The following is a 133,769-nucleotide window of genomic DNA, read 5'->3' on the forward strand; positions in this document are numbered from 1 at the left end:
TTTGGAGACAATCCTGACTACCTGGACATCTCTTTTAGACAGCTTTTTTCTTGCGTTGACAGTTACTCCTGTTGGATGTGGTTCTTCCTATATGGTGGTATCCCGACATTAGCTTGGATACCATAGGTTTCATTCACCACAAAGACTGGCTGACCTAGTCACAGATGAGCCAGCGAGACGCGCTCCAACAATTTGTCCTGTAAGAATGGCTAAAAATGTGCAGAAGTGAATTGAGACAGTGTTTATATAAAGCTAACTATTTGTCCCAATCCAATCTGAAAACATTCTGCTTTTTAAGAATGTGTCTTCAAAGTATAACAAAATAAAACCCCACAGACATTTTCTAGAGACCTAACATCCAGCTGTCATGGTCCTGTCAACGTATCAGTGACATTGTCATCAGTCTTCCTAATTGTACCTGTTGGGAAATCACATTCTCTCCATAAAAAATTACATGGAGAAAGTTGACAAAGTTGCATCTCTCTCTTACCAAGCGCTCTTAACTCCAGAGCACAAGGACTCACACAAACACTTGTGTGAATCGTACAAGTAGGGAGTATGTGCCACTTTTTCTCAGCAGGGCCTCTCACATACTCCATTTGGACAGTGCTCAGGAGAGGCACTGTATGCCGCTCAATAGCCGTTGCGATACAACAGCCTATACAATATGTTCCTCAATCCGAGCAAACTAGAGAGAGAGAGAGAGCTACGGTGAGAAAGACAAAACCATAATCGCAGAATGGAGAGAACTATAATTATGCAAGTAATTATGCATGAATTCCATGAGAGAGAGAGAGAGAGAGAGAGAGAGAGAGAGAGAGAGAGAGAGAGAGAGAGAACAGAGGGAGATTATCATGCATGTAATTACAGTATAGAAACTTGGGAAGGCAGAGGAGTGAAACTCTGTAACATTATCCACCTCATAACCTCATTTATTCATAACCATCATTACTTATGGTAAACAAAAAAATGGCAGCTGTGGTTGCTAGAACTTTACCGTAAAAAATATGGTGGCATTCATTTAGATTTTACAGATTTATCTTAAATGTACAGCAAAAAAGCGTAGTTCATTAACTGATATAATGTTAATACACTGGTTATATGGCACCAATAATGGTTCTTGGCTCATAATCATAGGAAAACTTTTTTAAGTGCTATATAGCACCAATTTTGGTGCTTCAGAGGTTTTTCACCGGTTCTTTGACTAAGGTGCTATATAGCACCTCTAACTAAGGTGTTATATGGCACCGCTACCATATACAGAACATGTTAAGATATGGTGTTATATAGCACCAAAAGTGGTTCCTCTATGAGTACGACGAAGAACCATTTTTGGTGCCATATAGAACCTTTTTTTTTAGAGTGTATACCGACCTATTGAAGTACTAATATCTGTTTTTCACCTTTGTAATACACTGACAACCACCAATAACTTAATGTTAACCAATTAACTGTTTTTACCATAGCATTTTTACCATTAAAATCACAATCACTTTTTACAGTGTTGCATACCGAATTGTTCTTAAGTCTTACACGGGTTGTAGTCAAATATGGACATGGCAACTCGATCTCATAAGAAAACTGTGTTTTCCTATGAATTCATGATTTGTACAGAAATGCGCGAAAAAAAAAAGAAAAAAAAAAGTACGAATAAAGCTTCACCCTTAACACCATTCCTAAACCTAACCATCAGTAGGGCATAAAGCAGATCGTACAAAAACTTTCGTAATCGAATCTATATTTGCATAACAAATTCATATGAATTGCGTCACAATAGTGAAATTTAAAAAAGGTCGATTGTCAATAGCGTAGAGATGTATGAAACACCGCTAATACAGAATTCGCTTTCAATCCAAGCTTTCCAGTGGTCACCGTGGCGAATTCGCATTTAACAACTTGAGTGAAATCTGCATGGGGAATTTTTTTCGCGTTCACTCAAAGCTCCTGAATGTGCAGATTCCTATTGGAATGACTGGATTTCGCCTGTGAAATTTCCGTAAATATGACTGCACCTTAAGCCACCAATTCACAAAGATATAAAATAGTTACGATTGTATTTATGACACACGTAAATACACAATTTCCACATATTTAATAGGTGCTGGTGGTGGTATTATATCCTCTCTTCTGTTCTTTTCATGACCAGTGTAATGAGCTAACGGCATCAGATTGAGTGAGACGGGCAAACATGAAATGTTACTTTAAACTTATAGGCATCTAAAATTTAACAGAGCAAGGCTGTCATTTTTATATCGGCCCATTGAAAACACTTCGCCAGCCCGCCGTATGGAATTCCTCATTATTTCCATGTGAACGCAATCAAATTGTGGAGACTGCATGGTTTTGCCCTGTCTGGCTAATTGTCAGTGACACTTCTGCTGTAGGTGTGTGGGCTCATCTGCTATCACAGACTGTCTAAAAAGGCTCTGAGGTCTTTTAATTAAAAGATTTACGCTAATTACAGTTTAGTGGCTGTGGGAGAAAAGGAAAAAGCCTTTTATTTCAGGATGAAAATGGAAGTGAACAAAGACAACACACACAGGAAGCCTTAAGACAGAGAGGTGTGTTGGGAAAATATGCTGTTGATGGTTATCCATTGACATCCTTGGGAGCCCAGAGCTCCCTGAAACAACTCTTTATTTTGTAAGATAATAGATAACCACATAAGCACATTTTCACACTCAAGTGACTTGACATTCAATTTATGGTTAATTTACCCCCATGCATTATAAGGGAGGTCGAATTCTACACCATAAAGGTTAATGTTTATGCACTGAGGTTCATCTATATTTCTGTTTCCTTGAGATGTCAACATCGCACACTGACTTAACAGAACAGTCATACGAGAACTTCTATTATCTCAGCTTTAAAAGACAAAAGAAAACTTTAAATGTCTATGAGACAGGCACACGTCCTCATTTTCAGCCGGCATCATGCTGGGACTCAGGGCCCCAATTTAGATCCACACTCACAGCCGCAGTGGGGAAAACAGCAGAGGTGGGAGTGAGGCGCACATATGCAAGTCTCAAGTCCTTAGGTTTGCAGTGAACACAATCAATCCAGCAAGACAAATCAAGTCAGTGGCTCATGGTCACGGCAAAAAAGTGCTCTAAGAATCATGTAAGTCAAAGTACCAAACAGTAACTAGTAGTATTTCGCTCCAGGAAATATGAACTTTCTGAAGAAACTTACTATTGCATTTATATTACATTACTATCTGAATGTTTAATTCTGTCAGCAGTGGATGACTTACTACTTCTACAAGGTTGAAGTATACAAACAAAAATCAATACAGTACTTTGTAGACCTATTCCAAACTCGAAACAAAATTCAAGACAAGCCAATAAATATTTTTTATTGCATTAGATGACAAAATATACTGTACAAATACATCATCTTACTTTGCAGCTCATTCTGGCCAAGAACAGCATACTAGGTGGTCACATTTACTGTTGTGCAGCAGATTGTCATGGGCAATATCCAGTCATTCCAAAAAGAGGGCGTGAGGGCGAAAGATTCTACTTGTGGTATCTAGTTAAGTGGTTCCCAACCCTGGTCCTGGAGTACCAACACTGCACATTTTTAATGTCTCTCTTATCTGACACACCCATCTGAGGTCTTGGACTCTTTTCTAATGAACAGATGAGTTGTTACAGGTGTGTTTGATTAGGGAGACATCTGGGGGTCCTCCAGGACCAGAGTTGGGAACCGCTGATCTATGTGCTTCAAACAAAAGATTCTTTGGCATATCCACTAATTGTTTTTCAAAAGTGCTCAACCTGGTACCCGTAAACATGATTTTGTTTTCATACAGACTAATGAAATAGCCCGTGTGTCTTTACTCCTGGGAAGTTTGTCATATCAGCCAATCAGAATAGAGCTTTCCGGTTTTGAATGCAAACAAAAATGAGAAATTTGTGTCATGTTGAAAACGGAGAACATCAAGTTAGCATCCTGTCTCTCTGGCTCACTTTTGTCCCAGTAAACACTGGGCTTTCTTGATCAAACATCCACTGATCTCAGCACGTTACACTGAGCAATGCATTTCTTCAGCTCTTATGGGCCATTTGTAAACGGGTGCTGTAAATGCCGGCAGTGTATTAGAAAGAGAAGCATTTGCTTCTTTCCACTCATTCAGTTTCTCATGGCTGTTTTAAAGCCCATGATTGGTTACCACTTTTAAAAAGAACAGCTACAGCTGTAAGAGTCTATTTTGGTATTAGCAATTCCACTCACTCACACACAAATGTGTCATTACATGCCAGAAGAAGATGTGTCTGTCGCAATATTTCCATCAGTTTTGGTAGATTACAAATGACTGTGGAGACCCTCAGCCAGGTAGGCCTATCATATTTGAATAAAACAGCAAATGTGATACAACTATTTAAAACATGGATTCCCAAAATATGTAAAACCCGCCTCTGAAGTTTTATGATAATCCCCAAACACCACTGGTCAAAATAGCCTTATAGATTAATAACATCTTTTTATGCTGACAGTATAGAGGGTCTGTTGAGGCCATGAATATAAAATACACACGATCCAAAAGACCACCCAGATGTAGCTCAAAGAAGCATTCAAACGTTTCAATAATAATAGGGTCTTCTTAAATTAAAAACATTAATAAAATGTATACACCCCTTGGTTAACACCTGCTCGTTACACTTGTATTTACATGGGCTGCGTCTGAAAGCTTTGGCAGTTGACTTGTTTGAAGGTACCTCACGAAACGGAGGCAGCGTAACGGTTTAATGATCAAAAAATAGCGTGAGCTTTTGTTGATAACTAACCGAATATTTAATAACTAGTAATTTCTCGCTAGAAGTTACATCAGAAGTGGAAATGTTGTGATGTTGCCTAATTTTTTAAATCGGTTACTTCATTTGGAAATAATTCAATGAGATGTATTAATGCTCCTTTGAACCTAATCTGGAATGACTGGGCAGCCTTTCACAGCAAAAGAAATGTATTTAACATTCAGCACACTGAACACTATCCCACCGAGGAAATACTATGTGGGGATGATTGTGCAGATCAGAAGAAATCTATATTTGCAATTTCTTTTTTAAAAGAAGTAATAAATATAGCTGCTTATCTTCACTGAATCTTCTCTGCAGTCCATTAGTGGTGTGAGCCTATTAACAAAAAACAAGATTCACAAATCAACTTTTCACTTCATTACTCAATGAGATCTTTACCAAACTGTGCATTTAATTCCAACACATTTGAAATTACATAACCCAAATTGAGTTAGTTGAGAAACGGTTGTGTAATTGTCCTAGAACAAAACACGTTGCTCTTGGGACATTCTTGTTCCCCATCCATTATCCTCCTGCTCTGGGACAATGAGAGCAAGTACACCTTCATGCTTAATCATTAATGCTGTTGAGCAAGAGTTCATACATGTTAATTAGCAGAGAGGTGGAAAGGTCATTACTGGTCCTCTCATCTCTCCAGATACTGTACACACATATGCATACTGCAGGCTTTTGGGACATTGTCAAAATGAGAACTGACCAAGAGATGGTAAACACATAGGCATGTAAATCCTATGGTGGCTTCTTCAGGGAGACTTCAAAATGGAAATATTTGTTATATACTATGAATTATGTTTTATTAACAAAGTTCGGGAGGAGCATGTTCAGATAATTAACCTAATTAACACGAGACTGCGCATTCAGGTTATCAAACCAATTAACAAGATAAGAGGTATATATACAGCAGACTTACCTCTTCTCGTTGACAGTTTATCAGCATCGCTCCACCACCCCATCTCCTCACTTCTAACTATTCCTATCACAACCGGGGAGAGTACTCTGGGTTCGGGCCAAATGCCAAGCTCTGAGCCCTCCCCCCGGACAGCACGCCAAATACGCATAACCTTTACTCTATTTTATGTAAATGTGAACTTGTGAAACTGGTTAAAGGGTTAGTTCATTAATTACTTGCCAAACCCGTAAGACTTTTGTTAATCTTCGGAACACAAATTAAGATATTTTTGATGAAATTTGCAAAATTCTGATGAAATACCCCCCACCCCCTTAGACTGCTACATAATTACAACTTTCAAGACGCAGAAAGATAGTAGAGACATCGTTAAAATGTTCGCATAAATTCGTTATGAAGCAACGAATACTTTTTGTGCGCAAAATAATGATAATAAAATAACTTTATTCAACATTTTCTTCTCTTCCGTGTCAATCTCTGACGCTGTTCACGTGGTAAACACAGTGCAGCGCTTCCAGGTTCTATGTCAGAACGCCGGCTCATTATTGGCCGGCCCCTCCGCCTGCAGCATCACACGCATGTGTTGTGGTGCTCACGTGAACAGCATCAGAGACTGACACGGAAGAGAAAAAATTGTTGAATAAAGTCGTTATTTTTGTTTTTGTACACAAAAAGTATTCTTGTTGCTTCACAACATTAAGGTTGAACCACTGTAGTCACATGGACTATTTTAAAGGGGCTATATGCAACTTTTCCCCCAAAATAAACGTAACAATAGCCTTTTTATTTTACCATTTATGACTCAAACATCTCCTGATGAGCATACTGACACCTTGTCCGCTCACAGTGGGTGCACCTATAAGCCTGTATCCTATTTTTCCTATTTTCTGGCGGGTCGTTTTTTTCCCGCGCTGTCTGCGGATGTGACGTCACCACCGCTGCGAGAGCGAGCAGAAAATAAGAGCAGTTCTGTTTTTTGGCCACAGGTGTCAGTCGCGAGTTTAAATTTCAGAAAAACGCATATAGCCCCTTTAACAATGTTGTATACTTTTGGGCCTTGAAAGGGTGATCACGTTGGGAGTGGACCGAAAGCTCTCGGATTTCATCAAAAATAACTTATTTTGCGTTCCGAAGATGACCGAAGAACGTTCCGAAGAACAAAGGACTTACGGATTTGGAATGACATGAGGGTGAGTAATTAATGATAGAAATCTCATTTTTGGGTGAACTATCCCTTTAATAGTACAAAAAATAGGGGAAAAATACAAAATATAACAATGATCAAAATGGTGGAAAGTAGGGCTGTGCGATATTGAAGAAAAATGTTATATGCAATACCTTGTTAAAAAAATGCGATATGCGATACGATATTGCTTTAAGTGTGTAAAATCGATTTAAATTATATTTTAAAAAATTCAAAACTGAGAATGAGACCATTTATGTGTTTCACATTCTTTCTGGGAAAAGAAAGCATCGCTACAACTTCTGAAAGTGACCAGCAGTGTTTTAGCAAAAATGAATGCCACAAATCTGACAATATAATTTTAACATCAATGTAAACAAACAAAAAATGTAATGCCAATATTTAAATACCGAAAAATCTTTTGACTTAGTAATATATAGTTGTATCAACCAAAAACTTAACATCAAGAACATCCAGGTAAACAAAGACACCTGAACTAGGGGTGGATGATTATTTTTGTTATTTTAACAAAATATTTATTAAAATCTTATCTTTATTAAAAATAAGAACTAAAAACGGTAGTCTTCACATGAATTAAATATACACTGATACATAATAAAGCTACAAAGGTTATTCAGCGAAGATCACTGAGAGATTTTCTCTGTTTCTTTTGTTATTTTACAGACAGCGGCAGGTTTACTGTATTAGCAGGTTTACTGTATTAGCAGGCTGTCACTTTAAGACCTAATGCACGGATCCTATTGACACGCATTCGGTTTCTTTCCCCAATTGACATCGTTCACTTAAAGCATAACCGACTGTGTTTATATGAATACTCACCAAGACATTTTGACATAACTGTGTGTGTGTAATTAACAGTTTGAGTCTGTAATAAGACACGAAACAGAACTGAAGGGATCACATGCTTTCAGAGAGGCGGCTTGTGCGCATGTTTCGGTGTGTGTGTCAGACAGCACGAGACTGCAAGGAGTTGTTTTCCTCAAGTTATTGTGTTTAATAACTCTTTTTAATGTCAAGGAAGTCACATAAGTAACAGTCGTGTGCCCAGTCTATTCTCTGCTATATACGTCGACCTAAAATGTACACTTTTCACAATGTTGAAGTAGCTTATTAAAATCATTCAGATATTGCGTGCCCTTGCGATATGTACATTTGCGATATTTCGATATATTGTGCAGCCCTAGTGGAAAGTTTCTGAGAACCTAATTACCTCTGTGTTATTTAATGAACATTTGTTGACTTTAAAAATGTGTTATTTTAGTAATAATGATGAAAGATGAATATTATATTATTATAAATACAGTAATGCTTTAGTTACAGCTCTGCTGTTATTGTAGGTACTATATTGGGTTTTAATAAAAAGTATGTTAAAATAATCGTTCTGATAAATGTCACATGCCTTTAACCTGGAATAAATGTCCACCCAAACGCACAGATGGTCACAATATGCTGTGGCCAGATTAAGGCGATATCAATGACACTATTTTTGTTCTACCAGCATAAACCAGCCTAGGAATGTTTTGTTCTTTTTTAGCAGGACAGTGTTAACTGAATTTCCTCTATCTGCCATCATTGTTAGATGATGATGTTCACAATCACATCCAGAAGGATGACTTCACATTTCCCACCTGATGATATTCAATCTAATTCCACTTTTACCACGAGTTTGTTCACACGGGACGGGATTGTGACACCTGTGGAATCTTCATACATGTGTTTGCACGTATTGCGTTCATATGCAAGTCTCATGCTCATTTATACTCACACAGTCGCATCATGCATACACATTCACTGTGGCTGACTAGACGCGCAGGGGGAGGAGATGGGGGGGGGGTGAATGCAGCCGTTTTGAAAGAGCGTTTGGCTCGGTTCAAATAGTTGCCATGGTTTCAAGATGTTGCCATGGAAACACAAGCTGCCAATAAAATGAATCTGAATGCAATCTTTGCAGGGAGAGACGGGATGAAGGGAAGAGAAAGGTAAAGTGAGGCTGAACGAGAGAGAAAGCGGCCCTCCGGAATTGCGTCCCACAATAAAGTGAGCAGTACGGCGGAGGTTTGGAGGGGTGGGGATGTGTGCGGCTGGGAGGTAAGAGAAGAAAACAGCGCCACGGAGAAAGCAAAGCAGGGGGTGAGCGCTAACTATTTTAGGCCGCCAGTCGTCATAGAAACGACAGTCTCGCCATAGCATGAGGAGGTAGTGTGAGAAATGTGAGGGAGAGAGATCAACAAATAGCAGCAGCGCTTTGGGGCTCAGAAAATGTGTCCTGCGTGAGTCACGCCGATGACTCTCCTTAAAATGCCATCGCTTCCAACTCTCTGCCTGCGCGTGAGCGACGAGACCCGCAACTTCGTCTGTTCCTCGGCCTGTCTCGTTTCTCTTACTGCGTCTATTTGCATCGCTCGCTCAGGGTCCCCACAAATGCTTCTCACCCCCACGCGCTTTTCTTCCGAGCCTCGCGTTCCCTCTTGCTCCCTCTCTCTGAAGGACAGAGGTATTCCCACATTTCTCGGTCGCCATAGCAACGCTGCAGCAAGAAAGGAAGAGAGACCGCGAGAGGGAGGTGGGGAGAAGGAGAGATGAGGCTGGCTGGGGATGTGTGAACAATGCTAATGCTACTTCACTGATCACCAATTGTGTATTTACTCCTCCTCCACCTCCTCCTCCTCTCTTCTCTCCTCTGCCACGCTCCTGTCTGCTCTCCTCGCCGGCTGAAAACGCTCTCTTTAAACAGTGCTGCATTGTTATCTCTGTGTTATTGTTGGGACATTTAGACGACGCCGGTATCCAGGGTAACGTAACCGGGAGATGTGACATTGGTTCCCCACGTGAATACAAATATACTAAGAAGACAAGTATTCATTAATATCCCAAAGAGGCATTATGGTTGTAATGGCCGAGGCATCCCTGTCAGATTGCTCTATAAATAATGCAGTTTCATTAGAATCCTGCTGCAAGTCCACCAGACTTCATTTGAACCTGATTGAGTTTATGCCCTACCTATGGATGTGTGTATGTGTAACGCTTAGTACCAGAGTAAATAAAACCCTGCCAGTAAATCAACTCAGGTACTGGTCTATTGGATCTGGCATCAACAGGTGTGTGCAGGGCCCAAAACAAACTTTTTGCCAATGGCCGGTGACAATTTTTTACCAGCCATGAAACATAAACAACCCATGTTTTTTAAAGTGTGCTCAACTGTTTACAGTTATTTAAGATATAACTGCCTGTGTTTACAAGGATACTTGCCAAGACGGGCATTTTGACATGATTTTGTTTGAATGTCTGTTCAAGCGCAAGAAGACAAGAAGGACTCAATTCAGTATTCGCAATTCGAATGTTTGCGCACAGAAAACTTCCAACACAGCGCATGAATAACGAATTGAGTTCTCTTTCGCTTCTTGTGCATGAATATTTAAATTGGCAAGCATTAAACTTCCGTTACGATGCAGCACTGTCCGCATTTGGCGTTTGGCGAGTGTCAATTTTAGGCCCTGTGTTTGTGTGTGTGTGTGTGTGTGAGTGTCTGCTGGCATCACCTGTATTTACATGCAGAATTCATATTCTTCCGCTCTACAGCGCGTCTCTCATCCTAAAGGCTTTTCTTGGTTTAATCCATAAATAGATATGCTTTGATATCACTAATTTAATTGAATGCAATTCAATCTCCTGAAGCCTGTTGAAATGGCCTGTTTAAATGGATAAGTTTACCCAGAAATTAAAATTGTCATGGTTTACTGATATGTTGATCTATGTTTGGTTGCTCTTTTGCATGCAGTGAATGGGACTGGGGAATTTCAGTTCTTTTATCAATCTAAACTATCACGTTGAGTATGTGGAATATTTTTTTAAGCTTGAAAGCTTCAGTCTCTATTCATTAGAACTGCACTGAAATGGAGAATAGATTCATCAAAAAAATCGCTTTTTGTGTCACACAAGGACATTTTTGTTTATGAAAAAGGACCCAGGTTAAACCCTGGTTTAATGTATTTTTGTAATAAAATAATTAAAATTGTTGATGACATTTGTGTCCCAAGGGAAAAGTATATATTACCTACCAAATCCCATGTATAATATTTATAATAATAAATCAATCAATATTAATATTATCATTATGAAAAAAATTTGTATTGCTTTGGCTGTCATAAGTTTCGACTTTTATTACGAATCCTTGTTTCCCTTGGAAGTCGTTAGCAAATTAGCTTGTTAATAATAATAACTATTATAATACAGATTATTAGGGATTCGAAGAAACATGGAGAAAAATAATTAAAAACACTCCAAATTAAAATAAATTATATATATATATATATATATATATATATATATATATATATATATATATATATATATATATATATATATATATATATATATTAAATACATTAAAAAATTTAATATATATATATATATATATATATATATATATATATATATATATATATATATATATATATTACATTTTTTAATGTATTTAATATTTTGTTTATATTTTTTGTATAATAATTACTACAATGTCTTATATACCCAATACTTTTAAATTGTGAACCCAAAAATTGTTATTCCCTACATTGGTACTATCCAGAATCATTGTTTCACATACACTACAAGTTCTTACAGTTTTTTTTATTCGCTTTGGTACTATTTTCACAAGTAAGGTGTACATTTTCAAAACTCATCGTACAAAAATCCAAACTGATCACACTTGTAACACAACAAGTCATTCTTTCAAAATCTGATGTAATGCTTTCATTCACTTGCACATATTTTCAGTCCACATAATCACTGTTTCAAACACAAGATTATTGTAATATGTAATGAGAACATTTGGTTTAATCACCAAAACACAACAGTGTGATCTTCTTTCAATTTAGTACTTTAAACAATCAGTTCATCCAACAGCAAACAATGCAAGATACATGTTTCAAATCTCCCTCGTTGCTGAATTATCTACAGTATCTACAGTAACACAGGCTACATATTCCTCATTAGAAAATACACTTGCATTACCTAACTTATGTAATTGAATCCAATTATGTTTGTAATAGTATTCAGTGTGTTATCAAAAAGGTGTGATACAGTTATGACACAGCCATGAGGTTCTGTGCTATAACAGAGTTTGCTGCCCATACATGTTCTCACATACATGTTCTCACTGTACCATATGACTGAATCTACTGTAGTTGAGCTTTATAAGGGTGAGTTACAGTAATGTGGCAATCTCTACCATGGTAATCTGTTTACAGTATCACATGGCATACATACTGTAATGTAAAATTCTATATTTGATACCATCTGTCTCCCTTCTTCTGATTTCTGATCAATCTGATGTTACACCGTCATTGACTATTTCCACTCCCTTATACTCTATTCTGCTCTATTCACAAATTGAAAATATTTCTGTCCCACTCTCCATAGACATTATGATTTTTATACTGTTCGAAATCTATATTCTTTCCCCTTACACTACACATCAAAGAAACATTTCTGCATTTTCACATTTTCAAAAAAACTCGTTCTCTATGATTTATAAGCTTGACCAAAAAATGTCCCTGCAAGGAAAAGGATTTAGGATATTGCTGTCTTTTTGTCCCCATAATGTAGAGTTTACCAGACCACAAACACACACCTTATAATCTAAGGTAAATCGCAGAAAATTTAAAAATAATTCATTTCATATGGTTATCCATTTTGGAAATTGCAAACAAAGTAGAAACTATGTTTATATAATCAATATATATAGAAATCTATTGGTGTACCAAATGATTCATTGATTAACCATTAAGATCAGTTGGATTAAATAAAAGACAAATGTATTAAACTGAACGAGAAGAGATGCAAATCAAAAGTTTGATAGTAAGAGCTTTATGAAAGGCAGTTACTGTGAATGAAACATTTATAAAGATGAAACACTTATTTTGTGTAGTGAAAAGGATACTTTGTGGTTTTGTGTATTGTACTAACACAATTGAAAATATGCTGAAATGTTTGAAAAAAGTGCACTTTTGATGATCTGTTGTGATGTTAGCACTATGAGTTTCGAAAATGTACACCTTGCTTGTGAAAATAGTACCAAAGCGAATAAAAAAAACTGTAATTGGCCTTTATGGTTCTACGAAGAACCTTTAACATCCATGGAACCTTTGCATTCCACAAAAGGTTCTTTATATTGGGAAATGCTTTGTTTTTTAATAATAATAATAATTAATTAATTAATTAATATTCATATTATTATCATTAATATAAAATATTTTGTTTATACTACTATAAATAAGTATAGATTTTGGTAGGAATCCTCTTTTCCCATGGAACACAAATGAAGTCGTTAGCAATCTAGCTTGTTAATAATTTAGGTCATTGCAACTTTCAAGATTCAGAAAGGTAGTTAAAGGTGTCATAAACTGGCTTTTTAAATTTTTTATACTGTTGTCTGAGGTCAACTTAATGACATTCGCATGGTTTTTACATTCAAAAACATCATAATGAAAAAGTAATAGGCTATTTTCTGCCCTGGTTTTGAGGCTCTCTCAAGAAACGCTCCGTTTCTTATGGGCGTGCCGCACTGAAGACTTGGAAGTAAACGGCCACGGCTAGGATTGGATAAGCTTTGCATATTTAATTAGATTCAGCTCCCCGGTGGGGAAACGGCAACCGGAATGAATCGCCCACAGGGCTCGCAAAATGCCTTTATCAAACAAACACAACGATTCCTCTCTCATCCACCCAATATTGATTGGAATGTTATTTTTTTATTAACATTACTTGGCCCGCCTGATAGGTGAATATAACCCCGAACCATACACACTCAATAAAAGCTTTTCTTTGACTAACAAGGACATTTTCAGCTCTGAAACTTACAGGATATTCTTATATTACCATGACCTTTTATATATCAAAAGCTCAAGGGAAAGTTGATTTCTCAATTCATCACCCCTTTAAGACATGGTTAAAATAGTCCATGTGGTTCAACCTTAATGTTATGAAGGGACAAATACTTTTTGTGCGCAAAAACAAGACAAAAATAACAACTTTATTCAACGAGTTCTACGTCAGAACGCTGGCTTACCATTGGCCGACACTGGTGAGCCGTCACATGGACTATTTTTACAATGTCTTTACTACCTTTCTGGGCCTTGAAAGTTGCGATGGCGTTGCTGTCTATGGAGGAGTCAGAAAGTCAGATTTCATCAAAAATGAATTTTCTTTTGGCATAATTTTTTTGCATTATTCTTTAAAGACAAATAAAGACATCAGTCCATTAAAGCAGAGCATGAAGACTCCATTTGTAAGTGCATTAATTAATTTTAATTAATGCCAGCCAACCTGCAATGAAGTCGGCTATGTGCACTACGCACCGCTATCTTGAATGTGAACAGTACTGATCTCCAAACGTGAGAACGTGTGTAAACGCACGCATGATTAAGACGGCGTCTTCAACAATCTGTGATGGTTTAACACATGTACTGTATATGGAGTCGGTATGAACAGAATGTTTTTGATGCGTGCGCTGCATTTCTGTACGCCTATACCCAGAAAAATGATTTTGAACTCCGAGCACACAGATCCTCAAGCCCCTCAGTGCCATGGAAACAGCATATCTCCGCTAGCAACAGTGACCGTGGTGACATTTGTGATGTAACCTGATGTTCTGTCATTTCTGCAGTGGTTTTTAATTCTTTTTTTTTTTTTCTCCAGGTTTCTCGACCTCTCTAATTCCAAATCATTTGGAAGTACAAGGAAGTGCTATCGTTGTTTTTCTTTCAAAAAAAAGAAGATGCATATTAAGATATTGAAGCCGGGACTGGATGTATCTTCTCATCACCGCAAATGAGCTTTAGTCTGACAGAGGTGTGAACCAGAAGACCTGTAAATTTAGCTGTCTCGCACCTATTTTGCTAGACTTTTTAGTCAAGCCGTGGGCAACATGGCACAGGCTGCATTTTATGTTACCATTAGTGCTGAAAGGCACTATTAATAATATTTCATTAGAGTAGGCTATATGCATGGATTTGAGTATCTGACATTAGATTGTTGTTATGTTGTTGATGTGTCATTGTACTCACTCATCCTGTCTTTCTTTCCTTTATTCACTCACTCATGCACCCTGCTTTGCAATCAATAACTCATCTTTCAGCGTCGATTTTCCTCTTCCCCACAGGAAAACAAACGTCCTTCTACAGGACAAACAAAGGGGAGAGAGGGGGAAAGAGATGATGACACACCAGAAAGAGAGGACAGGATGCGAGGGTTGATCATTGGAAAATTACAGAATATACTGAAACTGAAACATACTGTCATTTAAGAGGAAGGGAAAAGTGGGCCAGGGGTTGCTGGGGGGAGATTGAAAGGGTAGTTATGGGATGGATGATTAACCCTCGTCTCCAAGGTTACCCTTTACAACTGTATTAGTGCAGAGCGGATTGGGAGAAACGAGGAGGGGTTGTTTGGGGGGACGGCATATGGAAGGGATGGAGCTTAAGTCAGCACAGAGATCAAAGAACCGTATTGACCTACGGTACAGCTGCATTAATTTCTTATAACTTGGGCTGCGAAAGATAGACAGGTTTTAAGGCTCACAAAGTAAAAATGATACTAGGCTCAGGATTGTAATACTGAGTTTATGACTAGGAGTCTTCTTAAAGGGATAGTTCACGCAAAAACGTTTACACAACCTCATCTAGTTCCAAGCCTGTATGACTTTTTCTTCTTCTGTGGAATAAAAAAGGAGAGGTTTAGTATCTGCTCTTTTCCATGCAATAAAAGTGAACCAGGGGCGGTCAAGCTCCAAAAAGGCGACATAAAAGTACCAAAATGGTGGTTCATAAGACTTGTGAGGTACAAAAATAAATTGCAAAAATTGTATCGCATAACGGATTGTGACCAAATTTTCGCAAATTAAATTCGAGAGCTTTTGCACGAGTCTCTTATCCATTCATAATATATAATCAGGGCCGGCGTTTGCTATAGGCGAGCTAGGCGGTTGCCTAGGGCGACAAATGTGTTGGGGGCGCGCGCAGGCGCCCTCTAGTGGCGCCCTTAAACTTACTACCCATTAAGCATAGAATTAAAACAAGCGAAATAAAACATACTGTTTATTAAACATGATCATCATTGGGCGCCCCCTCAGCCACACGTTTAATTACTTAACCTGATTATTAGATTGAATTGAAAGTGAATATTGTCGAGCACAGGCGTTCAGGCGTTAGGTCAGGCAAGTGCTCAGCACTGGCGCTTTCTTCAAAAATGAAGCGGTCTAAACCCTCGAGTGCACAGGGACGGAAAGAGAGAAAGGCAGATGATCAAAAGAAAGCACAGTATAGAGGTAAGTCTTCTCATCTCAGCCATAAAGGTGTCAAACAAAATAAATTTACTTCGTATTATCGATATTATCAACTAATATTGGATGGCATTGGACGTTTTATTGCTGTCACTAAGTTATAACTAGCTAGCTAGTTATCTACATATTACTACGCATTTCACTGACAATAAGGAAATCCTGACGAGCCAAATTTTAATGCTGCGTCAATTTTGAAGGTGAATAGAAATGCCAGAAACAACTGTTCATCTTTTATTATTTTATTATTTTTTGTTTGTAGAGGGTAAAGTTAATCCAGTTTATGGGTCATAATTTGCTTAAGTGTCTTTACAGGTGCTTAAGAGAGTTTTTGCACAGTTTATGGAGTTAATATTTGGTAAATATCCTTGAACATCCTTTCTAGCATTTGTGTATGACCAATTTATTGCAGTTGATCCTTCAAGTCTTAATTTTCTTGATTTTCTTGAAGTGTTGGAGTGACTATAAAGTCATAATTAGCTTTTTAAGTCTTGGAGTAACTATAGGAGCATTTTTGTTTATATAGTTTTTATAAATACTTAACCCATTTGTGCCCAATTTTTTCTGAATGGCTTGTTCTGCATTTATTTTCCCCAGGTTTTTGTATTTTTTCTTGAAAATCGTATTTGAATCATGTGGCAACTAGTTGCCGGTGGGCAAATATGTTGTATGCACCCCTTCAATGTCAAATATGTATAAGAGGAGAACATTTAGCATCTAACTCAAAATAACTGCTTTCAACAGATCAATCTTTATTCATAATCAAATTTATTATGTTTGACTAAGTATACTAAAAACTACAGATCTGTTGTAAGATTTGTTTTGTTTGGATGATTCTAGTGACCTTCATGATTATGTTGATATATATATGTCAACAAAAAATACTTATTAGTAACATAAAAATAACCTTTCTTTGGGAGGGTTTGCCTTCGTTGTGCTCCCTGTAAGTAGGGGTAGGAAGTTGTCAGTCTCATGTGACAGGAAGGAAGTTAATACTTTTTTTCCCCCTTGAAATCCTTTATTTGGTTGTCTGCTTGTGTGTCATTAAGATATAAAACATGGATAATGTCTAGAAAAATACTTACAGAAGGAAAATGACAACTATACACTGGCAACTATAGTTGCCGGTGGGCTTAACAATTAAGGGAGGGGGGGGGTGGCAAAACTCAATCTCGCCTAGGGCAACCAAAGAGCTAGAGCCGGCCCTGTATATAATGTATGACTTCAAAAGATTTTGAATATAGCACATGAATAATTTCATTACAGTAAGAGCTAAGGCAAACGTGTGCGGATGCTAAAATCCAAGGCAAAGTTCATATATATAAAAATGGTCTTTGACGTGGAAAAGTGCTTACCGTCCAGGGTCTGAGCAGACGTACGCACTTTTTCTTGTGGCAGAGTCGGAGTACTGCAGGTATTTGGAAATGTATAAGCAGTAGCAATAATAATATTAATAATAATTATTATTATTATTACCCTGATTATAGTTATTTTCCCTGACAGTGCGGGGCACAAAGTAACGCGGGGTTAGTTACACATGGTTTAAAACTTTCCACACATCAGCATGACGAAACTTAGTGTATTTAGTAGTTGCCATATCAACTAGAGAAAAAAAATGGACAAAATTCAAAAATCTTTGGAAGACAATGAACATTTATTTAACCATACAAAAGAAAAAATTTTAAGTTAATTTTTCATCTCTGCTTTTTGTGTTTATTTAAAATTAGACAAATGTGATATTATTGTAATCTTATATCTGTAATTTAACAGTTGTTTAATACTTATTTAACCAGCAGATGGGGCATGTTGTAACACTCCTTTACAATGTGCCCCTATTAGAATTATGCTATTCTATTCTAGCTATATTTTTATGAATAGTCTATAGTCAATGTTCAGAAATGATTAATTATTACCATGCTGTATGTGTTTTGCAGTGTGTTTGTTTTAATTAATAAAAAATGCCATTATTTTATATGAAAAAGTTAAATAATTGTATTTTATTGACAAAATATTTTAGTGTGTCTTGGATATTTTTTTTATTTGATAAGATAACATTTTTAAGCCGTCATATGGTCATGTTACCTATGGGGCATGTTGTCACATTTCACTTCCATTCTTTTGGTGTAAAAAAAAGTATACACTGTATTAATGAAACAAAACTACATAATTGTACTAGGCGTGTGAAATTGAAATATTTTTCACTTAAATAATGAACACATTAACAAAACTAAAGAAAACCAGTTTTCTGGTTAAACTGACTGACGCGCTCCACAAGTTAAAGGAAATGTTTTACAAATTAAAGCACAATCTGTTATATGATATTAGGGGACGTTTACTAAGCAGAGATCTTAAACCATTCAGCTGCACACAATTTCAAGATCATCTTTTTTGTTTTCCTAATCACACGTACACACATTTGAGAAATTATCTTAGATCAAACGTTGGACAGTTTCTACGCACCGTTTTATAAATGAGGCCCCTAGTCTAATATCTTTTGTGGTCTGAGGTAAAAATAAAATAATTTTGGAATGATCTCATGGTGAAAAAAATTGCCTTTTTTGGCTGAACTGTCCCTTTAGCCTCAATACTACAGAGAACAGCTCGAACATCTATTAACAATACAGCTCAACAGATGTAGGATGTAGTTTTTAGTGTGAGAGCTGTTCGGTTTATTAAGTTCAAGGGTGGAAAACAGGGGTCAATACAAAACACATAACCTCCAAAAACACATAAGACAGGACTGAATTCAAAAGGAAAGTTAAAGAAGACAGGCAAAGAGAGGCATATTTTCACAACACCAAAGATGGAACGAACAGTTTGTGAATAAAAAATGAAAGCATACTCTAAACTGATACTACTTCAGCAAGCAATAATTGTCATTCAACGTCTCGGTTAACTATAGTCCCAATATAGTCCGGCTTTGAGTAACTCACTTCTAGCTGAAATAACCTTGACTTTGGTTACGTGTCATTTTTGCCAAAAACTTGCGAGATGTATGATATTCCATCATGTAAGCAAAGTCTACAGTGATTACAAGGTGTTTGGGTTAATTTTTTTGACATGTTCATGTTCTAGATGACTAGTCTATTCTTGGGCTATGGTTAAACGTCTATTAAATTTTCACTGACAGTCCAAAAAACAGCCTAGTTTATTAGACATCTTTTAAACAGAAAATTACTTGCTGGGTAGCCTACATGACTCAGTGTATTGGTTTTGACTGGAATTTTGTTAATATGACCAGACCTTGACCAGTTCATACTTTGGTGGGATATTAACAATGATCCAGGATTCAGTGATGCGGTGCTGGGTCATTTGCACGCATTAGAAGCAGTGTAAACATTCATATTCTGATGAGGTGTGAAGACGAAACCCAGCCGAGCCTGTGGTAACACTAGCGTACATATGTATGTGTGCCATGAGGTGAGAATGAGGATTGTTAAGCTGCTTACATAATTTATTCAGTGCGAGTGTGGATCGGGCACCCTGGGTGAGGTGTGTCACACCAGCATTGTGAAGGGCACGCTAACGCTCAACGCTGCCTTCAGCTGATCTCCTCCTCTCAACTCAATACCAAAAACAAATATGGATGTCAGAGCATTGTGATTTTCAGATTCGTTCATCAGTTTTGTATCAAATTGTAGTTTGTATGGTCGAATTAAAATTTACATTTGAAACCACTCATACAAAAAGTAATTTGTCAGTACAAGAGTACATTGATATACACCGATCAGGCATAACATTATGACCGGTGAAGTGTATAACACTGATTATCTCTTCATCACGGCACCTGTTAGTGGGTGGGATATATTAGGCAGGAAGTGAACATTTTGTCCTCAAAGTTGATGTGTTAGAAGCAGGAAAAATGGGCAAGTGTATGGGCCAAATTGTGATTGTTAGATGACTGGGTCAGAGCATCTCCAAACTCTTGTGGGGTGTTCCCGGTCTGCAGTGGTCTGTATCTATCAAAAGTGGTCCAAGGAAGGAACAGTGGTGAACCGGCGACAGGGTCATGGGGCCAAGGCTCATTGATGCACGTGGGGAGCGAAGGCTGGCCTGTTTGGTCCGATCAAACAGACGAGCTACTGTAGCATGTGAGCGTCAGAACTGGACCACAGAGCAATGGAAGAAGGTGGCCTGGCCCGATGATTCACGTTTTCTTTTACATCACGTGGATGGTCGGGTGCGTCTGCGTTGCTTACCTGGGGAACACGTGGCTACAGGATGCAATATGGGAAGAAGGCAAGCCGGCAGAGGCAGTGTAATGCTTTGGGCAATGTTCTGCTGGGAAACCTTGGGTCCTGCCATCCATGTGGATGTTACTTTGACATGTACCACCCACCTAAGCATTGTTGCAGACCATGTACACCAGTGTTGTGCCAGTTCACAGCTTTTCTGAACTAGTTCAAGTTCAGTTCATACATGCTCAAAGTGAACAGTTCACGTTCAAAGTTCACAATTTTAATTCTGAACTAGTTCAAAGTTCAGTTCATTTAACTTTTTTCGTGAGATATTCAAATAAATACTTTTTTTCACACTACGAGCTAGAAATCACTATACGTTCTTTGAAGCTGCTCATTGTAGTAGACATTTGCTCATGACACTGCAATTGTCGGTGTCCGTCTCCGTGCCATCACTTCCACTAGCCTTTTTTTTTTAAATTGCAGCGCTTTCTCTCACTCTCGTCTTTGGTCTGTCTCTCTCTCTCTCTCTCGCTCCTCTAGCCCTCCGCGCTCTCGCCGTTGCCTGCTACGCGGCGTTGCTATGCCTACCCCGCTCTGCTGCAATTCATCACGGGTAACGTTGTGCGGAAGCCAGTATGCTATTCAATTCTCAGCCGGACACTACGTTGCCCGCAATGCATTGCGCACACAATGTCAAAACCATTTCTGTCTGGTGATACATGATTTAAGCGGCACCAGCGAGAATACAGGAGGGAGGAACTTTCTCTCGTTGCGTTTCAAAAGAGAAAACAGATGTCACTCAGTTTTCAATGGAAAACAAATTCCAACGTTCATTTACAGTGATGTCTGCCGTTCATGACACATAATGTGAACTAATTCACGTTCAAGTTCTTTATTAAAAAATGTGTTGCGTTCAGTTCAACGTTCACGAAAAAATGAGCGTGTTCAATGAACGCGTTCTTTTGAACTCGTTCACGCACAACACTGATGTACACCCTTTCATGGAAACGGTATTCCCTGGTGGCTGTGTCTTCTTTCAGCAGGATAATGCGCCCTGCCACAAAGCACAAATGGTTCAGGAATGGTTTGAGGAGCACAACGAGTTTGATGTGTTGACTTGGCCTCCAAATTCCCCAAATCTCAATCCAATCGAGCATCTGTGGGATGTGCTGAACAAACAAGTCCGATCCGTGGAGGCCCCACCTCACAACTTACAGGACTTAAAGAATCTGCTGCTAACATCTTGGTGCCAGATACCACAGTACACCTTCAGGGGTCTAGTGGAGTGCATGCCTCAATGGCTGAGGGCTGTTTTGGCAGCAAAAGGGGGACCAACACAATATTAGGAAGGTGGTCATAATGTTATGTCTAATAGATTTATATATCATGAAGCTATTAGCATATTCAAATGGTATTTTCATGGAAAATACAAATGTACTTTAAGGAAACCCTGTCCAAAAATGGAGGGGGGAGGGGGGGGGTATATAAATTATATACCGTATATAATTTTTTTTGCAAATGTGAAAAAATTGTTCTCTGAGAAGTTAGGCCTCCTTATTTTGTGTTTTGGGTTGTAAGCATATTTTTACTGGAAAATAAGACAAAAATACAGATTAAGATTTTTTAAATTAAATTTGAGTTGACCTTATTCATCTGTAATGCTATCCCTTCATAAAGACACAGATTCTCATATACATACTTTTATTCATGCAATGAGAAAACGCCTTTACTCATGTGGAATGAAACATCAGCTGAAACCTTTACGCAGAAGCACGCACAGAGCTGCTCTTGAATGTTCTGCCTGTCCCTTGTTTTTGTATCTAATATGCAAAACACAAATGGACATGAAGGAACACAATCACAATGTCACCCTTTTATACAGACTAGCATGCAAACCCTTAGGTTAGCCAATAATTGTAACCCTGAGTCAGTAGTATTCAGATGCTGACCCCATAGCTAACCCTCAGCCAGCACAGGAGGCGTGTAGACTGCAGGCTAAACATCAGCCCAGAGAGACACGCGTATATACACATGCTCACTTGCACGGCGCAGGCGGAGGTCAGCTATCGGGGTCAACCTAAACACCCCGCAGCTAGCAAGTCACAGCTCTAGTGTCAAAGCAGCGACAACACATTGACATAATGGCTGCTAAACGCACATACACCGATTCCATTTGAAAACACACCCATAAACTCTCACAAATCACTGTCAGATGTTTAATGTCAACATGGCCCCAAAATGAACCATATTAACTGTCTTAGTGGTCTTATTGTGTGTGATACATCAGTGTTCCATTAGAAAAAGGTCTTTTTTGGGGCTGATGTTATCAAGTCCTTAATTCTAAGCCCCTCCCCTTTTCACAATCCAATCCAATCACAATAGATAAAATCAAATCCTATTTTTCTTTTCTCACTGAATATCCTATTTCACTGAGAAATACGTACATTTACTAAATTAAATTGGGCTGCGAACGAAGTTTCATGTCAACTTTAAAATGTATGTCTAAATTCATACAAGCAGACATACAAAACACACACTCACATCTCCCATTTTGCAACCGTTGTTTGTTTGATCCTGTTTTTGACATGAAAAACATCCAAAATAACCACCCACAGTTCAATACTCATTTTGTGAAAAAAGAACATCTTTTATTCCATAAATTTATCAGTATGGCACATGAACAGAGATTGAATGGTCTGAAAAAGATTTGGCACAGAACCATTACAGCAGAACGAATCTGCCCTCCTCCACACACGCATACAAACACGCACACACGCATACACACACACACACACACACACACACACACACACATTTCAGATGTTAATAATACACACATTCCAGAGCGATTTATCTAACAGGTTCAAACAGAGTCAGGAGAAACAATCACATTAACAACTACTTTCAATATTTCAGAGGGACTCAAACAACCCAAAGTGGCAGATGGGGGGAATGTTTAATTGAACAGAGGGAAGGAAATATCTGAGGCATCAGTTTGCTTCTCTGTTGTGTTTCTGTTTTTTCTTCCTCTCAAGAGAGGATTGTGGTTGCAGTGTGTGTGTTTGTGTGTTAAACACCAGACAGTCGTGAATTTCTGGTCCTACAGGAAGAAAGGATAAACGAGGGGCTGATGGGAGAAAGAGTGAGAAAGGAAGAAAGAAACAAGCGATGAATCTGGGAAAATAAGGGTAAAACGGCAAAAGAATTAAGGGATCGTTCACCCAAAAATGAAAACTATGTCATATTTTATTCACACCGTCATCCCGAAACGATATGAATTGATTCCCAAAAGTGAATTTTCTGGCTATAATTATTTTCAATATAATGAAGTGAATGAAGATTCAAGCTCCAAAATGTTTAATAACAATAGTCCAATACGATATATTTCATCTTCTGAAGCTTTGCGTAAGAAATAGGCTGAAATTTAAAACACTTTTCAATTTGAAACAGTGTAAAAGTAGCAATGTCTCATAAATTAATCATTCATGTGCAAGATCTTTTCAATGAATTATTTGCTCCAGTTCACAAAACCACTCTGAATGATGCAGACTGATTCAGTTCTTTTCTTTCTCAATGGTTCAGACTGATTCGGTGCTTTAGTTCAGCTCACTGACTCAATGACCTGGTCGTAATGGCCATAACAGCTCACTGGAGGAACATTATCAGTGAATAGCAAGTTAAATTTCAAACTGCTCATCATACACAACTACTGTATCATATGGCTTCAGAAGACTTGAATATTACAGTGCATGAGTCAAATGGACCACTTTTATGGTGCTTTTGCATCTTTTTTGAAGCTTTACAGCCCTTTTACAGCCTCGGTTTCATTATATTCAAAAGAATGTTAAGATTATTATGTCAAAATTGCACCTTTTGGGTTCCACAAAAGAAAGAAAGTCATACCGGTTTGGAACAACCTGAGGTTGAGTAAATGATGACAGAACTTGCATTTCTGAGTAAATTATCCCTTTAAAGGGCTAAATTAAGAGCATAATGTATGAAGAGAAAGAATGTCTCTTTTTTTCTCTTTCATTTTCGCTCTCTGCAAGTCAGTGACTCAGAACGAAAAGGTCTGATGTGTTATCCGCATGTTGAGAGATATAGATGTAGGAAAGGAGGAAGAGGGTGAGAAAAGGAGAGAGCGGGGTGATGTCAGTTGTGCGCCTCTCATTCCTGCAGGTTACTAACAGTGAGGTCATCACAGCCCACAGCAACGCTTGACATACAAGGATAGCAATGTCCCTGCACGCACACACACACACACACACACATGCTTGCACCAAGACACACATGACTCAATTTGGCAGATGGACGAATGTCCACATGCTAGGCTATCAGTGAGCAAACACACAGAATGAGCACACAGACACCTACAACATACAGTATACACACCGCCACACACGTCATTCAAACGCACACTCCTGTATGCCCACACACTCACTGTTTGGTAGATGTACGAACACCTTTCTTACTTAGTTCACAAAGTCATTGACGCAGACATGCCTACACGCACAAACGCTCAAATAAGACATGATGAAAAGTGACAAGACATGTCCGAACGTCCTATGACAGCCAGTCTCATCTCATCGCTCCTTCTATTTTATCTCCTGATCTTTGTCATAGATTTATCAGCAGAATTAGCAACTAAGTGTATGAGTTTATCTAGCCCTGGTTGAGTTTTTGTGGTCTAGGGGAATGATTTTTGACTATTTTTGACTCTTAACACATACTTTGGGTCTTTAGTGACCCGGGACATCATTCACTACCCTCCTCCTCATTTATTTTTGTACAGTTAGTCATCAACCTTTGTAGTATTCCTCAATAAATTCATTCATTATAAACAACATGACAAGAAAAAAAACTTGAGGTGTGTAATAGTGTAAGTATATTTTTTCTTCACTAAAGTAATTACATTTTTTATTGACAGAATAATTGCAATTCACAATGTCTGATAAACAATGAAGTGAGGTTTCACTCATAGTTACCGCAGGAAGAAAGCAAAACAATCCACAAGTTTCCTACACCCCATGAAGCCTTGCGTCAAAAGTGGGAGCGTCTTCCGGTTCGAAGTAAACAAGCAGGACTTTATGCGCACGGTTTCGTATCGGATAGAAAAGTTATCCGACTCAAACAAGTTTTTTTATTTTCATCTTGGTGTTTCCATTCAGCAGTTTTTTATGCGATATCCCAAAATGCGCATAAAAATAGGTGGACAGTCATTCAAGCTATCCAAATTTGCTAACGATGTGGGAACATAACCCCAACGAACTTTCAAAAGGGTGAAACAACAGTACCTTTACCCTCCGTGGTAGTTGGTTGGGAGGATGACGTGAAGAAGTGGCCTCGTATCACGTACGGTAGCATTTTTAGCTATTTTCTAGATTCAGTAGCCTGTGATGGTGAGGCGATGAGCAATTTGAAAAGCTCAGAGGCGTATCAGTATCTGTCGGAAACAATCTAAAAGCGGACATTGGACCGAACGGCATTGAAGGTAAAAATGATCATTTTGAAACCTTGCCAATGATCCGAAAAACAATCCAAAATCGATCACTTCTCTACATGATGTTTTATTAACAAGGTTCGGGAGAAGCACGTTTAGATAATTGACACAGGTGGAGAGCACTCAGCTAATCAACAATAGAGGTATATATACACGCAGCAATCCTACCTCCGTTTGTTGACAGTTATCAGCAACCCTTCCACCACCCCTTCGCCACACCTTTTAACTCTAAAACCACTTACATATACGGGGGGTACTCTGGGTTCGGGCCTAATTCCGAGCTCGAAGCCCTCCCCCAGGACAGCACGCCAAATACGCATTTAATTACTCTCTATAAATTATATGTAAGTGCGAACTCGTGAATATATAGTATGCGAAAACAGTACGCCAACAGAATAGTATGTCCGAATTCATAGTATTCGAAAAACAGTAGGCGAAAAGTACCCGGATGACCTACTACTTCCGGCGAGATTCTGAAGTGCACATACGATGGACACTTTACTATCCCATGAGGCCACAGGAGATAATTTATGAATGGAGGTGATGGGACGCAACTCACGCTGGTAGGTCACATGATCATGACAATATGGCGGATGTAGTATGTCCGGATTACAGTCATACTACATTCATTCATACTATATAGAATGTACTTTTTTAATGGTCGTGGAGTTCGTTCAAATTCAAATGTAGTACCTACTAACATAGTACGCGATTTCGAATGCAGCCTTAGCCTCTTCACTAACTATGATCAAAACATTGATTTTGAAGATGTTGAAAATGTTAGTTTTAAGAATATGTTTGAGATAGCAAGGCTTCCGGTGTCCGTTATGCTGCTTGATATTGCAAACTGGTATTTGTTAACAGGATATTTTAATTTATTACCGTAAGCATAAATACACTAGTTTGTAGCCCAAATACTACGGTGGATAATACATCTAAAGTCTTGTGCAATCACAGGAAATAGCTTACTTTTGTGATGAAAAATAAGGTGGATAATGGCAATTCTTTAATTTAGGAAATGTTGACATTTTGTTGTCTCAATTTCCTCGCACAATATAAATGGGTTAAAATTCATAGCTGCCTTTATATTTTATGAAAGGGATCTTCATATTTGGGCGTCCCTGACATCCAAAGTTTAAAAACCTCTGGGCTAGAACATGAATGTTGTCTAATAATCTTCAGTGGTTGGGGTTTTGGGAAAACCCCACTGGGGAAGGATAGAAAGGAAATTGTTTTACAAAAATGACTGCTCCGTGAACATAAATCAAAAGCTTGGAAGCTGACAGAAGGGGGGAGAGGTTTAAAGTGAAATCAATAATTCTAGTTAAGCTTTATTTCATATTGATAAATGTTTACTGTTATGCTGCTCTGTGCCTTTTAAAGTTATTGCACCAAAATCAGCGCGTGTGAGAGATTTAATGTGCTGAGATAATGGCATGATTTTGTTTTGCCTCTTCTGCAAATCTTGTTCTGCGTTCCGCCATGCTACACTGTAACTGGGTCACATTCAGATCCTTTAGTTCACTCAGTCTCAGATGGCACCGGCGCTCTGACCCTGAGAACCCAGATCAGGTTCTCTTGCAGCTTCTGCTTTATGGCATCACAGCATGAGCAGGTTCATCATAAGTTGATCGGGGCACAGCTCATTGCCCTCTCACCAGCCCCTCCACAGGCTGGCTGGAGATTGTCCACTTCAAAGTATTCCAGTGGACTGCCTCTAACATACAACCTCACTTTTCAACTTCATTCAAACAAACAGCACACATGGCATCTAGCCATTACGATGCCCATAAACCATAAACAGTAACTGTGTTGGAGGCTGAAGAGCCGCAAAAGGCACGGTCTGAAACTCAACTGAGAGTTTATCCTCAGAGAGGAGCCAAGATGCTGTTTCAGCGGTTTTATCAGGGCCGACTCATTCAGGACGCTGTCACACATTTACACAAACCTACACTGTAAAAAATCTATGATTTTCATCTTGTTTTCAAGTATAAATATCTAAACATCCTCACAACAAGATGATTTGACTATTTTAGCAGCAAAATTGCTTAAACTCAATTAATTCAAGGTATGTTCTCTTAAAAATCTTAATTACTGCATTTTTTAGTTTGTTTAAATCTTAATATTTTATGCAAGGGGTCCATGCACTGAATATATGAAATGCAATTAAATATGTTTTGCATAATTATCAATGTTATTATTTTTTACATCACACTTAATATTTTTCTCAGACAGTAAATAACTGAAAATATACATTTGCCTTTATTTTTTTAGGAAAGGATCATCATATTTTAGAACCCCTGCCCATGTTTTAAGCAACCTTGCTTCTAAAGAGAAAATAACAAAAATTACTGATAAAATGATTTTTGCAGTGACAACAAAAGTTGCAAGACTTTCTAAACCAGAGGAGCAGAACACATCACGGTGTCTCTAACCATAGAGCATTGTGGGAATACACACAGGATTGAAGAAGCATATGAAAACAATATTGCAAGGGATTTGTCCTATGAAATAATCTGAATTTAGAAATGTAATTAATTCCCATTAGCAAGCACACCCAACTGTAACCTTATCTTCATAGCCTTTGCAAAGCCTAGATATTTGTTTTAAAGGAGTCAATATCCCAAAATGTGGTCTTTATGAAGTTTCCAGGAAACACGTGCATAACACAGGATGATAATCAGCCTCATCACCACCATCACAAAACCTAGTGACATCCTTCAAAGCTCAAAGCAGGCAAGTCAAGCCACAACATTCTCTTAAACCAGACCTAGGACTTGTCATGGGGCTTCGGCACATGATGTGGATGGATATTACTCCAGACATGTAGAAGCACAGTATACAACATGTCTGGGCCATGTGCATTTACCAGCCAGTCAAGTGGCATCCAATCAAAAAAGCCAGTGACATTTGAGCAGCTTATACCATGGAGGATTACATTAGATGACATGGCACAAACTGTACAAAAACACACAAAGACACTGACGCGGTTTCTGAGTCTGAGGTGTCACATGTAGGCAAATTATTAATGCCTCTGAGCGTTTGAGGGAGAGGCGGGTAAAAGCACTCTTTATTGACTAAGGTGAGGGTCTAGGATACAATCTTGCATTAGTGTGTGTGTGTGTGTGTGTGCTCAGGGGCAATCAGTGTTTGACAAGCTGCTGCAGGCTCTTGTACAGACCAGTGCGATGACGCAAGGAGATGTGATGAACAACTGATCTCATTCTCTTCATAAAACCCCTCAAACACACACATGCGCACATCAATTTCCTAAAGGGTATCAAGGAACCCACACACAACAACTACAATGGCAAACGAGGCACATGTTGAAACAAATCAACACGTTCCCAAACACAATAAATCATTACGTGTGATTTTTGACACACACACACACTCAAGCTGCTTTTAATGCTCAATTCCAAGTCTGTCACACACACTTCATCTCAGGGGCTAAATAAGTTTTCAGGGTTAAACAACACACTGGTCCTCTTTATAGCTCTCTTTCACCCTCAACATTAAAGCAGACCATAGTTTTGTGTGCATTGACCAGCAAATAATAGTAATTGTAGCCAATTATAATAATAACACAGAATTCAATATGAGGTTTGTCAATGTAGGCCATAAAAAGATGATCAAGTTAAAAATACAAGTTTGTTTTAAAGATGTATTCTAGAGGCTTATCTAACCTAAGTCAATTGTAAAATGTACAGTGATCCTGTGATGGCAAAGCTGAATTTTCAGCATCATTACTTTAGTGTCACATGATCCTTCAGAAATCATTCTAATATTATGATTTGCTGCTCAATAAAAAATTCTTATTATCATGTGCTGCTTGATATTTTCTGTCGAAACTGCGTTATGTATGTAACCCTCGTTCCCTGAAGGAGGGAACGGAGACATTATGTCGACATCACCGACGTATTGGGATCACATCTGGGAGCCCTATCAGCTTGGAGTGCATACAGAACGAGCCAATGCACCTTGTGCGAGATTTGCATCTCGCGCTTCGCCCCGCAGCGCGGGTATAAATACGGAAGCGGATGCAGCACACATTTGTTTTTCACTGAGTAGCCGAATCGTGACTTGTTACAGTGATGGTACAGCAACCGTGGCAACGGGACGTAACGTCTCCTTTCCCTCCTTCAGGGAATGAGGGTTACATACGTAAACAAGACATTTCCTTTCAGTCGGTCACGTTTGATATTACGTCAACGTCACAACGTATTGGGATCCCTATGGAAAACGCCACAGCTGTTGCCACTTCCAGCGCCCTGCATAAACCCCTCAGACCCCCGTCTGTTGGGGCGGAAACTTGCGCAAGGAGAGTCACTGCTGCTGTTCTGCAAGACCCACTCAGCAGATTAAAGGATAATGCTGGGAAAGCATGCCCCGGGGGGAAACTGCGGAGTCCACATCCTACCCGCAGGGTGTGGAAGATACACATATGGACTGGCCATCTGGGCAGTGCAACATACTGGAGTCTCTGGAGTGGCCCCAGCCGATCTAGGCGGGAGACTACACCGGACAAAGACAGCAGAGCGGACTCTGCCAAGGGAAAGACACGGGCTCGCCGCAGGGAGCCGTACCGTTGAAGAATACACATATGGGACCGCCGTAAGGGTCACAACATATGGCACCTAGCCCAGCAGGGGCCGCAGTACTGGTGTGTGCTTACGCTACTGGGCCTGGCGTCAGATGCTCCACCACATCTGACAGCCATATGATGGTGGAGGAACTCAACAGGGTTCACCTAGCCGGGGAACTTACTGGAGCAATAAAGCACATTTATCCGGCCCATCGGGAGGGTAATGGCACAGCAAGCAGACACTTAGAATGGGCACTTTGGTGTTACTGGCTGGTTGAAGTGAGCACACAGGAAGAAACCGGCTCTACACGGAGGCTATAGAATCTAGCATACCTGTTAGTTGTTGCCCAGGCCGCAGCTCTACATATATCTGCCAGCGAGGTGTCATGCGTCAGCGCTCAGGAAGAGGCAACACTCCTAGTGGAGTGGGCCCTCAACCCGAGCGTGCAAGGCCTCTGTAACAGATGAAGAGCTGTTCTGAGGTTTCTGAAGCTTTGCGTTCTGTCCACGTATAACCGCAAAGCGTGGACGGGACAGAGAAAAGCCAGGGCTGGTTCTGCCTCCTCAAAGGGCAGCACTTGCAGGTTCCTCACCTGTTCCTGGAAGGGAGTGGTGGGGACCTTGGGCAAATATCCGGGCCGGGTCTCAGGACCATGAGAGTTATCCGGCCCAAACTCCAGGCATGATTCCTCGACCGAAAATGTGTGTAGGTCCCCTATGCATAACGGAAGCCAATGCAGTCAGGAGCACTGTCTTCCAAGACAAGATTTTCAACTCCGCTGACTGTAAAGGTTCAAAGGGCACTCTGCCATGCCGTAAACACCAGAGATAAGTCCCAAGAGGGTACAGAGTGAGAGCGAGGCGGATTTAATCTCCTCACTCCCCTCAGGAACCTGACAATCCCCAAGGACTTACTATCAACTGCATCATTATGTGCGGCGATAGTGGCAACATACACTTTGAGGGTGGAGGGAGATAGCCTTCGCTCCAACCCATCTTGCAGGAAGGAGAGCACAGAACTGACCGAATATCTTCAGGGGTCTTCTCAAATAGGTTCCAATTAAAAGCATAGAGGCACCTCATAAATGGGGCTATAGCTGCAATGATAGTGTTTACCACTGCTTGTGGCAGATCCCCTAGAACCTCCGTGTTCCATCCAGGGACCAGACATAGAGTTTCCAGAGGTCTGGATGCGTGTGCCATATGGTGCCCTGTCTCTGAGAAAGCAGGTCCTTCTTCAGAGCAATGGACCAAGGAGGTCCTTCCACAAGGAGCACTAGTTCCGGGAACCAGGTCCAGTTGGGCCAATACGGTGCAACTAACAAGACCTGCTCCTCGTCCTCCCTGACTTTGTCTGGATTAGAAGGCTCACTGGGGAAACGCATACTTGCGAGGGTCCCCTTGTTCAGGGAATAAAACAACTGGCAGTACGACGTGTCCGGGGCAGCAAAGAGGTCCACCGGTGTGGTCCCGAGGCCTCTCCAAATCAGTTGGACCACCTGGGGATGGAGTTTCCACTCTCCCGGAAGCATTTGCTGTCGTGAGAGCTCTTCGGCTGCATGATTGAGCAGGCCCGGAATGTGAGTGGCGTGAAGCGACCTCAGACTCTTTTGACTCCAGAGGAGGAGATGGCAGGCGAGTTGTGACAGGCGATGGGAGCGTAGACCGCCCTGTTTGTTGATGTACACAAAGGTCGCCATGCTGTACGAACGGACCAGTACATGCTTGCCTCGTAGCTGCATTTTGAGGCAGCCCAGCGCAAGACGTACTGCTAACAACTTGAGGTTTGTGTCATTGATGTGCCATTGCAGTTGAGGCCCCGTCCCTAGACTCGACACTGCATGCCCATTGTACTTGGCCCCCCAGCCAGTGGTAGAGGCATCCATGGAGACACTTATTCTGGGTGAAGGGTCTGACCACGGGCTGAAAGTTTGGCGTTAATTCTGTGTGATTGTCCCATCTCAGGACCCAGTCGTAGAGCCAGTGTTGAAGCAGTCTCATATAAAGCTCTGTGAGGTGCGCTGCCAGATTGACCGAGTCCAACTCCATTCCGAGAAAAGGGATCCTCTGCACGGGGGAGTGTTTTCTCTTTTCCCAGTTGACCCGAAGTCCCAACTAGCTGAGGTGACTAAGCACCATGTCCCTGTGTTCATACATCTGCTCTCTCAACTGGTCTAGAATCAGCCAGTCATTGAGGTAGTTGAGAATGCAAACACCACGCTCTCTCATGGGAGCAATGGCTGCCTCCACAACCTTCGTAAAGACATGGAGCGACAGGGACAGCGCGAGGGTAGAACTCTGTACTGATACGCCCACCCCTCAAACGCAAACCGTAGGAACGGTCTGTGTCGAGGGAGAATTGAGACATGAAAGTACGCATCCTTCAGGTCGATCGCTGCAAACCAGTCTCGGGGACGGATGCACCCGAAGATGCATTTCTGCATCAGCATCTGGAGCAGGACCGACTCAAGAACCGCAGGTCCAAAATTGTCCGTAACCCACCACCTTTCTTGGGTACAATGAAGTACAGGCTGTAGAAGTCTGTCTTCATATCAGCTGGAGGGACCGGCCCTGTCCCGTCCTTCGCCAGTAGGACTGCGATCTCCGCCCATAAAACAGGAGCACCATCCTTCAGCACGGAGGTGAAGTGGATGCCCCTGAACTTGGGGGCCGCCAGGCCAACTGCCAACTGAATTGCATAGCCGAGTCTGATATTATGGATGAGCCAGCGAGACGGGCTGGGAAGCATTAGCAAGGCTTCTAACAGGACTAACGGCAACACAGACGTACCCGGGGTGGGGCAGCTCCCTCAGGAGCTCAGGGTCATGTCTACCCTCCTGCATGTCCATGAGTGCCTGGGCTTGATGCACCTGGAGCAACACCATGGCATGCAGGGCGGACGCAGCCTGTCCACAGGCTCTGTAAGCGCTGCCCGTTAGAGTGGACGTAAACCGCGCCAGGAGGAAGCGGACCACGCACACAGTTGCATCGCCACCGTATTTATACCCGTGCTGCGGGGCGGAGCACGAGATGCAAATCTCGCACGCCAAGGTGCATTGGCTCGTTATGTATACACTCGAAGCTGATAGGGCTCCAAAAAGTGATCCCAATACGTTGGTGACGTCGATGTAACGTCAAACGTGACCGACTGAAAGGGAACTATTTGCCAGTTACATACTACATACTGATATGTTTTCTACAAAGTCTTAAACTATACAAAAAAAATGAACTATTCCATTTACTTGACAGCAAAATTGTGATTGAGTTTTTTTCATTGCGCAATGCTGTTTTTTTAAGCTGTGTCAGAGCACCGTGATGGGCTGTGGAACTGTGGTAAAAATTGTGTTTGTTAGGGACACAAGCTACAGTCACACCCTGCCATGAAAGATTTGTCTGTTCTGTCTAGCCCTGACAATTACAATGAAGCAGTGTATATGTGAAGAATGACACCATCTCTCGCAGCTGCTTTAGAAACGGACCATCACTACAGCTTCCATCAGCAGTAGGGCTGAAGTATGATTTTTAACTTAGATGTAATTGATATTCTAGCGGCGTACTCTCAAGTGAGTACAAGCTAGTTGTGTGTGTGTTCAACTTGGTTTTGTGGCTCAGACTGTGACTGTCTCAGGGACCAATGCTATAGATCTTCTGCTGATGAATCCAGGACCAAAGTGCAAACGACCAAATACAAACATATTAAGTAAAGGCTGGAATAAGACATTTATACCCCCTCCCACCCCCCAAACACAAAAGCAAGAGCTGTCCTAGATTTGTCTGTCAAAGCATGTGCATGACTGCAGCTTTAACACAAAAAACAGGGACCATCGCAGCATATCTGAATTTCTGAATTATGTATCACGTCTGCCACTAAGGAAGTACCTCCTACTGTTTCAACTGGTAGGAAATTGGCATGGTTGGCCCCTGACTTCTTGATTGGGGGTCCATTTTGGCTAAGAGCATCATTCAGAAGATCATACACAAGTATAATATGCTAAAGAGGTTTAAACCGGGGATTTGGAAATGGATATCTGACTCTAGCCATCTCTCACAAAAAAAAAACAGATGTCGCAAACATGCATACGCAAGCTCACCATGTGCACGATCAAACACACTGCAATGACAATACAGAGTGTCTTATAGTCACATCATAAACTCGCTTTCCCACACACACGCGCACACACACAGAGGACAACAGAAATTATATCAATGAAAAACATTGGTCGAAACACTTGAATGTCTTCAAATAAGCTTACAAAAGCTGAAATGGCCATTTCCAAAGTTTTCATACACTCAGACACATGGTTAAGCCAAAACCTGCAACACCACATTCTCTGGTGCACTTTGCATAAGTCCTAACCAGCTGGTGAGCAGGGTATTTCTCTGCCACGGCTGAGATTTGCCGGCTTGATGTGTACGAGTGTGTGTGTTTTTGGGCCCTGTGACTCAGATACCGCAGTGCTACGAGGGAGAGAGAGAGGGCTCCTGTCCTCCTACCTTTGTCACAGCATTTGCATGCTTCATAAAGACTTCAGGAAGCCAGAGATATCTGAGGATGCAGGCTAGGTGAAGATCATGAGATATGTGATATGTTATAACAGTCTCTGCCCTGTTCCACTACCAATCTGCCTGGCAATACTTTCTTGTAAGTTGCTTTGGAAAGAAAGCATATGCCTTAAGCACAAATGTAATACGATTACTGTCTGGTACACACATATGCACACACACGCAAACAGATGTGTAAGTAATTCACCCGAGAAGCAAATGAACATATGCAAATCGTCGGTATGAGAGGGAGAATATGATAATTTCAAGAGTAGGGGATGATGTGCCTATGGAAGATCAATGGCGTGTTAGATATGGGCATCTCGATGATTGCTACTCAAGGTTCATGAATGCCAATGGTAAGGAGGTTTATTGATATGCAGTGTGCTGCGAATATGCTAATTTCCGATTTAAGAACACGGTTATGTCCTCGTAAATGGCGTCCTATACTGCCTCTGTCCTCGCATTTGCATCTGAGAACTGAACACTGTGATGGAGACTGTCGCAGCAGCAACAGTTGCCAGGGAAACCTCACCATAGGAACCAGTTGGGACACTGTGCCAGAGTATGGGTGCGCCAATATGTCGGATGACAATTGACACGGCGGTGTGCTCGCGTGTGGATATTTGAACGTGTTGTAGGCTAACAAGGTTTGACAAACACAGGCACAGGGACCCACAAAGATGGCACCCTGGCTCTGACAGCGTTTGGCACATTAGTGCGAAGGCGTGTTGCCGTGGCAACATGGTGTTGACATGGCACAGTCGCACTTCTCGGCACTGATAATGGGTGACATTCTGAGAACAAGCGTGCATCAGAAACTCTCTCTCTCTTTCCTCTCGCTCATATCTCTTTCTCTGCAGAGAAGAACACTACCACCAGCCAAATCACATTCTGTCTGCATCTTTGGAGAACTGTCTCCAAACCGTATAAACTCCAAGGGTTACATACAGTGATACCTCAAATACATGAGAAAAAGAAAAGACAAAAACATGGAACAAATCAAATGCCACCAAGATTCACGATTTCAGTTGCCATTTTGTGTGCCATATATTTATATATATATATATATATATATATATATATATATATATATATATATATATATATATATATATATATATATATATATATATATATATATATATTTATAAATATATATAAATATATGTATATATTTTTTTATTTCGAAGTGACTTCTGCTAACAGAACATTTTTCATAATTATAACGAGTGTAATATTAGCTAATTATAATAACAATAACAATATTACAATTAAGATAACACTTGATTTTGAAAAACAAAAAAACAAAAAGAAACTAGATCAAAACAAATAATGAAAGACACTTATTATCTTAATAGTTTTGTTTAAAAGAGCTCTATAAGTTTCTATAGTTGTCATTTATTTGTCCATTTTCATTAAAAAAAGCTTTCCAAACTCCAATCTCGTTCACTGTGTGGGTTTTTTCTTACCTTTCAAAAGCTATCCTCCGTTCGCTTCCTGCTCAAACAGTAGTTCCGTCCACATGTCTGGACACAGTGTTTGCAATAATCCATTTACCCCTGCCGTATTCACCAGAGTTTGTGTTCTGTTCTGAATCTCCTTGAATCACATTGGCAAAAAAAAGCAGGGTCCTGGTAAAGTTTTTGTCTTGTACAAAACAAAGGGGACAGGCCATTGAGGGGGCCATTTTAAGGCCCATCCATTTCCTTGTTTGGAGTTGTTGTTGTGGCTTTGTGGAGCATCAAGCAAATCGTTGTCATTGTCAGTACGTCCACTGCTATTCCAGCGTAACTGAGGGGATTATCAGCTGTAGCGACAAACACTTTTTTACACAGACATCACCTCTAGGTAAAAACAATTAAACCAAATAAATCCGCTACGCTTTTTGACATTTGATGTTTCTCAATAATGATGATAGTAGTAGTAATGTAATGGCAACAGGAGCCTATTTTTATTCAGCTTTCAAATCAAATTGGATTTGACTAAAATGTCCCATTAAAAACGCATTTTCTCAGTATAGCAGCATGTAGATAAACTTTTACAGTATTTTGTTCCATTGCATTACATAGTATCATCATTACTGTCTTTTATAATTCTGTTGATAATGGTGATATCGACCCAATTTGGATCTCAAAGGCCTGCGGAATCAAACAGTAATTATAATGTGAATTAAAATTACCTCTTCTCAATAACCCTGTTAGTTGTAGAACATTAAAGAGAAACCTTTTAAGACTTAAAAAACAAAGCCAAAGCATCTGAAATCAAACACAATTTCCAGAATATCCATCCCTGTCCCTCTATCTCCTCAGGATGCCCTTAAGTCCCATGAGGTTGTACCAAGTTTTAGATGCATTTTTGTTTTTATGCAGAGAAAGGAATTATCAGTGACAAAGCGCTACAACAGCAGCTGCTAATTCTTCAAAAGCCGTGGCTTCAGTCAGAAAAATGTAAAGATTCTTCATAATTTATTTCTCTGAATGAAAATATATTTATATATCATGTATACTTTCATAGTTTATATATTCTCTTAAAATTTGTATATCTTTCATTGTCTTTTTGCGCTTTAGGTTCTTGTTAGCTTTTCCTCTCTTCTCCTTAACTGTGACAGCCTTTGAGAAAGGGGAGAAACTGAGTCCATCATCATCAAGAAACACAGGACCTCTACACAGTGCTGGTCTGCTAATCCATCTTTCCTTAGTAGGACCACGGACCGCAACCAAATTTTAATGATCCATTTTGTTATCTGAGCTTTACGGTTCTCTAAACCATTTACACACATGATCTTTCGTTCCCAGCCAGTGTCCATAAATATTTAAGGTTGTTAATGTATTTCTATATACACTTCCTACCTAATGGTGCGTATGGTTTTGAATTTTGTAGCATCCTGCTTTATTGATGGAGATCTGTATACGATGGTGTACAGTATACACACAGATCTTTGCATCTTCTGAAATGTGTCTGTACACATGCGTAGTGATGCTGATGTGCAAAGATTTTGCTTTGGCACAGATTGGTGCAAGTTTGGCACATAATTATCAATCTTGCATTACACAAAAACGTATTGATTTAAATTGTATTGGCAAGTGTGGTTTTGTTTGCTGATGTCTGATGATCCCCTTGATATGTGCGGATCAGAGTATGGCAAAGACTGATTTTAAACTGCGGTGTGTTTGCCTGTCTTCCTTCTAGAAATTCCCCCACTCTTTGCCAGCGTACTTACTTTGTAGTGATTTCACAGCTGTATCTTGTATTCTTGTGTAGGTTATATTTCATACAATGCTGGTCTGCCTTTCTCATTACTCCTGAGAACATACCCAAAGGGGTTGAACAGCCAATACCCTTCATCGGTTTCTGTCTCCCTGATACTCTTTCTCCATTTCTTATCTGTACATTTACTTTACTCCCTTTCTCCCTTCCTCTCTTTCTCAACTTCAGATCTGGGTTTCTTGAACATTCTCCTTGGAGCCGCTCTTGAAGAGTAATGGCTCGATCTGTGGGTTTTGCCCTTTACTCATCAGGCCTTTCAGTGACCCGTGGATGCCAAGGGTCGGCAGAGGCATTGGAGAAGGCATGGAGCATGATGTACTACCTGCAGAGACTGGCACCTGCGTGCAAGAGATGGGGGTATTCTGGGCCTGGGAGCAGGGCGAAGGGTTGTTGTTATTGTTTAGGCCTCCACCAAGGCCCAGACCCATCATGTTATTGTTGAAGTGATGGGCCTTGTAGTAATGGTTGAGATGCTCTGCCCGTGCAAGGTTTGGGAGGTTGACGATTTCAGGGTGGTGCAGTCGCAAGCTCTGTCCGCCGGACCCTCCTTGCGGTACTGTGGATCCTCCTGAGATGCCGCTGCCACGGATGCCTGTTCCGGCTCCGATCTCATCTTCGACGTTAATGATCTCAATGGCTCGTGCCGGCCCGTGGTGTTTGTGCAACTGGTGCTGCTTCCTCAGCTTGTAGAACACCACCAGCATGACGGCAGCCATGAAGGTAATGGCCACAAAGCAACCAATGATAATCTTGGTGGTCTTCATCACATCATCTATTCCAGAGGGGTAGTTGGGCTCAGAAATGGGGACTGTGGAAGTGGGTTTGGTTCGGGGAGAAGACGATGAGCCAAGGATTGAGAGAGAAGAGGCAGTAGTGGGGACAACTTCATGCCAGAGGTGCCCAGAAGGTGTCGGCCCGGGAATATGGATGACGGTCTCGTTGATGTTACGCAATGCAGAATCTTCCTCTCCCGCAGTCTCTACAGTTTCTACAGTGACAGTGGTGAAGTAGGTGTAGTTGACGCTAACGTCTGCTGCGGTCACATTCAGGACAGCAGTTGCCGTAGTGTTCCCAGCTGAGTTGGTCACCATGCAGGTGTATTGGCCAGTGTCACGCAGAGTTACATTGGTGAAATTCAGTGTGCCATCATGCAGCACAGAAATCCTCACCCGATAGGAGCCATGGGTCATTAGGGTGCCATTCGGTGTGATCCAGTTCACAGAAGTCATGGAGGTACCGGTGCGACACTTGAGCTCAGCAGCCATGCCCTCGGTCACATTGAGGTCAGTGGGCGGCTCCACAATGACGGGGGCATAGCAGGTGAAATGGCTCTGGTCCAGCTCTCCAATGTACTTTCCCTTCAGGTAGGGTGGTGCGTGGCACCGCGCACAGCAGGTTGTGTTGCTCGGCACGGTTTCTTTCAGCCACCAGCTTAGCCACAACACGTCACAGTTGCACACCCAAGGGTTGTGATTGAGATGAACTCGCTCCAGCTTCTGCAAGGGTGTGAAAAGGTCATGGGGCAAAGAGTGCAGGGAATTGTGGGAGAGGTTGAGTTCCTCAAGGTTCTTGAGATCATCGAAAGCATTGCGCTCGATGACCGACATCTGAGAGTGCATGAGCCATAGTTTGCGCAAAGATTCCAGGCCTTGGAAGGATCCAGGTCTGATTATTTCCAGACGGTTCCCAGATAACTCTAGCTCCTCCAGTCGCACCAGGGGAGTCAAGTTAGGGATGTCCTTCAGGCCACACATACCCAAGTTCAGGTAGCGCAGGTTGATGAGTCCAACAAAGGCTGCATCAGATATATAATCCAGCTTTTTGAGTTCGCCTAGGTCAAGACGTCGCAGCGAGGGAACGCGATGAAAGGCATAGCCTGGTAAGGTCTCGATTGGATTGTTTCGTAACCACAGTTCTCGCAGCTTGCTGAGGTACTCAAAGGCTTGCGATGGCACCAGCGTGAGTCGGTTGTCGAACAGTTCCAGAGTGTTGAGGTTTGGGAGGCCATTGAAAGCACCCACCTCTATTTGACGAATCTGGTTCTTGGAGAGCTGGAGGATCTCCAGGTGCCGCAAATGTTTGAATGTGTCTGATTTTATCACCTAAGTGAGAAAATTACAGGTACAAGTTTAGGATTAGAGTTATGTCTGATCAATTTGTTCCTGTGAAGGGTGAACATTTTTGAAAATACAAAGTCATAGACAAAGTTTTGAAAAAGTACATGCACTACTGACTGTTGTGCTTTAAAGATAAAATGTTTTGCAAGTTGTTATCAGTCACTCCTAATGTTTGAAGAAAAACACATTAAAGGGTTAGTTCACTCAAAAATAAAACTTGTCATTGTTTACTCAACCTCATGTTGTTCCAAAACCGTATGCTGTTATTTTTAATCCATGAAAATCAAAAGGTAATTTTCTTCAAGCATGAAGGAAAAATCTTCAAGCGTTTTCCATCTCCAAAAAGGACCAAAAAACACCAACAACATAAAATCAACTTTAAAATTAAGCCATACGACAGGCCCGTGCAAGGAACAGAATGAAATTTAAGTTACTGTTCACAGAAAATCTTCCCCTCCTCTGCAGTACTCAAATGTAATTCGACACATTTGAACTGGCATTTGAACAGTGTTCAGTTCTGAAATGTTGTTGTACCGTTTCAGAGAGGAAGATTGAATAATGAATTAAAAAATTTGAGTCTGTTCTTCTTCCTCACAGTTATCATATGGCTTTAGGGGACTCGGAAAACAGCATATGAGTTGCATGGAATACGCTTATGGTGGGTTTTTCTGGATCCTAAGGCCATGTCCACCAAAGGGTTTTTAGCCAACTGAAAACACCAGAGCTCTTCTAAAAACCCTTGCTGTTGGTGCTTAAGAGCATTTGTTTTTTGTTTTCAGTTGAGACGCTATAGGCTATGTGGAATATCCACGGAAATGTTACTAGTATTTGATTTCATAAATAGTTTGTTTCTGAATATAAAAATGTCAACACAATGTAACATACTTGCTCTTGCAATAATTTTGGATGAAGAGACGTGCTTGTTGTTGTCGCATGTTATTGCTGTACAAGCGGGATGTGGCGGTTGGTCTGTGTGGTATTTGTCCCGCCCGTCCTCCACTGTGATTGGACGGCTGGGTAAAAAGTGACAGTGATGAGCGCTGCGTTTTAGCCAAAGTTGAACATTCTTCAACTCTTGGCGACCGGTAAAAAAACCCCGCAGAGCACTTAGCACTCAGCGTGAAATAGACGCTCAGTGCCTCATCACGCTGCTGCCATTGAAAACAATTGGATAAATACGCTAGCCTTGGCAAATACGCTTTGGTGGACACACAGCCTCACAGAAATGGTAATTATGAACTAAGATAAATCACTACATGAGAATTCCTTTAAAAAAAACTCTCCTTTTCCACAGAAAATAGCACACAGGTTATAAATTACATGAGAGTGACAATGACAGAATGTTCATGTTTTGGTGAACTAACACTTCAAAACCCAACAGAATGGCTTGTAACTGTAAATCTTAGTAATGGTGAAAAAAAATGACTTACAACAGTCATATTAGAATAGCAACAGTTTTTTTAGAGTTCGCTAAAACGTAATGAAAAGACTAGAGAACATTCACACATCATAAACACTATGGGTTCTGAAACCATTTGTCTCAGTGCATCTGATGTAGCCAGAACTGCTTTTCTTGGGCAGCGAGAAGCTTCCTCCTGGCCTACTGCCACAATCCCCTCTGTATATAGAGCAGGGGAGGGGAGGAGGGTGTTAAACACACTGGGTTGGGGGTGTTGAAGAGGAGGGTGGAAACTGTCAGAGCTGCACTCTTGTGGTAAAATGCTATGGGAGAAAAAGAAGCCAAAGAATCTAGGATGCCTTCAGGTATTAAAACATTTTTAGATTTTTAATCATTTCAAGTGGGGCTCGAGGACACAACAAACCAAATCAGAATTTATATGCTTAAATGGAGGCTTGATGAAAAGCATTATTATTATTCCTCATTTTTAATAGGCTTGTTTTTGGTTAACACTTTCAGTGCCAGGGTTAGCCGTATATTTTCTGTTATTTTCTTCATCTTGAGAATAAATCTAAACCTTCACACTCAAAGTAGGTCATCTTAACAACTGACTTCACACTGAAACCTCAATATTTGAGGTGCTAACATTATTAGTGCTAACACAACATTAGTAAAACGGATACTAAATAAGGCTACAAATAACAAACAAATAAACATAAACATCCTTTCCCAAAGTCTAAAGGGAAAAGAATGCTGTGGTCCATATTTACCTGTATCGAGTTCTCCTGTAAGTTGAGGTATCGTGTGTTGTTTGATATACTTTCTGGCACCTCTTCTAAGTTTCGTCTTGTACAGATCACTCGACTAGCTTGATTAGAGCAACTGCATGGCACGGGACAGGTGGAGGCGGCTCCGACTGTGTCTTGGCCTGGGAGGATGAGCCGCAACAGCAGCTGAACCAATAAGAGGAGGAGGGGGGAGGGACTAGGAAGGCTGGTCACCGTGGTGATGCGCATGGCAACTGGGTCATGACCCTTCCTGTATTCCAAAGAGGATGATATTCCAATGTCTCTTGAATGCTGTCTCTTTACCTGTTGTAGCTTCCTCCCACAATGGATGTCATTTTTCAGTAGAAATATTCGGTCTCCTTGGTTGGTGGCGTGTTTTGTTCTTGTTTATTTTTTCATACCGATACAATTACAAAAGTCATCTTTTCCGTAACAGGTCCTCTAATGTGATAGGCCGCTTTGTGATGAATACATGTTTTACTGCAAAAGAGAAACAAAGAAGAAAGCCATGTTTTGTTACTCTTACAGAGTCAAATATTTCAGGTGCACATAATAGCTAAAATGCCACATAATAATTACTTGCAATCAAATGAATGTTGAACAAAATGAATGCCTCAAAAATAGTTTTAGGGATCCAAGGCCTAAAGGTGTTTCCATCTCTCATCTGGAAAACTCAACTACTGTACATTTGTAATGCACATGGATTCTTGTCTCTCTGTGCATGTTAATGATCCTCTTGATAGGTATTCATGTTATATATAACCAACCTAAAACACCCTAGACTTCAATTTGCCTGCTGTATGCAAGGTTTAATACATAACTTGCAGCATCATATGTGAGATTAGAGTCTCCTTCTCCCAGTAAAACTGCATCTGTCATAAAATCACTGAGACCCATTGAAGTTTTGTTCCTCATATTTACATCTGGGAAGCATAATGTAAATAATATTTCACAAATGTGTTGCCACCTGAAGTTAGGCAGTAAAAAAAACCTAAAAAAAAAATAAAAAAAACCTTATGTTGAATTTGGGTCATTTTGACCCGGAGAGGATATTCTTTTCCCCGAAAATGTTAGTTAATGTTATCGCATGTTAACTAAAACTTACAGACTTTGCTCACACAGGGTATAACTACTTATACTACTTATGTCATAATTGTTGACAATTTTTTTTAATCTTTAGTGATAATATAGCATTACCAGCGATTTACAAGCAATTTTTAAAAGGCCGGTGATTTTTGACCAGTAACATCAAAAGTGTTACAGGGTTTTCAACACAGCATAAGGGTTAGTTATCCCTAAAAGATAAAACGGTAAATTCTTTACAGAGGTTTTCTTTAGTATACATTTTTATACTTTTTGTATTTAATTTTTATTATTGGGAATGATTAATCTATGCATACGTTTCTTTTTTTCAAATTGTTTTTGTTGCATTGTTAATCAAAATATCATCTTTCATCTTTAAATGTGACCCTGGACCAGAAAACCAGTCATAAGCCGCACAGGTATATTTGTGGCAATAGCCAACAAATATACATTATATCCATTGTCATTAGGATATTAAGTAAAGATCATGTTCCATGAAGATACCGTAAATATATAAAACATTTATTATTCGTAGTAATATGCATTGCTATGGATATTTGGACAACTTTAAAGGCAATTTTCTCAATATTTCGATTTTTTTGCACCCTCAGATTTTCAAATAGTTGTATCTTGCCAAATATTGTCCTATCCTAACAAACCATACGTCAATGGAAAGCTAATTTATTCACCTTTCAGATTATGTATAAATCTAAATTTCAAAAAAATTTACCCTTATGACTGGTTCTGTGGTCCAGGGTCACAAATGATACTTTTAAATCGTGTTCATCACTTACATTAGTGATGGTCAGACTACCGTTCTTGCTAGTGAGTAACATAATACATGGTTTAAATAAAAAAAACACATTTTACTCATATTTGCAGTGAGTTAATTCTGGACCCTGGCTATATGCAATACACAGAACATATCTGGCTACACTCACCTTCACTAGATTTATGTGCTTAGCCCCCTTGTGCTTTTCTGCAATAATAATGCACGTGTGAACTATGGTACTAATCTTTATGTCCATATTCGCCCATAGACTTGAGGCTCATGGGGTCTTACAGCAGCATTAACGGGCGCAATGTGCTATAGCTGATGGATTGCTAATTCAACACGAACCCCATGCAAGGGGGCTCACTGCAGGTTATTTAGACTCTAGTAACCTTATATAAGGGTATCCAATGAGATACAGGCCGTTACTAATGATGATGGCCCTAATTATCGTACTCTGACATGCATGTTCATTTAACACAGGATTTTACACTCGGCGCAGTGAAAAATAAGAGGAAGTGAGACAGGAGATGGAGCGAGAGAGAGCAGGGCAGAAGGCAGAAGGATGGAGAGATTATTAAACTGATAGATGACTGTACAGCTGCAGGGATAGAAGAGAATCATCAACACTAATAGATGAATACTGAGAGAGAGAGAGAGAGAGAGAGAGAGAGAGAGATCCAAGTGAAATGTGAAAGAGAGACAGACAGTAAGGAACAGATATAGGCTATAAAGAGGGAAATGTTAAGAGAATGAGATAGAGGTTGAGGAAAGAGAGGAGAGGGAGAAAACATTAATATTAATAATTTCTCCCAGAGAGAGCAGCATGAGGAAGGCTTAATAGAAATGGATGAATATGAAACAGACAGAGAGATAGAAAGAGGAGAACGACAACATAGGTGCATCAAAAACAACAAGAGCACAAAAAGATGGGAGAGATGCAAGGAAGACTACACAAAGGAATGAATATAAAACAGTGAGAGAAGAAATAACTACCACTGTTTGTGCTTGTATGCGATGGGGAGGCGATAAAATTAGTTTGAACACTCGATGAAATACACAATTACAGTACAATGACAATACAAACACACATCTAAGCATGTCTGTATGGCTCTCGTTCACTAATCATTGCATACGATTATACTTGTTTATGTTCACTGGAAAGGGTATCAGACAAAATTTCGGCCAAACAAATGTGTATGCACATACATGTTATTTTTTGTTCATTTTGAAAAGTCACATGCAACTTTTGAAAACTAGAAATAACTTCAGACCCTGCAACGAATATCTGCCACTGGATATGGCGCATTTCTTTTGAATGATAATAATTATAAACACCATACAATAATATACCATCTTTGTTGCATTCTTTGTATTGAGTCAAGAGGTCTACTGGTAAAATGTCTTTCCACTATATGACTACACAGTTTAGTCAAGAGTTCACCAAAGCTGAACTTTCTAATAGACAAAATGTCTTTGTCCTAACATTTTTATGCATATGGATGGACGTTAAAGGAGCACAAAGTGTGTACCTGTCCTTACCTACACTCTAAAAAAAAAAAGGTTCTATATTGCACCAAAAATGGTTCTTGGCTCGTAATCATAGGGGAACCTTTTTTAGTGCTATATAGCACCAATTTTGGTGCTTCAGTGGTTCTTCAGCGGTTCTTCAGAGGTTCTTCAGCGGTTCATCAGAGGTTCTTCACCGGTTCTTTGACTAAGGTGCTATATAGCACCTCTGAAGAACCGCTGAAGAACCACTGAAGCACCAAAATTTACGAGCCTTTTTTTTTAGAGTGTAAGAATGTTCCTTTTAGACATTCTTTACTCTTTGCAAATGTATATACATGCTCTAAAGATGCAACATCTTCCCTAACTTATCTTACATTTAGATTAAGTGCGAACTGAATTAATGAATCATGATTTTTGCATGAAAATATTTGCAGACTCTTTAATAAGCACAAATACAAGGTGATGAACCCTGGCTCAAACACACACACACACACACACACACTCCAGTCAGGGGAACAAATGTGACGTCCCCTGCTGCTGCTTCATGGTGACCATAACCAGTGTTTTACTGTAAGCATTAACATGCCGTTATGGGCAAAAGCCATTTGTAGAGCTGTCATGTAACAGGAAGCCATGCTCCAGGCCCTCTTCTATAAACACTGCAACTCAAGCATCACTAATACAGTCACAACCTGCAGCAATACCTGCCTCAGTTGTTCCCTGCTGCATCTGCTGGTAACCAGGTGGGTAACCGCTATAGCCCCAAATGTGTTTTCAGTAGCCCTGGACCTTATGTTCTGTCTCTTTCACAATTTGAAAGGGTTAGTTCGCCCCAAAATGAAAATTCTGTCATTCAGTCCTCACCCTTGTGTCGCTCCAAACCCGTAAGACCTTCGTTCATCTTTGTAACACAAATGAAGATATTTTTCATGAAATCCGAGAGCTTTCTGACCACCCTATATATAGCAACGTTATTACCACTTTAAAGGCCCTGAAAAGTAGTAAAGACATTGTTAGTCCACGTGACTAGTTCAACCTTAATGTTATGAAGTGACAAAAATACTTTTTGTGCGCAAAAAACTAAACGAAAAGAACAACTTTATTAAACAATTTCTTCTCTTCCATGTCAGTCTCCTACGCTGCTCACATTGTAAACACGGTGCAGCGCTTCTGGGCTCTACATCAGAACGCCGGCTCACTATTGGCTGACGCTGTTCACATGAGCACCACGACACATGCATGCAGGAATCTGGCCAATCAGTGGCCAATAATGAGCCGGAGTTCTGACATAGAACTTGGAAGCACTGAATAAATAAAAATTCTCGGAGATTCTCGTCGCTTCATAACATTAAGGTTGAACCACTGGAGTCACATGGACTATTTTAACATTGTCTTTACTACCTTTCTGGGCCTTGAAAGTGGTTTATGATGTTGCTTTCTATAGAGGGGGGGGGGGGGGGGGGGGTGGTCAGAAAGCTCTCAGATTTCATCAAAAATATTTTAATTCATGTTCCGAAGATGAACGAAGGTCTTACAGGTTTGGAACGACAAGGGTGAGTAATTAATGTCATCATTTTCATTTTTGGGTGAACTATTTAATAGAAGGAAACTAAATAAATGTGCAAATATTAATGATTAAATGAAAATGAAACTGGTTCTCAACCACTACGGTCCCTCAGCAAGCTTCCAAGAGGGACTCAAGATGACTTAGAAGTATTTAAATTAATAAATTAGAGTTATATTAGTTTAATATGTTAATAAGAATCTAAATCCCATGCTAAAACAATCAAGATGTGAACTGAAATCTTTGTTACCTTTAATAACTATTGCATATATTTCAGAACTTCTGGAATCACAAAATTAATTGTGGTTAATTAAATATATTACATTAATTAGCCCTGTTTATTGAATTAAAAAAAGTTTGAAAACAAGCAGCTTTGTCATAATTACAGCAGAAATATTTTAGCGTGGGAATACTGTATTAGAAAATGTGGGGCTGCATTAAGGAGCTATTTCGACCAAATTTAACCTTTAAAAGGTTAGTTCACCCAAAAATGAAAATTAGCCCATGATTTACTCACCCTCAAGCAATCCAAGGTGTATATGACATTCTTCTTTCAGATTAATAAAATCAGTTATAATAAAAAAGTCCTGGCTAATCCAAGCATTATAATGGCAGTGAATTGTTGGGTCATTTTTGAAGTCCATAAAAGTGCATCTATCAATCATATAACTGCTCCACAAGGCTCCGGGGGATTAATAAAGGCCTTCTGAAGCGAATTGCCGCATTTGTGTAAGAAAAATATCCATATTTAAAACTTTATCAAGTAAATTATCTAGCTTCCAACAGATCGCCTTCCGTATTCAACTTTCGGAAAAAGTGTAGTGCCTCTCACAGTTCAAAATGCTTACGTTACGTCTGACGTCTGATGTTTTTTTCCGATCTGGCGGAAGCTAGATATTTTACTTTATAAAGTTTTAAATATGGATATTTTCCTTACACAAACGCATCAATTCGATTCAGAAGGCCTTTATTAACCCCCTGGAGCCGTGTGGAGCAGTTATATGATGGATAGATGCACTTTTATGGACTTCAAAAACAGAGCAACAATTCACTGCCATTATAAAGCTTGGAAGATCCAGGGCATTTTTAATAAAACTCTGATTTTATTCGTCTGAAAGAAGAATGTCATATACACCTAGGATTACTTGAGGGTGAGTAAATCATGGGCTAATTTTCATTTTTGGGTGAACTAACCCTTTAATTCTATTTTGCTGATGTAACCCAATAAATTTAGGTTGATTGATTGATGTTAAACATATTTTTGACTTAGATGTTCTAATACCACCTGAAGCAAATTGTTCTGGTTAACATTTTTTTAAGTATCATAAAAGTTGTCTATTCAACTGGTGGTTGGATCTGGTGGTTCTCGTGTTAACAGCTCACTACACTCTTAAAAATAATGGTTCTTAAATGGTTCTTTGGCGAGGTTCCATGAAGAACCTTTAATATCCAAAGAACCTTTCCATTGCACAAAAGGTTCTTTGTAGCGCAGAAAGGTTCTTTAGACTATAAAATAGTTAGAAAAAAAAGGTTCTTCAAAGAACCTTTCACAAAACGGTTCTTCGGGGAACCAAAAATGGTTCTTCTATGGCATCACTGTGAAACCCCCTTTTTGGTTCTTCCTGGCACCTTTATTTTTAAGGGTGTAGAGGAGAAGATTCAGTATATAGTGATTTTAATAAGGTCTTTTTCTCACGCAGAGCTATTGAATGACTTCAGAAGGCTTGGAATATTAAATTGGCTTTTCTTTAGCATGTTAACAAATAAAAAATAAAAACAATGTCAGAATCATTATTGGAGCTCTCTTTCTAAATATGAATGGAGCAGGAATCCTGCTATAAATATAGATTTTGAGGGTTTTAGAGAGTCATAAATATTTATAATATATCATTATAATGTTGTTTGCATAAAAATGATTTCAAGATAACAACGTTTTGGTGTTATATACACTTTTACTAAACAGACCAGTCCAGTGTGGGTAAATGAGAAACATACTGTTTTCCCGCATTTGCAAGGAGGTTATGCATTTAACAGCATGACTTAACCAGGTTACGTCTGAAGTTTAAAATGGATCATGGGCTCAGTCCCTGATGTTTGCAGAATCTCATCGCGCTCATTCCTAACGTTGCATTTTGTGAGCCAAAAAAGAAGGGCAAGAGCGCTCACCATGAAGTAATTATTAAAACATCATCCTGGAAATTACGGTCACCTTATTTTATCTATCTGTGTTGTGTCATCTTCATGCATGATCGACAGGAGCTACAATTAGCTCAAAGTGTCAACTGCCAATTAAATAGCTGTGATGGGAGATGGCATCTGCTGTGATGTTGATGGGAAATGGAGTCCAAAATGACAGTGATGACAGGAAATTGAGTCAGCTGTGAGCCTGTTGGGAAATGTGGTTTGAATGGTTGGCACATAAAATGTGTTTGCAGTGTGCACGCGAGACACTGTGATCCTGTTATGGTCACTGTCTCACGCACTCAAATTCTCAACCCACCTTGAGCCCTTTATCACATGCTTTATGTCTCTGTCCATAAACATGTTAAACGCCACTGATTGCCTTTATCCTCTCTCCCATTCTACCAACACTCTCTCTCACACTCCCGTCTGTGTCCAGTCGGTGTGTAAATACGCCGCTGGCCTCTAAGTCTGATGAAAGGTTAACCTGCTGCACTGAAACATATTAACCCTTTAGCCTACATTCTGCATCAGCATCCTGGAGGATCTTAGCCTCACTCTCTGTTTCAAATCACAGCACAGTTACCATGGTTACCTTTTGCCAAACTTTCTCTCAACGCCAAATTTTATTCTAAAGTGATCATCAGTTCATACAGTGCCTCCATCCTATAATGCTTTTTACACACTCATGCGTCTGGTTCACTATCTTTGAGGGGACTCTCCATAGGCGTAATGGCTTTTACATTACATTAACCCTACCCCTAAACCTACCCATCACACACAACTTTCTGCATTTTTACATTAAAAATTACATTTAACTAACATTTAAAATGACATTTAACTAACTAACATGAACTAACCATGAGCAATACATTTGTTACTGTATTTGTTCATCTTTGTTAACATTAGTTAATAAAAATACAGCTGTTCATGGTTTGTTCATGTTAGTTCACATGCATTAACTAATGATTTAATACTTTAAATGTTGAAATCAACATTAACAAAGATTAATAAATGCTTTATAAGCGCAGTTCATTATTAGTTCATGTTAACTAATGTTAACTAATGAACCTTATTGTAAAGTGTTGAAATGTAAAAATATGTAGCTCCTGCCAGACCGCCTCTATTAGGGATGGCTGACGCAAAACTGACGTTTTGGTGCTTTGCCGAGATCCCGAAGTGCAGATGTTTCGAAACACTACTCCGAACAGTGATTCGAAACACCAATGTCACGTGACTATGGCTAAATGAAGCTTCGAAGTGTTTCACCAGGTGGCACCTGTCGAAACTGCGTTTGATTGAAAGGGATTGAACAAACCACACAGTCACACATCTGTATAAACCTAATTCCTCGCAGTTTAAAGGTGAAGTTAATCCGTCTTCACCTCGTGGGTTTTGTGATAGCAGTGATTTTCCCTCATTTGTAAGTTACTTGCAAAAAAATAGTTGTGCATGCCAGCAACAAGTGTCCCTTGTGAGAGGATTTTTTCAAAGCCTGGAAAAATTACATGTAAAAAAAAAGAAGTTGGCTAAGTCCTTCAACAGCAGAGCAAATAATATTTTTGAATAAAAATGTTATGTAACAAATGTGACACATTGTGGCTTTATTTATTTTTATTAATCATATTTATCAATCATTAATAATTTTTCATGACCAAAAAAAAATCTATAGTTGTCCACAATGAGGAGGCTACAGGTTAAAAAAACAAGATCATGTAGTTGTCAAACAGATGTTAAAAACTTTTTTTTTTTTACATGTATCGTCAAGGTTATTTCAGATCAACACATGCAAGTGACCACTAGGTGTCACCGTAGAGACGGGTGTCAAATTGATTCGAAGCTTCGAAACAATATATGGCACATTTGCTTCAACTGTTTCAGTGCTTCACGAAGCCTCGGTCTGCCCATCATTACCTTCCATACATATGAAAAAAGCGTACCTGGCGTAACTATGACGTTGGACGTAGCGTAAGCATTTTGAACTGCGAGAGGCGTTAGACTTTCTAAGTTGAATACAAAAGGCAGTCTGGCGGACGCTCCGATTGTTTTCATCCGAAAAAAGAGAGTCATATACACCTAGGATGGCTTTTTTGGGCTAATTTTCATTTTAAAGTGAACCACTCCTTTAAGATCTCCGCACGCGTATCTGATTTTCTCACAACTGTTTAAGTTCATTTAAGGTGTTATTTAACTCATTTAAGACTGCTATTATGAGAACACTCGACAAAACGAGCATTTTGGCATAATTCTTTGTGTTATTGTTTGTTCAAGCACGAAAGAGAACTTGATACTGGCGCGCATATTTCTGTGCGTTGTTTGTGTGACACATAGACAGGACATTCACAAACAGTGAGTTTTCTTTTGTCTGGTCAGGCTTAAATGGTTAAGCCATTTAAGCAAAAAAAGGTTCTATAAGGTTCCTGACCAGGGGCCACAGAACTCAAAATTACTTATTATTATTCATACATTAATATTTGTATTACAATCGAACTTAATTAAAATGCTAAACACAGATCATACAATCAAGATGTTTCTTTCCCCCGCAATACCTATTGGTTTTATTTAAGAACATAAAGTTTCTGTAATATATTATAGTTAAACGTATATTGACTATAGCATATCATTAAACTGGGAAAGTATAGGGCAACCACAACGAAGTTTCAAGAACTTCTTCATTTACTAAATTTATAGTGCTGTTATATAAGGGGCTTTCGGTTGAGAACCACTGCTTTAAGGCGTGAAAGGAAAAAATGACACGCATCACCTTTGACCTCGTAATGATAATACTCGCCTACGCACATGTCTTGCTTTTAGCACAAATACTGTACACATCCACAAAAAGCGGTTGCAGAGCGCTGCTCCATCTTGAGGGAAAGTCCAATTTTAGGATTTACACTGGTATGGATTCTGGGGCTAGCGACGTGGCCTCCTTATTCCAGCTACAAAACCTTCTATGATATCAGCTGTAATAGAGAGGTCATGCCTCAGCATTACACTTAAGATCCCATCACGAACAATACACATACTGCGGCGAGAGATTTGAAGGAAAGCGGAAAGCAGTGCAAACGTGAACATACTCTCCCCCCCACGTCTGCCAGCTGATGCGGAGAAAGAAAAAAAAAGCCTAGTCTATTTTTACTTCAGAGTTGAGTCCAGCAACTGTGTTTATTCCTTTTAGAGGGAGATGTTTGAGGTGGCACGCCGCAGACAAGGGGGGGCCGCTAAAAAAAAGGATTCTGCCATGTAAGCAAAACCCCAGAGATAACCCATGCATCTGCTGTTATACAACAAAACATGTGGACCTATGAAAAATGGTAATTATTGGTCGGGCAGATTGCCATTGACAGATGCACTGGCACTACAACAATGTGTATGTTGAGCTGTTATTGTTTCCCCTGTAATAAAATTGTGACAATTAATTTTAGTGGCGGTTGCCGGCTAACACACTGGGTGGCTGCACTATATCAGCTGAGACAATACTGCAGTTAAGGAAAGTGAAGTTTTTACAGAACAAGACATCAATTAAATGTTTGTGAATCACTGAAATCAGGAAGCTATATAGAATAGCCTCTGGCATTCAGGGAGCAATATATCTAAAAATATCTGATGATTAAGTTATCTTGGTGTGAAATGGCGAGATCAATGGTGCAAGTAACACAAAACGCTCCTGATCCTCAGCGTTGAGATGATGTTAATGAAATGTAACTAAATCCAATAACTGGGCCATACGTTCCTCACACAGAGCCGTACAGTGCGTTAACTAGGCTCAGCAGTCGGCTAAGTACCTTATCATCAGCACAGACAGTGAGCGAGCTAACATAAACTCCACACAAACTCTACAGCAGTCGTCACCATTGGGGAAAGACTCTGATTATGCAAACATTTCAGAAAAAGAAAAAAAAAAAGAAAAACCATACATACTTAAATCTCTGCTCAGCATAAGGATGCATTTATTTTGAACAGCAGGCACTTTCTACTGTATGTCTTCGCAGGCTAAGATGGAGCGTTAATTCCAAAATAGAAGTTAGTTAAAGGCTATCAGATGGTTTTAGTGCGTAATTGTAATTATGAAGACATGATGACCCTGACATGACTTATAAAACTAATTTAACGCTCTATTAATAAAGACACCGAATAGGGATGTCAGAAAGCTGCCATAGCGCTATAGACAATAATAACACTATAATAATAACACTGCTTATCTTAATGTTGAACCATACACATAAATCTTTCATTAATTATCAAATTCAGATATGTGTACTGAGTCTGCAAGAATGTCTACCCTAGTGAAAAATAGATATACCAAAATGTATTTGAAATACATGTATTTTATGCTGAGTATACTACAAATACATTTACATATTTTATGTACTTAATATAAATACCCTGCAATTGTACTGTTGGTATACTAAATTGATGTAATTAAAGTCTGCTAATTTTGTACTAAATGCACTTAGTTATCCAGAAATAGTGCTGACAAATTAAGAAAACAAATTACGATTTTGGGATTTTTCTCCACACAATGGTCTTCAATGGCAACCAAAATATTGAAGGTCCAAATCAATGCAGTTTCAAAGCGCCTCAAAGGGCTTCAGAGGCTCTGCACGATCCCAGACGAGGAATAAGGTCTTATCTAGCGAAACCATCGGCCATTTTCAAGAGATAATAAACATTTACACACTTTTTAACCTAAATTGCCCATCTTGCGCTGCTCTGCAACACGCTACGGATTGCACAGTCACGTCAGAAAGGTCACGCTACGTAGGTGAAACTACTGCCCCAAGCAAACGTGCGAGGACTAATAAAAAGGGCCTTTACAAAAAAACTCCATCTCCAACTTCAAAATTGTCCGACATCGTTGTTTAATCGTTTTTTGCAATAGCAAGTTTCAGTACACTTTAAATATCTTGCATTTAATACGTCAGTATATATGGTAATGGACTTGTAGTATAATTACTATGAAATAAATGTGTTTATTATAGCAAGTTTCTATACACTTTAAATATCTTGCATTTAATACGTCAGTATATATGGTAATGGACTTGTAGTATAATTACTATGAAATAAATGTGTTTTAAATACATTTTTGGTAATAGCAAGTTATAGCAAGTAGCAAGTTTATAGCAAGTTTCAGTACACTTTAAATATCTTGCATTTAATACGTCAGTATATATGGTAATGGACTTGTAGTATAATTACTATGAAATAAATGTGTTTTAAATACATTTTTGGTATAGGTGTTTTTCACTAGGGTTATAATATAGAAATGAAAAAAAAAGCACGGACTTGACAACCTGGACTCTTTGGTGCGATGGGAGTTTCTAGTGGCAACTGCACATCTTCGATACTAATCTACAGGTCAAATTTGTGACCAAAAATTACATAGCACAAAACATCGGTCGGATTTTTTTTCCAAGATCAGCTCTTAGAGTAAATGTGCCAGATGTCCTTCATTGAGAGACAGAAAATTCACACTGCTTGTCACTCAAGATTACTGCAAAGATCTTGCAGTGTAAGTAATGATTGAACTTTGTAGCAGGTGCGCAGGTTTGTGAATCTGATTCTTTTTAAGTATTCAATTTGTTATTGATACCATGTTTTACACTATCAGCTTTTTGTGCATCTTGATGCATTGCGTGGCTGATTTTCCAGAAATCAAAATGTTACACTCCATGCATCATGGTTCTGTCTAAAAAATAAAATAAATAAACAGTAAACATTTTGGTATGTTTTAATCCCAATTTTACATCGAGCACATTATTGCTAAAAAAATATTTTCCCCAATGTTTATAGCGTATTTATTTCTAGGAAGAATTAAGCTCTGTTGTGCTAAAGTAATGTGACGTGTAGCAATATTTTATTTTTAGGCAGTCACATGGGAGTGAGGCTGACATGCTTTTTTATTCTGTTGCTTCACTACGGGCAGCAAAAATGCATCTGTCGGTAGGCTACTCAACCACAATAAGGTCTGTGTTACAACTCATTTTAACTTTTCTTTATATTATTTATCGATTCAGTAACCTCAAAGAGGATCTTCAGACTTTCTGCATACCTAAGTCATCTGATCTTTGGTATAAGGAGTGTGTGCTCAGCTTTATTTTCATCCCCATCTTGTCTCTCATTATTGTTCTGGTCCTGGGTTTTCAAACTGCCATGCTGAATCCAAGTAAAACAGCCTCAGAGATGCACTGAACCAAAACTTTTACATAAATAAATGTGCTCTCTGTGTAAATTTATGACACTCGCCCACTTAAAAAAGACTGGATATCACATATTGAACCAAAATGTTCTCTTTTTAATTGAGCTGCATGTTTATATGAAGAAGGGGAACTCACTTTTCCGAATCAAGGTAAACAATAAAGTCCACTACACCTATGTTGCTTCAACCCTCATGTTGAGGCCTGAGAGACTTCAAGGTCATTTAAAACAGCCCAAAACAGCCAAAAAATATGTAGCAGACTTAAACTTCACAACTTTATCTTCTCTTATGAGATTACAAACTATTTGAACTTGACAACACGCTTCAACTCTCCATATAAATTGAATTAAATGTATAAAACATAAATAAATGCAATAAATTATCCATCGCTATGATTCAAGAAACATATACGAAAATGTATTTCAATATTTTCATCTGTACACTCTGCGACTCCAAACATAAAAAATAAATTTAATCTCAACATTTAGGAAGATTTTTAGCCATATGCAAACAGGGCAACTGTTTAAAAGATTAGTTCACCCAAAAATGAAAATTTGTGTATATGACATTCTTCTTTCAGACGCATACAATCGGAGTTATATTAAAAAAGTCCTGGCTAATCCAAGCTTTATAATGGCAGAATTGTTGCATCGTTTTTTTGAATATGCATAAGCATTTTGAACTGTGAGAAGCACTACACTTTTTCCGTAAGTTGAATACGGAAGGCGATCTGGCGAAAGCTAGATAATTTACTTTATAAAGTTTAAAATATGAATATTTTTCTTACACAAATGCATCGATTCGCTTCAGAAGGCCTTTATTAACCCCCCGTGTGGAGCAGTTATATGATGGATAGATGCACTTTTATGGACTTCAAAAACGAAGCAACATTCACTGCCATTATAAAGCTTGGAAGAGCCAGGACATTTTTTAATATAACACTGATTGTGTTCATCTGAAAGAAGAATGTCATATACACCTAGGATGACTTGAGGGTGAGTAAATCATGGGCTAATTTTAATTTTTGGGTGAACTAACCCTTTAAGCCAATTAATAGTCAATTAATAATCAATTCAAGTGCAAGATTTGAACCAATGAATGAGGTTTTGACGTCACAGGCCCACACCACACTTTGTACACTCCACACGAGCGCCCGTCCACGTTTGCAGGGAGCTTGCACAATGTCAGAGACATGACTAATAGTATGCTAACTCGCCTGCTTTGTGTTGGCTGTGTAGTGGCTGATTTATGTGTAGGCTCGGGGGAGAGAATCCCCCCAGGTTATTGAAATATTCTACATGGGGTTTGAGGCTGAATGTTTGTACAGGTAAATCGATGGTTGCAGTCAATACTCTACCCACGGCTAAGCGAGCCGAGAGGGGCGAGCAGGGCCGCACGGAAGCCGGCGCGACTCCTGCCCACCTCCATACACCTCACATCACGTATCCCAGCAAATTAATCCCGACCTCCATTTTACTTTCACACTTTATTTTTACACGCTGTTCTTACGCCGCCGTCTACCAAGGACATGATCTGTGCGCGGCCGTATTCGAAGTGGTCTGTGAAAGACTGCAGGGCTGGATGAGATCTGATGGGATGTGATTGGGAATGATGGGGCTGCTGATGGTAGAGGAGAGATCCTCCTCTCGCATGTGTCATAAAGTTTTAGCGCTCAGCCTCGGCGGGCCTTTGTACAGTGATGTTACGGATCGAGATGAAAGATGACGTGCGGGACTGTACGACAGTACGCACATATGCAGACGTGTAAACAACTCACACCTGCGGGGCACTTTGAAACCTTGAGTGTGCATGAGAAAACAAGTCATAAGTATTCTGTGATCCTCATCCAATCAGATGTTAAGTACACACAGTCATTCTAAGATCATAAGCGCATGTACACAGCACTCTCTGCCACTCTCTCACACATACATACAAACACTCCTTGATTTACTCACACTACAATTCCTCTCAGAGACTACTGATACTTCCTGTCTGCCTGCATTTCTCCTCATTAGGAGGCAACTGGAGGGCTGGGGTCCGGCCTCTCTGTAAGCAGACACTTATTAAAATAAATAAAAGTGTTAGCAAAAACATACACTACCATTCAAAAGTTTGGAAAATTCAGAAATGAACGCTTTTATTCAGCAAGGCCACATTACATTAATCAAAAGTGACAGTAAAAAAAAAAAAAAAAAAAAAAAAAAAAAAATATATATATATATATATATATATATATATATATATATATATATATATATATATATATATATATATATATATATATATATATATATATATATATAATATTATAAAATAATCCAGAAAAAAAAATTATCATGGTTTCCACAAAAATATTAAACAGCACAACCGTTTTCAACATTACATTTAGAATGATTTCTGAAGGATCATGTGACACCGAAGACTGAAATAATGATGCTGAAAATTCAGCTTTGCCATCACAGGGAAGAAGAAAAAAAAAACGTTGTGAAAATAGTTATTTTAAATTCTAATGATATTTCACAATATAGTTTTACTGTATTTCTGATCAAATGAATGCAGCCTTGGTGAGCATAAGAGACCTCTTTCAAAAACATAAAAAAACATTTACTGACCAAACTTTTGAACGGCAGTGTAAGTCAATACGGTATAAGATCAGGTCTTAGTAATGAAGCACAATTTAAAGCCTTTGGTGCAATTAAAAGGATTGTTCGCTTAATAACGATTTTTCATTTTTGGGTGAACTAACCCTTTAAAGGTCCCATGGCATGAAATTTTCATTTTATGAGGTTTTTCAACATTAATATGAGTTCCCCTAGCCTGAATATTGTCCCCAAGTGGATAGAAATGTTGATCGGTGTAAAACCGAGTTGTGGCTGTCTTTCTCTGCCTTTGAGAAAATGACAGGCCAGACTAGCCAATCCTGAAGTCTCCTGGTTTGACGTCCAAGCAGGCACGGTTTCCTCCCTTTCCTCCGCCCAGAGAATCTGGCACGCCCATGCAAACGCTCGTCGAGAGATCATTGCATCATTGCTTGTGAACGAGTGAACGCTTGCAGTTTCTCAGTGTTTGGATGTACAAATGAAAACAGAAGTCTTTTTTCAGTTCCTTCTGATCTGTGATCAGTGATTTCTGATGTGTAGCTAATTATTTATTATTCGTGCACACAATGCGGCTTCTCTCTCTCCAGACAGAACGGTGTTTTCGTGTTTTATATCTTGTGAGTCAGTGTTTTTGTACGTCCTCGTCGCGTCTATCGGTTCTAAAATGTGCATACAGTCATGAGTTTCTGCTCAACATCAGCAGAGATAAACCTCACACACGCCGAAGCTCGGCCTTCAACATCCCCGACCCACAGTACTGCATCTGGCCCACAGCGGAGGCACCAAACGCGGCGTGAGATTAAGCAGAAGGGGGGTAAGCTTGAGCATATCCGGGCTAGCCAGCTAGCCCCACAATAAACTGGATTACATCCGATTACTGCTGTTGTGTCTTTGTTTGCGCTATGTACTCAACGCGCCTCACTGACGCTTTTATTTTATTTTAAAAATAATGCTATTATCAACACTTACTTTTAACTCGTTCATCTCGACAGCTGTAATGGTACTTTGCATGTGTTACAAAGTTGGTAGAATAATGATGAAGAGACGGACTCGGTGTGACTGTTTATTCAGAACTCTCAGATACAAACACAATAAACTCGCGCTGACTGACAGCGCTCTCATAACTCAGTAGTTACTATAAATAACTTTGTTAGCAATCGCTGAGCTCAGTCTCTGATACATTAGTGATGTCCGGTTCGCGAACGATCTTTCTTTTGAACCAGTTCTTTTTAGTGAACCGAATCAGTTCACCAAATCGGACTGAATCGTTCTAAACGGTTCGCGTCTCCAGTCAGCGCTGATCCATAATTTACTAAAGTTACTAACTTTCTGACATGAGTGACAGTCCCTCCGACTAGAAATAGACTAATAACCTAAAGTATATGCTGTAACTAAAACAGTTCAGACATGCTGAGAACTGATGTGAAGTGAACTCAGGTCCATCCGTCTCCCTGGCAGACTCGTGCCTGCTCGTGCCTCGATAAACCACGCCCCCTCCGCTCATATAAAATGCAAAGATGTCAGCCAATCACAACAGTGGGTGTTTTTACTGAAGTCTCACAGCAGACACGCCTCTTGAAGCAGGGCATTCAGCCCAGGCAAACAGCAGTATAGAAAAAAATGCCTTTTATTTCTAAATTATGACATTTTATGATGTAAAAGTCATACTAACAATATAAGTACAGCTCAGGAAACATTATAAAATAATAGAAAAATGCCATGCCATGGGACCTTTAAACTTCCAGTCATTCGGTTTTTCTATTACTCATTTAAACAGAGCTATAAAACTGTGATGGGGTCCATCTACAAACTAGATATAGTTATAGCTATATAGTAAGCTAAAATATAACACGGTGAATTGTAAGTCAATCTTCATCATTGCTCATTCCTAGGTTTCAAACAAAAATTTCTAATTGACCCTTTTCACAGACTGTGATGATGATCAGCATTCAGCATCATAAATCCTGCAAAGTTTTTTTTATATGTTAATTTTTTTTAATGCATGCACATTTATAACACTACTCTGTATTATATTACCTTTGCATCAAATTACTACTAGTTAACACTGCTGTGAGGGTGTTTCTAATACAGTGGTTGTGGAAGTGACAGTAAAGTTGACATCTTAATTTCTTCTGACAACCGTTATCAATCTCTGTTATTTTCCTCTTTTTCAAAGTTGTGAAAACTACATTGTGGAGTTTTTCTTTTGTTATTTGAGCAAATGGGAACACAAAATGTTTTATGTAATCTCTCATTCACCGCTATAAAAGTATCTATCTATCTATCTATCTATCTATCTATCTATCTATCTATCTATCTATCTATCTATCTATCTATCTATCTATCTATCTGTCTGTCTGTCTGTCTGTCTGTCTGTCTGTCTGTCTGTCTGTCTGTCTGTCTGTCTGTCTGTCTGTCTGTCTGTCTGTCTGTCTGTCTGTCTGTCTATCTATCTATCTATCTATCTATCTATCTATCTATCTATCTATCTATCTATCTATCTATCTATCTACCTACCTACCTACCTACCTTTACTCACCCTCAAGTCATCCTAGGTGTATATGACATTCTTCTGTCAGACCAATAAAATTATTAAAAATGTCCTTTCTCTTCCAAGCTTTGTAATGGCAGTGAATTGTTGGGTCATTTTTGAAGTCCATAAAAGTGCATCTATCCATCATATAACTGCTCCACACGGCTCCACAGTCGACTTTACTGCGAAAGAGTATCCCCTGACGCAATGTATATGAGCATCGCAAGCTTTGACGCCTCTCGCAGATGGGGCATAGCAACAAACTAAAGCCCCTCTTTTCTTATATCGAAATCCTCCGCCATTTCTCTATAAAAAGTCTTGTTTTAGACTTCTAATTCATGACCGGTGTTTTGTTTTGCTCTATCCTCTGCGCTTCTGGGTTCTTCAATACGTATGCGTCAAGGGTTCAAGGGTTACTCTTTCACCGTAACTTTTTACTCTTTCACTTGCGTACTGCTGACCACCAGAAGCTAGTTATCTTAGTCTCTAGTTTTAAATATATTTTTCTTACACAAACGCGCCACTTTGCTTCAGAAGGCCTTTATTAACCCCCTGGAGCCCTGTGGAGCACTTATATGATGAACAGATGCACTTTTATGTACTTCACTGCCATTATAATGCTTGGATTAGCCAGGACTTTTTTAATATAACTTTCGTTAGAAGAATGTCATATACACCTTGGATGACTTGAGGGTGAGTAAATCATGGGGTAATTTTCATTTTGGGGTGAACTAACCCTTTAAGGACTAAACAACCTTTAAAACTTTGAGGTAAGACTTTGTCTTGCCAAACTTTCCATTTCTAGTTTATTCTACGCTGTTGCTGGGGCAATGCAGCCAAAGTTTTCCCCGCTTGACTATCTCTGTAATAAAAGGGCTTTTGTGAAGCGAAACACCCCTAGGTTGTGAGACATATATACACGTGCTCCTGGCAAACAATTAATTGGCACTTTGCAGTGCTAAAAGTGTTGATACACTTGATTCCTGTTTGGCTGGGAGGAGAGCAGAGCAGCAGCCATTAATCAGAGTGTCTCTCAGCCATTTACAGAAGCATGTAAACTATCACACTGTTGCAGTTGGCGGTGCAGCCGCAGCCAGCTCATCTCAGTGAGCCGTGTTTCCAGGCCCTTCTGTGAAAACTTCAGCACTTTTGACCACCTCTCTCTCTCTCTCTCTCTCTCTCTCTCTCTCTCTCTCTCTCTCTCTCTCTCTCTCTCTCTCTCTCTCTCTCTCTCTCTCTCTCTCTCTCTCTCTCTCTCTCTCTCTCTCTCTCTCTCTCTCTCTCTCTCATTCCTCTCGTTCCTGGGATTTCATGTGGCTCTGCAGGCTAGAACCATGCAAACTCTGTATGTCTCGGTCAGTGGGGTGTGGATGTGTCCTCTTGTGAAATCAATGTTTCTGTTCGCACTTGCGTGTGTGTGCAGGTGTGCGCGCAATTTTTTTTCTGTATAAACATGTTGGTGAGTGTACTTACATGAGCTGTCATTAGAATATAAAAGGACACTTCACCCAAAAAATGAAAATACTATGATCATGTACAAACCATTCAAATCATTCAAGAGTTTCATTGTTTTTTTTTTACTTTCTTTTTTATTTAAAAAAGAATTGTTCTTTGTTCTTTACTCGGGGTAAATAATTGATATCTGAATTTTTGGGTTAAGAGATACCAAAAGAATATTGAGGGTAAAGTGTATAATTTCAGTATCCCTAGCAAACAGGAAATGCAAAAATATTGATTATTTCCAAACAGGTTTCCCAACCACCTTTCTGTCTTCTGTTACTGAGACAAACGGTAAGTCCTGCCACATGTGTATAGTGTAATTGTAGTCTACTCTGCACATTCAACTGTTTTAAAGTTGTTTCAAACACACACACATACACACTTTGGCCCTGGTCTAAAGAGGCCATAAGGCTGCACCCCACACCCTGAGTGACACCATGACTAATACATACACAGATAAACACCATCTATGACAAACATGATAAGAGTGCGGTGCAAAACTCGCTGACAAACACCCCCAGATCCGCATCCCCATGGAAATGCTGACACATACTGACTGATGGATGTCTCCATGGATACCTGTCACCGTGGAGACAGACACCATGTCTCTCTCAGTGCAGTGCCATCAGAATCAAAGTGAGCGAGTAAAGCAGCGGGAAGGGAGGTGTGGAGAGATGGACATGAACAGAGGAGAGCAGGAGAAGAGCTGTGTTTATCTGACAGCCAATGCTGCAGTGTTTCTTTGGAGGTCTCCTCCCTCATGCGAACCTGTCGGCTTGTTGCACCATTCTGTAGGAGGACAAATTCGTCTCTCTGTCCCTTTTCTTTTCTTTCTACCTCCTTTCTCATTCAACTCTCTCACCATCCCTCTTTGGCCATCACTTCAGGGGCGTGGCTACGGACGGGCTGATTTAACACCCAATAGAAAATCAATTAAATTACAGTTTTAGCTTGAGCTTGTACATTTTTCCCAATTGATTATTAGCCATTCAAGTGTCGTCAGTCAGCGCTGCATAATCAGCTCAGAAAGAGCCTTTAGATTAAGTCCATGAGGTTGTTTTAAAGCCTACTAAAGATAATTAACAAGTGCAGTTTTCATTTAAAAAAGATATGTAGGCAAATTATTACAGAAAAACGGAATTTAAACCTGAGACTCCCCATATTCAAAGTAATGGCTCAACCATAAGGATTAGCTTGTCCAGTCGGGCAGTAGTTTTTACAGTAGTTTAAATTTACAAATAAACATTTTTTTTAGTTCACATTAAAATGACTCAAATTATTAAAATAAATCTGTAAATAATAACAATTAATTAAAAAAAACTACAGTAATTAAACATAATAGCTTTCAAAACTATCATAGGTCATTTTTGCTATTATGACAAAAGCTCATCTATGTTAGCCAGTTAGACACCATTATCTGGGTGACAAATGAGCACAATTTGCAACAACATTTTAGAAGACCACGTGTTTACTTTTGCAAGGCATAAAAATGGATGTACAACAACAAGTGTAAGAATTAATTTTTAGTGGCAAAGCGGCACTGGCTCAAACGCTCTCTCACACTGGTCGTGGGTCATCAGGCCATCTTTATTGTTACCTTTAGACCAACAAATCCAGTCCACTTTTTTAAAAACAAAGTTTCTGCTATGTATTCATTATTCATGGCAACATTTTAAACTTTCTTCAACCGGATTATATTTTCTTCTTATATTAACTTTAGTTGCCCACACCACACCCCCAAATTGCGTTGCTCTCTTCTTGTCTGCTCTCCAGACCCTCCTGAAACCTCTAAAGCTCCTGGCAGTCTACTTCAATGTTCTCCCTCCATCATTCTCTCCCACACTGGGTGAAATGGAAGCATGCTCTGAGAGCCTGGGGTTGCTATAGTAACAGGCTCACTCACCATCTTGCGTGTCACCATCACATGAGCTCCTGACGACCATAGCCCAACTCCGAGGCTATGTGGCTGGGACGGCTCCATCACTCTGCTCTGGGGATTCAGAACCCCACCTGGGACTCCCTGTCTCTCTCTCAGAGCTGCCACTGCTGCTACATAGGGCTGTATCTACACAGGGAGAGATGACAAGGTCGACCAAATAATTAACGAACGGGCAACTAAATGAAATAAATAAATCCACATGCCTGAGTCAACACACTGTAGACTCCCAACACACTCAGCAGGGCTCAATAATAAGCCTTTTTTTTTTATGCTGGCCCGGGTTGGTCGAGCACAAGCAGTTCAGATTTTTTCTTGCCCTGCCATCATTTATACTGGCACCGCCACTAATAATTAATTAGATATTTTTAGCCACATATTTTTTTATGCATCAGAATATATTTATGTTTTTCATTTAAAAAATGTGTAACAAAAAAAATGGCAAAATGCTGATCTATAAAAAACTATAAAAACGCTGAATAATACATTTTAAAATACATATATTTGTTTATTATACCAAATATGTTAAATATAAATAACAAATTCTCCCCTTTTCGAATAATGTTTCCAAGACCCTTACTTGCTAAATAACATTTAAATCAGCAGAATTCCCACAGCAATGTTTAAAACATCCCAGAAGTCCAAATGTTGAAGTTTACGAGGCATAAAAACACATGTACAAGTTCAACAAACATAATGTGCCGTGACAGAGAGGCACCGGCCCGATAGGGGAACTGACAGTTCCGTCAACTGGCTCAAAACTCTCTCACACTGGCCCCGGGCCATTGGGCCATCCTCACTTGTATAGGCCTGCACTGGATCACTGAGAAAACCAAGAGAGCGAGAAAGAGAAGTATATGTGTGGGTGAAAGAATAAAGGCCAGGACATTCGCATGATGGCACTCTGCATAATCACTCTAAACATGGAGCCAAGGCTCTGATTTATCACAGTAACAGGGCTGACGTCACACCACAGACACTTCTGTCTTGCACTACCTTGCTCTACCCTTCTCCAGCTTTCTTCCTTCGCCCTTCACTCTCTCCTTTTTTTCACAGCACTTTCACCTGAAGACAGGAGAACTCAAATTTTTCATCACTTTCATAGACACCTTACTCACTCTTAAATCAGAATAAATGTAAATGAGCAGAGGTGTACATTTTCTCATTTGCCTCTTTCTCTAATGGACCTATGTATAGCACATATTTCTATGATATTTTTAATATGGTTGGAAATGTACAACCAGTTTTTATTCTGTTAATTCAAATTGTTCTGCCGATGCAGACAGAAAAGTTTCCTACTAAAAGTCAATGTGAACTGCTTTTTGCAACCCACTGTACTCACATAATGTAACTAATTCTGAGTGAAGCAAGATACTAAACAAGCAGAAATAAGGATGGGATGGGATTTTATCCATTGAGAAATGACTGGATTGTGAAAAGTGGATGTTGCTTCAATGTTGTTGTTATTGTAAAACAAACTATTAAAAATAGTTTTCATGTGCTTTATGAGTACTAATAAACAGCCAATATGCTAGTAATGTGCAGCTTGGACACTAAACTAAAGTTTTACCTAAAATAAATTTAAGCTGAAGCACTAAAATGATTAAAACTAAAACTGAAATAAAAATAAAGTTAAAAATAAATACTGTATTAAAAACTAAATTTGATAAAAGCACATTAAGCATATTAATAAATACTATAATAGTATATAAATAATACTAAAATAACAATGTGTTGCATTCAACTATGGTCCCAGACCTGAATGCGATGCCTACATAGCTAAGTTCTGACTATGAATTAAATGTGATGAATGACAAACAGTAATACAGAGATATGCCTTTGATTGCGATGAGCTTTCTGGTTGCACACAACAACAAACATGCATAGAAATTATGTGTCAATTAATGATTCTTCAGTCCTTTTTAATGAATCAACCAAAAAGACTAGGGCTAAAATCTTAAAAATGCTGCCTTCGGAGGACACATTCCAAGGTAGGAAGGCATCAAGGCACGTCCGAATCCAATGTTAGCTTCACTTCCTGTCTTCTGACCTGAGATACCTTTATCTGATCGATTTTTGAAGGCAGGATAGATGGAGGATAGAGGTTCTTTTGCTGCCTTTGATATCCCACAATCCCATGCGTTCCATTCGGTGACAGTTGAGCTAAAAACTAAAGTTGGCATCTGAAAGTTGTGGTTGGTGGTCATTTTGTGTGTTTACTATTACTATTGTAATTACTATTACTATTTATTACTATTGTAGTAATTCAGTATTTGTTTAGTTATCACCAAAGCTCTCTCTATTTTGCTGTCGTTAAACCCTTACGCTGCCTCAGAAGTCTGTCCGAAATCCGTTTTGCGAGGTACCTTTGTGTGCAAACATGTCAACTGCATAAGCGTTCGGATGCAGGCCACAATATCTGTCTCAAACTTGGTTATCAGTGTGAATCAGTCTAACGACTCAAACACTTGTCTAAATAAGTGAGAGCTTTCTTCCGCAAGTACTAAGAGAATCATAAATGGAATCTTTAAGGAACTGAATCATTACTTTCTTTATGATTCCCAACCTTAACGGTGAAAAACGCACTTAATTCAAGGTCCTTCCCTCGCATTAGACTCTCTCTTCGTGACTACTTCCTCCCACCCCAGAGGACAGCATAAAGATGATCCCCAAACGCACACAAACCCATGTCGTGGTGACCACCACTTCACAGTAAATAAACTCTCCCCCAGGGATAGTGTCTGCTTAAAGCCCCACGGAAAGCAGCACAGATGAGGCTCTGAATCTGGGACTTCTAATCAGACATCATCATCATCATGGTGATATATTGTATTCTGGCTGGCCTGCTTTATAAAGCACAGTCAACACGCTTACTTTCACACAGAAAAGCACATACTAGCGACAGGAAAAGCCCCTTTGAGTCTATACTGCTGCGCCGAGCTCTCCTCCTGCCCTGGCTCACTTATTCCTTCGGTGACCCGAATCAAACTCCTTCCAGATAGTGTGGCTCAATGCGGCGGCACCGCCATAGTGCTTGCATTGCGAGGTCACTGAAGCCTGAATGCTCTCATTACCAAACTGCCTCTCCAAACACATGAGCTAACCATAGCCTGACCACTTCCATTTCCCCAAGTCAGCTTTACTCACACATGATCGAACCATTGTCTGACCACCCTTACAAGTCAGGCTCTGGCTGTTTACCCATGAAATAAGCAGTTCATGACAATCATGACAATTTGGGAATATCAATATGACAAACCATTATCTATACAACATCATATTTCGACCTCCTCACGTCACCTTGAAATCAATGACTTATGAACACATGGCTGGATCTTAGGTTGACTTGCAGTTGACCTGGTGCTTTTGCCAATATGCGTTAGGATCATGGTTAAAGCACTTCAAGACGTACAGTTCTTCATGCTTTGAGTCAAACATGATGGGCTAAACATAGCGCCATCACTTGCAGTTAGCATTAGTCACACATGGATAAACCACAGCATGGCTGCAGTCACTACAAACACATTGTGCAGAGTATATGTTCTGAAAGCATCTTGGCTGGCGAGTTTTCCTCAAATAGCTGCACAGAGGTCAGCATCTGTCATGACTCAACTTAGTTTATGAAGCGAAAACCCTAAAATACACCATGAAACCATGCGTGACCTTAAAATCCCTCCATGTATTCTCTCTCCGGCCAAAACAAAGATAAATGCTCATATTGTTCACCTGCCTCGCGTCAACCACACCAGCACTAAATGCAACCAAGACATTAAAACCAATCAAGACATGAAAATCTGCTAATGTACACATAATCTAAACAGAGATAAACTGCTTTATTAACACATGGCTGGCTATTTCGCTTCGCATCCACACGGACTCATTAATAATCCCTCACAGACAATTTACTTAACTCGGCACTGGCCATCCATGCCTATTGTCCATTCTCGCAAACACACGATCAAGATGTCCCCCCCTCCCCTCACATATCAGACCTCTCACCCGAGTCCCTCCATCCCCAAAGCCTTTTACCTCCACATGAGTGCACTTCCATCGCTCCAGTGGGTTTCCAGATCTTGCCTCAGGAGACTCGAAAGACAAGAACGCTTCCTGCCTAGGGAGACGTTTCCAGTATTTCCAATTATGTCACTTCAGGGCTGGATTACGGTATTAATTTTATATCGCTAACCACTGCCATTCCTTACTGACAATTACTCAATAATTAAAGGTCTGACAGTCTTTATTGTTCCCCTGAAGGACCAGCACACACAGGCCTGGACTGGGGAACTCAATCAAAGCAATCACGGCTAATTATGCCGTTGCCCTCTTCCTCCACGCCCCCACTCTGCAGGGAGAGCGAAGGAGACCCGAATCAGCATGGATGGGTCAGCTCTTGCACGGCTTAATCCACCCCGTTTATCGGTTTTGAAGGCAGGCCAGAGTATGCAGACTGCTCCCCTCGTCACTCCGTCCCTGTCTCTGAGCACGCAAGGTGACATGCGATGATTTATACGAAGCCATCTCCATATCGACAGAGACGCCTCGGATTGCTAAGTTAGGCAGTGGTCAATTCAGCAGTCAAGCCATCTCTTCAATAAAGCCTGGAGATGGCCTTCTCCTGATCCAGCCAAAAGTGGCGTGTCTTGAATGCCACTTAGATGGTTTGCCTGAAAACTCTGACTTCTCTTGTCGGCAGACCGTTCGAAAGCAAATTCAGGCAAAGAAGGTGGCCAAGAAGGGTCATTCCTCTACCTCGCTTAAACAAGGGGATTTATATTTTATGTGCGGTGCATTAAAATAAGACAGAAGAGTCTTGCGCTTGCCATAATGTTGTAAATGTTGTCCCCAGACATCACTTCTGACTTATTCATTACACTTTTATAACTTTGCTCAATGTCATAATTCAGCCAGCCGGTAGACGTAACACTTTGCAAGATGCATTAAACGCTGTACTCTCGCATACTGTTATAATGCCTTGAATATAGACTACAAGCACGGTCGGTCAGTGCACCGTAAAACGGTGTCTGTGCCGTTATCTCTATGGGAAATCGTCTGGCAATGTAATGGCTTGAAGATCATGGGAGATAAAACTAAAATTCTTTTGGCTTCAAACTAAGGTCTTTGGAAGCCCTTCAACTATGCCCACTGAAGACAAACCCACTATATATCAATCAGCAATATCGTACTGCAAAATTTCTCTGCATGTCATCAGCCAGAATTTAGCTCAAGATCCCATGGAACAAGAGCACAAGAGACTAGCGGATGGCTAATAGCATCCAACATGCTACAAGACCATCCCACGCCCCTTCTGAATTAGTTAAAGCCTTTTATTGTTGTGCAATGGTTACTCCAGAAAAAAAATTGGCTTAGTGTGATGTGTCACCTGGCATGTAAAAGAAGAAGCCCATGAGGCAGTTTAGCCCAGTGGAGTGTGTGTGTGCATGCATGTGAGATCACTTCTGTGAGTCATCTAAATTTCATGCTAAGAGACAGGTGTGCAGGTGAGTTGAACCATGTCCCATGTGCGAGCGTGTCTTTTTGCTTATCATTGTCATTGTTCATGAGTAAACAAGACAGATTTATGACTCTAATAATTAAAGAGCGTACTGGTTTAATTAATGCATTACTGTACACATCCATCATTGATTTTCCTAATGGAAATAGAGGTGAACAAGGGCGAGGTAAAATAAATAAATAAAAATTCCAAATTGCACACAAAGTTTACTCCCTGGACATCCAGATCCTATAGGAGGAGGCTGATTGCTTTTTTAAAAGAAATATTCCAGGTTCAATAGAAGTTAAACTCAGGCGACAGCACAGGGATAATGTTACTTACCTCAAATAATTTAGATTCATTCCTTGTTTTCTTTAAAAAAAATGTTGAGGCACTTAAAATGGAAGTGAATAGGATTTAAAAGCTCAAATGTGAAGCTTATAATTTTATAAAAAGCACTTACATTAATTCTTCTAAACATTATGTATTGTTTAAGCTGTAAAACAGTGTAAATCAAATTTACAGTCATTTTATGGTTAGTAATTTTTTTTTCTCACACTAAAACCATGTTCATGATTTTCATGTACATCCCCTGGCTATTTTACTGAGATGTTAAAGGTCCCATGGCATGGCATTTTTCTATTATTTTATAATGTTTCCTGAGGTGTACTTATATTGTTAGTATGATTTTTACATCATAAAATGTCATAATTTAGAAATAAAAGGCATTTTTCTATACTGATGTTTGCCCTGTTGCTGAATGCCCTGTTTCAAGAGACGTGTCTGCTGTGAGACTTCAGTAAAAACGGCCACTGTTGTGATTGGCTGACATCTTTGCATATAAATGAGTATCAGATCTTGTAGCAGAGGGGGCGTGGTTTAACGAGGTCTACCAGGCACGAGCAGGCACGAGCTGCTGCCAGAGAGACGGATGGACCTGAGTTCACTTCTCATCAGTTCTCAGTACGTCTCAGTTCAGTGAACTGTTGTAGTTACTAGCATATACTACAAGTTATTTGTTTATTTCTAGTCGGAGGGACTGTCACTCATGTCAGAAAGTTAGTAACTTTAGTAAATTATGGATCAGCGCTGACTGGAGACGCGAACCGTTTAGAACGATTCAGTCCGATTTGGTGAACTGGTTCGGTTCACTAAAAAGAACTGGTTCAAAAGAATGATTTGTTCGCGAACCGGACATCACGGACCAGAGACGGAGCGATTGCTAACAAAGTTATTTATAGTAACTACTGAGTTGTGAGAGCGTTGTCAGTGCAAGTTTATTTTGTTTGTATCTGAGAGTTCTGAATAAACACGAGTCCCAGTCACGCCGAGTCCGTCTTCATCATTATTACCAACTTTGTAGCACATGTAATGTAACGTTACCATTACAGCTGTCGAGATGAACGAGTTACGAGTAAGTGTTGATTATAGCATTATTTTTTGATATTTTCCTATCATATGAAAAGCGTCAGTGACATTGAGAACACAGCGCAAAAAAAGACACAACAGGGCAGTAATCGAATGTAATCCAGTTTATTGTGGGGCTAGGCTGGCTAGCCCGGATACGCTTACCTCCCTTCTGCTTAATCTCGCGCCGCGTTTGGTGCCTCCGCTGTGGGCGAGATGCAGTACTGGGGGTCGGTGATGTTGAAGGCCGACCGGCCAGTGCAGCCCGAGCTTCCGCGTGCGTGAGGTTTATCTCAAAAGATGTTGCTCTGCCGATGTTGAGCAGAAACTAACGACTGTATGCACATTTAAGAACAGATAGACGCGACAAGGACGTACAAAACACTGACTCACAAGCTAAAAAACACGAAAACACAGTTCTGTCAGGAGAGAGAGAAGCCGCAGCGTGTGCACGAATAATACAGTTCTGTGTGAACTTGAATAATTAGCTACACATCAGAAATCACTGATCACAGATCAAAAGGAACTGAAAAAATACTTCTATTTTCATTTGTACATCCAAACACTGAGAAACTGCCAGCATTCACTCGTTCACAAGCCATGATCTCTCGAGGACAAATATAGCGCTTGCATGGGCGTGCCAAATTCTCTGGGCGGAGGAAAGGGAGGTAACCGTTCCTGTTATGACTTCATAACAGGAAAATTCCAGATCAGCTCATCTGGGCTGTCATTTTCTCAAAGGCAGAGACAGACACCCAGAACTCGGTTTACAACGATCTAAATTTCTAGCCACTTGGGGACAATATTCAGGCTAGGGGAACTCGTATTAATGTTGAAAAACCTCATAAAATGAAAATTTCATGCCATGGGACCATTAAATGTTTACTCAATTCACTTCCGTTGTAAATATCTCACTGTAACAGATTTTTATGTTTTTTTGTAAAAGAAAAACGCAAAGTGGAAATTAATTTCTGTTAATCAACATTATGCACACAAATGCTGTAGCTTAACTTGTATTGAACCTGAAATATTGCTCCTTGAAATAAGCATCTAAGGGTGCGTTCACACTTGTAGTTTGGTTTGTTTGGTCCAGACCAAAAAACAAAAACAAAACATATAGTCCTGGTCCGCTTAGCGTTCACACTGGCATTTTTAACAGCGAACCTAAAGTTACTGAACCAAAGGCATAGGGATACGGTCACAACCTGATTGGTCGGCTTTTATGACGTATATTTCACAACAGAGCTTCAACAGAACAACAAAAAAACATTTGAATATTCCAAAAATACAACAAAAAAAGTTGGCAGTTGGCAGTTTATCCCACTAATAGATGATCAAGGCCGTAACATGAGCAGGTTATCATGCAACACTATGCAACAGCACCTCACTCTCCACATGCACATAATCTAATCCCACAAAGGCGTCTGGTTCTGTTCTGCAGCTGCGTCTGGTTTTTCCTTGATGCCAAACGACTTTCATTGCCTTCGTTTTCTGTGTCTCTAAACCACCTTTTAATCATTATCTAATTATTTAGATCCACCACAGGCGCTGAGGAGCAACTTGCTGAGTTGCAGCCCTGAAGGGTCTGATTGGAGCGGAAGGGTTGAGGGTGCAATGCTCTCTGTGAACTGCTCCCTAAAGCATGTCTGCATATGACTTCCTCTCTGATGGCTGATGTCTGTCACCTTTTGACCTACTGAAGGTAAAAGCCCCTTCATACATTTAAAAAAAGGCACAAGAAAAGGAAAAAGTAAGGTGAGGCATCAAAGGTCGAATAGCGCACACACATAAAAGGTCTGATTTTAAAGGGCCTTTTAGGAAGAGAAACTTGAAGCTGGTGTAAAAAATAAAACATTAGATATCATTTATCAGTTAGAACTTCACATGCAATATATTGCACAGGCTGCCAGAGTCACAGAGAGGAATGGAGCGTGAACAAAGGCATTTAAATGATTATTCATAAAACTTCATGTCACCTTTAAATTTAACACCTGCGAGTTAAGAGAACCCATTGGAAAATCCTCAGCAGGTAAATGGCTCACTTCAAACCATTCAAGAGGCATTAGAGAGTTATTAACAAGCGTTAATTCCAACATGGTGGATGGTTTTTATGAACACAGCTCTGGGTGACTCCAGAGTTTAAAGGGAAAGTTCACCCAAAAATGAAAATGCTGTTAACATTAACCCACCACCATGTTGCTCTAAACCTCTCCACAAAACAATATGTCAGACCGAAAGCCTCTTTTTTAATCATACAACGAATGCAAATGGTGACTGAGGCTGTAATTTCTGCCTAACACAAACCAGCTCTGAGTAGCTCTGAAAAATGTACTGGAAAAATAAGTTCCAGTGCTCAACCAGGTGAAAGACAAGCGTTTACCAACAAACAGTCATGATTCTGATTGCATCCATTTTGGCCCAGCCATACCTGGTTTGCAACGTGAAAAGACTCCTTCAAAGCTTGTGTTCAAATGCATTTATGTGATGTGTCATGGCTTACGTTGCCATGGGAATATGACAATGAAAGCACATTTCTGCTCTCTTACATGCACTCTGATTGAGCCTGGGGTCTTTGTAAAAAGCCTAAATCGTTCTCTTCCAATATGACAGCATGGCCCAAACTCAGGATCATCTGATAACCCACTATTTCCACCATAAACATTCAACTCAAAATCACCCTTTTACTTCTGAAATGGCATTGCAATAATACATCATATCATCAGCAGCATCTACTATTATAGCCAACAATACACCGAGTAATAAGGCAGAGCTTCATTCCATCCATAAATAGGATACAGCATGAAAAACATGTGTGAAGAATTGCACCCTGTTCCTTCAGCAACAGATGCCCAAGTCATCACCACTCATGAGTCTCTCTCACACACACACACACTATCTGAGCGCACAGCACATGCCTATGGGCTAATTCTCTCTCAGCTGAACCACCGCGACAACACATCAGCATTTAAACCGTTCGTTTCATGTGTCACAGTTAAATGCAGTAGATCTTTATTCATTGCGCTTAAACTGTTTGTTTCTTGTTCGCGAGCGGTGGAGCTCGCGCAGACAAGCCGCGCGCGCTTTAGTGATTTATCACCGGCCACACAGTGCCTTCGTATTTATACCCTTACATTTCCAAAGAGAAAAACACTCAATCATTTGTTCAAAAATCCAACTCTAATACAAAGTTTGAAGGCAACAGATTTAGTGGTTGGTTATTGGTAAACCAAGAAACAGCGTGACAAGTAAACTAAAGAAAATGCGCATTGGTGAGCATCTTTTACACTCTGAAAAATACGCATTGAGGCCGATATTTGTTGTCATGCAGAAAGGTCTAAGGTTATTACATTCATACCCAGAACTAACTAAAATAACGCACGTACGTTACGCTGTATTTTCAGATTAGTTTTATTAGTGTTTAAAACGAATAGCCGCTAATTCCTCGTCTTGTAATAAGCAGTCCTATATCCTTAAGTAATCCATCCATTATTTATGACTCTAGGTCACTAAATATTGGTGAAAGGTGTTTCGACAGCACAAATTCATTAGTTTACATCGACGCCCGGACACACATGCGTGCGCGCAGCCGCGCGCAACTGGACACATACACAGACACACACACATACTGCCGCATTAATTCCTTTGTACTCATATACATATTCAAACGTGGTTTTCGTTATTATAGTCATTAGTACAACTGGCAAATGATAGAAAATACAAAATTACCGTTTTAAACGCAGTTGTTTACGAAGGCTGTTTGCACACATTTCCTAGACTACAGAACAACACGTACAAAATGTTTGTTTCCCAAGTAATATTACTAAATGTTACAGTCTTACCTCGACTCTTGATCCTTTGTTTTTAAAATATCAAAATATATCCGTCAGAAGCTCTGGTGCGGAGTCGATGTCTCCTCTCGCCTGTCTTTCTCCGTCTCTCTAGCTCTCTCGCTGTTCAACCCTCTCTCCGTCCCTCTCTCTCTCTCTCTTAAATTGATTCACCCTTTCGCAGAGCTGGAAGCAGAGCACTGTCTGCCTGTGAGTAGTGGCGGGTCAGATGGAAAAATACACGCAGGAAGAGATAGCAGCCAACTTTACCCGTACGAGCCTGGAGAACATTTAGTGTATTTAAAAACCCATGAGGTAAATTAAATATTAGCCCTAACCAATTGACACAACAGATACAATAACGATTAAATCGCAAAATGCGACCAGTCAAGTTTTAAGTGTGTTCTCATTTGTCAATCAAACTAAAAGCGGAACCGTAAACACACTGCAAATGATCGTTAAAGATGCTAAAGCCAGATTAGTCGTTTTAGATCTTCAGACAGACCTGAACACGCCCCCTATTTCAATAGCAATAATATCTACCAATCAGAAGCAAAACAACTCACAAAATCGCTCAAAGTTCACGTGCCACGCTCTTCTCTTCTTCTTCTTCTTCTTCTTCTTCTTCTTCTTCTTCTTCTTCTTCTTCTTCTTCTTCTTCTTCTTCTTCTTCTTCTTCTTCTTATTATTATTATTATTATTATTATTATTATTATTATTATTGTTATTATAATAATAATAATTTTTATTATTATTATTTGGGCTTATTGGCGGTTCGCATTCTTGAAAAGTGCTACGCTCTCAGCTTCCGGGTTCCATATATGGACTTACCACTATGAACGTGCAAAAATGATTTACAGGAAAAACAGAAAGCTCATCAAAAACATGTCAATTGAAGTTATGAATTATTATAATTATTCTTCTCACCACTATAGTCCGCAAAGTCCAGTCAGGAATTTTTTTTTTATATATAGTCCGCATTCCGCAATGTTTAATATGAAGCTGCCCAATGGCTTTATGCAAACAGGTCATGTGCTGTGTTTGTCCAATCAATTAAAGTGACACCGCAAATAGGCTGAAAAGAACTCTAACCCAGGGTTTAGCTATTGTGAAACATTAGCTTATGAATACCCATGATTAATTGTTAATGCTTTAGAAAAGAAGAAACAAAAAACATTACTGGTATGCCTATTCCAAGTATGAAAAGCAGTATGGAGATCATTCTCTCACCCAGATTTGAACTTACGGGCTGTTTACACAACATAATTTTCAACTAAAAACTGAAAACTTTTCATGCGTTTACACGAAAACAGTGTTTTGGGGGCCTGAAATGCAAACTTTTGAAAATGGGTTTCAAAGTGCAAGTTTTTGAAATATGATAATAATATAATAGGATACAATGATACATTTATCGACAAAAACGCAAATTTGAGAAAATGGTAACATCATGCGCATGCCAATTATGTGTTCAGTCGTGTAGTGTTTCTTAAGTGACATCGCCAGCTACTGGCCTGGCATGCATAATACAGCGTTTTAGTTTTTTTAGGGGATCCATGAAAGGGGCTCATATTGACAACGTTGTCATCTGTACGAGAAAAAAGCAAAAGAAAAACTATAAAATTTTTAGTACATCATTGTTGTGTAAACGTACCCTTATGCTACGTTCACATCGAACGCGAATTGAGTGTCAAATCGTGTCTAGTTGGACGCTTGAACATTTTGAATCCACTCGCGCGTCCAAAGCGTTTGAAGCAAACTAGCTCCGTATGACTGCTCACTGCCAATATCAGTCGTTCTTCCATGTTGAATGAGTGACTCCGTTTATCACGTCACTTCACCACGTGACAGCAGCAAGCAGGCTCCTGATTGGTTAACGCGGCGCGAACAGATGCCAAAGTTCAGATTTTTCAACTCGGCCTTCAGATGCTTATTCGCTTCGAACACGTGAATGCACAAAATGCACCAAATAAAATCACTTGCGTAAGATACTCAATTCGCCTCTTTCGCACGAATGAGGCAAAATCGTGTCTATCGCGCCGCACGACCTCCAGACGAGCGTCAACGCGTCTCTACATTGACTTAACATGGAAATCACTTGCTCCATACGCTCAATTCGCATTCGGTGTGAACGCAGCATTAGAGCAGAATGAATAGGAAATGGAAAACCTGGACTGGATCTAAAAGAAAAACCCAGAGTTAATACAGGACACTTTGGCCCGGTTTCACAGACAGGGCTTAAATTAAGCCAGGATTTATACCTCTGTGTTGGACCTACGCCGTAGTGGTGACCACTAATCTGTAGGCTATGTCGACATGCAATTAATTACACATGCAGACCGCTAGTAGGCAGTGTCCACGGGCAGCAGCAGTGAAGGCAGCAAACAAACAGCGACTTTTGTTGCTTGAGTTGTTCATTATTTATAATCTGCAAGCAGAAATGCGTATGAGGAAATGAAACGCTATCCAAGTTTTTTTTTACCTAAGGGAGAGGTTCTAGCAGACCAGTCACAGGGCTTGCGGTCTGCATAGAATTGATGCTTTGTTACATTTTTGGAGAGGTGCATGTCAGGCTACAACGTAGCTACGGCATAGGTTCGATGCAGAAGTATAAATCAGCCTTAAAAGAATCACTGATGCCACAACATTGCGCATTTGTTGTGAACCTCTGTGAATGTGTTGGTTAGTGTTTTATACACCGATCAGGCATAACATTATGACCTAATATTGTGTTGGTCCCCCTTTTGTTGCCAAAAAAAGCCCTGACCTGTTGAGGCATGGACTCCACTAGACCCCTAAAGGTGTGCTGTGGTATCTGGCACCAAGATGTTAGCAGCAGATCCTTTTAAGTCCTGTAAGTTGCGAAGTGGGGCCTCCATGGATCAGACTTGTTTGTTCAGCATATCCCACAAATGCTCGATTGGATTGAGATCTGGGGAATTTGGAGGCCAAGTCAACACATCAAACTCGTTGTGCTCCTCAAACCATTCCTGAAACATTTGTGCTTTGTGGCAGGGCGCATTATCCTGCTGAAAGAGGACACAGCCACCAGGGAATACCGTTTCCATGAAAGGGTGTACATGGTCTGGAACAATGCTTAGGTAGGTGGTACGTGCCACAGTAACATCCACATGGATGGCAGGACCTGAGGTTTCCCAGCATTGCCCAAAGCATCATACTGCCTCCGCCAACTTGCCTTCTTCCCATAGTGCATCCTGGAGCCATGTGTTCCCCAGGTAAGCGTCACACACCGGCCATCCACGTGATGTAAAAGAAAATGTGATTCATCAGGCCAGGCCACCTTCTTCCATTGCGCCGTGGTCCAGTTCTGATGCTCACATGCCCACTATTGGCGCTTTCAGTGGTGGACAGGGGTCGGCATGGGTACCTTGACTGGTCTGCGGCTACTGGTCATATATATATGAAAATTACTGTCTCTCCACTACTATGACCAGTGACCAGTATGTGGTAATTGTTTCTTGCCGAGTTAGATGCATTTCTTCTTTTCATCAAACTCGCCAAATTTAGTTTTAAATGTTTTAAATGTAAGATACTCAATATTAACTCATATTTATTGCACTATTTGCTGTATACAAACAATTTAAACTAGCATCAGTGTTGTTGCTAGCCACAAAGCCACAGAATCATCCTTTCGCAACGGTTTGGGCAATAAATGAGTCAAAACATGTTGTAGCCTATGTAACGTTAAAACAATTACTTATTTAATGAGAAATGGCGCAGGTGAATGTCAGTTAGACCGTATTTCATGCAAGTCACATCACAACACGCAGGACATGTCAATCAATCGATGCACTCTATGGTAGAGACAGACAGCTGTCCTTTTATCGACACTAGACAGGCCTGGTAACGCATGAGAATGTCCTGCTTCACTTCGTGTGTTTGTGTAGGAGTAAATGTTGTGCGTTTGTATGCGTGTGTGGTACAGAGTGCATATGCGCGGCCACAACACACGCGCGCTCCACTTTGGATGTTACGTTGGCATAGCAACGCCGAGGCACATACAGTAGCCGAATCCGCCCCCTGCTCGCTCTCCCGAGCACCCAGCATCAGGCTTTAAACGCTTCACCTTTTCTTACCAATTTAGAGCAAGGTTGCGCAGAAGATCGCGATAAATAATTGTGAGGGATATCGCTCGATACACAGGGGCGTGACAACATGAGTTGGTGCTTGGAGGAATTGGGAGGTAAATGAGGTGTGAGAGGAGGAGGGAGAGGTCAGTGGAGGAGAGCCGGCGAGAGAGGGGGGTGTTTGGGGGGAATAATGATAACATTCTAAATTCAGACACAAGGAATCAGTCACTGCCTTAACTCTTCACGTCCGACTCTGCGGAGAGTTCTTTGCCTGCAATAAACCTCTGAGAGATGATATTGTGGCTGACTTTACCTCACTATACCTTTCTCTTTTTTTCCTCAGGATGGATGTGGAACACAGCTGCTGTGTCTTTCAGCCTAAAATGATATTCACACTATCGGCTACGGCTTCCTCAGAGGGGCTCGTACGGTCCAGTGGCCAATCCCGGCACCCTCCGAATCGGCATGCCCCCGAACGAACTCCCTTCGTCCTCCCCTCCTCCGTCGCTCTCTGCAGCGCACTCGCTCCACTGACATCACATCTATACCATTAGCTCTCTTAGAATACCCCCGCCCCCTTCCCTTCCTGCCTTTTGCCCCCGAACTGCGCTCTATGCAGTAGTAGAGGAGGCATTGTTCACAGCCCACAGCTCAACCCTGGAATTCTACACCAGTTGGTTCTCTCCCCCTCTCTCTCTCTCTCTCTCTCTCTCTCTCTCTCTCTCTCTCTCTCTCTCTCTCTCTCTCTCTCTCTCTCTCGTCCAGCTTCAGCATCCTGCTCCTTCTTCCTCTCCCTCCCTCTCTCTCTCTATTAAATTTCCAGTCACACAACAGTGCAGTGGATATCCCTCCCTCCCTCCCTCCCTCCAGTTTCTCTCTCTCTCTCTCTCTCTCTCTCTCTCTCTCTCTTACTCTCTCTCTCTCCTCTTTCCAATCTCCTCCCCTCTCCCACAGATACCCTCCTATGTTGAAATCTTCCTGGATCTCTGTGTGTCTCCCCGTTGACTGCTCTCTCTCCGAGTCAAAGCCCTCAATCTCCATTGATTAAGACTGCAAGCTGTCCCCCTCCTCATTTACAACCGCGTCATCTCTTCCGCTTTCACCCCAATTAAAACCTTTCTCTTGCTTTGAGCTCCCCCCAACCCGAATCACACTTATCCAGCACGGCAGTCGTGTTCGTTGCGCAGTGTGTGTGTGTGTGTGTGTGTGTGTGTGTGTATGTGTATGTGTGTGTCCGACCATGTTGACTGTGTTTTTCTTGGTAATGCTCCCTCTTTTGGTCTCCCTCGCGGGCAGCTGATATTTGACTGATTATGTGGACACCACAGGCCATTAAATGAACAGTGATGCGGGCCGGCTGAAGGATTAATGCAGTTCACATGATGAAGATAGATCGGCCGCGCTGTACACTATAAGGCCCTGTGTGTGATTACCGCCCTTCACGAGGAGCTGCGGGAAAGCGCACGGCCCTTTGAGCGCTGCTATGCTTAGCGAACAAGGCGCGTTTCACGCCACGCGTCGGAATTAATTCTCTCCGCCATGTCCACACCTGCAGAGTGAAACACTCCCAATTTCTGCTCAGTTTTGCAGTGCCTGCTAAATGTTTTTGCCATGTGGGTCAATGACGTGGTGTTCATTTGTTCAAAATTACATTCAGAATACTATTCATACACAAATTGATTTAATTGGTCCGAGTGATAAGCATTTTCTTTATTTTATTTTTTTTTGTATTTAAATAATTTTCTTTTTAAAAATCTTTTTGTGGGAATAAAGTAAAAAATGTCAGGATGATACAATTGTCTATTTCTCAAATAGATTTGGAAAAGATTTGTCCTTTTCTTTATCATGAACTGTCTTCTGTTAAAGTGTACACACCGACTTTTTGGGACTTTAGCTTATTCACCGTATCCCACAGAGTTAGATAAGTCCATACATACCATTCTCATCTCTGTGCGTGCCATAACTCTGTCTGACGCACACACCGCTAGCCTAGCTTAGCACAAAGACTGGAGGTAAACGGCTCCAGCTAGCCTACTGCTCAATAAGTGACAAAATAACGCTTCTTCTGATCCGATTCTTCTGGCCGTGGCCTTTTTTGGATATGATTAAGAGGCCGCTCGTCTAACCCCCCGCCTCTCTGCTTATTCGGTTGCCGAGGCACCGCACGAGATAGACGCTTGGGGTGACGTCGGCGAGCACATGGAGAGTGAGCAGACGGATTCCCCCTTTCTCTTTCTCTTCTCCGGTCGCGTCCGCTCGTTCGAAACCGCGACAGCAACGACCCTGTTTTATTCATCCATGACGATATGCACTCGCACTGTAGATAAGCTTGAGCTGGAATGGGACTGCGAGGCCGCGCAAAACCCATCCCAGCCGAAGCTGGATGATTGATTTATTAACCAGTCGCGCCCCACCCAGTCTTTCAAGACCTCCACCACGAGGTTTCGAGGTCTTGCAAGCAGCCATTTCTGGCGCTCATTTCCGGCGCGCGTTACCTAAAGTGGCACGGATTTCGCCACTGTTTCTAAAATGGCAGATTAGGCATTTAGCCTCCTTGTAGAGCGTTCGACTCCCATGCAGAAAGACCCGGGTTCGTGCCCCGCCTGGAGCGTGATGTGCAACCCGGAGAGATTACAACAACAACAGTTGTTCAATATCAATTTCTCCTTGTTTCGCTATATGCCAGCTGTTGAAGGGACTCTCGCGGCCCATCTCGTGCCTACTTCGGCTTCATCATGGAAGCCACGCCCCCTGCTGACTTCCAAATCGTATAGGATCATTCAAAGCCATGACTCCTGAGGCTGTAAGAAGCTCATACGGGCTACTAACTTGGCACTGATAGCTACTTAGCACCACCCGCGCTTTAGAAAGGCCATGGCGGGAATGGTGTCAGTAGAGCGCCACCTTTGGCTTATTCTCACTGACATCACAGAGAAAGACGAGTCTCATTGTTAGAGCGCCCCATTTTCTATGACAGAAAGTCTATCTGGAGGGTCTATGACTACTGTGGTAAAAGAGTCTGCTGTGTTTGCTAACTCATCCCACTTAGGTCCAGAGAGGTTGGACTGATAACCACCTCCAGCTCATTCGCACCCTTAACTGTTTCACTGATAAGTATGTCAGGCGGTCTAAGGTTGGGCCCCATTGACGGGCAACATCTTAGATACTCCGCGTCCTAGCCTTCGGAGTTCAGACGAAAGCCCTGGGGTCATGTTGCGTGGCCCGTTTATGATGCTGTTCAACAGCCCAATGCTGGGGGTCAGCCCGGCCAGGCAGTCGAACAGTTTTCCTATATTAGAGGTCTCCGCCACACTTGTGCCTCGGGGATCTATACAGGTACCTTATGACAGAGAGCTCATTAGCTCCACATGTGCTTCCTGTTTCCACAGACGCCAGAGGTTTTCTGTGGTTAGGAAATGTATTGGCGCCCACAGTATACTAGGTGCCAAAACAGAGCAGAGCGCTGGGCCGTGTACTGACGCCTGCCCGAAGTCTTGCAAATGGTGTTATGTAACTATACGCCACGACTAAACCATCCAATTCTGCAAGGCCCACGTCTTTCCAGCGGTGCTCTTCCCATGACGGTGCGTCCTTGGGAGGCCCCGACTGTGAGACTGAAAATTGTCTCTCTTGGAGAAAGGGGCTATGGAAGGTCTACCCCCCTCTTTCTATAGCCGGTATTTTGTGGTGCCCCAAAAGTTGCTGGATTACGTCCGATTCTGGATTTGCGTCGCTTAACTTGCACCCAGAGGGAGCAAATTTGAAATACTGATGTTGAAGTCCATTCTGTATCCGATTCGAACCGGGATTGGTTTGTGACTATCGATCTAAAGGATGCGTATTTCCACATCCAGGTCGTCAAGAGACACAGGAGGTTCCTCAGGTTTACTTTCGAAGGTAAAGCTTACCAGTACCATGTCCTTCCATTTGGACTAACCTTAGCTCTTCAGACTTTCACAAATGGTATGGATGCTGCTCTGGCCCCATTGTGGCTCCAGGGCGTCCGGATTTTGAACTACCTGGACGATTGGTTGATATTAGCTCAATCCCAGGAATTGGCGGTAGGAGTTTTTTGCCATTGAGGAGCTTAGGTTTATGCATAAACCATCAGAAGTGATTTGCTGCCAAGTCAGTAGACAACTTCCTGAGTATGGATCTAGATTCTAGTGTGATGCGGGCACGTTAGTCTCCTGCATGCTTTCAGTCGCAAAAAGTCATTTCAAGGCAGGCTGCTTAGTCCACGTTGGCCTTTGCCACAGGCTTATGGACCTTATGGCAACAGCGTCCCCTGTAGTCAGTCGGGCCTGTTCCACATGAGACCATTCCAAGGATGGACCAAGAGTCAGGAGATCTCGTCCCATTGCCAACCTTTTGCAAAGTCCTGGTTACACGCAGGGGCTTCATGCTCTGCATCCATGGACGAAGCTCCCTCTGCTCCGCAGAGGAGTCCAGTTGGGGGCATGTTGTCGTCGCAGGACAATCATGACGGATGCATCCTTTACATGGGCAGTTTATCAGGGACGCCTGACCTTTGGTGTATGAGCGAAATGCATAGTGGTTGGCACATACATCGTTTGAAGTTGCTAGCAGTGTTCCTGGTGCTCAAACGGTTCTTATACGTTGTCACGTATTGTCATGTCACCTCTCGCTGGCCCTCTCACATTTGGGTTTCAGACCTGGTCAGTCTGTTACTTGACCCTGAGCGGGGTGCGTTAAGGTGTTCTCCTCTCTCGGCTAAGAGATTACAGATACTTAACTCAAGAGCCTTCTCCATGAGGCGTCTTATGCCTTTAAGTGGAAGTCGTTTTACTCCTGTGTAGACAACGTAACCTAGATTCAGCTCATTGCCCGATTTGGTTCAATACTGGAGTTTTTACAAAGTTGTTTTTTTTTGGCAGGGACGGCTCCGACCATTCTGTAGGTCTATATCTGGCAGCTGTATCTGCAGAGCATATACAGATGGAGGGTGCTTCTTTGATGTTACCTCCTAGTCTCCTGGTTTTCTGCAAGGGACAGGACCGCTTAGGTTTCCGTCCTGCCTGAGTTCCTTCATGGGATCTTCTGTCATCCTAGAGGGATTAACAGGTGACTCTTTGAGCCCCAGCAGTGGCCTTAGAGGATTTTTCCTCTCCTGGAACATAGATTGGGAGCGTACGACCCCTTGGTCTTGCCCGGTGCTGGCATTGAAGGTCTATAGCCGCGTTTCCACCACAGGAACTTTCCCCAGGAACTAGGGACTTTGGGGTGGTACTCTGTGTGTTTCGACCGCAGGAACCAGGGTCTAAATGAAGTTCCGGGTAAATATTTCCCCCTCTAAACGGCCCTGCTCCCGGGGTAGTACTTTTTCAACGTTCGGGAACTTTCGGGGGTGGGACTTGGGCGCTGAACACTTTTGCGAGGTTCGTTCGTTCTGCGTTCAGTAAATATCAGTCTTGCTCTTTCTGTCTGATGGCGCACGTTCGTCTCAGTCATCACGGTCAATGTCCGTAATAGCTGATAATAACATACGTTGTCTTATTTTAAATCTAGCTTTACGAGCTTTCAGAATACACTTAAGTATCAGTGCTCATCTCTTTTCCGCCGTTTTGTTAATTACCTCTTTATTAAAACAATACATAACTACCAAAAGCAGCGCTGCTTGCATCTCCTCGTTATTGTTGCAGACAGTATCGAGCAAAAATGATTCCAGTCCGTCTCTGACTGGGAGGAGCAGCCGCGCGCAGTCCTACATCACCGGACTAATTTGCCTAATCTTCCCGGTACTTTAGACCACAGTGGAAACGCAGACAGTAGCAGATCTGGGGGGGGGAAAGTTCCTGTAAAAAAAGTTCCTGGTACAAATTGTTCTGGGTAATTTCAGTGGAAACATGGCTTATGTCAACCGTACATCTCAGTGGCATAGACTGGCACAATTATTTACATTTGGCATGTCTCTTTGGGTGATTGAGGCTATTCTGTGGTCTATGAGGCGTGTGGCTCACTCTGCCTCTAGATGTCACGCTCACTCAACTAGAAGAATGGTGTCGTCATAAGGCTCTTTTTAAAGAGGCTTTTATTTTGGATGAAGTTTGTGTTGCGGCAGGCTGGTCCTCCCCTAACACTTGGTTAAATGCGTGGAGACTGCTCCTGGGTCCCAGGTTTTATCTGCTTGAGCGGACGCTTTCCACGGCCTCCCAGCTACTCTCAGGTACGTGAAGGCGTTATGGTATATCGTTCCCATAGCGACGGACTCGCAGTGTCGAGAGAACCTATGAAAGGGAATGTCTTGGTTACGTATGTAACCTTGGTTCCCTGAGTAGGGAACGAGACACTGCGATTCCAGCCATTCCCTTTCTTCAAGTAGTAGCTTCCTTCGTCTTTGAAATCTGACGATATGACGCCTTGCGCATGCATATAAGAATACATGACGTGTTAAGGCGGCGCTAAGCGTCACTAGCTAATCAATTGGCGTGATGGTATAAGGGCTTCAGACATTGGTCACACCGAATTCTCCGTTTGCGTGTAAACGAAGGGTGCAAACGAAGGGAAATGTCTCCATTTTTCAAAATAACCATGTACGTGTAAACTGGGCCCTAAAGTCCCAAAAGTCGGCGTGTTCCTTTAAAGGAGTAGTTCACTTTAAAATGAAAATTACCCCACGATTTACTCACGTTCAAGCAGTGTGACTTTCTTCTTTCTGATGAACACAATCAGAGTTATATTAATAAATATTCCAAGCTTTATAATGGCAGTGACGGGGTCCATTGAGTTTGAAGCTCAAAAAAGTGCATCCATCCATCATAAACGTACTCCACATGGCTCCAGGGGGTTAATAAAGGCCTTCTGAAGCAGAGCAAAGGGGTTTTGTAAGACAAATATCCATATTTAAAACTTCGTAGGCTAAAGTAAATGATCTAGCTTTCTCCAGACCGCCTTCCGTATTCAACTTACGCAGAAAGTGTAACGCCTTGCAGTTCAAAATGCTTACGCTACCTCCAACGTCATAGTTACGCCAGGTAAGCTTTTATCATAAGTTGAATACAGAAGGCTGCCGAAAGCTAGATAATTTACTTTATAACATTTTAAATACGGATATATTTTTATTAGCTTCAGGCCTTTATTTATTGTGGGTTACTTTTCTGTGATGGATACTTTTTTTCAGCTTCAAACTTAATGGACCCCGTCACTGCCATTATAAGAATATTTATTAATATATAACTCCGATTGTGTTCATCAGAAAGAAGAAAGTCATATACACCTAGGGTGAGTAAATCATGGCTAATTTTCATTTTAAAGTGAACTACTCCTTTAAAAAAAATCTCTGATCTCCACAAGATCTCCAGAATCCATTATTATCTTCTGGTATGTTTGAGTGTGTCTATTGTAAAAAATAAATAAATAAATAAATCTGTGCCTCTGTGTTTTCATAACACATTGTGTTTGAACGCAGGTCCACAAGACATGTGGCAAGCGTTGCTTCCTCTCCGCTGCATTAAACCATGTCAGCAGATTTAGCAACATCAAAATTTGCTATTCTCAAGGGCATGTCAAAATACATCTAACGCAGTAAGTAATTCATGCCATGTTTGTGTCAAGCCCTGTGTTGTCCTCTTCGGATGACAGAAAGGTGGGGCTACTGTTCTTTGCATGCCGTTTTGAAAGGTAGCAATACAAAACAATATATGCAACATAATGTGTGATGTAACCATGTGTGACACTCCACAGGCCATCTTGTTGGTACTTAAAGTTGCATTGAAGTTTAACTACTGCATTAGCACAAAGCACACTTGCACTGCAATGTTAACACTTTTTTATGTGCTGTTTGCTGAGATGTTTGAATCTACAGATGCATATGTTGCCTGTGACAGCAAATATTTTCTGAATAAAAGCTTAACATTGCAGGAGTGCTTTAAATCTAGAGCTGGACTGCCCTACATGTAAAAACAACGTGTGGCTCAGGATTTTGTGTAGATTTGTTAGTCCATGACCAGGAAATGTATGCAACAAATCTATACAAAATCCTGAGCCACACAATGTTGTTTTTTGCTTTGTTTTGATGGGATCTCACCATAACAAAAGTTTTTTCTTGGTCCAGGGGTATAAAAGCCATTTCTAAGCAAAATGCATTCAGGATGTCCAACATCACAAGCAAACAATAATTCTCTCTTTGGACTTTTGGCTCTATACTTCCTGGTCATGGACTAACAAATCTACACAAAATCCTGAGCCACACATTGTTGTTTTTACATGTTAAGAGCTGCAGACATTTTTATTTAGGTATGTCGTTTTCAGAAAATTCTCAAAAATAGGGCCGTAGGTTAAGTATATTTATATTTCCAGCATATGCTAAACGGCTTAGTAAACACGGTTTTATGAATCATACAAAATACCAGTGGAATCAGCAGCATCATGCTTATCCAAGCTGCTGTTTGGTCCTGCAAATTCTTCAGTTTTCCAGCATCTTTTGGATATTTGAACCCTTTCCAGCAGTTACTGTATGATTTTGGGATCCATCTTTTCACACTGAGGATGATTGAGGGACTAAAACACAACTATTACATTCACATTCACTAATGCTCCAGAAGGAAACATGATGCCTTAAGAGCAGGGGGTGAAAACTTTTTGAATGTGAAGATCAAGGTAAATTATACTTAATTTGTCTTCTGGGAAACATGTATCTTCTGTTGTTTTGGAAGGGCAGTACTAACTGAAAAAAAGGCTATTTAAACAAAATAAGAAAAATGTGGACATCTTCATCCTGTTCAAAATTTTTCATCCTCCGGCTCTTAATGAATATATAGTTTCCTTCTGGAGTATCAGTTTTTTAAATAGTTCTGTTTGAGTCCGTCAGTTGTCCTCAGTGTGAGAAGATGGATCTCAAAGTCATACAGTCACTGCTGGAAAGGGTTCAAATGTGCAAAAGATGCTGGAAAACTTGAGACCATTGGGCATTTTTTTTTTTTTTTTGTGGATCATTCAGGTAATAAAACACTATTAAGATTCAAATTTAAGGTATTTAAACTTTTTAACAGGTTCAGCTATTTTGTGGACTATACATAAACAACTTTTATTTGAAATGTCTTATTCAGGACAGTACTAAATAGAATACAGTACTCTTTTATTTTGTTAAACTTATTCACATTTTCACAGATTCTGCAAGGGGTTCACAAACTTCCAAGCAGCACTGTATATATATTATATATATATATATATATACACACACATACACTATATTGCCAAAAGAAAACCTGCCTTTACATGCACATGAACTTTAATGACATCCCATTCTTAATCCGTAGTTTAATATTGAGTTGGCCCACCCTCTGCAGCTATAACAGCTTCAACTCTTCTGGGAAGGCTGCGATTTCTGTGCTCCACACCAGACTCACTCATCCATGTCTTTATGGATCTTGCTTTGTGCACTGGTGCACATTCATGTTGGAACAGGAAGGGGCCATCCCCAAACTGTTCCCACAAAGTTGGCAGCATACAATTGTCCAAAATGTCTTCGTATGCTGAAGCATTAAGAGTTCCTTTCAATGGAACTAAGCCCAACCCCTGAAAAACAACACCACACCATAATCCCCCCTCTACTAAACTTTACACTTGGCACAATGCGGTCAGGCAAGCACCGTTCTCCTGGCAACCGCCAAACCCAGACTCGTCCATCGGATTGCCAGACAGAGAAGCATGATTGGTCACTCCAGAGAACACGTCTCCACTGCTCTAGAGTCCAGTGGCGGTGTGCTTTACACCACTGCATCTGACGCTTTGCATTGCACTTGGTGATGTAAGGATTGGATGCAGCTACTCAGCCATGGAAACCCATTCTATGAAGCTCTCTATGCACTGTTCTTGAGCTAATCTGAAGGCCACACGAAGTTTGGAGGTCTGTAGCTATTGACTCTGCAGAAAGTTGGCAACTTCTGCACACTGTGTACCTCAGCATGCGCTGACCCCGCTCTGTGATTTTACATGGCCTACCACTTCGTGGCTGAGTTGCTGTTGGTCCCAATTACTTCTAGTTTGTTATAATACCATTAACAGTTGACCGTAGAATATTTAGTAGTGAGTAAATTTCACAAATGGACTTATTGCACCGGTGGCAAACTATCACGGTACCACACTTGAATTCACTGAGCTCCTGAGAGTGACCCATTCTTTCTCAAATGTTTGTAGAAGCGTCTGCATGTCTAGGTGCTTGATTTTATACATCTGTGGCCATGGAAGTGATTGTAACACCTGAATTCAATGATTTTGAGGGGTGCCCCAATACATATATGTATATGTATATACATGCATGTATGTATATATGTACATACACTCACCTAAAGGATTATTAGGAACACCATACTAATACTGTGTTTGACCCCCTATCGCCTTCAGAACTGCCTTAATTCTACGTGGCATTGATTCAACAAGGTGCTGAAAGCATTCTTTAGAAATGTTGGCCCATATTGATAGGATAGCATCTTGCAGTTGATGGAGATTTGTGGGATGCACATCCAGGGCACGAAGCTCCCGTTCCACCACATCCCAAAGATGCTCTACTGGGTTGAGATCTGGTGACTGTGGGGGCTATTTTAGTACAGTGAACTCATTGTCATGTTCAAGAAACCAATTTGAAATGATTCCAGCTTTGTGACATGGTGCATTATCCTGCTGGAAGTAGCCATCAGAGGATGGGTACATGGTGGTCATAAAGGGATGGACATGGTCAGAAACAATGCTCAGGTAGGCCGTGGCATTTAAACGATTCCAAATTGGCACTAAGGGGCCTAAAGTGTGCCAAGAAAACATCCCCCACACCATTACACCACCACCACCAGCCTGCACAGTGGTAACAAGGCATGATGGATCCATGTTCTCATTCTGTTTACGCCAAATTCTGACTCTACCATATGAATGTCTCAACAGAAATCGAGACTCATCAGACCCTGAGGCAACATTTTTCCAGTCTTCAACTGTCCAATTTTGGTGAGCTCGTGCAAATTGTAGCCTCTTTTTCCTATTTGTAGTGGAGATGAGTGGTACCCGGTGGTGTCTTCTGCTGTTGTAGCCCATCCGCCTCAAGGTTGTGCGTGTTGTGGCTTCACAAATGCTTTGCTGCATACCTTGGTTGTAACGAGTGGTTATTTCAGTCAAAGTTGCTCTTCTATTAGCTTGAATCAGTCAGCCCATTCTCCTCTGACCTCTAGCATCAACAAGGCATTTTCGCCCACAGGACTGCTGCATACTGGATGTTTTCCCATTTCACATTATTCTTTGTAAACCCTAGAAATGGTTGCGCGTGAAAATCCCAGTAACTGAGCAGATTGTGAAATACTCAGACTGGTCCGTCTGGCACCAACAACCATGCCACGCTCAAAATTGCTTAAATCACCTTTCTTTCCCATTCTGACATTCAGTTTGGAGTTCAGAAGATTGTCTTTACCAGGACCACACCCCTAAATGCATTGAAGCAACTGCCATGTGATTGGTTGATTAGATAATTGCATTAATTAGAAATTTAACAGGTGTTCCTAATAATCCTTTGGGTGAGTGTATATTTGTATACATTTTTTTCCATGTCTTGTCTTGATAACCTTGAGTGGAATGGTGAGATTAAAAAGTAAGTGGACTGAACCAGTCAAAACACAGCGAAGACTCGTCAGCGATGTCCCTTGTCCAATATGAGCGCCATGAAAGTGCCACTGCAGTGAACCCATTTTGATAAGCTTGATAAGCATAGTGTTTCTCAATGGGCTGTGCCATTGGCTAATACAATTTTCTATCAGACCTCTCAGTTGCGCTTCCTGTTCTTAGCTGCGTGTCAGTCGCCGTACCACATCAGGTCAGGATTTGTGGAAGGCTTAGTCTTGCTGTGAACGAAATGCATTACATCTTTCTTTGTCCTTTTTTTCCCCTCCTCGCTTGATCTGATTCATTCAGAGAGAGGGCCAGCATGGTGCTCCAGTGCAATACAACCAGAGCTTTTGCCCCAACTCGCCATGGGAGTTCAGCTGCTTTTGCCTCACCGAACCATAACACGCGCCATACAAGAAAGAGATCAGCTTCCCCACAGCACTGCAATTACACCCAATAAACATCGCCACTGTCAGAATACAAACCTTTCAAATGCTCCCTCATGGGCACGGAAACCAGACCCTTGTGTTTTGCATGTCAAGAAACTACAAGAAAACACCTGCACGCTGAGCCTCCATCAATGCACATCCATTAAGGCCACAGATGCATCACTGCCCCGGAGCACTAGCGATCGCACCTTTTTTTCCACCAGTGCAAGGCAAACGTCTCTGGAGGTAAAACTACACTCTACTTATATTTAAAACAAAAGTCAGTCAAAGTGATCGCCCCTTAAAACAAACTCTGTGTGACCCACTTATTCCCTTGGCCACACAGCTCAACGTCGTTCGAGCAGACGCTGCAAGATTAAATGCAGCCATACGGCCACTGGAACTGCAACAATACTCGCTCTTCCAGATGAGTGAGCAGAATGGCCCAACTCCTCACGTTTAATATACTGAAGCAGAGGCGCCAGTCATCACTGTCTGCGCTGCACTCGCTGCGATGCTACTCCAATGCTTTATTTAGACGATAACAAGCCAGAAAATGTGCATCAACACACATCAAACTGTGATAAGTGCAAACAGTCTGCGTATCCCAAGGAGTGCCATCTAAACCGAGCTGGCTTTAAATAGGAACAACCACAGACTAAAAAGTGTGAAAGAGAAGGGGAAAAAAACCAAGGGCGCGTAGACCACAGTTGTTCAGCTGTTGACATGACCTGGAAGGCAGCGAAAGGGATGAGCAGCCGCCACTGTGAGACAGAAGAGCCTCTATCTGTGTGAAAAAGGGATGGAGAGAAAGCTTAGAATCAGATCCCAGTGTCAGCGTATCTTAGCAACCGTCTCCGTCTCCCAGGTGACAGGGACTAACATCACTTCCTGTCTGTGTGAGAATGTGTGTCTGTGTACTAAGAGGTCTGCACGTGAAAAACGTGCATGCTAGTGCAAATGTTTGACTGCTCTCTGACCGGAGGCTGTTTAATTCTCCTGAATGTCAGCGGTTGGTAACTCGCACTGTGCTTCCATGTTCCCATTACTGGTGCGCCGGATTCAGAACATGCATTCCTAATGTGACAGATATATAGTAATGTCTCACACAAAGCTTCATAATTAATGCCTCAGGGTACTCTGAAAGAATAAGCATGATGGGACGGTCACATGTAGTGACGGCCATTAAAATGGTTTGTTCAGCACACAAGATGGTTTATCAGGATAGTTAAGTGTCAGATTATGCAGATAATACGTCCTCACTGATCCAAGATATCTCAGTATATGTGTGGATTGTAGTCGTACATTGTGTCTGTGTCCAGCCTGCTTATGTGTTATGCCAAGGAAATCGTGGCCAAGTGCTGCCATCTGGTAGAACTACTTGGCACAGGGGTCCACTGTATGGTTCCATGACATATTGGAGTGGTTAATTTTAACGCTGTGACTCCATTTGGCAGAATCGAGCGTTTTGCAACCTATCATTCAGTCTATTTAAGTCACTAGTCCGCCGCCATCACACCACTACCAGGTGTACACACACACACAAGTGCCTTAAAGAGATAGTTCATTTGCTCAGCCTCATGTCCTTCCAAACCTGTAGGACTTTCTTTCTTCTGTTATTCATAATAGAAGATATCTTGAAGAATGCTGGTAGCTAAACAGTTTCAGTTGGCTTTGACTTCCATTGTATGGATATTGGTTGTCAGCATTCAAAATATATTTTTTGTTCAGCAGAAAAAAAAAGAAATGCATACAGATTTGGAATAACATGACAGAATTTTCATTTTTGGGTGGACTATCCCTTTAAGGAAGACCTCGAACACAAAAATTGCTTGAGAAAATTAAGTTTATTTAATTTTAATAAAACAACATCACTAGATTTCAAAAGACAAATTAAGAAAAAGTAAAACTTTCATAAAAATACAATAATAACCGGATTCGATTGATTCATCTCGAGGCGAGACGAGGTGTAGAATGACGAAAGCGCCAGAGCCTGTTTTTTTTAAATGTCTTGCTCTTCGGTCCCATCTGTGTGAACAATCATGTTACCGCTTCCGTGATACGATGATAGGCTTGTGTGTGAATGCATCAACGAATACATGAGTGACAAAAAAAAAGTCCTGATCTCACTCTAAACACCGATACTCTTCCCCTACGTGCTTGCTTATAACTAAAAAGTAAAAAGAACAGAGCTCGGATGACTCTTGTATTCCATAATGAAACCTCTGAAGCAAAGAATGAGGAGTAAAGCAGTCCTTAGATAAGGTCCATAAGAATTTCATCCTCCATGACGCTCGACACTGGTGGCATCCCGGGATTCTGTGCGACTGGCCCACGTGGACCTGTAGGGATCATCAGTGGACCTGTGGGAATGTGAAACTTATTACATAAACGTATCTAAGAGGTGTAATAAAAGATGAAACATATATAGCGGTACAAACCACAGAAAATAAATGAAATCTGTTACACAATTAATGAGGTCACAGATGTGATAAAAATAAATTGTGCTGCTAATGATACTGTACTGGAAATTAAATGTTACCTTGGTGAGGCTGCCTCCACTGAGGCTGCATCTGAGCGCCCCCTCCTGGTGCTGGATGGACCATCTGTTGGATGGGATGCATCCCCTGCATGCCCTGCATCCCACCCTGCTTAAGAGAGAGATGACGGTGTATCAAAGCAATGATATATTGAAGGGGTCAAGGGCGTTGTTTTGGTTTAAACATTAGGAGGGTTAAACCGTTTTAGTGGGGTCCCAGGGCATGCTCCCTCTTGAGATTTATTTGTTTGCTTATTTATTTTTGCAAAATGGTCTTTTAGCTGTATCTTTTATCCACACATGCAACGTTGATTGATAACATATCCGCAATAAAGTTTACATAGGATATATGGTATATTATACGTGTTTTAGGCATCTGGAACCTTATCAGTTTGACAGAATGCTTTACTTTATATTGCCACGGGAAGTCAAACTAACTTTACTTAACATTTTCTTACATTGAAAACATTTATTTCCTACTCCTTGACAATTCACCAGGCTCATAATGATTTTGGCTGTGTTATCTCTTGGAATATCCGAAGGCCAGGTTTTTCCTGCCAGTCATTGTTAGAATAAAACACATTTTACACATGGGGAACACTGATTATTTGGTCAATAATTCAAGAACGTCCAGACTTCAAAAGCTCTTGATTCTAACTTACAGTCAACTCCAGAATTATTGGCACCCTTGTTAAATATGATCAAAGGGGGCTTTGAAAATAAATCTACATTGTTCATCCTTTTGATCTTTCATTAAAAAGAAAATAAATAAATGTAAAAAGAAATCTGAAAATTCTAACCTATCATTGAAGTAAAACAATGGAAAGTGGGGGGGGGGGGGGGATCTCATTATTAAATAAATGTTTTTCTCTAGTTCACGTTGGCCACAATTATTGCAACGGCCATTTCCCAGGAGAACAGCTCTGAGTCTTCTTCAATAATGTCTGATGAGATAGGAGAACACCTGACAAGAGATCAGAGACCATTCCTTCATACAGAATCTCTCCAGATCCTTCAGATTCACAGATCCATGTTGCTGCTTCTTCTCTTCAGTTCACCCCACTCATTTTCTATAGGGTTCAGGTCAGGGAACTGGGACTGCCATGGCAGAAGCTTCATTTTATTCTCAGTGACACATTTTTGTGTTGATTTTGATGTTTGTTTTTGGATCATCATACTGTTGAAAGATCCCACCACAGCCCATTATGATTTCTAGCAGAGGGCGTCAGGTTTAGCTTTTTTTAAATCTGTTGGTATTTGCTAGAATCCATGAAATCATGTACAGTCTATATGAACAAGATGTCCAGGACCTCCAGCAAAAAAATAGGCCAACAACATTTAAGAACCAGCGGTATATTTAACCGTGGACGTTTGCACCAAGCCTATCTGGTGGGTTTGCTGGCAAAAAGTTTCATCTGACCTCAGAACCCGGTCCCTTTTGAAGTTCTAGTCATGTCTGACAACTGAATATGCTGGAATTTGTCTTCGGATGAGCAGGGAAGATTTTTCTTGAGAACCTCTCAAACAACTTGCGGTGATGCAGGTCAAAAAAAGAAAAAAAAAGAACAAGTAGGCTTTCTGACCCCCAAGACTCAAATAATCTCTGCAATTCTCCATCGGTGATCCTTGGAGAATCTTTGGCCAATCAATCTTTCCTCCCTGCGGTGCATTACAACAATATATAGACATGTCCTCCAGTGAGATTTGTAACATCTTTAGTTGATTGGAACTTCTTAATTATTGCCCTGATGGTGGAAATGGGAATTTTCAATGCTTTAGCTATTTTCCTACAACCACTTTCTATTTTGGAAAGCTCAAAAATCTTTTGCTGCACATCAGGGCCCGTATTCATAAAGATTCTAAGAGTCCTCTCAGAAAACTCCTAATTTAGCTTAAAAACTTTTACGTAGGAGTCTTAGCTTAAGAGCTATTCGCGACCGATCTGAGAGCAACTCTGAGCAAGGAAAATACAAAAACTTTTATCTTAGTGAAGAGGCGGGGCTGACCCCGTTGCTACGTATGACACAGTCTTTTGAAGACTGTGATTGGTTGGTTGTCCAAAAAGGGGAAAAAAGGAGTGCTTTTAAGTATAGGGTCTATTCTAAGCCTTCACTTTGAATTTACAAGCGCAAATTGTCCTATTTTACCATTCTCTCTCACTCACACACACACACACATTATATATATGTACACTGAAAAATTAAATTAAGCATAATTAATTTGTGCTCGTTTAAATAATTTTAATTTAGTTTTTTATTTTAATTTTAAAAACTGAATTGGTTTTATGGGAATTGCATGTGTTTTTGTTTAAATTGAGATCAAATAAATTGGTTGCGACCACTTACGATTTTTTTAGTAAATTCAACAAATCATTTTTTTCAGTGTATATAAATCCTTTTATTATTTACCATGCTGTTAATTTCCTATAAGGTATTTGATTGGCTTGGAATTATAAACATTGTTCCACTCTTTCCAATTACACTGATTGCTGGCATGTCTATTTATTGGTGGTTTGAAAGTTGGATTTAATGCAACAAACATGATCCCTGCACGATCTAATCTATAGCGTCTTATTAAGTCACTGTCATCCATTGTCTGCAACACATTTCTTCTCCCTCTTCGTCTTTCTGCCATTTTCTCCGCTGCTAAAGAAACTCTTAAGCCTCTTAAAAGTCCTCGTCCGTGCTCCTAACAAATTTGACCTTAAGACCTCTTTTAAGGGTTAAGATGCTTTCTGAATTTCTTTTTACTTTACTAGGATTTTTTAGTTAATTTTAAGAGTAAACGCCCACATTTCTAAGAATTTTCTTAGAATTTCGTCACTAGGAGCTACTCTTTGCATTAAGATTCTTTATGAATACGGGCCCAGATCTATATTCTTTGGTTTTACTGATCAGGGGTGAAAAAGGTGACAAAAACACGAGACCCCCCCCCCCCCTTCCTGCATTTTCAAAAACAACTATTTTTGATAGAAAACAGCAAATTTCGCCGAAAGGTGACACGTTTGCACCCCTGACTCATTGTGATGAATAATTAAGGGAATGTGGCCTTTGAGTTTCCTCATATATATATTTATACAGGAAGTCATGGCTGGACAATTTCATGCTCCTAGTCACCCTGGTGTGCTAAAAACGTGAATATGAATGGGAATATTTCAAAGAGATTTTACTCATAAGAATTTCCAGGGGTGCCAATAATTGTGGCCAACGTGTTTTGGAGAAAAACAAATTATTTCATAATGCGGGTTACCCCCCACTTTCAAATGTTTTACTCCAATGAAAGGTTCGAATTCTTTGAATGAAAGATCAAAAGGATAAACAATGCAGATTTATTTTCACAGCCACCTTTGCTCATATTTACCAAGGGTGCCAATAATGCTGGAGTTGACTGCATACTTGCCCTTATGAAAATGTTCCATAGTTCTTGTAATCATGTAATTCATCTGAAGAATTTGTTACAATAAGGCTATAATTACTTGCCAGTTGTGGTTATTGGGGGGATATTAAAAAAATGCCAACTTTAAATCTACTTGAATATTTTAACATTTTGGATGCACATTTCAAATTATGTTTTTTAAAAAAAAGATGCAACCGATTGTGACGTCATATTACAACTGTTGCAGTGTCTGTAGAAATGTTGCGTGCTCAAAATATAGTGTGACAGTGGCTTAAGGAAGGACTTAATGTGCTATTCATTGCACACACTTACAGGTTGTTGGCTGAGGAGGAGACTGCGGAGCTGGGGGTTTGCGCCTGGGTTTGGGAGCCGGAGCATGCCACCAGGAGCCTGGGCTTGAGCTTGAGCCACCTGATTGGGCGGAGCACCAGTGACTGGAGGCTGCTGATTGCCCGTTGCGGCTGCTCTCAGCTAATGGAAACCAAAATTACACACAGTGATGAAAAAAGTAAGTAAGTGGACATGAGAAGGCACTGCTGTAAAACACTGAATTACATAAGTGCTAGTTCTGTGTGAGTGTCTCACAGGAGAGAGCCATGAATACAGACCACTGTAACGGAGTTAAAGGTATTAAAGGGGACATATTCCACACTTTGTAGCATTTTTCCTGCAACATACACTTTCCTGCAAGTCCACTTATAATATAAGTCAAGGCTTCTCGCATCAAATACAGTTGTAACTTATTTGTTTTACTTACATAGCCATTTTCCACTATAGAATATAAATATTCAGACTTTTGTTTAACACAGTTATTACCAAGTAAACTAGATATTCACAAGCAAAATTGTTTCTTCTAGGGATGGAAACTGTGATGATTCCAGAGGTGGAATAAATGCAATTCAACATTTGGTATTGTATATTACATAATACAAAACAAACAAAATAATGTAGTAGCTTTTCTCATGCTTTATTTTATTTTTTTATAAAATACTAATGACAAATTTCATCTGTATTTTAAAATAAACGTGGTCATAAGAACAAACTAAACTGACTGAAGGCTCAACAGCCTTATGTAAAACATGAGACACACTGTTTTCGAATTCATTAAAAAGAACCAACGCGAGAGTCATTCATTCAGGAATCGGACTACATTGGTCTTGCTGTATGATTTGGATTCCCCTAAAAGAACTGACTCATGACAGTCAATTGTACGTGAATGGGATGGACTGTACTGCTTGTGCTGTATGGTTTGTGTTTGATGCTGTCTAACAGAGTTTCTGGACAGAATAAGCTGCAAAGTAGACCAGACTTCATGTCGATGTAACACCATCTTCTTTCTGACCTTTAATCAGGCTGTATCCTTAAGACTTCTACATGTAAATGACTTCTGTTATGTTAGGCTAACCTCTTCGCATTTGAAATGAGTAACAACTCCACTGCCTAGATGCTGAATACTGAAAAGGTGTTATGTAAATGAAATGTAGGTGACAATGGCACGTTCTTAATGACACATTTTTTGCAGGTTAGTTTGATATATGGACTAGACTTACACTACCATTCTGAAGTTTGACGTCAGTATTTTTTTTTTTGCGTTTTTAAACGCGTTTTTTTGTATTATTACTTTCATCTAGCAAAGATCTATTAAATCAAAAGTGGCAAAAAAGGCATTTATGGACTGGAGTAATGATGCTGAAAATTCAGCTTTGCCATCACAGGAATTTAAAATATATTAAAATCAAAGTTTTTTAAAATGATATTTCAAAATATTACTGTTTTAGTGTATTTTTGATCAAATAAATCCAGCCTTGCTGAGCATAAGTGACTTGTTTCAGCAATGTCCCCTTTAACACACAGCGCTGTTCAGAAAATTGGTGCTGAAATGGCAGAAAATCAAGAGGTGAAATCCTGTGTTTGCAGGAATCATGGTCCTGCGTATGTGCATGCATGCATGTATAATTGTATTTCTGATTCTCACCATGTTGTTTTGTCTCTGCTGGTCCTCCATCAGTGTGACCTGACTGACGGAGGGCAAGCCCACCACCACAGACTGAGGCAGAAAGAGAGGGATAGAGAGGAGGAGACGAGGAAGGTTTAGAACAGCATGCACATTCCATCTCAAGCCGAGGAGAAAGACAAGCGGGGTGAGTGCACAGGGCCAGAGAGATAGAGAGAGAGCAGGGCAGGGGAGAGAAGAGAGGGGAAGCACTGCTGCTTTACCTGCTGTTGCACGCTGCCATGCGTAACCGGGATGGGGCCTGGCGGTCTGTTGAGGAAGTTTTGGTTGGGCGGGACCTGTCCAGGTTGCATCTGACCAGCATTGTTCATCCGAGAAAAGAACATAAAATTACTGACAGAATTTAAAAAAAAAGTAGCATAAGCACACTTTTCAAGCAAAAAAGCTGTTTGGTTTCTCTTAAGTGTCAAAAAATGCTGTTCTTTTCATGATGGTATATGCGTGTATGAATATATTTTTATTTTATTATTGTACACTGTTACGCTAGAGATCATGTGCCTGCACACAGGTGTGAGACTCTATAATTGATTTTGCATGCATGTGCACTCATGTTTCTAAAAACAAGATTTTTTTTTGTCCAGGTTAAATCCCAGTTATGCTCAATCAACAGCACTTGTGTCAATGTTACCAGAAATTCCCACAATTCCCTAATTTTCTTGAAAAAAAAATCAGTCAGTTTGTCATTTTTGCAGCCATTTTAGGGTTTAAGACATTCTGTTGTCATTGCAATGAAGTTGAAAAAACGGACAGAACATTCCACACTAAAATCCACACTAAAATCATGTGATTTTTATTTTTCTCATTTACTTCCACTGTAAGTGTCTCACTGTAACCTAGACATTTATTCATTTACTTTAAGAAAAAGAAGGACAAGTTGAAATTATTTTAATTTTGTCCAGATGTCCAGAGATGCAAAAAAGGTGAGACAACTGCAGATCTGAGAAATGCTTTACTGAGAATTTATTGTGAAAGAATAAACTCCAAATTCCAAATGTACTTTGTAAATCTCCCTGGCTATTAATTTGGAGAGTTTTCTTGTTTTGCCTAATCTAATCAACGCAACTGTAGTTTGCATCCCGCTTAATGTTGATTTTCTATCTCCAAAAAAATTACTAATATATTTATCGAGAAATAAGGTTCCTCACACGGTTTTTAGTTTCTGAAGTCAGATGAGTGTTTGTCAGTCACATGGTTTGCCACTGTTGGAATTAACCACACAATTAGCCGCCACTGTAGTCACTCACACAACTCCACTCTTTGAATCTGGACAAACCCCATAGGTGCTTCCAAAAAAAGCTAATTTCACCAAAAAGTGAGCAGTTTGCATCGTTCGCATCACACAAGTGCCATGATCCATAGACTGGGCTTTACTTCCTTTAAGAGTGTATTCCTTTAAGAGTGAAATTCAAGATTTTTCCCCCCCGCTTATGTCATGGTAAATCAGGGCCTTTTGTCTCGGGCTACCTTTAAAATGGCTGGAATGATCCTCGACAATTCTCTCGTTTTAATTAGTGATCATTGAAACGCTTTTTAGCTGGCATGTTGATGCCAACCAGGACATGCGCCAGGGACACATGGATATCATTTTGCATTGTCGTCTTTAACCTTGTATTATGTTATTGCCAAAGCTACTTTTAACTTACAATTAGTACTTAACAAGTGTTAATTTTAGACACTGTGTGCAGTATGTGTGCAACATAAATGCAAAAACCAGAGACAGTTGCTCACAAGACGCAACCAACATTGATTTCATTTTTGAATAAACCGTTAAATATCTTTTGTTCTTTTACACATAAACATTTTACAGAAACAAAAAGATTATGTTACTTCAGATGTAGATTTCATGTATGCAGGTTTTTTATGTATTATATTAACAACTGTGCTATCAAAGTTAGCATGTTAACGCATGCAATTAATTTTTTGTTTAACACGTTAAAATAAATATATATTTATATACATTATATGATCATGCTCTTATTCATGAAATTCTTTTAAACCATTTAAGCGTGACAAGACAAAAAAAAGCGTTGTCTGTGAATGTCTTGTCTATGTGACACACACACGATGCACAGAAAGACTCGCGCTAGTATCATGATCACAGACAGCGCGCCAGAATCAAGTTCTTTCGTGCTTGAACAAACAATAACACAAAGAATTATGCCAAAATGTTGAGTGTTCTCATAATAACAGTGTTAAATAACGTCTTAAATTAACTTAGAGTTGTGAGGAAAGTCGCTGTGAAGTCTGTCATTAATGTTATTTACAGAACAAAGTTAAAGGGTTAGTTCACCCAAAAATGAAAATTCTGTCATTAATTACTTACCCTCATGTTGTTCGACACCAGTGGTTCTAAAATAACTTTATGAATCGGCGATAATAGTTTCTGTGCACAAAAAAAACCCTAAATAACGACTTACATAGTGATGACGATTTCAAAACAAGGCATCATGAAGCTTCGAAGCGTTATGAATCAGCGAGTCGAATCAGCGGTTTGAATCGCCAAATTTCAGCAGTTTGGCGGTTTGACACGCGATCCGAATCATCATTCGGCTCACTGATTCATAACGCTTCGAAGCTTCATGATGCCTTGTTTTGAAATCGTCATCACTATGTAAGTCGTTATTTAGGGTTTTTTTGCACAAAAAAACTATTCTCGCCGATTCATAAAGTTATTGTAGAACCACTGTAGTGAGATGGACTTTGTAACGACGTCTTTAGTACCTTTTATGGGTCCTGAGAGTGAACCGTGCATTGTGCCAATGGAGGACTTTCAGAGCCATCAGATTTCAACTAAAATATCTTCATTTCTGTTCCGAAGATGAACGGAGGTCTTACGGGTGTCGAACGACATGAGGGTAAGTAATTAATGACAGAATTTTCATTTTTGGGTGAACTAACCCTTTAAGGAAAAATTGTAGCTTTAATAAGGATTAATCTACATTTAATTTATAATTTATGCAGTTAAAAATTATTCAATTTCAGGTAGGAAGGCCACAGGTAAATATGACATTTATTATAATGGGTTTAAATTATAATTTTTATAAAGGGGGTGGTTGATTGCCATTTTTTACAAGATGTAAAATAAGTCTCTGATGACCCCAGTGTGTGTATGTTAAGTTTTAGCACAAAATACCCCAAAGATCATTTTTTATAGCATGTTAAAATTGTTGAAAAATCACTTTTTGAGGGTGAGCAAAAACGTGCCGTTTTTGTGTGTCCCTTTAAATGCAAATTAACTTCATGCAGACAGGCAATGAAACTGTTCAGCCTTTTATGTTCAAACCGAGTTGGACAATGATGGAGAGACTCAAGAAGAAGTGACAACATGTGGAATGCAACAAGATGTTCCTGAATGGTTAGTTGATGAATTTATGTAGCTGATGTGGAGTTAACTATCAAGCATATTCTGTCATGATAATCTCACCCCCTTGTTGTGTGTTCCTGGGGGCAGGATTTATGTAAATTTCAGGGTTAGTGATGTCAATAACCCGGGAGGAAGCTTGTGTAGTCCCTACCAGCCATTTGTTGTAGTCCTTAAAAAGCAATTTCTTTAAAAGGAAATATCTCCCTTTGCTTTGAACTTGGCAGATATTGCTCAAACAGCAACATTTCAAACTAACTTAAGTTTAAAAAGTGAAATCATAATCAACCACTAGGGCTGCACGATTAATCGAAATCGAACCGCAATCGCGATTTGGGTTATGTGCGATTATGAAAGCGCAAAGGCTGAAATTTTAATTAAATAAATATATGTACAGTGTGTTAGTGAAGAACGGCTCTGTGATCAGGAGGAAATGCTGATCCGTCTGAAAGACTGCGAGTTTGAGTCGCTTATAACGTGCGTTTGAAAAAACAACACGTTTCAAACATCTTCACAAACTAGTAATGCGAAGCGTTCATAAACCTGTTGTCCAACAAAATATACACCATACAAGAACTCAAATACACCATATCTTGTCGCAGAAGTATTATCTTCATGTTTAATCAGTCAAAGCGTTTCTATCTTTGTTTTATTCAGCCTACAGCGCGAGCTCCACATTAGGGATTTCCTGAAAACTATTACTTCACTGAGGCAAATGTGGAGTTTCTGCTCGAGGGCGCCCTCTGGCTTCAGTATGAATTAAACTTTTGAGTAGAAAATAAGAAAAATAATACTTCTAAATAAATGTATATGACAATCCATGTATTTTTCTTCAATGTACAGGAGTTTTAATCCCCACAGTGGATGCATAAGTGGATGCATATTTCATATTAAAGACATAGACAATTTATTTTTTTACAATAAATCCTTAGACCTTTCTAATGATTTTTAGTCATAGGCTGTCTGCATATTAACAGGTAACCCATCATTTTTTTTGTAAAATAAGTTTTCTGTAAAACATAAATATTATTATTATGCTATTATGTTATATTTATTCTTAAATGCTCTATTTTAATAATGAAAATGTTATTGTAATAGTAATATTTCTTATTTTTATTTAGCAATAATAATAATCATAATAATTATTATTAGTCATAATAATATATAAACCCAAAATGTTGTTATATACACACACTTTTCATTTGTAAAAGTAAACAAAAAATAATAAATTGCATTTTAAATCGCAATCTTAACCAGAATAATCGCAATTAGATATTCCCCCCAAATCGTGCAGCCCTATCAACCACTTCTTTAAAGCCTAATAAATGTTGAAATTGATATCTTTCAATTAAACTGTAATGTTGAATGTCTATCATTAATGTTTTAAAAAATCTATTTCATAGAGACATCAGTGGCTGTATTAGTATCAGTGAGAATGTCCTTCATTCATAAAAAGATGCCATTACAACAAATATTTAAAATATACTGTCTTTAAGTTGTTTCTACATTAATTTGCAGAGTAACTGTGAAATGATTACAATATAAAAATATGAATAACTCCAATGTGGTTAATTACAGAAAAATGTGCGATTGATTAGTAAAAAAAAATTTGAATCGATTGACAGCACTAATGAACAATTTTACATTTTTATGCTGCTTAGTTGGCATCATCTCATTAACTGTGTTTATTTGTACTGAAAACAACACCATTTCGTGTGACTCACCGATCGGTGCTGCTGCACTTGTTTGTGGTTAGTGATGACCTGCCGAATACCATTGACGAATCCGCTCTGGTCATTAGGGATGAGTCCCATGAAGATCCTCTTCCTAGATGAGTACAGCAGCATCAGAACACGCACCTCACATGGAGCACTGTGGGGGAAGTGCACACAGCCAGCCTACACACACAGATACAGATACACACATATACATCAAACTATGTGCCAATCCACACATCTAGACAGCACACACAACTAGAGTGAATGGAGAGCTGCCTGGGCCTACACTTTATATTTGAAGACAGGATTAAAATGAACTAAACAGCCGTTTCCCAGACACAGATTGAACCTAAAAATGAATTTAATCAGTGTTAATGGTGATTCACCACTGACAGATCTCTTAGTCTGCATCAAGGGATCTAGCTCCAGGGTAAAGGTTCATTTCAGAGCCTTTCATTTTCAGCGGAAATGCTGGCTATGTGACTTTGCTGACATTTTTTTTCTTCCATGAGACTTTTTTTTCCATAGCTAAACGTGCAAATCTTTTTATTTTGCTGCAGTGACACTTAAAAGCAGAGGAATAACTCCCCCAAGAGGCTGGAGAGCATTATTACACACTCTCACATTCTCTTTAGTAATCTGCAATGGGAAATACACAACAAAACAGAGAGATACATACATAGGCAACATTAAAACCTGTTCTATATGAGAAGTTATTAGCCTGATTATTAATTCTTGAACTGACTGGTGTATCATATAGTAGGAGGTTATAAATATGATGCTGCTCAAGTACTCACAAATCCATTGGTCATTATGCGATACAGTCCCTTTAAAGACTCCATATCTTTATTAGTGAAGAGAAACTGCACCATACGAGAGTTCCTGAACAGAGGGCCTAGAGTAGTCTATAAAAAAAAACACATATGGATAATTTTATTAATAAACCATGTGACCCAGACATTTGACCAACAATTCAGCATGCATATTAGGATGACATCAACAAAAGCAGTTTGAAATGTATCTAATTTTTGTGCAAAGAATAGTCTATAGATTAACATTCTACTCATTTGACATACTGTATTTAGCAAATTGTGAGTAGCAAGGAAGTATGCATAGTGAAACGTGGGGAGTGAATCAAAAGAAATAGAAGGACAAGATTAAAGAAGAGCAAGAGAAGATGATGATAATGTAGGAAAGGAGGAGAAGAAAAAGGTGGAGAAAATGAGATGATTAAGGAAGAGGAGAAAATGAAAGAGTATAAAAAAGGAGAAAGAGAAAAGGTGCAGAAAAATAAACAAGGGTAGAGGAGGAGAAAAATATGACAAATAAAAAGGAGGAGATGACGGAGCAGAAAAAAGGAGGAGGAAAAGACAAAAATGAGAAGATGATGCAGGAAGAAGAAGAAAACGATAAAGGAAGAGAGGACAATGATGAATAGGAGATGACCGAGAAAAGATGGAGAAAACACTGAAAGAAAGTGAAGGAGAGTAAGAAGTAGAAAAACAACAATAAGGAGAACAAGAAAATGAAGATTGAAAATAAATCCTTTGCAAGCGGAGTAATATATCCTGCAGGGAATAAAGATGTAAAATATAATTTACTAGGAGCTGCTGAGGGATGAGCTGCATGATCAGCTTCTGTGGCCACTGGTCTGTATTTCTGAAACAAAAGAGGGGGGGGGGGGGACACCACTTCATTCTCTGTGCATCTCTACCATTTATCCTACATTATGCAAATCTGGGCCAAACGGGAGTCACTCACAGATTCTCCCCTTGGCTGACTTGGACCTGGCAGGGCAGGGAGCGTGTAAGTTTTGTGTTGGAGTCCATGGAGGAAGCCTTGGGCTTCTGCGGTGATTGATGGAGACAGAGGGAGAGGTGACAGGGGGAGGGAAAAAAGGAGAGGCAGAATAAGATGAAGAGGTTAACATACAGAGTAAAAAGACTTTGTTGGCAGAGATGGATGGTGGGACTCAAGGCAGGAGGTCTCGGTGAAATAAACAATCTGTGTGTGCAACTTCCACAACAAGAGAGATCGCACTGGCAACGGAACAGCTGCTCTGCTGTGTCAATCAAAACAGTACAACCCCAAAAAAGCTAAATGCCTCAAGACCCCTGCAGTTTCCACCTAGGAAACATGTCTGATGGAACCTAATTTTTCAGGGCACATCCTCACTAAAAACCACCCAACAGTATCGCTGCAAAAGGACAGTATGGATAAAATGCAGGACTCATGTGCTGATCGACAGAGTTGTGACGCAAAATTATTATTGATTTAATTTACACAGCGCAGCTTGGCAGTGTTTGTGTTTGCGAATGGTGTGCGATGAGCTGTGTGAACTCATCATCCAGATGGTGACTCCGCAACAGGCCTCAGCAATGGAGCGTGCCGCCATGCTTGATAAACACGCATTGGTTTGCTGGCATGTTGTTGACCAGATGGTGATAATGACCACGACGTGTGCGTCTGTGTTTTTGTTTCCTGATCATTTGCGTTGACCCACTGTCAAAACAAAATATTTCAATAGTCGATTGTGTGTTTGAGAACATTCATTTCTGAGATGCCCCCTGAGATGATCTTGCGGCCATTGTGGAACGGTCAATAGAGATTCATTAAATCTAAAGAGTGGGCCTCTCCCATAAATCAAACAGAAATCAAGAATCATCATTGATCCCATTACAGTCTGTGCAAATGGCACCTCAGGCACAATACCCATGGGTCACCTAACAATCCATCAATGAAATGCGACTAGATAGCTTTACCAGATTCGCTCTCAGTGAGCGAATCAATCTTTGTCACACGTCCAGATAAGCCTACATTTCATAGGCGAGTTATGGGAGTCTTTCAGAGAGATTAATTGAGACACCAATTATGTTTCATTTTCCAGTAGTAAAGCACAAACAAACACCTGGATGGTGCAGGCAGTTGTTTTGGACACAATCCATACAACAGAGAGAATAGAAAAATACCCACATGCTGTCATAGCTTGCAACAGTGTTATTTTTGTATTATTTATATACTATATGTATTTATTAATGCTTCATTTTAATTTTTGTTTAAGTTTATTTATGTTCTTTGTCCTTTTTTATAATTTCTTATATATTTAGTTCATTTTTAATTCAATTTAAGTTTTTCTTTTATTTTATTCCAGCTTTTTGTCAATAAAGAAAATCATTTTTAATAGTTATTGTTAAAAAATAACACTGGCTTGTTTTTTGTCATATTAGCAACATTAAAAGAGCTTGTTATTCATAATTCATAATTTTCTGTTCTTACTTGTACTAAACAATATAGTCCAGTCCAGACTAATCACAGTTCAGTAGGGATAGGCGATAAAACAATAACAATTATTAATCACAATATAATTTTCCTTGATAAAATTAAAACAAGAGTTTGATAAATATTTGATATAATTTTTAAAACCACAATTAACGCTCTGGTTTATAAACCAGATACATTTCTCCTAAGTGAAATACAACTTTCACTTAGGAGAAAAAACAAATAAAGATTTGACATTTATTTTGATAATTATTGATATCGACTAATATGAAAAATGTATTGTGATAATTTTTTTGGCCATATTGCCCAGCCCAACAGTTCAGTATAGAAATTTTACAGTAGTTAGGTTCCCACTCACATATTTATTTTGCAATTTTTGGTATATTGTGTAAACCACCAAGAGGCCAAAAAAATATACATGACAGAATAAACCAAACAGATGATTGGCTACTATTACCTTCCAGAACTGTCTGGCCTGCTGTCAGTACATCCATAAAGTTTTTGTCCGTGCACTCTAAACTGTACTTTCATTTCTTTTTTTCCTCCAATGTTCCTATTTCTCTATTTTTTTATAAATGATATGGAATGAGGCAATACTGTTTATATCGATATACAGTAGGTTGAAGCGCATCTGAAAAATAGGGAAGGATGCAGAGTGAGATCATGAGCCATGCTTTATATTAAGGGCTTCAAAATAACTGGTAAGATAAAGTTAACAAGTATAGTTTAAAGCGACTTGCCCTGTCAGATGCTCTGACAGATACATGTGCTGACATATAGATACTTGCGCCATTTAATGCCTTTGAGATGTACATGTTAGAAAGTTTGAGATGTACATGTTAGGTCACCATGGGCAAGTGACAGTACCCCTCTATGCCCCCCAACTATGGGTAAAATAGTAGACGTCAACTTGTCAGCAGGAGTTGGCAGCTGTTGTAGAGCATTGGGACATTTTCCTGGTTGGTCTACCACAGCTTTTTCAGTGGGCTGATGATCCTTAGCAGGACAACGGTCAGCGAGTATCAGGCCAAGTTGCGATCCGGCGTTGCTCTTGACGGTCGTGCTTTGCACTCTGTCAGATTTAGTGGTGCAGGACCCAGAGGAAGGCGGCTGTCCTGGGCAAACATCCGTCTTCTGCACTGTGCCCCGTCACTCAAGAACATTATTGCTCGGAAGGACACGCATGGTCAGGTCGACATTCTGCGACTGCCTCATCTTCTTTTGACATTGGCGGGCTGGAACATCAGAAGTCTTGGAGTGCAAAGCACGACCTCAACAGTGCTCCCCGGAAATCAGCCATCACTGATTGCGAACTATCTCGCATCAGAGTGGATACTGCTGCTATAAGCGAGACTTGGCTGTAGGGTAGTGGTTCGGTGCGCAAGAGGAACTTAACCATTTTCTGGTGTTGTCATCCAGATGATAATCATCCAATGAATGGAGTCGGCTTTGCTGTGCGGAACACCCTGCTCTCCACCATCTCTCAACCAAATGCTAGCTCTCCACATCTAATGTCCCTGCGGATGTCACACTCGGCTGGCTTTCTCACTCTCCTCTCTGCCCATGCACGCACCTCCGTAGGACAAGGACGTCTTTTTTGCCCACGTTAGCGAGGTCATTCGTTCCGTCCCGGCCGGGAACGATCTAGCCCTGCATGGGGACTTTAACGCCAAAGTTGGAGGGTATGTCACTGCCTGGAGGCTTGTCTTGGTTCTTTTTGGGATTGGTAGCATCAATGACAATGGCCAACGTCTTCTCGAGTTGTGCGCTGCTCATGGCCTATGCTTACCGGGTTCCTTTTCATCAGATCCAAGGTTACCTGGATGCACCCCTGGTCCAAACACTGGCACCAACTTGATCACACTATTGTCAGGAGGCACCAACTCAATGCTGCCAAGAGGTACAGGAGCATGCACTCTGCAGACCGTGACACTGACAATGCCCTTGTCCGCTGCACTCTAAAACTCAAAGAAGATTCACAGTGCCACTCCAAAGCTAAACACCGAGCTAATGCGGAAACATGAATACGTGGCAAGATTCTGTGCGCGTATAGAGGGCCTTCACGTCAGAGTTGACGACCCTCCTGAAAAAACCTGGGCCAAGTTAAGAGGTTCCATGACGGGGGCTGCATCTGAGGTCTTCGGCCTTTGTAGAAGGACACAGCCAGATTGGTTCCTTGCAAGCTCTGCTACTCTACTCCCGGCCCTAGCTGACAAGCGCGCTGCCCGTCTCAGTGTTCTCCAAGATAGAAAGACTCAACCATCACTCACTATCGTAAGGCCAGGAATGATGTCAAGCATCTCACACGCCAGGCCTAAGAGCAGTACTGGCAGGACCTCAGTGAGAAGGTTGAACTATATGCAAGTACTGGGGACAGCTTGGTAGATGGGTTGAGCATTACAGCTTGCTGTATGGCACTCCTGTGGACGCCAATTTGAATGCTGTTTCTGCTGCTGTACCACAACTAACGGTCCTCAACAAGCTGGATGCGGAGATCTCAACAATAGAAACTGAGCTTGCGATTGCAGCTACGAAGAATAACAAGTCACCGGGCAGCGATGGAATTCCAGCGGAGCTGCTGAAGTGTGGCGGGGCAGTGCTGGTCAGGCGGATTCACTGCTTGTTTCAACGCTGCTGGCAGAACAAATGCATCCCTAGTGAACTCAAGGATGCCAACATCGTCACTCTTTACAAAAACAAGGGTGACAGACAGGACTGTAACAACTACCGAGGCATCAAGCTCCTTAGCCTTCCGGGAAAAGGCCTTGCCCGTGCAATCCTCCCAAGACTGCAGATTGTTGCTGACCAGGTGCTGCCGGAGAGTCAGTACGGTTTCCGTGCTGGTCGCTCAACCTTGGCCATGATTTTCTTGGTATGCCAGCTTCAGGAAAAGTGTGGGGAACAGCAACACTGTTGGTGTTTGTCGATCTGACTAAGGCTTTCGATTATGTGAGTCGCTCTGGTCTCTTCCATGTTCTGCAGTGACTCGGTTGTCCGGCTACTCTTTTGGCAATAATCCAACAACCGTACAGTTCAACAGTGCCAGCTCAAATGAGTTTGATGTCTGCTGCAGAGTAAAGCAGTGGAGTGTCCTTGCTCCCACCTTGTTTGACATCTATTTCTTGGCGGTGCTGTGATGGGTGTTTCCGGAACCGGGTGGGGTTCTGCTGCACACCAAGTATGATGGCAACTTCTTCAACCTGATGGCCAGAACCAGGGTGAAGCGCATCCTTGTTCGCGAGTTGCTCTATGCAGACGACGCTGCCTTTGTGGCTTACACTGAACAAGAAATTTAGGAGATGTGCACAGAGTTCAGACTCACCATAAGCCTCAGTAAGACAGTGGTGATGGCTCAGAACGTTTCTGCTCCCCCTCATGTCACCATTAAAGGCACAGTGCTGTCGGTTGGTGAGAAATTTGTCTATTTCAGCTCAACCCTGACAGCAAACACAGCAGCCTTGATGCTGAACTGAATACCAGGATCGGCTGTGCCTCAAAAACCTTAGGGTGACTTCAGTCTCGCTTCTGGACCAACAGCCACCTTTCGCTCAAAGTAAAGGTGTGCATATATGAATCCTGTGTGCTCTCCGTTTTGCTATATGGAAGCGAAACGTGGCCTACATACCGGCGGCAGGAGCACAAGCTTAATGTTTTTCACTTCCGTTGTCTACAACAGATTGGCCTGCCCTGTCATGGCAGGATCAGGTCCCGAACACCACCGTGCTGAAGCTCACTAACAGCAGTGACATGTACACCGTGATCCGGAGGAGACATCTCAGAAGGATCGGCCATGTACACAGTATGCCGGATGAACGTCTTCCAAAATCCATCTTCCATGGGGAGTTAGCTGTGGGACACCGCCCTCATGGCCGACCCAAGCTCCACTTTAAGGATGTCGTCAAGCAGGACATGAATGCCTTTAACATCAAGGTGGGATCACCTTGTGGAAGACCGGGCAGCTTGGCGGTCTGCGCTGACAGAGAAGGCGATTCTGTCATGCCATGCTTACACCCGCATTTGCATAGAAAAGTGGCATGTTAGACACCGTTTAGATCGGCGCTTGACCTGCAAAAGGCCTTGATGAGGTTGCGTGGCATCGGAAAATGGGTTCAGTTTCAGGTTTGAGAAAGAATGTAACATTGCTAACATTGTTCTACATTACAGAGAAATACAAAAATCATAATATTGGGCCTTTAAAATATAAATTAAGCGCTCAAGCACATGCATAGAGCTTGCTGAGGCGCACTGGCAAAAGTAATGATTAAAAAATTGTGTAAGGACAAAAAGGAGACGGTCTGAACATTTTGATAATGTATTAATAAACTAGTACTTTTGTGTCAGTGTCGGCTGCAAAGATGTAGTTGACATCTTTAGTTGAGCTGCCATGTAAAGTGGCAAACGCTAGGCTACTACTTACATGTTGTTTCAAATGATTGGCCACAGTTAGGTCGATGAATGATAGGCGAACGTTTGTATTTCCTGCCCGGCATGCTGCAATTACCCCATGGACCAGCTGCGACTAACCGACTAATTAAAATTTGGTCAACTACGCCTCTTCTCGTCGACTATTAGGGGGCCACCCTGCAAATCACCAATCAGAATGCAAATATTACCACGACATCACTAGTATAAGCTTCTCACCTCCTGCCATTCTAGAACTCCACTCCACGCCACAATCTTGTTGGCAACACCCTGCTGTGCACCAGCCGGAGGTGCAGGTACAGCAGTCTGAAAAATAAGAATATATTAAAAAGGCCAAGAGCATGATACAGAGAAGAATCCAAATGAAACCGTATCCACAGAAATATATTTCTCAAATCTGACCATGCCAGGCTGAGTTGGTGGAGGCGTCTGTTGATTGTTGGGCTGCTGCTGAGGGGCCTGAGGAGTTTGCTGGTTAGGTGCAGGCTGGCCTGGTGGTGGGACTTGTGGTTGCTGTTGTGGCTGCTGAGGTGGAACTTGCTGCTGCGTTAACACTGGCGGTGACACTGTGGTAACTGTAGATAGGCTGGGTTTACCTCCTGATGGGAGAACTGTTGGTTGGCTGAAAGGAGGAGTTGGCATTTGAGGAACTGTAAACAAAACAAAAACAACTCAGTAAATGGTGTTTCAAATACAGAAAATAGGTGAAGCAGGAACACAGCAGAAGATCCAAAAAGCAGAAATACAATTGGTCTCACATCTACTCTTCTGCTGACTTGCAGCTTCTAGCGCCTTCTGTGCTGCATCATGGGCCGCGTTTAGAGAGGGATTCTATGGGAAGAGAGAGTGAGGGTGTTTGTGCGTGTGTAACAGAAGGGCAACATTCATCAGGTTTCATCATTAGTGTGCACAGCCTCGTTTGAAAACAAAGCCAGATCTTTCCACAGAATACAAATGCATTCATGCACATCTCATCTACTACTTAGATCTATTCAAATGAGATTATAACAGCTGTTAGTCTTAATCTTAAGAATCAAAATGAGGCTCTGTTTGCTGAAAATTACCAATAATGTGCCTCCAATTAGGCACAGAAATGTTCAGAATGAGTAGACTGAGATCAGCCTGTTATTGAGATGAGAGCTCTGATTATTCTACATTATTATTCACTGAAGTAATGAGACAGAGCCAAAAATTAACCTTTTACTTCACCTGCCAATGGGAAATGAACTGAGACAATTAACAGCTCATTAAAACGCCATATATATTTTTGTTGTCGCTATTTTCCGTGTGGCAAACAGTGCAGACTGGCATCTCAGTCACAGCATCGTATAAATTTCTTGGATCTGAACTGAATGAATTTGAGAACGATGTGATGTTTCACTGGCCTCAAACTTGTGTTACTAATATATAAATAAATATATATACATATACACACACATATACATACATACATACATATATTAGTGTATATGTAATGAAGTTATAAATATAATTGTATTCATTTCCATTAACTGACACACACCTGGTATGGAAGGGCTGTGCTCATCTGAGGAGGAGTCTGAGCCACAGTTCCCAGAGGAGAATGGGACACAGGCAGAGACTGAGGTGGCAAGACAGGTTTAAGGGAGACCGGACCAGAACCTCCTCCAGGAGCAACTGGACATACACATAAAGCATTAACCAGAGAAAATCTAATACTACTAGAGTTCTAACGATATATCGTTATATAAAAAAAAAAGTTAATTTTGTTAACTTTTTAATCATACGTCTTAGAAGTAATAATAATTTTAAAAACTTGGCTTAAAGTAGTACAAAATATTTGCTTAAAGTATTGTGATAGTATCGTATTGTGAGTTCAGTATTGTGAATTGTATCTAATCGTGACACCCATAAATAATACAATAAAATACTACTTTATTTAATATCCTCCCATGTGCCAAAAGAGGTCTGTCCACCTGCAGACAAAAACTGTTGAGGTTGTATCACAGCACATTCATGAGCACATCAAGAAGTGTCTTTCTTACCAGGAAGTGCAATGCCCCTGACTAACACCATGTGAAAGGGGTCTTGACAGTAGTCTGGGTGTGAGGATTCTGGTGCACCGGCTACCGAAGATGCTCGTTCAAAAAGAGATCGAAGCGCTGGAAGTTTCCTTGGGGAAATTACAGAAAAATGGATCCCCCGCTACAAATAAAAATAAAAATTCTTATAATTTCATTAACTACATATGAGAAACAGACACCACCTGGCACCTTCTATAAATAAATGGCACAGCTTAAAATTTGGCAGGACTACACAGTGGAAAAACAACAACATAACACATCATATTGTAGACTATGATAGTATCAACCAGTATGATCAGTATCAAGGCAAATACATTACATTAAGGCAGGCATACACTGTGCGATTTCAGCAAGGTTACCAACACTGTACGAGTAGATTGCATTCAATGTAAAGCCAAAGCTGACGATTCATGTGCTCACACACTATACGGTCCGATCTTCGAGCTGCGACTTGACTGCTCACACTAGATGCCGGTGTCAGTTGCGCAAAGAGACCATGATATTGTGTATCTAGAGATGTTGTCAAAAGCATCAACTATCGATTTCAAGAGGATTTAGCATTTCAATTTATTTATTAAATTATTATTATTCAGGAAGGTCTAGGCTACTTTTATTATTTTTTACATTTATATTATTTACAATAATTTAACTTAAACTGACGCATTGCGAGGATAATAAAAGATTAGATCGATTAGCTTAGCTTACTCCTCATTGAAAATGTTTTAAAAACATTTAGGTCGATTATACAATGAATTACAGGCCTATAATTAAAATGATTAACAGTCTGTAATAGGCCTAACATGTCCGAACCCTGCAATAATCAGTCATCAATGGAAATTAAGCAACTTTATTTTTTTTAAAAACTTGTTTAACACGAAATAGGCTGCTACTCTTCTCATTTTTTCACTAGGCCTACATATATAGGCCCGAAAAATTAATATTAAGAAAATAAATTAAGACAGATATATAGCCTACTGTTATCAGCTTGTTGAAGTAGATTTCTCTCTCATTGTCTCTGAGAGAATATGCACTGAAAGCACGCAAGTGTTTCCTTTCACTTTCTGTATAGTAGCTAAATAATGGACTCAAAATTTAGGTTTGAGACTTCACAAGCATAACTTTCGCGCACAAGTTTTCACATTGCTTGTGTGATATCCACTGACTCGCATTCATGGTTTAAAATGGAAACATTTCCCATATTGCAACGTGACATTTTTCTTTATCACCAATTGCCGTGATAATAAAATTAAGTAAATATTAAATAAATTAGTAAATAAAATGAAAACTGAAACAAGTAAATTAATGATCAAGTAAATTATTTTAAGAGGTGGCTTGGAAGACATGGGTAATATTGTTTATCCATTTTCCAACGTAAACTGGAGGCAAGCAACGGTTTGCTAAATTGCAGCTAGTTTGATAGCTACAGAACTTAAAGATCTCCCTCTTTTCGATTTCTTTCGTGCTGCATTAAAGATAAAATGGTTTAACGTCTGTCTACGCGCAGGCACAGTGAGGGAAAAAACTGCTTAGGGCAATCGGTTCGTGGCTCTGCTTCAACTGTGCGATACCCTCACAAGGGGTGACCAAAATTTCTGACATGCCAGGAATTAATCCGACCATCCGATTGCCAGTCGGGAGAGGTTTATCGCCTCGTTTCCCCTGTACACTGCACGACAAACGACGCACAACAAAGCTGAAAATCGGCCCAGCCTTACAGGGTATATCATTACAACATCACTCTCACATATAGAAGTAACAGATCAGATCAAGTGCAGACTCACGTCACGTATGATCTGGACCAGACTGTCTGCGGTGCAGCCTGTATAGCTGACGCTCTCCACAGCTGGTAGTAAGTATGGAGGAGAATTACACAGCAACACACAAACCTTGTGGGTCTGACCACTGAAGAAAGAAACAATTGTTAAATTTCCATCCACCAAGTGAAAATGTCTCCAGTCTCCAGCCTGTTTACATACAATTGGACTTTTACAGTTAAATTGTGCGTGCAATGATGTCATCCCTAAAAATGCAGTCACATAAGTTCAGTATTGCAAACAAAATCTGCCCTCGAGCAGTTTCCATACATCATTTTGTGTTCATCACAAATTATATTGTATCTTTCGTGTCCAAAATCTCAGTAAGATGGAGAAATAAGACAGCAGAATTTTGATTCCACAAGACTCACATTTGCTCCCTCATCTTTTTGAAGTCGTCAAAGAGCTGCAGGGCCACAGAAAGACCCTCAGCTATGAGACTGCAGCTCTCTGCTCCGCCTCCCATGAATCTGTGCAAAAGGCATCAGCATTCAATGTGCAATTCTCCGTATTTAAAAGCAGACATACACTCATAATTTACAGCTTCTCTAAGCATCCAAGAGCACACTTTTATCTCAGAATTCCTAGTGTAAAATGCAAATGTGACGGAATCATGGAAGTCCTTACTGAATGCTGTCAATCCAAGAGACAAACTCGAAAGCGGAGCTGGTTGGAGCGTGGCACTGGACGTAGGATTCTGGAGCACAATCCACTGTGTTGAACACCACCAGTCCATACTGAGTGCCACCATACTGATAAAGAAAAAAGATCATCCGATGTGATATCTGAAATCATAGCAGTAATGTAAAGAGAAAGTGTAAACGGATACGTCCAACTCACATCTCCTCCGAAATCAGTTTCAGCAGGTGGTCCTCCATTAAAATACCTGTAATCACACAGAGTGGGTTGGTAAAGAAGTCTAACAAATGTCAGCATGAAATAAACAGGAGATGAGTCTTACTCTATAGTCGGTAGTATGTAATTCTTCCGAAGCGATTCAAAATATGGACCAAGGTTTGCAGTTCCCTCTATGACAAACACTACATCTGACACCTGATTCAACCCAGACTTGGAGGTGGGGTCCATATGGGTCACCTTGGGTCTACAACCAAGACAGACATTAGATCAATTTCATAATGAACATTATCTGCATATTAAACAATATATATAATATGGAATTATTGTAGTGCACTTGCCCTTAATGTTTAATGTGACTATTGACTCAAAAGTGATGTTATTTAGTGTGATTTTGAAATGAATTGTTATTTTATTCATGACTATTCTAAAAGCTAGAGTTCCGAACCATGACATACACATTGGCTGCGCCTCAATACCTTGTGAAACGGTTACAAATAAATGTTTTGTATGATTAAATGATTCAGTCCGTGTCAAAAAATATTGACAGCTTCATTTTGGCTGATTTATATTTTTCTCTTCTCATCAAAATTAAACGGGAAATATATATAAAGATAATGCAAATACAAATAAACTAAAACATACAACGTGAACACATTTAACGTTAAGTCTTACACATACGAACCTTAGCATGTTAGCTTCAATGGCTAATTTAGCTCGTGTGTCTTACCTGATAGTATTAGTAGATTAGACTTTTAATAAGAATAAAACGGACTGATACAGTCATTGATGTTGTTTATATGTACACCAGCCGCTTTTAAGTTGTATTATGAAAGCTTCATCTGAACGTTCATGTAGATCGCAATGACAACAAATATCGGTATTTACGCTCGGCAATCGACAATCCGGTCTGGTCTTAGATCCGGTAAATGACTGGGCTGGTGAATCGATTTATGAGTGATCGATTTTTATACCAAAAGTACGTAAATTTCAAACTCACCTAAAATACAATCAAACACCCATCAGAAATATCCATAAATCCACACCGCTTGTTCTATGTATGTCATTATTAGCCTACTTAGTTTAAAATGTGCACCTTTTGTTCAATCTTACGTTACATTATGGTATTTTATCTGTTTTTATGTGAAGTAGCCTACTTGGTGCATTTTTGAAATGCGTTTTCATTGTAAAGCACTTAAAGATTGTATGACAGGTACTATACAAATAAAGTAGGCTTATTCACCTGCTATCTAATCTGGTCAGAGGATAAGAGCTGAGTTTATTATTATTATTATTTAAAGGGTTTCTAATGACATGGCCATTACATTATTTGAAGAAATTAATATTTTAAAAAAGCTTATAAAATGTAGGCTAAATTTAGGTGTATTTTTATTATTAGTAGTATTATCTAATTAGGCCCTAGTATTGTAACGGTATCCAAATGTAAGAGCAATCAACTAAGTAAACAGCAGATGTCACCAAAGTCAAGTATCCAAAAATAAATTACAAACAGTTGGAGAATACTGTATAACAGTTTTTCTTTTGCTTTTTGACCAATCACATTGCAGGTGGACTCTAAATTAGCCTACTGTCCCTGCTGTTTACAACACAGAGTCTGTCTGTCTCCGCTACCTTACTGAATACCAGAAAGGAGGATACCGGTAAGTTATTGGAGAAAGAATCATGTTTTTAGGTCGGTGTGCAACCTGTTTCCTGTCCCCGTTGCTCTTTACTGCAAGAATGTGCATAATTACTCAGACGGCCCCTAGCGACCCAACCTGCTGTCAAATGAGAACAGCGTGCCGCGAGCTAAGTGGCCCTGGGGCTCTCATGTTCGCTCTTATTCCAACAATAGAATCTATTCTCCAGCGAGCAACGAAGAGCATCAAGTTCATCATATTTAAAACCTCCCATTCAAACAATGCTCTGAATCAGTTTAACCCATTTAAAGCGATTCTCTTACACCCCCTGACTGACTTCCTTTGCTTTTCGCGGTCAGTAAACAGAAGATGGCCCCTAGGGTTACAATGATTGTCCGGAACTTAGGGCCAGTGTCCTGTGTCCAAATATGAGATTTTTTTTAGAGATGCATTTACTGCTCTATTCCACATTCATCTCCAGGGAATTTTCTTTTGTGGAGTGGCACAATTTTGGAGGCTTTAGTCCAGCTCTGTGATCTAGGGTGGCCAGATTAGATTTGGCAAGTGAACAAGAAAACTACAGAAAAGACAAACCCTGATAATCTTTACTTCATATATTAATTGACAGCATTACAAGGCCCAAATATTTATTGAATTGCCAAATATAGTAAAACATGATTCATATATTTAATTATTACTTATTATAAGGCTGCCTATTATGATCTTAACCTAAAACATGTTTCTGCCTATTAGATAGTACAATTAGAGGCTTTATGATATAAATTTACAAAAATAAAATAAATAAATAGAGTAGGCTACTGCATGAAAAAAGCAACAGTTCAGGTTTGGGGTTAGTAAGAAAAGATATTAAGTAATATTGTTAAATATTGTTACAGTTGAAATATTTTCCCTGTTTTGGTAGAGCTGAATTTTCAGCATTATTATTCCAGTCTTCAGTGTCACAAGATCCTACTTTTGGGGATAACAGTTCAGGATCCAATACCAGATAATCATTACCAATACCAATAGTCAGGAGTGCGATTAATTAAAGACATTTTTTTACTGAAGAATAGTTTGCAGATTCATCAGCAGACGCCAGCTTCAAGTCTCACACAGAGTTTGCAGGCCATTGTACATCCAATTTCTCAACAAATTGTCCTCTTTTCAAGGTCTAGTCAAGTCAAGTCACCTTTATTTATATGGCGCTTTTTACAATGCAGATTGTTTCAAAGCAGCTTCACAGTGTTAAACAGGAAAATAATGCAACAGAATTTGATTCGGCTGTACAGCTGCTCTGGAGGCAAGGAACCAATACTCCATCAGGTGGCATAACGGAGAGAAAAAAAAAACCTTGGGAGAAACCAGGCTCAATCTAGCTAGTTCCTCCACACCAAACTTGCTCATCCATGTCTTTATGGACCTTGTTTTGTGCACTGATGTGCAGTCATGTTGGAACAGGAAGGGGCCATCCCCAAACTGTTCCCACAAAGTTGGGAGCATGAAATTGTCCAAAATGTCTTGGTATGCTGAAGCATTAAGAGTTCCTTTCACTGGAACAAAGGGGCCAAGCCCAACCCCTGAAAAACAACCCACACAACATAATCCCCCCTCCACCAAACTTTACACTTGCAAGCACCGTCAAGCAAGCACCGTTCTCCTGGCAACCGCCAAACCCAGACTCGTCCATCGGATTGCCAGACAGAGGAGCGTGATTCGTCACTCCAGAGAACACGTCTCCACTGCTCTAGAGTCCAGTGGCGGTGCTTTACACTACTGCATCCCACGCTTTGCATTGCACTTGGTGATATAAGGATTGGATGCAGCTGCTCGGCCATGGAAACCCATTCCATGAAGCTCTCTACGCACTGTTCTTGAGCTAATCTGAAGGCCACACAAAGTTTGTAGGTCTGTAGCTAATAACTCTGCAGAGAGTTGGTGACTTCTGCACACTGTACCTCAGCATGCGTTGATTTTACATGGCCTACCACTTCGTGGCTGAGTAGCTGTTGTTCCCAATTGCTTTCACTTTGTTATAATACCACTAACAGTTGACCCCATAATATTTAGTAGAGAGGAAATTTCACGAATGGACTTATTGCACAGGTGGCACGCTTGAATTCACTGAGCTCCTGAGAGCGACCCATTCTTTCACAAATGTTTGTAGAAGCGTCTGCATGCCTAGGTGCTTGATTTTATACAGCTGTGGCCATGGAAGTGATTGGAACACCTGAATTCAATGATTTGGAAGGGGTGTCCAAATACTTTTGGCAATATAGTGTATATACAATATATCCTCCTAAGAACCAGAAAAAAAGTTTTGTTACGTTTTATTTTAAATTTTTATATTATTACAGTGTTTTGAGCATAAGAAACATATATTTTGTTTATGCTATGTCCTCTGTAGAGGAAATCAGGATTCAGTTATTAATGAATTAGTTCACTTCAAAATGAACATTTTCTGATAATTTACTCACCCCCATCTCATCCAAGATGTTCATTCCAGGATTTTTCTCCATATAATGGACTTCTATGGCAACCAACAGGTTGAAAGTGCGAAGACTAATACAAATAACCTTTAGCAAAAAAAGATAAAAGAATGAAATAAAACGATTTTGAAGTTGGAGATGGATTTTTTTAGTTGTAAAGGGTGTTTGTATTAGTCTTCGCACGTTCTCTTGGGGCGGTACTTCCGCCTACGTCTAGCGTGACCTTTCCAACGTGATTACGTAATCCGTGGCGCATCACAGAGCAGCGCAAGATGAGCAATTTAGGTTAAAAAGTATATAACATTTTTTTTTTTTTTAAATGACAGATCGTTTCGCTAGATAAGGCCATATTCCTCGTCTGGGATCGTGCAGAGCCTCTGAAGCCCTTCGAAGCGCTTTGAAACTGCATTGATTTGGACCTTCAACCTGTTGGTTGCCATCAAAGTCCATTATGTGGAGAAAAAACCTGGAATGTTTTCCTCAAAAAACTTAATTTCTTTTCCACTGAAGAAAGAAAGACACGAACACCTTGGATGAGATGGAGGTGAGTAAAACATCAGCAAATTTTCATTTTGAAGTGAACTAATCCTTTAAGAAAAGGAAAACACATGTATAGGCAAAAACAATGTTTTTACAATTGTTAGGTTTCATGCTATTTTTTAACCAAACTTTGTATAAAGATGATTCTCAACTATGTTATTAAAGGTATAAAAGAATTTGTGAACATGGACATAAGTCCATTCTGTACAATGTATATATACATTATATCTCATTTGCATATTAATGTGTTCTTGGGGCAACATGTAATGAAAAAAGAAGTGTAATAAGGGAGTAATAACTTTTCATAATAATATCTCATATTTCATAGGAATAATTTATATATAAAAGTGTTGGTGTATAAAAGTGAAATTGATGCCCTGTTTTGTAATACAAAGTCATATTCTGATATGAAACTCTAAAACGTTTTCCTTGGATGTTTATTTATGACAAACAATTTAAATTTGCCAGATTTAAATGATAATTACAAAATAGTTTCATATTTCCATAAGAGTGGTAAGTTCGATTATTCAGTCATATTTAAAGACCAAGGAGAGGGAGTATTCACGGTCAAACCTTCAAACATCTCTGAAAAGCCCTGAATGTCCTCTTTACATTCACATGAGGATACTGTATACTATACTATATATATATATATATATATATATATATATATATATATATATATATATATATATATATATATATATATATATATATATATATATATATATATATATATATACACACACACACACACACAATTTTATGGTAGGCCTCTTATAAATGTCCTTTTTTTATTATAACTCAGCAGACAAAGGGGGGAAACTGATAGTAATGAATGAAGTGGCCTATAATTCTTTTTTATTTGTGCTGCACACACAAATGTAGATGCTCATTAATGAGGATGTATGTTATCATATAGTGGAAAATGTATCACCTTATAAAATAGACATTATGTGCCTAAAAAAAAGACGGAAGAAACATACATGCAAATTTGCTGTTGTTTTTTGAGATGCACGTCTTTTAATAATAGTACAAAGTCATATCTGAGGTATGGCACTGTGTATAACTATAAGCTCTTCTGCATCACCCTGGGCATTTACGTAGTCCACTTATCAAAATCACACAAAATGTTGTCTTGTTCCTGGATGTCCGACATTATTCTCAGGAGAGGTGTCCTCCAGGTGGCACTGATTAAAACATGCAGCCCTTACTGGTCCTCTCTGCTGGAAGACAGGAGCCATCTGGAACTCACAACAGGCGACCAGAGAGAACAGTACACGCCCAAATACATACCACCACTATCTGGGTCACTGGGACTACAACAGTATGTCTCCAAGGTACATTTCACAGGGCACAGGTGAGGAAAAACAGGTGCATGATCTCGTACACATGCACACACAACACCCAAATACCGCTACATTAGACTAATATTTTCCCAGAATATTCATGGTTGTCATTACAAAAACGAATCTCAATTTCGAAATGGATGTCTCCTTTCCCTGAGGCTGTGAAAATGAACATAGCATTCTCCATTACACTCACAGCTATTAGCAGTAATGATAATTGCACCACGTTACTAATTTCAGTCTATAATATTTTTTCACAGTGATAAAAACAGCTCTACACCACGCCCGCTCCTCAAGTTTTTCTCTTCTGATCTCTCTCTCTATCCCCCATCTCTCTTTCAGCTCAGTGAGCCGGGTGAAATATCTTTCTGACTAAATGATTTTTTTTGCACTGTGGGAATGTTGCCATGGAGACTGCAGCTCCCCCGACCCCCACCCCCACCCCTCAGCGTGTGTGTATATTGGGGAATGGGTAGTTGTGCTAACTGGCGTGTCTTCACCTCAGCAGTGTCTCCGGCTGTGCGCTTCTCATGCTGCTCTCACAGTGCCTACGTGTTGCAGATGCACGTCTCCGTGTGGATGTATCCTGTTTCTTTCACCTATACCATATTCTTCTTACACACTCCTTGAATATCACAAGTTCAATACAAGCTCTATCGACAACATTTGTGGCATGTTTATTGTTAAGCTGTCATTTTTTATGCTAATTTTAGTGTTAAGTTGCTGTCACATTAGTAACGTTTTGGCGAAATTTCATGGGCAAAAAAAGTCCATTGTCTATTGTTAAAAAGTGACAAAAGTTGTAATAGTCTTCTGTGACTATATTGTTACGTAGGCCTATATCTGAGTGAAACGGCTTCCCAAACAAGAAAAAATGTGGGCAGGACTTGAAAATTGATTGGATGGGTGTGGTTTGCTGTGATGTCATGTGAGTGACAGGTTGTCCCGCCCTCACGTTAGTAAATACGTCATCGGAGAAGAGATGTCACTGCAAGAGGGAGGGGAAGTTATTTTGATTAAAGGCACATAAATAAAAAAAAAAAAAGTATGTGCACGGAAAAATCATTTATAATAAATACTGCAATATTCAATAAAAAACAATAATTGTCCATTTTGATTTTATGGTTTAATAGTGTGGCACTGCATGTAGCACAGCTCACACAGAAAGTCACTATCAAACCAAGCAGCATTCTATTGGTCAACGTGGAGAATCTGTTCGACCAACTTGAAAGAAGTTGTGAAATCGGCATGGAGAAATCTTTAGGCCTCGCGTATAATTCGCAATTGTGTGGATTCCTATTGAAATGACTAGATTTCACCTGCGAAAAATCATATGTAAGAAGTGCAGCTCACAAAAAAATTCACTTTTCAAACCAAGCAGCTTTCTGTTGGTCAATGCAGCAATATCTGCGTGGGGAAACTTTGCTCCAGATTGCATCAATTCATATTGAAATATTCGCCGAACAGTGGTAAATGTGCCTGCACCTTTAGATGATGCATCATCATGGTAACAAAAATATAAAATTGAAAATAACTTTACTGTGTAACCTTTAGTATTTTACACTAAAATCATTTTGTTGCTATGGTTTCATTAACTGATAGTTTTGAGATTTAATATTTGACCCCAATCACTTTTATTGTAAGTGCGTCACTGTAACCCCAGTCTACATACATTTTTCAACGCTATCTCACGACCAATTCGTACGTATTTTACAAGGTGGCCAATTTGTACGAATTTGTATGACCTTATTCATATGAATTTGTATGTTTTGTCTAAACCACAGTGACGGGTAGATTTAGGGGCAGGGTTTGAGGTAGGTAATTCGTACAAATTAACACGAATTTGGCAACTCCTCAAATACTTACGATTTAGCAAAAGATGTACAAATTTGTACAAGTGAGGTCGTACAAATTCGTACGAATTAGCCACCTCGTAAAATATGTACGAACTGCTGTGAGATGGGTTGTAATTTTTGTAGTAACGAACATTATGCCACGTATCATTGATTGAGTCTAACTTATATTGTAGCTGAATAAAGTCATATTCATTTTATTACATTCCCCAAATATTCTCAATTCTCTTTTTTTCACTCTTTTATCACTCGTTTGTTCTTGGGGCCGCTACATAAACTACTTAGAAAAAAATATACCAAAATGTATTTGAAATACATATATTACTACAAATACATTTACATACTTATTATAAAGGCCTACACTGTAAAACAAAATCAGGTCTCCAATTGAAAAATTTCTAGTGACTGATCACATCTACATTTTTAAGTTAGCCAAATTGAATTTATGTTAATTATATTGCATCAATTCACAGAAATTCAATTTGGCCAACTGAAAAAATTTGATGTGATTTGAAAATGTTCAATTGGAAACCTGATTTTATTTTACAGTGTACTGTTGGTAGGCTATACTAAATTTATATACTTAAAGTCTGCTAAATTGGAACAACTAATTATGTACTAAATTTAGTAATCCAGAAATAGTGCTGAGGTCCAACTTAAGATATACTTAAGTATATTTGATTTTGCTAAGATAGAACTATTGCAAGGTACACTTTAAATATCTTGCTTTCAAAGACTGATCTTATACAGAGATCACCCTAACTTTACTTATAGTGATATTCAAACACATTTCAGGCTTAATGTTAAGAAAATGCATTGTGCAATAAAAAAGTATTCCAAATACATTATTTATAATCAGTAAGTCTCAAGCGAATTTGTCAGTGAACATGTTAATGGATTTGTAGTATATGAAATAAACATATTTTAAATACATTTTGATATACATTTTTCTCACTAGGGTAGTACTACCGAATTAGTCATCTCATTGTTTTCAAGACTGGTCATAACTTTTTTTTTGTCAATTGCATATAAATCAATTGCATTAGATTGGTCAAATTTGGACAGACTAGTTCTTAAGACACTGTCTTACCATACTGGCTGTGTTTATGTAACTGGCTCCGGGTCTCTTATTGAGATTTAGCCCCTGCTTTTCTCCGTAGCACATTTGCAGTCTTCACCACACATGCTAATTCCCTGCACCTTCCTCTCTCTTCCTGTATCTGTGTGTGTCAGAGTGCTGACTCTGGCTCTTCTGCGTACAGTGAGGCTCGAATGAACAGTGCATTAGATTAGTCAAGATGGAGGCCGAGGAATCAGGCAGTAACAAACCCTCTACTAAGAATCGCACCACATGGGTGCAATTAACACAAGGAAGTTGTCTGCCCGGAAAAGCCATAAGGATAAAACCTGATGTGAAGAACGAGGCTGAGGCAGGGAAGGGCCAGGTTTGATTTATGGATATGACACGCATGATTGTGTGTTTGCGTGCCTATGGAAATACAGAAAAACAGAAGCACGTACATGGATGCACTGCTCCACACTGCGTTTATATAAAATGGGTCCACGATAAAAAATGTATGATGGTAACTAAATAATTACACACAAGTTAATGCACAGCAGGAGGGGGAAGGGGGTGAGAAACAATGTAAGAGGTAGACAGAAAAGTCTGGGTGATTCACAACCCATTACACGAACAGCTGTATCACGCAAACACATCGCAATGATTTTTCATACATATGTTTTATTTCAGCCATCATCGCTCCAGCCTTAGAATCATCACCTTATCATTCACATAATCATCCTCCTAAAAGTTTTTTGGGGATTTTTTTGGGGGATTTTTATTTTTTTAAATTTTGTTTTTTTTTTCAGCTGAAATGTTCTCTCGCCCTGACTGCATAATCTGAACAGAAGTCTCAGCATAATCTGAACATATAAAAAAGTAAACCTTTTTAAAGAAAACTAAAAAAGCAAACGAACAAACAAAGAAAAATATACCCAGAAACTGTAATACCATTTCAAAGAGGATATACAATATTAACAACATTAATCATCAGTGTTTTGATGATATCGAACAGGTTGCTAGGTCAACATGTTTGTCATTAGTAGTGTTAGTATCAAGTTCATCGTCAGATGTTTGTGTTGAGCATCACTTATTAAATTATCATTGCATCAAGTTGACATCATCCATGTTAATATAAGCATGCAAACACATTTCCTCAGGATCATTCAGAATTGCACTGACATAGAGAGACAGGAAAGAGAGGAGACGAACAGAGATAGAGAGAAAAATATGGACTGGGCTGAACGGAAGAGAAAGCTATTGTCAAAGTTTGTATTGTGTGGAAGCTGATGAAGGGGTCAGAGGTCACCCCACAGGGATTGTGCCTCCACAGTGTAAGATCTAAGGCAGCAGAAGATATGGGCCTGGAGACAGGAGCTGGATAGGGTTGAAGACTGCGGGTCGATACCACATCCACGTGTATGACGGAATCAATGGCCTCTTTGAAAACAACAAGAGCTGATATACGATAACGGACTAAGGACTGAGTGCACACCGGCGAGAGCGTGTGTGTGTGCGTCCTGAGGCCCGGCGTGTGATTAATAATAGAAACAGAGAAAATATGAGCTCAGGGGGTTTCGATGGGAAATAATTATAATGATGAACATTTCAATAACATGAATGTTAGTGATTGGTAATGCAGTATTCCTCAACTGAGGGATGTGTGCGGTAGCATTGGCAGTGGTTGTACTGTGATATTAAAGGGATAGTACACCTAAAATTCAAAATTCTGTCATCAGTTTTTCACTGTCATGTCTGCATGGCTTTCTTTCAACTGCAAAAGACATATTGAAGAATGTCTCAAATGAAAGCCAATAGGGTTCAAAAACAACATTGGACCTTTTTGACCTTCAATGTGTTCTCATGCCGGTTTGGAATGACATGAAGGCGAGTAAACGATAACCGAATTTTCCTTTTTGGGTGAATTATCCTTTTAATAGCGGCAGTGACCCTGGATATCAAGGGTGTGAATTAAGCGTCTTGGTCACTGTGTTTCTTAGTAGAGAAGCAGCGACCTGATTGAACAAATATAAGAAAGAAAAACTTTGCATCTGAAGTGCATCAGTCCGTAATTTGGAAAATTATCTCGTGGCACTAAAACGATAAAAGACCTCTTTGTCTCTGTTTACAAGGAATGCTAAGACAGAAAACATAGTCACATTAGCCAAAAGAGATGAAGAGAACCAGTTTGTTTTGTTTTTTTTCCCTTTTTCTTTTAAAGACAATGAAAAACTTCCAACATTTTATTCCTCGACAGCTGCGGCCACCAGATTTGTCCCCTCGTACACACAGAACACATTTACAAAAAAAAGAAAAGTACATCCAATACGAGAACACAGATCAGGCTAGGGACACGTTTCAGTGACGAGCTGGTTAGGGACACAACGGAGACAGGTCACTACCACATTCTACTGAGAACGACCGAAACGCGCGTCTGAGAAATAGACCCTGTCCCTACCAAGTGCAACAGGTCCTACACAAGAAATAGTTCCTCTAAGACACAGGACAGGAGACACTTGATTGTTCAAAACGAGATTTTCTCTGTGCAGGACAAAGGACGGGGTGAGGGAAGTGGAGACGTACACGGAGTCACGGTGACATATACCGACACACGGGCATACACGCGCACACACAAACCGACGAGCCAACGCATAACGACACAAAAAAAGCACTCCCACAAACACATAGGATACACGGGAGGAAACAGAGGATAAATTCGTGCGTCTTTCCGAAGCAGTCCTCTTGGCAGAAGGATGATGGAGAGCACACACTTCCTCTTTTGAAATGAAAAATATCCTGGCATGGTATAAAAATAAAATACTATGGCCAGATCTTTTCCCCCTAGGATATGTTTCCAGGAAGTGCACACAAATCCAAGGTCCATCTCAGTTAGGGTCCTCTGGCAATATTTGAAATCAATGATAGCTCCCTTTGGAAGAGTTCTCAAGGGGATTCAGTCTGCCAGTGTGTCCAGGTCAGGGAAACATATTCTCAAACCATTTCGTTCCGTATCTGGTAGAACAAGAAGAATGGTTGGACTCTAGTAAACAAAGAAATAAGGAAACACTCCAAGCAGAAGGTGATAAAAATGTAAAAAGCAGAGGGACACATTTCAATACTGCACGACATGATTTGGCCAACGTATCCGTCCTTATTTCTCCTTCTCCAAACTGGAACGGTCATAAAGTAGTCCTCCTCTCCAGAGAAACAGGAAACAGTTGCAAGGATTCTGCATTGGCAGAGAAGACCACTCCGAGAACTTGCAGCTACTTGTCCGACTGAAAACACTTTTTAGAGATTTTCTAAAGCTACACACAGACACCCGTACAAACTCACGTACGCACATGCGCTCACACATACACAGAAACATTCGTGGTCCATAATCTATCAGGTCTCTCTCCTGATTATTATTATTATTATTATTAATGTTTTTTTAAGTAATTAAAATCTCTTTTTTTTGTAGGCTCAGTTTCAAATAACTAAATAAAGATAATCTATTTAAAGTGGGAATGTTTGTCATATTTCCCCTGAATAAATCATGAAATATTTTGACTTTAACATCATTCCTGAAGCAAAACCATCCATGCCTGTTGTTTTGTTATGATTCCATGTGTGTGTATGTCTGTTTGTGTTTTTGTGTGTGTGTGTGTGTGGATGTACCTGTGAGTGTAAGTGAGTCCGGTCTAGTCTAGATGTTCTTCTATATATTGTGTTGGGTCCGCAGGGTTGATTTAGAGGAATAGCACTAATGCAAGCACAGTCTCTCTTCTCTGGTTCTTTCTTGATGAAAAATTATTCACAGGTGAAAAGAAAGAATGTGTTTCTGTTGCTAAAAAGATAATGCTGACCTGAGGATGAGAAAGAGGAACACAGAGGAAAAAAACACTGTTAAACACAGAAACACAAACAGCAAGTTACATAAACACAAACAGCTCCAGGGAACAGATGGCTGCATTCATAGTGTTTTGGATTGACAACTGCATTTACTACCAGGTGTGACTGTTAAATAGCTTAGAAAAGCATTCTGTCAGTATGAACAAATATCAATTTTTTAAAACAATTTGATTTAGAATGTAGTGATTAAATATAAAAGATATTGCCTTCTTAAGTGCTCCTGTTATGGTTTTTCGAATATCCCCTTTCATGCTGTGTATAGTATAGCTGTTTGTGAATATAAACGTTCTGCAAAGTTGAAAGTGCATGATAAGCAATAAAGTTATTGTCTACCAAAAGAAAAAATGGACTCTGAAACGCCTATATGAGTCCTTTGTATTTCGAATCCCACTGTGTGACTAGAAAATACATTTGCATAATGCCCATCTATGTTGTACGTTGTCCGCCCGCTAACAACTTGACCCGCCTTCAAACGTCATTTTACTGACGACTTCATCTCAGTTCAACGTGGGATTCGCAAAATGCTTGCTCTTGAAAGATGGGTCAGTGCTCAGATTATTTGGACCAGCTTGCTCCTCAGAATCAAAACCTGTAAATATGAATAATTATTGATGTATATATTTTCTACCGGGTGTTCAAAATATGTAGTTTTTGAACAAGAACAATTTTCCCCAGGAATTTTTTCCCCCCAGACCAGTTGCTGTCTGCATTACCATCGTGGTCTAAAGTACCGTGAAGATTAGTCCGGTGACGTAGGACTGCACAAAACTTTCCAGTTCCCACTGGATTTCGTCCTCCACATAGCTTTTTAAAGCCTGAACCTAATTGTCGGTCCATTGGTCGTATTTTTTCTACTCCATTGTTGTTTCGAATAGCGAAACAATTCTTACTACACGCACCACAACAGACTTTTAAAAATGGGGGTTGAAATAAAATGCTGCGTGGAGTCAACCAATCAGCATGTTCAGCGCACAAGTCCCACCCCCAAAAGTTCCTGAACTTTGAAAAAGTACTACCTCAATGGCAGGGACTTTTGGAGGGGGAAATATTTACCCAGAACTTCGTTTGGACCCCGGTCCCTGTGGTCGAAACACAGGGTACCAGCCCAAAGTCTCTAGTTCCTGGGGAAAGCACCTGTGGTGGAAACGTGGCTTATTAATGCAGATTGTCTGTCGTTCTTACTACTATGAGTAAAGATAAAGGATGGAGCAACATTTGTTTTTTACAAACGTTTGTTACATCAGTCAATCACATTACTTAGTTAAAGTATGCATTATTCATAACGTATGTTATTGATACAGTTCCCACATGTGCACTACATTATATAAGAAATATTCACATCGGTTTGTTGATGGACATAAACTTGTTCATCTAATAATGTACCTCAAACTGAGTAGCGTAGAAACATCCTGCTCAAGTCATCCTTGCGTTGGAGGTTCACGTTGAATAAATAGTTCTTCCAAAGTTTCATCATCAGACTTGCGCTCGGATTGATATGGTAAAATCAACGGCATTGTTAAGGTCTTTACAGTGCGTGAAATCGCTGAGCTTTAAGAAACAGCGCTGAATTCCAGTTATAGTAATGGGCATTTAGCTTTCGAAACATGCGCTGTACGTGGTAGACCAATCACAACAGACTGAGCCATCTGGCCAATCAGAGCAGAGTAGGCTCGTGGAAAGGACGGATTTAGAGAGACTGATTCATCCGTTGAGTTGTTTGAGAATCATTGAAAAATGTGTTGATGTGCAGTGTATATTATGAGAAAATGAAACAGGTTTTTGACCTTGAAAGCATGTAAACCTGGTGTTTACCAGAGACCACCAAAACTAAATTAGGAGCCTTTAAAATAGTATAAAAGGGGCACTTTAAATAGCAGAAAGTCTTATCACAATTGATATGATAAAAACGAGTAAATAATAATAATTGAGGAGCAAGTTAATGTGTCAAATCTTAATTAACCAATAGTGGCTATATATGCTGTTTTAATAGACAGCGGAATTTGGGTCACAAAACTAGTCTTGTGTAGCCAGACCTTCAGAATGATGGCAGAAGGTCTGGATTCCAACGCAGTTTTCATTGGACATGGCCCGGCCAAGAACGCGTCTGACTGACATGTAAAGCAACCAATCACAGTTCGTTGTTCACAGTTCGAGTGGAAATGTAAAGTTGACATCTCCCGGATGACGACTTAGAAACTCCCGAAGTGCCATATGTGTGCCATATGCATCAGAAGTTCAGCCGACTGTCCAGTGCGGTCCCATTTACATTGCACAGATTAACAACACTCGCTCTCAAAAGTCAGCTTTGAGTCCTGAAACTGCGAGCAGACAATTTGGTTATAGAATGCAGTTGTTGATAACAAAACTGTGTGAATGTAACCATATGTTGCACTCTAAAACAGGACCTAACAAACATATCCTGTTGCTGTTGCCATTTAGGTTTTCTGTTATTACTTCATAACTGAAACCTGAAGTACTCCAGTATAACACTTTGATACATTTACCCACACAGACCCCATGTGTAAGGAAATACCCTTCTATTTATGGTGTGTATGCTTATGTTCATGTGTGTATACTGATACTCACATCTCTACTCAGAGTGAGGGCTGTCCACCACTATGTGTGGCTTAGGGGAGGCTGTGGCACTCTTTGACACATATGTGTTTATGGATTTCTCCTGGGAAGGTAAAAATCAATGAACATACATTATTATTAAGAAGGTGATTTGGTAATGCATTACAAAAGTTAACCACAGTTATAATACATCATATATTATATACTGACCAATTAAACTTAAGATTATAATGAATATCACACCTAGAAACTGCAATGGAATTTTGATTGTGTTTTAATGAACTAAGGGAGGTATTAATGCATTTAACACCACTGAACTGAATGATTGACCATTGCGTTTATGTTTCCTTCTCACATACTGATTCGAGTCTAAATAATATTTTGTATTTCATGTCTATTTATTTATTTGGTAAGTCTCCATGCAACAGGAAAATGATGTGCAATCAGTCGCAAAACAAACCGCTTCAGGGGTCCTGATCCTGCTGTCAGGATTTAATATGCAATACATTAGCCCTTACATATAACTCTTATTTTATATAATCAGGAGAAAGATAAGTATTCTACTGATTAAGATTATAAGGTCTATTATAGTGCATTACGAATGCATTAACATGCATTATGAAAATGTTTATTATAATGCATAATATATATAGGCTTCAAAGAAAGAGTTACCAGAGATGTATTTATTTTACTTCTTTCATTCTAGATATTCTTTTAGTCTTATCTAGTGAAAGCAAAATTTTAGCTGTTTACTTCATACCAATACCAAAGAAAATTGATCGCACAATTTCAATATCATAACAATATTTAAACTTTCTTTTCTTCAAGAAATAGAAGTACTACATTAACTAATTAAATTATAAACAAAGGAATGTAGCCTTTATGCATTTTTCTATTAAGTAAGCATTACTTTAAATAATTATTCACATAAACAGTGAGTGAGTGTTCTGTCTTTTTTTCATGCCAATGTTTTCTGATTAATAGCGTCAACATAATAGACAGCAGCAGCTCTCTATTAGACAGAATTTACACTGTAAGGTCTAATGCACACATCCATTTTTTTTTGTTCCATCTGTTTACATTCACTTAGAACATAACTGATTGTGTTTGCATTAATATCTCAACCAGACAGGGATTTTATCAAAGAAAGAAGCATTTGTCCACAAAGTGCAAGCACTATTTACAGGACATGCATGCAAATGGTTACCCCTACTTTTGACAACCCTAGTCTTGTTTAAGACATGTGAACCTGCTCAAATGGTGTGCTCATAAGGACGAACAGGTATCAGGTGCAAAAATGAAAGGACGTTGCGCGCATAGAGGACACTGCCTATAAACAATGCACTGAGCGCATTGATTGATTTTCACATGCTCACACACACACACACACACTTCATGCGGTCACACTGTCTACCTCCACCAGCTGGTGCCAGTGTTCAATAGGCTTGCGGGGATTCGCCAGCATGGCTGTCCAGTGCTCCCTTCCCGGCCCATCAGCATCACTGCCCACACGGCACATCCCAATTACCTCATTATGACC

The 133,769-nt window shown here is 40.0% G+C and overlaps 3 protein-coding genes across 11 annotated transcripts in view; all 3 read right to left on the minus strand.

Annotated features, from left to right (window-relative positions):
- Window positions 1-36,261: 36,261 nt before the first annotated feature.
- Window positions 36,262-75,388, minus strand: lrrc4ba (leucine rich repeat containing 4Ba). 2 transcript variants are annotated; one of them, XM_079818135.1, is made up of 4 exons: window positions 75,265-75,388; window positions 64,495-64,656; window positions 42,630-43,127; window positions 36,262-40,445 (listed from the first exon to the last, which is right to left on the minus strand). In XM_079818135.1, exons 3-4 carry the CDS (start codon window positions 42,873-42,875, stop codon window positions 38,508-38,510), a joined length of 2,184 nt encoding a protein of 727 aa, XP_079674261.1. In that variant the 5' UTR covers window positions 42,876-43,127; window positions 64,495-64,656; window positions 75,265-75,388; the 3' UTR covers window positions 36,262-38,507. The 2 variants fall into 2 exon arrangements, with proteins under 2 accessions (XP_079674261.1, XP_079674262.1); XM_079818136.1 differs by lacking the exon at window positions 64,495-64,656 and having other exon boundaries at window positions 37,532-40,445; window positions 75,265-75,364.
- Window positions 75,389-93,201: 17,813 nt separating this feature from the next.
- Window positions 93,202-117,745, minus strand: med25 (mediator complex subunit 25). Of its 8 annotated transcripts, none has more exons than XM_079817679.1 (20): window positions 117,564-117,745; window positions 116,940-117,080; window positions 116,819-116,864; window positions 116,606-116,730; window positions 116,350-116,448; window positions 115,946-116,066; window positions 114,126-114,285; window positions 113,624-113,757; window positions 112,860-112,932; window positions 112,504-112,751; window positions 112,321-112,407; window positions 106,162-106,244; window positions 106,002-106,059; window positions 105,198-105,305; window positions 104,407-104,580; window positions 99,525-99,614; window positions 99,283-99,354; window positions 97,620-97,778; window positions 93,915-94,020; window positions 93,202-93,735 (listed from the first exon to the last, which is right to left on the minus strand). In XM_079817679.1, the coding sequence occupies exons 2-20, from the start codon at window positions 117,062-117,064 to the stop codon at window positions 93,629-93,631; spliced, it is 2,175 nt and encodes a 724-aa protein (XP_079673805.1). In that variant the 5' UTR covers window positions 117,065-117,080; window positions 117,564-117,745; the 3' UTR covers window positions 93,202-93,628. The 8 variants fall into 8 exon arrangements, with proteins under 8 accessions (XP_079673805.1, XP_079673803.1, XP_079673809.1 ...); XM_079817677.1 differs by having other exon boundaries at window positions 106,162-106,247; XM_079817678.1 differs by having other exon boundaries at window positions 93,203-93,735; window positions 93,915-94,023.
- Window positions 117,746-126,573: 8,828 nt separating this feature from the next.
- The window catches only part of syt3 (synaptotagmin III), a 36,258-nt gene continuing 29,062 nt past the window's right edge, over window positions 126,574-133,769 (minus strand). Inside the window, exons 9-11 of the mRNA XM_079820124.1 lie at window positions 133,644-133,769; window positions 132,242-132,332; window positions 126,574-129,609 (exon numbers count right to left, since the gene is read on the minus strand). The exon at window positions 133,644-133,769 is cut by the window's right edge and continues 4 nt beyond it. Coding sequence (XP_079676250.1) covers window positions 132,246-132,332; window positions 133,644-133,769 — 213 coding nt within the window. The 3' untranslated portion in view covers window positions 126,574-129,609; window positions 132,242-132,245. The remainder of the gene's footprint in view (window positions 129,610-132,241; window positions 132,333-133,643) is intronic.

The sequence above is a fragment of the Gobio gobio genome (assembly GCF_949357685.1).
Source record: "Gobio gobio genome assembly, chromosome: 1".
Lineage (NCBI taxonomy): Eukaryota > Metazoa > Chordata > Actinopteri > Cypriniformes > Gobionidae > Gobio > Gobio gobio.

Excerpts from the sequence above, each read along its gene's own strand:
- med25 (XM_079817676.1), bottom strand. The coding sequence starts at position 117,064 with ATGGACCCCACCTCCAAGTCTGGGTTGAATCAGGTGTCAGATGTAGTG. Across the intron at positions 112,408-112,503 it reads CACCAACTCAGCCTGGCATG|ACTGCTGTACCTGCACCTCC; the intron begins GTCAGATTTGAG and ends CTTATTTTTCAG. Across the intron at positions 97,779-99,282 it reads AGCAGAGACAAAACAACATG|CTGAGAGCAGCCGCAACGGG; the intron begins GTGAGAATCAGA and ends GGTTTCCATTAG.
- lrrc4ba (XM_079818135.1), bottom strand. The coding sequence starts at position 42,875 with ATGCGCATCACCACGGTGACCAGCCTTCCTAGTCCCTCCCCCCTCCTC. Across the intron at positions 40,446-42,629 it reads TACAGGAGAACTCGATACAG|GTGATAAAATCAGACACATT; the intron begins GTAAATATGGAC and ends TTTCTCACTTAG.